Below are 144,179 nucleotides of genomic sequence, written 5' to 3' on the forward strand. Positions count from 1 at the left end.
ACAAGTCTATAGTTTAAGAGACATGAAATTTTCAAAATTACAAAAACATCCTTTACATAATATGTAAAAAAAAATCAAAAATCAAAAATAAAATAAAATGTATATAATTTTTTTTATTCTACGATTATAAAATAGATAAATTTTATAAAATATAAGTGAATTTTTTGGTTATAAAATGCCATATTTAGACTAATTCATAAATATATTATACATATAAATGACTTAAATCTATATAACATATGTTCTAAGCTTATGTAATGGATTGTACATGGTGACATCAATTTGCACCATATTCTCTAATAAAGTAGCAAGCTCCTCCAATACAATCTTCATACACTCTTTTTTTCTTCTAATATCCACTATCATTATTTTTTTTTAATATTACTCTATTCTCACTTCTATCTAATACTCTATTGTAAAGAGACTAATGTGCATTGTCAAGAAATTCAAAGATGATGTGACAATTACTTAGATCATCTTGCTCCCAACCATCATAGAAATATTGGCCCTCTTATATCAATGTTTATTGACATACTTGGGCACTTCTTTACTCCCTTGCATATTAAAATTGAAGCTCTAGGTTTAGAGTTACATATTATATAAAGAATTAATAAAAAATAAAGAATTAATAAAAAATTAATTAAAAAATAAAATTTTAATATATGAATAATTGATAAAAATTTTAAAAATCTATAATATATTGAAAATGATAAAAGTTGGTGAAGATAGAGTCATTGGTGGAAGTTATCAAATTCCATCTATTATCAAATCTTTTTTTATATAATTTCCTTGCTATGATCTTATAGTACTTATATATAATAATAAATCTTAAATATAAATTTTAATATTTTACAAGAAATTTATAGATCAATAAATTTATTCTTTTGAAAATATAATATATAAGTCTATATTATCAAAAATAATTATTCAAGTTCAAAAAATAATTATAGTACTTAATACTATTAAATTATAAATTAGTCTTATCATTTTAGTCTTATTACGGTTAAAAAATAATTATATTTAAATATATTGATAATTTTTTAATATTTAATTTTTCTAAAAATACTTAAGAAAAAAAATAAAAATATATATGTAATTATTAATCAAGAAACTAAAGCTTCTAATTATTAGAATATAGGTTTGAATATAAGTTTCTAATAATTCATATTGTTTTTGTAATTAATGCCACACTTAGCTACACTTTAGGTAAAGCTTCTAATTGTGTCTTAAACAATGGTAGTCTTCCAAGAATTTTGAAAAAAGTAATAGATATTTTAGTTGAAAATTCTCCTTATAATTGTACCATTCACATTCAAGAAAAAACTTAAGTAGTATTTGAACGAATTTACAATTAACTTCAAAAATAAATTACGTTTAAATAAAAATATCAATAAAAATATTATTACCAATATTTCTTGAACATTTAAAATCTTCCAAAATTGTAAATTTTTCTAGTTTTTAAAAAATAGTAAATATATGTTATTGAAATTGTACACTTGAATTATTCTCAAAGAAACATATATCTTTTTAATCTACAATTAAAGTCAAATTGGTTTATTGTATAATTAAAAGTTGCAGAATATATAAGAAATTTTTTTCTTAATAATAAATAATAGAAGACGTGTAAATACTAAAGACTATAGCTAAGTGTTTCTATTATATAATTATACAATTGTAATCAAAGTTTATCAATCTTCTATTGAAAAAAAAGGCTATAAACCAGACCAAATCGGCATCAAGAAATTATCAAGTATTACTATCAAGGTATTATGATACTCTTAAAGAAGAACTAAATCTAATTAAATAAAAGTAAACAAGGATATGATAGCAACTTATTCACAAATGCATTGAAATTTGTTTGGAAATTAAAATTGTATGTAAAACTTTATTGTCTACTTTAAAAACTTGATTCATAGTGCAGATTATATATAAAAATAATTTGATTAAATTTTCATAAAATTATAAATACCTTAGTGTCTTTTATATAACATTTATTTTAATTGGAAGCTATAGTTTTATAATAATTTAGAGTTTTTTAAGGTTCTCTTGTTTCTTTTTTTATATAATTTATTATAATAAAAAATATAATATATTATGTTATTTTTTAATAACAAAAAACTTAAATAAATTATATAATATTAATATTTTAAATATATATGTATATATTTTTACAATTTTTAACATAAAAGTAAATTCAAGTAAAAGAATAGTTAAATAAACAATTTAAGTTTTAAAAAATTAATTTTAAGAATAATAAATAAATAAATAAATTTTTACTTTCAAAAAAATCATTTAAAATATTTTATATTAAAAAATATGAATTAGTTTTGGATAAAACCTATAAAATTTACAGCAACCAATAAAATCACATAATAACTAATTAAAATACTATAAGTCTCTTTTGATAGCTTTCATGTTAACTCCTTATTCCATTATTTCGGAAGAAAGGTTCCTCAATGTTCTTATGAAGTGTATAGACAGTTAATATTCCACCAGTAGCTCATATTAATTTGGAAAAAATCTAATTCAACAAACATGGAGAGTGACATTCACATTCAAGGAATACCTGAATTGTAACTCATGTAAAAGTAGATGAATACAAACACTACATGACACCTCGTGTACTCTGAATTCCAATCACCGTAAAATAATTCCTGAAGTTGTGTATCGATCTTCCACCGATCTTCCACCGATCTTTCACCGATCTTCCACAAGCCCATCATAATGAATCAAGGCTTCATGTAGTATTATTTATCGCGCATTGAAAGGCTAATAAGAGGAATTTGTATTTGCATTTTGCGAGAAGATTTTAAAGCTAGGAATAAGCTATGAGGACTGATACACATGTGCCGGCCGAGGTCTTGACACTGATTATCAATACAGCAAGGACAGATTTTGATTCAAAGTGACAAATCCATCCAAAACTTTCTCAAGCTTTAGATTAACTCGTTCGAGTAATTGTTGCGAATCTCGACCTGCGTCTAGGATGCCCACTCTAGTTTCCACATGCTCCATGTGCTCTGTCAAACATTCCATCATTCTCTCCGCACGGTATTTCATTGCCTCCTCCCTTATCTCTGATGCCTGAAGCCACGCATGTACCTTTCTTTACTTAATAGACATGCACTTTCTCACACATACTACTGAAAAGGAGAAATAAAAATATGTTTATTTTCAGCTTTGGTCAGCAGCATCGACTAACGTATACCACTTAAGTAATCAGTAAAGGGAGTTATGTTGAGCCTGAAATGAATCAAAATGAAGACGAAATAACTTATGCAGTGTACAAATACTCACCTGAATCTGGTCTAGCATCAAGCGGTACATCATCTTAATTGCTGTACCCGAGTCTTGCTTCATGGAGTACCCATTTTTGCTATGGAAATGTGAGAGCTCGCTTTTACGCAACTCACGTGAACCTTCGTCCCCTTTGGCAGAAGATTTATTTGGTTTCGCCACTGCAGATTGGTACTGGCCCGAGACTGCAAGCCATACATCGTAAAACTTAGGTTTAAGAAGTTCTCTACCAGCAATGCTTGGGTTCCACGACGGATCAGTTGCTGCAGCCTTGACAGACATGATCCTGCATAAAATAGATCACCCTAGGTTCGCATTAGAACTTGAACGGACAGAACACCACTCATTCAAACAATACTAATCAATGATTTCTGTTAACAGCCTCGTGCGTCTTTTGCAGTCATAAGAGATTTATACACGACAGCAACATTATAGTTCACGAAGGTTGTATCTAAAATGAAGATTGTATTGAGTACAAGCACGGATTACAGGACACCACTGCAAAACTTCGTAAAGAACGTTGGAGTACCTATATTCTGTACATTCACGCCTGACGCTCCAATACTAGCTCTGGCACTGTTTCTTGGTAAACTGGTTTCCAAACCTGGCCTGCATGGCTCTCAGTATGGGTATCCATTTCTTCTCATACTTGACTTGGCCTTTACTCTCCGTGCACAAGCGTCGATGTATGGTATCGTTCGTCTCGAAAAGGAGCGTAACAGATTCATCTGTCCACGTAACATTCCCATCGGCATCTTGACCTGGTCTTTTTCGTTTCCTGTTTGAAAATTGTTTCTTTCGTTTGTTCGACTCCTCGCTGTCAGGGTTGGAATCGGAAGACGTTGGTGAAGGCTCGAAGTTTATGACCTCCTCAGGATTTCGGCTGAGTCTGATTTGTGACTGAACACGACAACATGCACCTTCTCAGCTTGCATTCATTGTTGTGTGCTCAGTGAATAAAAGTAAATGTACTTAATATTCTTTGAGTCGAAATTTCATCACTCACCTTGATGTCATCTTCTAGTAAATGTCCAGTTTCTTTAGTATTCCAAAACTCCTCTTGCTTAACATTTCCAAACATTGAATCTGCAATTTAGAAACCATCACTGTTAACTGCAGTTCTACATTGTCATTTATTGATAATATGCGAATTTGTGCGTAAAATTCTTTACTTTTTAACTTTTACGTCGCAGTGTAGTTTAACGGCCACCTACTGGTCAACTGTTCTGCCTTCGCAACTTTACATATTTCAAGTGTTATTGAATACCTCTTTAAAAACATCACTGTTAACAGTAGTTTTCATGATGCAGAAGCCATAGTCCGTGATTTAATGAACAATAAGTAAGCTCAATCTGATCGGGTTTCATTCACGGTTAAATTAGAGAACAGTACGAATTTGTTAATGGACTTCGAACTTTGCGCTTCCAGCGGGCGCAACCATAGACAAGAGCCATTCCTCTCGAAAATTCTAGAAGTGCCTTGCGAAGAGCTTGCGAATGAACTCGGTACTATTTGTTTTCGAAATGATCTACATAATAAGGAATATTATGACATCTTTTTAGTGTGTGATTACAAAACAAAACATATCACAATGGAAGCGGAAGAGCCAGTATCATACCGCCAAGTGTTTTCCAGTTGTCCCTTTCGAGATTCACATTACTATTTCTTTCTATTTCCACCTCAGGCGAACGATCCACTTCAATCCCGCTTAATACACCGTTAGTCGCATTGATTTCGTAAGCTACAGCCACATCAAGCTGCACATCGTCGCTGCGCTTCACTTCGTGTCCCGCAAGAGAAAAAGTGTCCAACGATCCGGCCTGCTCAGTTCCAGGCTCACCTCCAAACGTCGCGAATCTAGGCGACGGCCAGCGCGTCAGCCACCTCGAGTTAGGCTGGCCACCGAGCAGGTTCTGCCAATACAGCGAAGACGATTGCTGCAGCAGCTGCTGAGACGAAGGAGAAAACGAGTCCGAAGGTGAAAACAAAGTCGAGTCGGCACCAAAATCAGTCCAGCTGCCAGTGCTCAACGTCAACGAAGAAACATGTTCTCCAAAGTGACCAGCACCATCTCCACCTCCTCCACGCGCTCGACCACTTCTCAACGCAACTCCATCCACATCCTGCACAAAGCTCGAATCCTCTCTCGGTTTCAACACGTGACTCCAATGACTCCAACCATTCCCCGTCCACCGCTCGCCCTCATCCTGCTTCAACGCGCCCTGAGAGCTCATTTTCAACTCAATTCATTGATCCTCCGATTCCACCAATACTGCTAAATGCAGAGGATACCGGAAAAGAAGCTAAAGAAACAGAATATCACTCACACAAATTTTAACTGAACAAGTAAAACTAAAGACAACGCACGATGCAGGAGCGATGAGCATGAGAGCTGCTACTGCTGCTGCGTTGTTGTGTGCTTCGCTTAGGCAACGCTGCGAGGAGGAGGAGCCAAGACAAAGGAAAACTCCACAGCCGCAACAACAGAGGAGCTGCTGGAGCTGTGAACAGGTAAAACGGGGAGTGAGAGAGAGAGAGCCAAGCAGGAAGTAAAATGGTAAGTAGTAAGAGTCTCTCCGCGGCCAGTAGTGGCCCCCGTCCCCCAAAGTCGTCCAAGTGTGAGCCTACACCCTCCGAGGTTGTGACGTCACGGTGACCGACATTCGAAGTTGCCTGCATTGCTCCGTGGCTGGTGGGGCCCACTTTCACCGCAGCCAGGTGCTTTTTATTGTGAAGGTGCCATTGAAAAAACTCACTTGGGCAGGTATAGTGAGCTGTGCTTTCTGAGAACCTTCCCTAAACCCCCACATTAACCCTAAATCCTATTTTTTGTGTTAATCATCTGATGCTAGTTTCTGTATTTCACTTTATTTTGATAATAAAAGAGCACAAAGTGTGTTCACAGGCTTTGCTATCACTTCAAGCTTTCTAAAACATAACCTTTTTTCTTACTTTTTAGTTATAAATCATGGAAGGTGAAAGGGGTTGAACCCCCCCCCCCCACCTCCTCAAATAATCTTCCACATTTTGAACTGCTGAAATTGTGTTAAAGGTATAAAAATAATCTGAAGAGTTTTTTTTTTTTTTTTTTTTTTTTTTTTCTTGTGATTATTATTATTGAGAAATGTGTTTTGTGTTCGTAGTTTGAGGAAAAAGGTGGACATGCAGTCAATGGCATATGTCTTTACCTCAGAAAATGTCCTTGAAAACCTCAGAATATGGTGCCTCTCTGGTGTGCAGACTTGGTGTGACTGGAGAATATACAACTGAATGTGCAATGAAACTGCGGAGTTCTTTCTTGAGTAATTGCTGTATGTACACTACATTGTATTTTCGTATATTCGTTTCGAGTATCTTTCTTATGTTTAAAATTCAGATTGGCAGTGTTGAGATTTGAAAGTAATATTTCATGCTTTCCAACAGGTAGTTCAAAAAAGAAAACTTTATTCTTTTGTTTATTCACACCTGGAAATCATGTCATGAGAGATTGTTTTTAGAACTAATATAATGGCCAAGCATCATAGTAGAAGGCATTGGTTACAGTTTTCAAAGATCTTATGCCAAAACTTTTCAAACTTATGCCAAAGGATTTAAACTTTTTGCTGAATTAATTGCAGAAAAAGATAAAAAGATAAATAAAAGAATCCTAATAACACCATGGTTTTTTTGTGACAAATAAGATTTAATTCAAAATTTAGATGTATGTATAATTTATTTTATTAACATATATATATATATATATATATATACATGCATGTCTGCGTATACACATATGTAGCTTAAAGACGCTTCTAAATTGTCAATTATCAGATAATAGAATTTGATTTCCAAGGCTTTCTGTTACACTATTAATATGTAAAAAATCTATATAAAATTATGATTTTTTTTCACACGTGCAACTATACTTGTCAATATCAATCTATTAATCGATCATTCGAATTTCCTTCAGATTTTTTACAGTGGGGGTGGATGTTCAATCAAACCGGTTTTTACTCGCAGTGAATGTAAAGTCATCTCCATTTCATACAGCAAAAACATTTTCTTTTCCATGATGCTATTCTCTCAACTCATGAAGAGTTCATAATGTGATAGTCTATCTTAACAAACAACCCTAAAATATGTAATTGAATCCTGTACCAACAAGACCAGAATCTAGTAAAAAATTAAACAGCATTAGTGCTTCAGAAGCATCCCTCTCTCTCCATTTCATTCGAATTTTCATGTCTGTGTCTGATTGAGACCCCACACGCCAAAGCTTTTCGTTTTTCTAGGCCGCGGCGCCTCGGGAACTCCGCCCAAAAATCATGTCTGAATTTGTGCACTGTGCCTCATTCTTGGAATGCAATCGCTGCAATTGTGCTTGGTCCTGATCACAACTGTGCCTGAAGAAGCTGGCATCTGGCTGCGAGCTTGTTCAGCCGAGGCTCTAAGGAGGGGCCATCACAATGCCACGCACTACCTTTCGCCGGATTCTTGTTGTTGGTGACGAATGTGTACAGATTCGAACCAACCTGCGATGCGAAGTGGGTCAACCACATATCTGCACATTGAATGACTGTGTCGGTGAGATTAAGGAGTTGCCCAAATTAGTTGCGGAGCAGGTGAGAGATACTAAACTTGGCATTCATGTTTACCCACCCGCACAACCACCCTGATGCGATGCGGAAGCGACAGCAGCCGGCTATGTAAGCTCCGGCACCGCGTCGCATTACATCTCAACCGCTTGCAGCATTTTCCAGCCCCAAGACTTCCTGCAGTCATTGCCATTCGAGCTAGAGTGAGGTTTCTGGATCATCGATCGCAAGATGAAGATGCCGCTGCAGATGACCTCCGTAGCTGTGTTGGTGTTGGCAGCGGTGCTGTGCTGTGGCGTGGTGGCACCGGCGGAAGGGAGGGCGTTGCTCACCATTGGCAAGCTCATCGACCACTTCAATGCAAATTGCGCCCCGCCTCCTGAGAGTGATCCTCTTGTTCCTGAGCCTTACGCAGCTCCCTCTGAGCCAGAGTCTTACAGCTCTCCCATCACGTCTCCAGCTCCGACAGAGTATGATCCAACTCCAGGGTATGAATCTCCTCCGGCATATGCTTCACCATCGCAAATGGGTCCATCTCCTCCAGCGTACGAAACTCCCCCTGCTGGAGGTTACTGAAGTCCAATTCCGCTATACACACTTTCCGAAGGCTGTGGTGCAGCAATGCTGTAAACCAGGCGAAATGGATTGTGATTAGTAGATTCCAGCAGTTCTTTATCATGGACAGCTTAGCATTTAATTGTTTTTGAAGTTCTAGTACGTCTAACTTCTCAGATTTGTGCAACGAACCATGTGTTTAGGTCGAAGGAACTACTACTAATGTCAATAAGTAGTCATTCTTTTAAGAAGAGACAAGTAAATGTTCGTGCTTCGGTAAAATTTTGCACTTTCTTGGTTGCGTGTATTTCATAATGTCTGCGAATAGATCAGAAATTTGCCGTTGTGCTTCACGAAAGGAATTTGAATTCAGTAATTCGGGGTCCGATACTAGTTTTGACAGTTTTGACTTGTCATACATTGCGAATCTGTTTCGATATCGTGCATCTCCGATGACCATCTTTAAGGAATACCACAAATCAAAATGAATTCCGTTTTCACTTCTTTCTGCTAAATGTCCTATTTGCTAGTATCATTGGGTCATTCTTGTCAAAATCTGTCTATCCACATATCTGCGGTTCTTGTCTACGTTTGCCTGGATTGGAGTGATACTAGATGAAATTGTTTCATTGTTACTATATTTCCAGACAATCAACACTGTACTAATCGCAAAACCAAACTGGCAGGAGAAACAACTTCACCTTGGGTTTCAGTTACATAACCCACAATCTCACGACCTGGTTCCACCGGAGTATTTGCAGATACTAAGAATATCATATAGATCTTTGGATCAAAGAGATAAATGTCATTACAGAATCCACTCTCTCACTCACTTGCACTCCCTGTATATACAAACACACGGAACAGCCCAACATGAAAACAATTCCAGACCAGCTAAGCACATTCCAGGCATCGATATCACCACTGCAGACATCAGGGTTCCTTGAGCATCCGCAAAAATCCACAAGTTGTTCCATCTCTTGAGTATGGTAGTCTTATGTTCTAGATGTTGCATCATGTTCTTTTGACAAATTTTCAACAAATTTGTCCATATTCAATTAGGTCTTTTCAAACCAAGCCTCTAATATAAGAATTACTTCATAATTCATTTTTAAACACATATTTGTTTCTTTGAATCTAAATAATATAAAGTCCCCATATCAAGGACCATACCTTACAAAAATAATTGAATCTAGAGAATACTTCTCAACAAAAATGACTTGTTCCTAAGTGAGGGATTTCCATTGATTCCAATTCCACAATTTTGATGATAATTTGTAAAAAATAGACATAGTCCAATTCCAAATAGTCTAGGCTTGATGATAATCCTAATATATCTAGAGAATGGATTTTAGATTTTGAGGGCAACATAAGGCATAATAAATATTGATATTAGAGTTTATTTTTTTTCAAAGCATTAATTAAAAAAATTTTATGCCATATAAATCAAATAAATATGATTTTTTAATAGGATGAGAGGTTGAATCAAATATCATCTTAAATAGAAAAGAAGAGATAATTTAAGAGGAATCTCTATTTGTGTGCTATTGGATTAGAAGTAGAGATATTCTTTTGAAGTAATTTATTTCCAAGTTTAGCAAAGTACGATTTTTTCTCTTCTAATTCCAAAATAATAGGAATCAAAAGTCAAGTCATTAACTAGACCATAGAATAAATTAACGTCTATTGCTCAATTTTTTATTAGTTGTGCTTTTGAGATACTTCTAATAATTTTCACAAAACTTTTTGTTTGATTCTCATTGTATATTGAATTATGCATATTTTTTAAAAAAACAATAATAATAAAAAATCATCAAAATAGAAGTTTAAAATTACATGTTAATTTAGAAAATTTAAAGTTAATGGATCAAAGTAGAACAAATCAATTGTTTTCTTCTATCTTAATATAATCAATAGAGAATTAGAATATCACTTCTAGTAAATAATTTGATGTTAATTTATATAATCCAATCTAATCTTAAAATTTAGATAGAATATTATTATAATATAATAATTATTTTTAATAATATATGTATCTATATATATATATATATATATATATATAAGAAGTCCAAATAGAGTTATGACAAAGTAAAGTTTTTTTTGTAGATATAACGTTTTTATTAGTAAGAAGAAACATTGATTCTTTAAAAAGATTTTTCAGACAATAAAGATTATTTGAATGTATGATAGCTACTTGATAGGATTGAAGATAGATGTCATTTAAATTCCTAACATTATAAAAAGAAATTAAAGAGTTAAGCCAAAAAAATTTATACATTATTCTTTATACTTTCTTAATATTGTTTTATGTTTTTGATTAAGTATTCTATTTGTAATTTGAGGTAAGTAATAATATTAGATCTTATATCCAAATTCTAAAAGCAATTGGTTTTGTATTCATCACTTTATATATGAGGAATTGTTGCATATTTTCTTAACTAAGTTGAACTCCTCTACTATCTATTTAGACAAAAGAACTTTAATGTCTTCTTTTAAGTCGATAATACTAAGACCACCATCTTCATGAATCTTATAATAAATCAATCATGCTACTTTGAATTGAATTAAAGAAACAATGTTATCACATAAGTTTTTTACTTTAGATAAAATTTTGTAGATTACCTTTATCAACATAATATACATATTTAAATAAAAATATAATAATAAAAGTAAAATACCATTTATTATAATAGTATTTTTTATTATATTTTATTTAAAAAAAACATCAATAATTAAGTTTGTATATCATTTTATTAATTAATAATAAATAAATATTATATGTATTTAAAAGAATGTCAAAAAAATTATATATACAAATATTTTTAAAGATTACAAAAGAAAATAAGAAAATATGTATTTTTCAAAAGAAATAAGAATAGCTATTACTAAAGAAAAGAAGCCTAAAGGCTCTTGAAACTATACTTCAAATTAAAAAAAACATTGATAAGAGTAAAAAAGATCTATAACTTGCCTCTATATATACTATTTTATTAAGAAGTTACATGACAATATTTTGTAGATTATTTGAGATATTTCCAATTTATACAAGATATGATTAATTTCAAGTTTAGTTTCTAATATGTGCGCTATGTAGCCAACTTGTAGAACAAGTGGTCAATATGTACAATATGTTGTTAACTTGTTGTCACGGACACAAAAATACAAACTCGAGATCTAACAAGAAGTTCAAGAAGAACTGGCAAGAACTAGATTAATTAGCTAAATACAAGAACAACACCTGTCACGGACACAAAAATACAAACTCGAGATCTAACAAGAAGTTCAAGAAGAACTGACAAGAACTAGATTAATCATATGAGTACAAGAACAACACCAGAGAGGTGAGCTAGAGCTCCAAGAGATGTGTTGTCAAGACTGAAGAACTCTTCAGCCTTGATTCTAATATATACTCGTATTTAGGAAGCTTCTCAAGCAACTTCTATCAACTAGGAAGCTTCTAGAAGGTTCCAGAGACTTGCTTCTAGAAGATTCTAGAAACTTGTCTCTATAAGGTTCTCAATACTATGTCCCTAACATCACCCCCTCCTTTAGCTTCGAGGTCTCTGAGAAGCAATGTTGTTGTTAATTAGTACCAACGCAAGAAAATGAAGATGTATCGCATAACGTCTGCTATGAACTCCAACTATTGTTCACGAGGCAAGTGGTTCATCGGTCCTTGAAGCCAACGATAGTAGCCCACTCCTTCAACTTCTGACCAAGCATGAACTTCCATGTCCTCATTGTGAAATTGTCCTGCAAACACGCCTTCTGGCTGACCATCGTAAGCAGGCTCAAACTCAAATACAATCACTAGTAATCGGTTACTTAGTATCCTCTGTCATCATTGTGGTGTAGGCGGTTCTTCATCTCGGGGTCGCCTTCGTGAGCTAGTCGGTTGAGATAATCTGACTGGCATAGTATCTATCTCTTGGCTATCTATATCAGAAGACCAAACTATGGCTACTGAAAAAATTCTATTTTATCTTCGAGAAAATAACTACATCAATTGCAAATTTTGGTGGTGCTCTCCCCCTTTCTTATATTCTTGGGTGAGCAAGCTTTAGAAGGAAGCCATAGTCGAACCGACTTAGGTTTATGAGGATGTTGTTGATGAAACTCTTGTACCTTTTGTGGCACATTGGCGAGATTTTCAGCTGGCTCCCTTGTTCGCTCATTAATGTCGTAGCCGCACCAATGAACAAGATACTCCAACTTGTCCCATCTTCGTCGTGAATCTAGCACCTTTTCAACCTCATATTCCTCGTGGTTCTCGATCTCAATACTAGGTGGCGGACATTGCACTCTTCTAGGAAAAGACGACTCTCGATAAGGCTCCAACAAAGAAACATGAAAGACTGGATGTACCTTCATAGAAGCCGATAATTCCAGATGGTATACCATTGGATTGATTTACTTCTGGATGATAAATGGTCTCAATCTTCGATAGTCCAACTTATCACATGGTCGCTTGGTCTTGATATTCCATCGAAGAAGCCATGCTTTATCTCTAATTTTGAAAGTAGGTGCTTGATTCCAAAATCTATCTGCAGACGCCTTGTAGGATTCTTGAGCGGATTGTAATTGAAGCTTCAACGTATTTTGAGGCTCTGATAGTTGATTTACAAATCCTTCAGCTGCAGGATTGTTATTTGTTGACGGACTCAATAAATCAAGCTTCGGATGATACCCATAGTTGAAAAAGAATGGTATATATTGAGTCGACTCATGGAGGGTGTTGTTATATGCAAACTTGGCTAGCGACAGATATGTGGTTCAATTGTCTTGCTCATAGTTGATGCTGCATCGTAAGTATTGTTCCAAGACTTGGTTCACCCGTTCCGTTTGGCCGTTAGTTTGAGGATGAAAAGTCGAAGAAAGCTTGATATCCACCTTCAGTATCTCAAAGAGAGATCTCCAAAACTTTGATACGAATTGGGTTCCTTGATGTGATACGATATCATCTGGTAGTCCATGATATCGATACACATTATCAAGAAAGAACCTTACTATAACTTCATTAGACGATGTCTTCTTGCAAAGGACAAAGTGTGCTATCTTTGTAAGTCGATCTACCACGTTAAAGATGCTATCAAATGAGTTCGATGATGGTAGGTCCATGATGAAGTCCACGGAAACTGAAGACCATGGTTGACGTGGAATCGGCAATGGCTGTAGGAATCCATGAGGGCGATGCCAAGGATTCTTGGATCTTGAACAAATGTCGCAGGAGAGGACAAAATCTTTCACATCCTTCTACATTTTGGGCCACCATAAATCTTGAGAAATAAGCTCCAAGGTTTTGTTGAATCCAAAATATCCCGCAGCCGGAAAATCATGGCGAGATATAAGAACTCGAGGTCGTGCTGATCCTTTTGGGATATACAATTGCTCCTCAAAGTATAAAAGATCTCCCTCCACCTTGAACTTGTCGTCATTGGCATGCTGCTTAATATCAATGGCTACTGAATCTTTAATGGTTACGGCATGTACCTGATTCAGGAAGTCAGCATCAATTGGCACAATAGTAGCGCAAAGCCAAAATTGTTCTTGCTTCAACAATGTTGTACATTGTTGATCAAACGCTGCTTCTCCAGCCTTTGGTACAAGATACGATCTCTTCGATAAGGCATCAGGTAGTCCTTGTTGCTTTCCAGGTCGATAAGTGATAACAAAATTGAACCTAGATAGTGACATACTCTATCGAGCTTGACGTCGATTTAGAACTCGAGCCGACATGAAATACTCCAAATTCTTGTGATCTGTATATACGATCACTGGATATGCACTTCCTTCAAGAAAGTGACGCCATTCTTGGAAAGAATCGACTATAGAACGAAGTTCCTTATCATAGATCTCATAATTGATTTTAGCAGAAGAGAATTTTCGAGAATAGAATGCAACCGGATGGAGCTTCTTGTCTTCTCCGATTTGTGAAAGTATAGCTCCCAAAGCAAAATCCAAAGCATCAGTTTGTAAATAAAAGGTCTTTGTAAAGTCTGGATGTACCAAGATTGGAGCGGTAGTAAATGCGGTCTTCAGGTCTTGAAACGCCTTCTTTGCTAGAGGTCTCCATTCCAGCTTATCCTTGCATGTCAACCGAGTGAGAGAGGTAGCACCTTGAGAGTAATTCTTGATGAAGTTCCGATTGAAGTTGGCAAAACCAAGAAAGCATTGTACATCTCTAACCGTCTTTAGAACCTTCCAAGACACGATTGCTTCGACCTTCTTAGGGTCTATCTTCAAGCCTTCAATAGTAACAACGAATCCCAAAAATTCCATCTCTATTTGGTGAAATAAACACTTCTCCAACTTGGCATATAGTCCTTGCTCGCGTAGTTTCTCTAAGACCAAACGAATGTGCTTTTCATGCTCTTCCTTATTTTTGGAGAATATCAAAATATCCTCTAAATAGATGACTACAAAATCATCAAGGTGCTCTCGGAAAATGTCATTTATCATATGTTGAAAGACCGTTGAAGCATTGGTAAGACCAAAGGGCATGACATTATACTCAAAATGGCCATACCTTCTACGGAACGTTGTCTTCCACTCATCTCTTTCTTTGATTCGTACGAGGTTTTAAGCTCTCCTTAGATCAATTTTTGTAAAGATCCTTACACATCCAAGTTGTTCTAAGAGACCAGAAATCAAGGGTAATGGATGACGATTCTTCTTTGTTAACTTGTTGAGGCCTCGATAGTCTACGCACATCTGCAACGAGCCATCTTTCTTCTTCACAAATAAGATGGATGCTCTAGCTGACGATTTTGAATGACGGATGAAGTTCTTGGCTAGATTCTTGTCGATGTACTTCTACAACTCCGCAAACTCCATCTGTTATAGATTGTAGATTGGGCCAAAAGGCAGTTGTACTCCTTCTTGCAAGTCTATGGCGCAATCATATGGTCAGTGTTCTCGTAGCCTGTCGACATTCTTCTTTTGAAACACGTCTTTAAAATCCTTATATTGCTCCGGTATACTTGTTGTCGAGATCTTCTTTTAGGTAGTTGGAGTCACATAAATGACAAACGGTGTGCCTTCTTTGGACGATCTTATAAATGCTCTTGCTCCAATGAATAAGGATTTCTCTATTCGGGGTTTTCTACTAGATTTGCTCTTGGGTGGTTTTGTGGGAAAGGTCATCTTTTGCAACCTCCAATCTATGAATGGGTTATGCTTTTCCAACTAGGATAGACCAAGAATAATAGGATTTGATGGGGTTTTAATAATATTGAAAATAATATGACTACTATGGCCCTTAAACGTTACTTCTATAGGTTCTGATTCATGGGTGATACTACCAGATAATAAAGGTCGCCCATCTATGACCTCAACGTGAACAGGTTTGGATTTTTGTACTAAAGAGATCTTATGACACTTCCCAAATTCTTTGTCTAAGAAACAAGCAGATGCTCTTGAATCTAATAATGCTAAGGTTTTCAATTTTTGAGGGCCAATAAACAAAGGAATTATAAAGCAAAGGGCAAGTTGAGTTGAAAGAAAGGAACCTGGTTGTTGTTGCAATATTTCACTGTCCAGCCGCACGGTTCCTATTGTGGCTGGGCATCCTCGTTTTCCTAAACAAATGTGCCCCTAGTCTTGACAATACGTCAATTTTTCTTCTTGGGACAGTTTTCAACTTTGTGGCCTTCTTCACCGCAATATAAGCATAGACCTTCTTCCATACGTCGCTTTTTTTCTTCTAGAGTAAGCGATTTAACACGTACCGCATCAATTTGCATGTCTTCTACCTCTGAATGTGAATTCGTATCGCTTGCCGATATAGTTGGGGCTTAGCAAACTGTATGTTGTCTTGAACGTTGATCTTAATGGCATTAGAATAGGCGGTTATCGTACTTCACAACTTCGCTAATAGCTTCGTTGAGCGTTTGCGGATCAGGAAGAGATAACAAAAAATCCTTCAAATCATCCCTTAAATCCCAATAGAATTGACTCATCAATACTTCTTCGTCTCAATTGATGTCGCATGCTAATTGCTTGAAGTCCGATGCATAGACTAATGTAGAGCGCATCCCTTGTCGTAGTGATCGGATCTTTATTGTAGCCCATCTAACCTTATCATGTTCACCAAATGCTTCCGTAAATGCCTCCAAAAAGGTTAAGAGTTGTTTAATATGGATGATCGTTTCTCAAATAAAGGAGCAAACCATGATAGAGCTTGCCCTGTAAGTAAGGTTCCAACAAGCCCAACACGTGACTCCTCCGTTGGATAGCGTTCGGGCTGTAAAATTGTTATCAACCTGATTTGGTTGACGAATCCTCGAAACTTAGAATGCGTACCATCGAACTTGTTCAGAAGCCTGACTCGGGGCTCTTTATGTTGTAGAACAAGTGGTGCTTGTCGAACCTGAAGCAAAGTTGTTTCTCCAAGTGTAGAAGTTTGAGGCTGGTGCAACTTAGATTGTGCCATCTCAGATGCTCCATCATTATGAAGCCTTGCCACGACTCCTTCATTCTCTGCAGTTCTTTGCGATAATGTAGTGAGGGCATTCATGATAGCATCTAACTTGGACTTCGAACTTTCCGTCATACTAATGTCTTGGCCTCCGACCATTCTAAGAGAAGGACAGAAATGACTCTACAAAAAGACAATATTGATTTAGAGGAAGGTACTCCACAACCTCTAAAATGCCTTAAGAGCTTTAAGAAAAGGGGTAATCCACTCTCTCCAAGAAGAATAAGACTCCAATATTGTAACAAAAGAATTATCAGTTTAGAGGAGGGAAACCACACAACCTCTAAAATGCTAGTACACTTCCAAGCAAAGGGGTAATCTACACTCTAACGAGGAAGAAACTAGTTGTGATATCTGAGGTGAGTGAAGTCTCGACAAATTGTTTTAGACATAGAAATACAGACTAGAGATGTAACAAGAAGTTCAAGAAAAACTGACAAGAACTATATTAATTAGATGAGTACAAGAACAACACTAGAGAGGTGAACTAGAGCTCAAAGAGATGTGTTGTCGACACTGAAGAATTCTTAAACCTCGATTCCAATATTAACTCCTAATTAGAAAGCTTCTCAAGCAACTTCTACCAACTAAGAAGCTTCTAGAAGGTTCCAGAGATTTGGTTCTAGAAGATTCTAGAAACTTGTCTCTAGAAGGTTCTAAGTACTATGTCCCTAATAACACCAGAGAGGTGAGCTAGAGCTCAAAGAGATGTATTGTTGAGACTGAAAAACTCTTCAGCCTCGATTCCAATATATACTCCTATTTAGGAAGCTTCTCAAGCAACTTCTATCAACTACAAAGCTTCTAGAAGATTCCAGAGACTTGCTTCTAGAAGGTTCTAAGGACTATGTCCTTAACATCACACCCTCTTTTAGCTTCGAGGTCTTTGAGAAGCAATGTTGTTGTTAATTAGTACCAACGCAAGAAAATGAAGATTTGTCGCATAACGTCTGCTATGAACTCCAACTATTGTTCACGAAGCAAGTGGTTCATCGGTCCTTGAAGCCAACTGTAGTGGCCCACTCCTTCAACTTCTGACCAAGCATGAACTTCCGTGTCCTCATTGTGAAATTGTCCTGCAAACACGCCTTCTGGCTGACCATCGTAAGCAGGCTCAAACTCAAATACAATCACTAGTGATCGGTTACTCGGTATCCTCCGTCGTCATCGTGGTGTAGGCGGTTCTTCATCTTGGGTTCGCCTTCGTGAGCTAGTCGGTTGAGATAATCTGACTGACATAGTATCTATCTCTTGGCTATCCATATCAGAAGACCAAACTATGGCTACTGAAAAAGTTCTATTTTATCTTAGAAAAAATAACTACATCAACTACGAATTTTGGTGATGCTCTCTCCCTTTCTTATATTCTTGGGTGAGCAAGCTTTAGAATGAAGCTATCGTCCAACCGACTTAGGTTTATGAAGATGTTATTGATGAAACTCCTGTACCTTTTGCGACGCATTGGCAAGATTTTCAGCTGACTCCCACATTCACTGTCACGGCCATAATCATGTAAGCTAATAATTACATATAAAAATAGGTAGAAGTAAGTAGAAGTAGATAAAAGTAAGCTAATTCTATAATATTTAATATAGAAGCTTCCTAAACACTTCCTAGATGCTGCTTTGACTTCATAGGTGTCTTTAATTGACTTTTTGGATTAGAAACGTGGTCAACAAGTTGGCCATGTGCCACATATGTTGTTAGCTTGAAGATCAAGCTAACTATGTGGCCCACATGTAGAAAAACTTTCCTTGTAAGTCAAGGCATGTGTCCTACAAAGTCAACACATATTGGAGGTCCTATAGAACGTCGCCACGTAGCCCCTAGTTAGATAATAAATATAGAGACAAGAGTGAAGGCTTCTTCACTCTTGTCAACTCCTTTCTTCCTTCTAGTCCAGGTTCAAGAGTCTTTAGTTTCTTGTCTTGTGGCAATAGCCATTCTAGTTTCCTTTTAATATAATTACTTGTTTATATTTTGACTTATTATATCGAGATAGCCTTTTTGTGTATATTTTCCGTCATCGAGTCTTTGTCCTTGACAGATTGACAAGAGTGTACTTACAATATCAGAGCTTTGTTTTGCTTGAGTAAGAGTGGATTACCCCTTTCTCTTGACAAGGCATAAGCGTATTAGAAGTTTGCGGATTACCCACTTCTAAACTGATATTGTTCTTAGTATCTTCTTTGTTATCAAGACTTTCTTTTCTTTTCTCTTGACCAGTATCAAACAAATTTTTCTTCTTAGTGTCATTATGGCAGAGCTTTTTGAAATGAAGAGTGCAATGGCACAAATGTAAGAGCAAATGAGGGAGTTAATGCTTGCGATGCATCAACTCAATTCACCAACACAGTGTCACGGATATACATATAATTACCTATAAGAGTCGATAAAAGTATGTAAAAGTAGATAAAAGTAGGTTAATCATACAATATCTTCTAGAAAAGCTTCTTAGAAGCTGTATAGATGCTGCTTTGACCTTAAAGGAGTCCATAGTTGACTTTTAGGTTAGAAACTTGGTCAACAAGTTAGCCATGTGCCACACATGTTGGTAGCTTGAAGGACAAGCTAACTACGTAGTCCACTCATAGAAAACTTGCCTTGCAAGCAAAGACATGTGGCCTAGAAAGTCAACACATATTGGAGGTCTTATAGAATATCGCCACGTGGCTTCTAATTAGATAGTATATATAGAGGCAAGAGTGAAGCTCTCTTCACTCTTGTCAACTCCTTTCTTGCTTCTAGTCTAGTTTCAAGGGTCTCTAGTTTTCTTGTCTTTTGGCAATAGCCATTCTAGTTTCTCTTTTCAATATACATACTTATTATCCATATTTTGTTACTTTTCTTTGAGTGAAGGCTAACTTGTCTGAACTATTTTTTCATCGAGTTCTTGTCCTTGACAGATTGACAAGAGTGCACTTACAATATCAGAGCTTTGTTTTTCTTGAGTAAGATTGGATTACCCCTTTCTCTTGACAAGGCATAAGCGTATTAGAAGTTTGCGGATTACCCACTTCTAAACTGATATTGTTCTTAGTATCTTCTTTGTTATCAAGTCTTTATTTTCTTTTGTCTTGAGCAGTATAAAACAAATTTTTCTTCTTAGTGTCATTATGGCAGAGCTTGTTGAAATGAAGAGTGCAATGGCACAAATGCAAGAGCAAATGAGGGAGTTAATGCTTGCGATGTATCAACTAAATTCACCAACACATGTAAGAACAAGAATAGTAGAAAGTGAGGATATAGAGATGATCGGAGCTGCTTCAACATCTACAACAAATCACGTTCTTTCTCCAATTGTACAACACCCTATAAGCACTAGAGAACCAAGAATTGCCTTATCCGAGAAATTTGATGGTACGAGATCAAAGTTTCGAGGGTTCATCAATCAAGTACAATTGGCAATTGAACTTCAACCGCAAAGCTATCCAACTCCAGGATCACAAGTCAGGTTTATTGGCACTCTACTTTCTGGTTCTGTATTATCGTGGTTTTCGTCTTTTCTTGAACAACGAAATTCAATATTGGACAATTTGGAAGCTTTTTTGGCGGAGTTTCGATCTATGTATGGTGAACACGATGTAACTCGTGTTGCAACAAATAAGATCCGAATTCTGCGACAAAGAAATCGCTCAGTAACAGTGTATGCTTCACAATTTCGACAACTTACAATTGACATCAAGTGGGATGATGCTGCACTCATCAGTCAATTTCTTTATGGATTGCAATACGAAGTAAAGAAATTGATGCTCAACTTACCTGATCCTCAAACTTTGAGTCAAGCAATCGATTTTGCGGTAAAATATGATAATCGACTTTTCGAATTTCGATCCGAGAATCATTCACGGAAACCTCAACGTTATTACTCAATGGCAACATCAACATCTTTGCCAAACGTACATTCGGAAGTAGAAGACATGTAAATTGACGCGGTACGTTTTAAACCCCTAACTGAGCAAGAAAAGATTCATCGTCGTCAAGAAGGATTATGTTTATATTGCGGAGAACCTAAGCACACTGCTCAACATTGTCCAAAGAAATGACGCAACTATAAAATGAGGGGTACGACGGTCAAAGAAGACAACATGTCGGAAAACGGATTCGTCCAGCTACAATAGGGACCGTGTAGCTGGAATCTTGTACAATTCCTAATGAAGGTCCTATCCTCTCCTCAGAACCCTCTCCTTGTTTTATAATAGACTTATATTTAGGACCTAAGAATTACAAAGCCTCTGCTCTATTAGATTCGGGAGCCTCAGCATGTTTTTTAGATGAACAATTTGTTAAAAGTCGTAAAATACCCTTTGTACAGAAACCTAAACCAGTACATGTAGAAGTCATAGATGGTCGTCCCTTGTCTTCTGGAGATGTCACTCATGAAACTCATCCTATAAAAGTAACAATAGACGGTCATGATAGCTACATAGCTTTTAACATAATTAAATCCCCGTCTAATCTAGTTATTTTAGGTTTATCTTGGCTAGAAAAATATAATCCTCGAATAGATTGGAATTCGTGTAAACATGACTTTTTCCAGAGCGTTATTAATAGTTCTACTAACCAAGTAAAAAATTATAAGTCTAGTATAGTAAAACCCGTACTGATAGGTGCAAAAGCATTTATACACGCAGCAAAAGAAGGATCAACTTTTGCTATTTATGCTACACCTATTTCTGGAAACGTAAAGACTTCAAGTAGCATTCCAAGTCAATATCAGGAGTATCAAGACGTTTTTGAGAAAAAGAATGCAGATATTCTTCCTGAGCATCGTCCATATGATTGTTCAATCGACCTCAAGGAAGGAACTCAGCCACCATTTGGACCAATTTATAGTTTATCACAAGATAAGATGGCTGAACTCAAGACATATATTGACGAGAATTTAGCGAAGAATTTCATACGCCATTCAAAATCTCCAGCAGGAGCTCCAATTCTATTCGTAAAGAAAAAAGATGGATCTTTACGAATGTGTGTTGATTATCGAGGACTCAACAAGATCACAATCAAGAACAGGTATCCATTATCTTTGATATCAAGATTCCTTGACCAGTTGAATCAAGCTAAGATCTATACAAAAATAGATCTAAGAGGAGCATATAATCTAGTACGGATCAAAGAAGGAGATGAATGGAAGACTGCGTTTCGAACCAGGTATGGACATTTCGAATATAATGTCATGCCCTTTGGACTCACGAATGCACCAGCTGCTTTTCAACATCTCATGAATGATGTATTTCATGAATTCTTAGACAATTTTGTCGTCTACTATCTAGACGATATCTTGATCTATTCTAAGAACGTCAAAGAATATGAAATACATGTTCGTCAAGTATTACAAAAACTTAGAGATGCAGGATTGTACGCCAAGATGGAAAAGTGTGTATTTCACACTACTCAAGTTGACTTTTTAGGATACATCATTTCAAATGATGGTCTCATGATGGATTCTAAGAAAGTCCAAACAATCATGGATTGGAAGATTCCAAGGAGAGTAAGAGATGTTCAATGTTTCTTGGGATTTGCCAATTACTATCGGATCTTCATCAAAGATTTTTCACGAGTTGCAGCTCCACTTACACGCTTGACTAGTAAAGATGAATTTCAATGGAATCAAGAAGCGGAAGCAACATTTGAAGCCTTGAAGACATCGTTTGTCTCTGCACCAGTCTTATATCGTGTTGACTTTTCCAAGGCATTTTTTATGGAAACAGATGCATCAGATTTTGCCTTGGGTGCAGTTTTATCACAAATGGAAACAGATGACAAACTTCATCCGATAGCTTTTCATTCAAGAAAATTCTCAGCAGCCGAGATCAATTATGAGATCCACGATAAAGAACTTCTTGCGATCATGGATTCCTTTCAAGAATGGCATCATTATTTAGAAGGCGCTTCTAGTCCAGTCACTGTGTATACAGATCACAAGAACCTCGAGTATTTCATGTCAACACGCGTGTTGAATCATCGTCAAGCTCGTTGGAGTATGTCTTTGTCAAGATTCGAGTTCATTATCACTTATCGGCCAGGAAAACAATAAGATTTGTCCGATGCCCTATCTAGACGTTCTTATTTTGCACCAAAAGAAGGAGATGCAGCTTTTGAGCAACAAAGAACGGTACTCTTGAAACCGGAGCAATTTCATCTCCGAGCAATGAAATCAACATTGACTGTTGATTCAACTTTTCTCAAGCAAATCCAGTCCAGTATGTCCTCAGACCCTCTTGTTTATGATATTGAGAATAATTCTTCCAAGTCTCATGATCCTTCTAAGTTCGAGTTCAAGAATAATCTATTATATTTTGAAGGACGCCTATATGTTCCAGAAGGAGAAGCACATTTACGTGTTCTTCAAGCACGTCATGACTTTCCAGCAGCAGGGCACTTTGGATATAATAAGACTTTGGAACTCATATCAAGAGATTTTTGGTGGCCACAAATGTGGAAGTCAGTCAAAGACTTTGTACAATCATGTGATATTTATTCAAGATCAAAAATTCCTCGTCATTGACCTTACGGACTTCTTCAGCCATTACCTATACCAGAACAACCATGGTCTTCTGTTTCTATGGATTTCATCACAGATCTTCCAAGCTCAAGATCTTATGATTCTATATTTGTGATAGTAGATCGTTTCACCAAGATGGCACATTTTGTGCCATGTACAAAATCTATCACAGGTGAAGAAACAGCTAAGCTTTTCATTGATAATATCTATCGCTATCACAAATTACCTAAAGATATCATATCGGATAGGAGAACTCAATTTGTGTCAAGATTCTGGAGGACCCTTTTCAAGATTTTAAAAGTAGACATAAAGCTATCTTCGGCTTTCCATCCTCAAACTGATGGACAAACAGAGCGCGTAAACCAAGTCTTGGAGAAATATTTAAGGTGTACTATCAACTACCAACAAGATGATTAGACAACCCTTCTGCCATTGGCAGAGTTTGCTTATAATAATACGGTACATTCTTCCATGCAACAAATACCTTTCTTTACCAATTATGGCTATCATCCACGACTTGATACTTTTGATTTTTCAAAAGTTGATAATCCTGCAGCAGAAGATATGGCAAATCGGTTGTCAGAGTTACATACAATAATAAAGACGCAATTGAAAGAAGCTCAAGAACGACAAAAGATAAACGCAGATCTATATCGTAAGGAGCAACCACAACTCAATGTGGGTGATAAGGTATAGCTACTTCATCGTAATATCAAGACTACTCGACCTTGTGACAAGTTGGACTATCGTAGGCTTGGCTCCTTTTCTGTTTCTGAACAGATCAACACAATTGCATATCGTTTACATCTACCGGAGTCAATGAAGATCCATCCTGTATTCCACGTGTCTCTTCTTGAATCATATAAGACAATGGATATACAAGGAAGAAGACAAATGCCACTGCCTCCTATAGAAGTAGATAATAATGAAGAATTTGAGGTGGAAGAGATATTAGACTCAAGGCGGCGCCGAAATAAGCTGGAATATCTTGTTCATTGGCGCGGATATGATATTAGTGAACGCACATGGGAGCCATCCAGGAATCTAGCAAATACATCAGCTAAAGTCAAAGTTTTTCATCAACGACATCCATCAAAACCAAGATGAAAATCTCTCTTATAAAAGAGACAAGATTGAGGCAAGATAACATTCAATTTCCTATCCTTGTTTGTAACTTCTTTGCATTTGTGATCCTAATTAGATGGAGAGGCAACAACCAGCGGATTCAACTCAAGAACCTTCGTTTGCTGACTTGCTGGATGAGACATTACGATTGTCACAACCTTCAAGATGACGCAATCGAGATGAAGATCTTTTATAACGACATGTTCTTCCTCGAATAGATGGTGAGATACAACGCGTTTGGTATCACGACCTTGGAAGAGATTCTCGATATTTGGTGATATTACTAGAGATAAGAACGACTGCTGATGGTGTTTCAAATGTATTATTTGGAGGAAGTTACGAAGGCCTCAACAATGATCAAATAACTAGGTGGTCTTCCCGCCCTGGTATGGGACACTACCGATGGTTGAGAGGCCCTATCAATCATCTTTGAAGAGAACAGAGATCAGAGTATGTGGCAAATACAATTCGTCGCATCATAGATTTCCTCAACATATGATGACCGCTCCTCATGGTACTCGTCTCTAGAAGGGGGGGTAATGTCACGGCCATAATCATGTAAGCTAATAATTACATATAGAAATAGGTAGAAGTAAGTAAAAATAGATAAAAGTAAGCTAATTCTATAATATTTAATATAGAAGCTTCCTAGAGACTTCCTAGATGCTGCTTTGACTTCATAGGTGCCTTTAATTGACTTTCTGGATTAGAAACGTGGTCAACAAGTTGGCCTTGTGCCACACATGATGTTAGCTTGAAGATCAAGCTAACTATGTGGCCCACACATAGAAAAACTTGCCTTGTAAGTCAAAGCATGTGTCCTACAAAGTCAACACATATTGGAGGTCCTATAGAACGTCGCCACGTTGTCGTATTACGTGCTTTCCTGCTCGAGAACGTGCCGGGCGTCTGGCTGTAGAAGGTAGTATGGAGATCCGCCGATAGTCAAGCAGTCTATCAGTTTTTACTGTTGGAATATAAACGACTGCAAGAATACACCGTAAATCTTTACTGATGCCCTTCGACTACTTGTCGAAGTCCTTTTTTTGCCCCAGCCGGTAGGTCTCTAAACGTTACAGAGAACCCCGAACAACCCAAACTGTTAATCTTCAATACTCCTTTGTACTTACGATCTTGTATCCACTGACTGTCCTGTTAGATTAACCCAATAAATTTCATTCACTCTGCATACTCAATCCTATAGACACCCCTTTAATCCTTCAATCACAAACGTAACTCGATGTTACAAAACAGTCAAGAGTATTCAAACCCACTTCATTTAAAAATCCCGATTCACCATTACAACACTGACTTCAGCAGCGATTTCCTAAGTCGTCCCAAAACTCTACGAAGAAGAAAAATCCAAATTCTATATCTTTCCTTCCCCGACCTGAAGCATGAAGCTCCTCTCTCTAATTCCCTTGATCTTCCAAAAACCTCCAATGAAAACTGAACTAGTAACCTTGCAAAAGCTTGAAAACTTGCTCCCCCCGATTCCCCCCCGAAAAAAAACCTTCCCCCCTCAAAACTATATCCCCCCCTAACCTTATCCTCTGAATTTCTTCAATCTTCCGTCTTAGATCCGGAATTGGCTCCCACCTCAAGCTTGGATCCGAAATTGGCTCTCGCCCTCAAGCTTTCTCCTCCGTTTTTACCTTTAAGAAATCCATTTACCGAAAACAACGTTCCTTGAAACCGCTCAGAGAACAGGACAGCCTGAAACAGAATCGAACCCCGTAATCGGGACCACATTGAGTCGCCCGACCAATTCAGGTCCTATATTGGAAAAGATGCCCGTAGTAACCTGGATGTTCCCGTAATTGGGTCAAATTGGTCCTCGCATCAGATTGGCTAAGATCCATAGTAAGACCTGGATTCCTCGTAATTAGACTACATTGGGTTGACCGGCCAATTCAGGTCTCATATTGGATAAGAGGACTTGGATTGGATTATCGAAATTGGATCCAATTGGCTCCTCGAACCCGTCATGTGAATTGGTCCTTCTCTTCCTGCTGACTCCCGTTATTGCAATCGAACGGAGCGTTTCAATATGCCCCGGCTGACTGTAACGGAGTGACTGAACATGACCACTCAGTATTTGTACTGGAGTTGGTCGATGCTCCCAATATTCGAGGTAACTGAATATTAATAAAATTCCCCTTTCTTTTTATTTTCACTATATACTCGTGTTACAACACGACATCCACCCCCTCTGAACCTGTGCATCCTCCGGTATGCACCAATTTACCCAATTGCGGTTTGATTCAGAATATATCCCCTACGTCTTTGTCCAGTTCGTCTTTGTCACCTTCATTATCCATATCACTTTCATCTTCTTGCTGCGGAATCTCTGTGCTTTCATTAAGATCTTCCATATTCATCTTTGCGTGTCTTCGTTTAAATATTTTTACTCGCTTCTCTGCAATTGGTATTTTCAATTTTGTACCATCTAACTCCCGTAATGAGTAAGTCGCATTATCATGAACAGTTGTTACAACATATGGTCCAAACCAACATTTTGAAAATTTCCGCAAAGTACTATGTTGATTATCCAGACTATTGTCATAAACAAGTACCCAGTCACCTTCCTCGATTGCTCTTGGTCTCAATCGATGTTGCTTATCGAATCGCGCCTTGTTTTGTAACCTTGCTCTTTTTAACCTTTCCAATGCTATCTGGACATCTTCCGTTCTTTGCTCCAATTGTCAAATCCTAATAGCCAGAAGTTCTTCTCTTGTCAATCCATCTTCCCATGGTAGCATACTCCAAGTAAGTACCTTTTCTTCAATCGGCATAATTGGTTTTTGACCTGTCATAAGTTCAACCGGCATATATCCTATCACCGAACTATATGTTGTTCGATCAGCCCATAATGCAAATGACAAAAGCCATGGCCACTCTTTAACTTTTCGATACAAGCTTTAACCAATGCTTTCACAATCGGTGGGTGACCGCGTTCGCTTTTCGCATTCCCTTCCGGATTATAAGCAGTAGTCAGTGATAGTTTAACTCCACATTTTTCAAAGAACTTACGAGCTTCTTGTGCATTTAATTCTCCATGATCTGCAGTGATTTTTCCTACGCACTCGTAACGGCAAATGACATCTTCAAGCAAAAACCTACAAATCCCCTCTGTAGATTTTGTCCTCAATGCTCTTCCTTCTACTAGATTTGATAAATCTTCACGAGTTAAAACCAAATATCTCATCTGCCGTAACCCAACCGGCATAATAACCAAATCAACAACCCCTTTAAAATGAATAGCCAGAGGATACGTAAGATGAAGACCATCTCGATGTCGGATATTAGAATATGATTGACAGATTTCACATGACTTTACAAATGAGAGCACATCTCGATACATATTTTTCCACCAATATCGTTCCTTGAGTTTAGCAAAAGTAGCCCAGATTCCTCTATGCCCTGCCCATAAACTATCATGAAACTCTTTCAATAATTTTAGTTTTTCTTCTTTTTTGCCTATCACTCGTTGTGACATCCCAATTCCTTTCTTCGGTCTCTTCCATAAGAATCCATCTCGAAGTAAAAACCCATATGCTTTTTTTCTTATTTGTTTGAATTTTTTTGTAGACCAATTCCTCTGCTTAGACAAGGTATTCAAATAATGACCAATATCCAATAATTCTCCTTCATAAGATTCTTCAAGAAATAGCTTGTCTTCTCTGTTGAGATTTGATATTGAATAGAATTTCAATCCGACATCATCAATGTCTTCAACCATTTCGTCCTCCCTCTCGTATCTTGCTCGAGATAGCATGTCTGCTACTAAATTGTCCTTTCCAGTGATATGCTTAAATTCTGGATTTAGTGACTTAATATAAGCAATCCATCTCAACATTGCAATATCTGGCGTTGAACAGTTAATAATCATTCCAAGCAATGGCAAGCAATCTGTTTCAATTACTACTACTGCCCCAATCAAATAGTCCTTTTCAGCTTTCATAGCCGAAACGACTCCCCAAAGTTCTCTTTTGACTTGCAAATATGCACGATGACGAATACTTAAAACTTTAGCCCCAAATCGAACTGCAAATCTACTCCCATTCGAATCATCTTGACCCACCGCCCATCCAACGGCAATTGGACTAGCGTCTACAGTAAGAATCACTGGTCTATTGCACTTATAATCAACCTTCCTCAATATTGGAGGTGACATCAATAATTTCTTCAATCTTTACATTGCCTGAATATGCCTTTCTTTCCATTCAAATCGGTAATCCTTGCGTAACAGTTCATATAATGGATCCGCTATGTGAGCAAAATGAGGGATCCAGATTCGATAAAATACACATGCACCCAAAAACCTGCGAACCTCTGTTAAAGAACCACAATCCTCTTTCATCCTTCCAATTGCATCAACTTTAGTCGGATCTGGTTTTCTTCCGTAAGATCTGCATAAATGTCCAACAATTACAACCTCTCGCACTCCAAATACGGACTTCATACCCGATAATGTAAGATGAACTTCTCCAAGCCGAGTTAAAATCTTTTTACAATCTTGTATATGATCAACTACATATCTGCGACACCCCCTCGTATCTAAAGTTTCATCCTTGTCTCCTTCTCTGCACCCTTTTATAGGAACATCATCCAGAAAAGGCATAGTTTTTTCCGGAATAAAATCTCTCAATACCTTATTCATTCCATTCATCATATGCGCAATTGAATTGGTCGCGCCTTGAGGAAGAATGCACATTTTAACCAATCCAAGTGGTGTCCTCATCGTTGTCATATCTCTACTTCCTTCGGCAAGTTGAAATTGATCATAACCTAAATACAAATCACCCATTGAATAGATCGCCCTTCCAGCAAAAGCCTCAGCAAATTCATCCACAATAGGTCCAATTCCTGCATTCCTGACAGTTACAGCATTCACCGGCTGCATATCTTGAATAAACCGTAGTGATCCATTCTTCTTAGGTACCGTAAACCATCGACTAGAATATGGCGCAAATGAAGGTTCTAATATTTTCATCTTTATCTTTTCTTTCAATAGTTCGACCAATTTAGGTAAATGTGCCCTCGGTACTGGAATCGGTCTTAGATTCTAAGGTACATGCGGTACAGTGAAGATAACCATAGGTGTTATAATATTTGGATCCACACACCCAATTTCATGAGATTTGAAAGCAAACGATCTACCTTGTTTAGCCAACATCTTTTTGAAGCAAGTAATTTCCTCCGGCAATAAAGAACCATCAGAACCAATCTTCAATTCTTCAAAAGTCTCTTCAGTAAACTGATGTCCAATACTCATTAGATCTCTTAAACTTGCTTCTTTTGATGCTTCTCCCATTTGTTCTTTAGAATCCTCTGGTAATAGTCCGGCAACAGGCTTTACCTTCTTATCTGCCGTTTTATATCTCGTCTCTACTGTGACTTCTGATACTTGAAAAGATTCAAGCATGGTATAAACCTCTCTCGAATGAATCTCAACAATCTTATCATTATCCCCTAACCCAATAGATGTAATCAATTCCAATGAATCTTCCAGCCCATTTTCTTCATAAACACCCAAAATCCTCTCATCATCTTGCAATGTTCCCATCTTGCGCAACTGTCCTTCAATATCATATAATCTTTTTCTTTCTTTTCTTTTAAAATCATCAACTTTCTTATACATAATATTTCCATTCTCCAATATACCAATAAAACTCGCATCAAAGGTACCTTCATCTCGCGAGAGTACCTCCTCTTTTGTACCTCCATAATCTCGCTTTACAGTGGTACCTCCCCAAAATCCTTAAATCCTTCAACAATCTTTGGCAATGGTTTCTCCCTCAACCTATCTCGATTCCGTTCATGGTTAGGAGGTACTATTAGAAATTGTACAGCTTTCCTCCCATCTTCGCTCCGTACCCTTGCATAAGCAGAACCATCGTCAAGTACCTTTGTTTCCATCCGTGTTGCCGTGATATAAGGTTGTCCTAAAATCAACGGATAAGACGTTGTATCTTGAACGAAGAAATGTTGCTCCGTCGCAACATCCCCAATCCAAATTTTGACATCTGGACAAGCTCCATATAATTCGCCTCGTGTGTTATTAGCTGCTCGTATTGCCCATCCATGTTCCATATCAATTGGCCATTTTTGCTTCTTATAAAGATCTTTAGACATGAGATTTATTTCAGAACCATGGTCCACCAAGGCAACTATTGGTTCTTCTATATCTCCTACCTTCACCAATACCTCAGTAGTTGCCCTTGCCCAATGCTTTCGAGTATAATGGCTCAAAGTTTCCATTTCCTTGTCACTAGAATCTTCGAAATGTATTCGCTGATTATACCCATTCTTTTCATTTGTTGGTTGCTTGTAACCAATATCAACCTCTTCTTCATCTCTACATATTCTTGCATCAATAGCATGACTCATTCCAGTTTCGCTCATTAATTGCCTCTTTCGCTTAATGCTGTCTATGATAACATCATGAAACCCCTTCTTTGCAATTCCCAAGACTTCTTTCAATGTGAATTCCACCTTAGCATTTAATATACGTTCTTCCAACACCCCTTTCAAATTTGTTGCCGCTTCAATATCAGAAAGTAGCTTATAAGCAATTGATTTGCCCTTATCTTTTGTCTCCGTTGTTTTTTCTCCCAATGATGCTGAGGTATCCTTTACAGGCAATTCTTGTGAAGCTGCCTCCCGAGCCTTGTCTCCTCGAGTTTGCCTCTTAGAAAAATTTCCTTCTCTAGTATCATCAAAATTTCCTCGTCTTTTTTCTTCCATCAAAGCTTCATGTTGGCTCTTAGCAATATATGCATGAACTGAAAGAGACTCAACAGGATCCTCCCAACCTGTTCTTCCTCGTATTGTAGCTGCAGTTCTCAATAACGCTTCTCGAGGTAATTTCCCTTCTTGCATTGTAGAAACGGCAGAAGCCCAAAACTCACTGGTTTCCGTACTTCCACCAATTTCATCATCTACTCTAGCACCATAACTTGCACTTTCTCGTACTACTGTTTCATGCTCTTTTAAGTAATCTTAAACCAATGCTCTCATTCCTCCCTTGCCAAAATTGGTTTGAAGAAGATCCTCCCTATCTTTCAATGCTATCTTTCTATCTTTCCAGCAAATAATTCCCTGCCGTATCATATTATTAAATTCATTGCAATCTTTTCTAGTGTGTGAAGCATCATCACACCAAATGCATCTTTGTACATATCCTTGTTTTGAAACATTCTTCGAATTGTTTATAGAAGTATTCTCTTCAAGTCTTGCCAATTTGATTTGAAGATCTCGCATTCCTCGTATAATTTCTTCCATACCCATATCTGCTTTCTTTGACAAAGATGTCAAAGGTTGAACTGTAGGCATTGTCGGTGGTGTTGTACGTACTGGAGCTTTGGGTGCTTGTACTGTTTTTGGAATATTGCTCCTATCCTTCCTCCTTTCTTTTTTTGTAAGCAACCCTTTCGCATCTTCAATGTTCTTCCACTTCGTTGTCAATCCTTCATCTTCTTCTTTGTCTTCAAGAATGGGTTCTAATTTCTCTTGCAATTCTCCATCAGCAGCTTGAAGAAATAGATCAACTTTGTTCGGCTCCAATGTCAATTTTTCTACCTTCGACAATTGAGAGTACTGCCTCTCAAATTCCCTTAGTAGCTTTGTTGCTTGCAAATTCTTATTGGGCCGTTCAATCCATCCCAGAAACAGCTTCTTAGTAACGCGATCAGCATCTTCCAAGAAATATTCGTCTTTCAATGCATGTGAAAAATCCTCCCATGAATTCCCACAACGATCCGTAATCGATGTAATGTGGTCCCTTATCTCCGGTATCGTGGCAAGTCCAAATAGTGCAACCATTTTCTTCTCAGAAACCCAATTTAATTCCATTTCACGAACATAACATCTTAAATACCTTGAAATATTCCTCCCATCAAATTGATCAATTTTATTGACCACTGCTTGCAATGCTTTGGTTGCCAAAGCTTCCTTTCGATCATTGCTTTGCTGTTGCTGCATTGACAATGAGAAGGCTTGAAACAAACTAGCAATAGACGGATCCATGTGCATACCTTGTCCTTTAGAAGACTCCCCACCAGAAACTTCTCCCAAAAATCCTTCAAAATTTTCATTTTCGTTTTCCATAAAAATAAAGATAAAATCAACCGAAATCCAATACCTTCTACCTCAAGCTTTCACGTCGGGTTCACCACTTATGTCGTATTACTGTCACGGACACAAAATACAGACTTGAAATCTAACAAGAAGTTCAAGAAGAAGTGGCAGAACTATATTAAACAGATGAGTACAAGAACAACACCAGAAAGGTGAGCTAGAACTCCAAGAGATGTGTTGTCGAGACTGAAGAACCCTTCAGCCTCGACTCCTATATATACTACTGAATAGGAAGCTTCTCGAGCTACTTCCGCTAACTAGGACGCTTCTCCAACAACTTCTACTAATTAGGAAACTTCTCGAGCAACTTCCTAGAATCTATCAGAATATTCTAGAACCTTCTAAGAATATTCTAGAACCTTCTAAGAGAATCTTTAGGGAATATTCTAAGAATCTTCTAGAACCTTCTAAAGGAATCTTTAGAGAATCTTTAGAGAATATTCTAGAAGAATATTCGAAGAATCTTCCAATGTATGTCCATGACATCACCTCCTCTTCTAACTTCGAGGTCTCCGAGAAGCAATGTTGTTATCAGTCAATACCAACGCAAGAAAATGAAAATTTGTCGCATCACATTCGCTATGAATTCCAATTGTTGTTCGCGAGGCAAATGATTCATCGGCCCTTGGAGCCAACGGTAGTGACCAACACCTTCAACCTCTGACCAAGCGTGGACTTCTGTGTCTTCATTATGAAACTGTCCTCCAAACACACCTTCTGGCTGACCGTCGTAGGCAGGCTCGACCTCAAATACAATTACTAGCGATCTGTTGCTCGGTATCCTCCGACGTCATCGTGGTGCAGGCGGTTCTTCATCTCGCGGTCGTCTTTGTGAGCTAGTCACTTGAGATGACATAACAAGTGTAGTATCTTGACTATCCATGTCCAAAGACTATAATGATGAGAGCAAACTATAGTTGCTAACAAAGTTCTACACTATCGAACTATGGGTTTTGGAGGTGCCCTCCCCCCTTTTTATGCTACTTGATGAGCAAGCTTCAGCAAGAAGCTATCGTTGAATCGGCTTAGGTTTATGAGGATATCGTTGATGAAATTCTTGTACCTTTTTTGGTGCATTGGCAAGATTTTTGGCACGCTTCCACGTTCGTTCATTGATGTCGTATCCACTCCAATGCACTAAATACTCCAATTTTCTCCTATTACGCCGTGAATCTAGTACCTTTTCCACCTCGTATTCCTCATGGTTTTCAATTTCGATACTTGGTGGCGGACTTTGTACTCTTTGGGAAAAAGCTGACTCTCGATAAGGTTCCAACAAAGACACATGAAAGACTGGATGTACCTTCATAGTAGCTGGTAACTCCAGACGATATGCCACCGGATTGATCTGCTTCTCGATAACAAATGGCCCTAATCTCCGATAGTCCAATTTGTCACATGGCCGCTTGGTCTTGATATTCCTTCGAAGAAGCCATACTTTACTTCCAACTTTAAAAGTAGGCGCCTCATTTCGATATTTATCTGTAGATGCCTTGTAACTCTCTTGGGCAGATTGCAATTGAAGCTTCAACGTCGCTTGAAGCTCCGATAGTTGCTTCACAAATCCTTCAGCTGCTGGGTTGTTATTTGCTGAAGAACTCAATAAATCGAGCTTGGGGTGGTATCCATAGTTGGAGAAGAATGGTGTTTGTTGAGTTGACGCATGAAGAGTGTTGTTGTATGCGAATTCAGCAAGCGGTAGATATGCAGTCCAATCATCTTGTTGATAGTTGATGCTGCATCGTAAATATTGCTCCAAAACTTGATTCACCCGCTCCGTTTGACCGTCAGTTTGAGGATGAAAAGCCGAAGAGAGCTTAATATCCACCTTCAATATCTCAAAGAGGGACCTCCAAAACTTGGATACAAACTGAGTACCTCGATCCAACACGATATCATCTGGTAGGCCATGATAACGATATATGTTATCAAGAAAGAGTCTTGCGGTGTCTTCACTTGACGATATTTTCTTGCAAGGCACGAAATGCGCCATCTTTGTAAATCGATCCACCACAACAAAGATGCTGTTAAATGAATTCGATGGCGGTAGGTCCGTAATGTAGTCCATAGAAACTGAAGACCATGGTCGGTGCGAAATAGGCAATGGCTGGAGAAGTCCATACGGACGATGTCGAGGGATCTTGGATCTTGAACAAACATCACAAGAAAGGACAAATTCCTTCACATCCTTCCACATTTGAGGCCACCAAAAATCTTGTGAAATGAGCTCCAAAGTCTTGTTGAATCCAAAATGTCCCGCAGCTGGAAAGTCGTGGCGAGATTGAAGTACTCGAAGTCGAGTTGGTCCTTTCAGGATATACAACCGCTCCTCAAAATACAGAAGATCTCCCTCCACCTTAAACTTGTCATTATCGACACGTTGTTTGATGTCAAGAGCTATAGAATCCTCAATGGTCGCAGTACGTACCTCGCTGAGGAAGCCGTCATCGATAGTTGCAACAGTAGCAAAAATCCTGAATTTTTCTGGTTTCAACAATGTTGTACATTGTTGATAAACCCTGCTTCTCCAGCCTTTAGCGCAAGATACGATCTCCTCGATAATGCGTCAGATAATCCTTGCTGTTTTCTAGGGCGGTAGGTGATAATAAAGTCAAATCGTGATAGAGATATATTCCATCGAGCTTGACGACGATTCAAAATTCAAGCTATCATGAAGTACTCGAAATTCTTGTGGTCCGTATAAACAGTCACTAGATGTGCAGCTCCTTCGAGAAAGTGACGCCACTCTTGGAAGGCATCCACTATAGCAAGCAGCTCTTTGTCGTGGATCTCGTAGTTGATCTCAGCAGCAGAGAACTTCCGTGAATAGAACGCAACTGGGTGAAGCTTCTTATCTATGCCCATCTGTGAAAGCACAGCTCCCAAAGCAAAATCTGAAGCATCGGTCTCTAAATAGAAAGCCTTTGCAAAGTCAGGGTGTACCAAGATTCGAGCTGTAGTGAATGTCGTCTTGAGATCTTGAAATGCTTTTGCTGCTTGTGATCCCCATTCGAGCTCGTCTTTGCTTGTTAGACGCGTGAGTGGTGCAGCAACTTGAGAATAATTCTTGATGAAGATCCGATAGAAGTTAGCAAATCCAAGAAAACACTGAACATCTCTAACCATCTTCAGAACTTCCCAAGATATAATTGCTTCTACCTTTTTTGGATCCATCTTCAAGCCCTCTGTAGTCGCAATGAAGCCCAAAAATTCCATCTCATTCTGGTGAAATTGACACTTCTCCAACTTGGCGTAGAGTCCTCGTTCGCGTAGTTTTTCAAGAACCAAACAAACGTGCTTCACATGTTCTTCTTCATTCTTGGAAAATATCAAAATATCATCCAGATAGATGACAACAAAGTCATCGAGGTACTCCCGAAAGATGTCGTTCATCATATGCTGAAAGACCGCTGGAGCATTGGTAAGACCAAAAGGCATGACATTGTACTCAAAATGGCCATACCTTGTACGAAAGGCTGTCTTCCATTCATCTCCTTCTTTGATTCGCACAAGGTTGTAGGCTCCTCTTAAATCAATCTTTGTAAAAATTCTTGCACGTCCAAGTTGATCTAAGAGGCCGGAGATCAAAGGTAAAGGATAGCGATTTTTCTTGGTCACCTTGTTGAGTCCTCGGTAGTCCACGCACATCCGCAGTGAGCCATCCTTTTTCTTCACGAATAGGATTGGTGCTCCAGCTGGCGACTTTGAATGTCGAATAAAATTCTTGGCTAGATTCTCATCGATGTACTTCCGCAATTCTGCCAACTCCGTCTGCGATAGGTTGTATATTGGACCAAAAGGTGGTTGCGCTCCTTCCTCTAAGTCTATGGCGCAATCATATGGTCGATGTTCCGGCAGTATATCGGCGTTCTTCTTCTGAAACACGTCTTCAAAATCCCTATATTGCTCTGGTATATTCGATGTTGAGATATTCTCGCCGCTAGTTGGAGCTGCATAAATGACAAATGGTGCGCCTTCCTTGGACGATCTTAGGAACGCTCTCGCTCCAATAAACATGGATTTCTTCATGTAGGTTCTACCAACAGGTTTATTATTATTTTTTTCAGGAAATGTTATCCTTCGTAGCTTCCAATCAATGGACGGATTATGATCTTCTAACCAAGAAAGACCAAGGATAACAGGGCTTGATGGGGTTCTAATAATATTAAAAATAACGTGACTACTATGGTCCTTAAACACCACTTCTATAGGTTCTGATTCGTGGGTAACGTTGCCTGACAATAAGAGTCGTCCATCTATCACCTCTACGTGAACAGGTTTGGACTTCTGTACTAAACGGATCTTGTGGCGTTTAGCAAACTCTTCATCTAAAAAACAAGTAGATGCCCCCGAATCCAATAAAGCTAAAGTTTTTTGTTTTTGAGGGCCTAAAAACAAAGGAATTGTAAAACAACGGGCAGGTTGGACAGAGAAGGAGGAACCTGATTGTTGTCATGATATTAGATTGTCCAGCCGCACGGTTCCTACTGTGGCTGGGCGTCGTCGTTTTTTGGAATCATCGCACTTCTAGTCTTGACAGGGTGCCAATTTTGCTTCTTTGGGCAATTTCCAACCTTGTGACCTTCTTCTCCATAGTACAAACATAACCCTTCCTCCATACGCCGTTTCTTCTCTGTTGGAGTAAGAGATCGGACACGCGCCGTGTCGATTTGCATGTCTGTTGCCTCCGAATGTGAGTTTAAGCTATTTGCAGACATAGTCACGTCGTAACGAGTCATTTGGTGTCTTGGACGTTGGTCTTGGCAACGCTGGAATATGCGGTTGTCACACTTTATAGCTTGGCTAATAGCTTCGTTGAGCGTTTGAGGATCAGGAAGAGATAACAGCAAGTCCTTCACATCATCCTTCAAGCCCCAATAAAACTGACTCACCAACGCCTCTTCACCCCAATTAATGTCACTTGCCAATTGTTTGAAATCCGAGGCATAGACTGATGCAGAGCGTGTTCCTTGTCGTAGCGATCGGATCTTTGTTGTAGCCCATCGAACTTTATCATGCTCGCCAAATGCTTCTGCAAACGCCTCCAAGAACGTTTCAAAGTTGCTCAGGATTGGCGATCGCTTCTCGAACAAGGGAGTAAACCAAGACAGAGCTTGTGCTGTAAGCAAGGTTCCAACAAGCCCAACACGCGCTTCCTCCGTCGGATAACGTTCGGGCTGTAAAATTGTTATCAACCTGATTTGGTTGACAAAACCTCGAAACTTGGAACGAGTTCCATCAAACTTATCCGGAAGACTAACTCGAGGCTCCTTTTGTTGTAGGACTACTCGATCTTGTTGAAATGGAGGTAGAACTGCTTCTTCTGGCGCAGAAGTTTGAGGCTTATATGCTTTAGATGGCGCTATCCCAGATGCTCCATTGTTATGGAGTCCTACCATGACTCCTTCGACCTCTGTTGTCCTATGTGACAACGAGGCAAGAGCATTTATGATGGCGCTTCAACCATTTTAACATCTTAACCTTTGGCTAACCTTCAGAAAGAAGAAAAAAGAGTTTTGATAAGAGGACAATATTGGTTCAGAGGAGAATACTCCGCAACCTCTAAAACGCCTTAAGCCTCCAAGATGAGGGGTAATCCACTCTCTCTAAGAAGAATAAGGCTCCAATATTGAGAAAGAAGAGATATCAGTTTAGAGGAGGGTAATCCGCAACCTCTAAAACACTAGCACACCTTCAAGAAGAAGATTAATCCACTCTCTAACAAGAAGGAACTAGCTCTGATACCAGTGAAAATGCAGTCTCGACAAACTGTCACGGACACAAAATACAGACTTGAAATCTAACAAGAAGTTCAAGAAGAAGTGGCAGAACTATATTAAACAGATGAGTACAAGAACAACACCAGAAAGGTGAGCTAGAACTCCAAGAGATGTGTTGTCGAGACTGAAGAACCCTTCAGCCTCAACTCCTATATATACTACTGAATAGGAAGCTTCTCGAGCTACTTCCGCTAACTAGGACGCTTCTCCAACAACTTCTACTAATAAGGAAACTTCTCGAGCAACTTCCTAGAATCTATCAAAATATTCTAGAACCTTCTAAGAGAATCTTTAGGAAATATTATAAGAATCTTCTAGAACCTTCTAAAGGAATCTTTAGAGAATCTTTAGAGAATATTCTAAAAGAATATTCGAAGAATCTTCTAATGTATCTCTATGACAATTACGTGCTTTCCTGCTCGAGAACACGCCAGGCGTTTGGCTGTAGAAGGTAGTATGGAGATCCGCCGATAGTCAAGTAGTCTATCAGTTTTTACTGCTGGAATATAAACGACTGCAAGAATACACCGTAAATCTTTACTGATGCCCTTCGACTACTTGTCGAAGTCCTTTTTTTGCCCCAGTCGGTAGGTCTCTAAACGTTACAGAGAACCCTGAACAACCCAAACTATTAATCTTCAATACCCCTTTGTACTTACGATCTTATATCCACTGACTGTCCTGTTAGATTAACCCAATAAATTTCATTCACTCTGCATACTCAATCCTATAGACACCCCTTTAATCCTTCAATCACAGACGTAACTCGATTTTACAAAACAGTCAAGAGTATTCAAACCCACTTCATTTAAAAATCCCGATTCACCATTACAACACTGACTTCAGCAGCGATTGCCTCAGTCGTCCCAAAACTCTACGAAGAAGAAAAATCCAAATTCTATGTCTTTCCTTCCCCGACCTGAAGCATGAAGCTCCTCTCTCTAATTCCCTTGATCTTCCAAAAACCTCCAATGAAAACCGAACTAGTAACCTTGCAAAAGCTTGAAAACTCGCTCCCCCCGATTCCCCCCCGAAAAAAAACCTTCCCCCCTCAAAACTATATCCCCCCCTAACCTTATCCTCTGAATTTCTTCAATCTTCCGTCTTAGATCCGGAATTGGCTCCCACCTCAAGCTTGGATCCGAAATTGGCTCTCGTCGTCAAGCTTTCTCCTCCGTTTTTACCTTTAAGAAATCCATTTACCGAAAACAACGTTCCCTGAAACGGCACAGAGAACAGGACAGCCTGAAACAGAATCGAACCCCGTAATCGGAACCACATTGAGTCGCCCGACCAATTCAGGTCCTATATTGGGAAAGATGCCCGTAGTAACCTGGATGTTCCCGTAATTGGGTCAAATTGGTCCTCGCATCAGATTGGCTAAGACCCATAGTAAGACCTGGATTCCCCGTAATTAAACTGCATTGGGTTGACCGGCCAATTCAGGTCTCATATTGGATAAGAGGACTTGGATTGGATTATCGAAATTGGATCCAATTGGCTCCTCGAACCCGTCATGTGAATTGGTCCTTCTCTTCCTGCTGACTCCCGTTATTGGAATCGAACGGAGCGTTTCAATATGCCCCGGCTGACTGTAACGGAGTGACTGAACATGACCACTCAGTATTTGTACTGGAGTTGGTCGATGCTTCCAATATTCGAGGTAACTGAATATTAATAAAATTCCCCTTTCTTTTTATTTTCACTGTATACTCGTGTTACAACACGACAACGTAGTCCCTAGTTAGATAGTATATATAGAGATAAGAGTGAAGGCTTCTTCACTCTTGTCAACTCCTTTCTTCCTTCTAGTCCAGGTTCAAGAGTCTTTAGTTTCTTGTCTTGTCGCAATAGCCATTCCAATTTCTTTTTAATATAACTACTTGTTTATATTTTGACTTATTATATCGAGATAGCCTTTTTGTGTATATTTTCCCTCATCGAGTCTTTGTCCTTGACATTCACTCATTAATGTCATAGCTGCACCAATTAACAAGATACTCCAACTTGCCCCTCCTTCGCCGTGAATCCAGCACCTTTTCAACCTCGTATTCCTTGTGGTTCTCGATCTCAATACTAGGTGGCGGACATTGCATTCTTCTAGGAAAAGACGACTCTCGATAAGGCTCCAACAGAGAAACATGAAAGACTGGATGTACCTTCATAGAAGCCGATAATTCCAGACAGTATACCACTGGATTGATTTGCTTCTGGATGATAAATGGTCTCAATCTTTGATAGTCCAACTTATCACATGGTCGCTTGGTCTTGATATTCCATCGAAGAAGCCATGCTTTATCTCTAATTTTGAAAGTAGGTGCTTGATTCCAAAATCTATCTGCAGACGCCTTGTAGGATTCTTGAGCAGATTGTAATTGAAGCTTCAACGTATTTTGAAGCTCTGATAGTTGATTCGCAAATCCTTCAGTTGCTAGATTGTTATTTGTTCACGGACTCAATAAATCAAGCTTCGGATGATACCCATAGTTGGAAAAGAATGGTGTATATTAAGTCGACTCATGGAGGGTGTTGTTATATGCAAACTTGGCTAGCGACAGATATGTGGTTCAATTGTCTTGCTGATAGTTGATGCTGCATCGTAAGTATTGTTCCAAGACTTGGTTCACCCGTTTCGTTTGGCCGTCAGTTTGAGGATGAAAAGTCGAAGAAAGCTTGATATCCACCTTCAGTATCTCAAAGAGAGATCTCCAAAAATTTGATACAAATTGGGTTCCTTGATGTGATACGATATCATCTAGTAGTCCATGATATCGATACACATTATCGAGAAAGAACCTTGCTATAACTTCACTAGACAATGTCTTCTTGCAAGGAACAAAGTGCGCTATCTTTGTAAGTCGATCTACCACGTTAAAGATGCTATCAAATGAGTTCGATGATGGTAGGTCTGTGATGAAGTCCATGGAAACTGAAGACCATGGTCAACGTGGAATCGGCAATGGCTGTAGGAGTCCATGAGGGCGATGCCAAGGATTCTTGGATCTTAAACAGATGTCGCAGGAGAGGACAAAATCTTTCACATCCTTCTACATTTTGGGCCACCATAAATCTTGAGAAATAAGCTTCAAGGTTTTGTTGAATCCAAAATATACCGCAGCCAGAAAATCATGGCGAGATATAAGAACTCGAGGTCGTGCTGATCCTTTTGGGATATATAATTGCTCCTCAAAGTATAAAAGATCTCCCTCCACCTTGAACTTGTCGTCATTGGCATACTGCTTAATATCAATGGCTACTGAATCTTTAATGGTTACGGCATGTACCTGATTCAGGAAGTCAGCATCAATTGGCACAATAGTAGCGCAAAGCCAAAATTGTTCTTGCTTCAACAATGTTGTACATTGTTGATCAAACGCTGCTTCTCCAGCCTTTGGTACAAGATACGATCTCTTCGATAAGGCATCAGATAGTCCTTGCTGCTTTCCAGGTCGATAAGTGATATCAAAATCGAACCTAGATAGCAACATACTCCACCGAGCTTGATGTCGATTTAGAACTCGAGCCGACATGAAATACTCCAAATTCTTGTGATCTGTGTATACGATCACTGGGTGTGTAGCTCCTTCAAAAAAGTGACGCCATTCTTAGAAAGAATCTACTATAGCAAGAAGTTCCTTATCATGGATCTCATAATTGATTTTAGCAGCGAGAATTTTCGAGAATAGAATGCAACCGGGTGAAGCTTCTTGTCTTCTCCTATTTGTGAAAGTACAGCTCCCAAAGCAAAATCCGAAGCATCAATTTCTAAATAAAAGGTCTTTGTAAAGTCTGGATGTACTAAGATTGGAGCGGTAGTAAATGCGATCTTCAGGTCTTGAAACGCCTTCTCTGCTAGAGGTCTCCATTCCAGCTTATCCTTGCATGTCAACCGAGTGAGAGGGGCAGCACCTTGAGAGTAATTGTTGATGAAGATTCAATAGAAGTTGGCAAAACCAAGAAAGCATTGTACATCTCTAACCGTCTTTAGAACCTTCCAAGACACGATTGCTTCCACTTTCTTGGGGTCTATCTTCAAGCCTTCAATAGTAACAATGAATCCCAAAAATTCCATCTCTATTTGGTGAAATAAACACTTCTCCAACTTAGCATATAGTCCTCACTCGCGTAGTTTCTCTAAGACCAAACGAATGTGCTTTTCATGCTCTTCCTTATTTTTGGAGAATATCAAAATATCCTCTAAATAGATGACTACAAAATCATCAAAGTGCTCTCGGAAAATGTCATTTATCATATGTTGAAAGACCGTTGAAGCATTGGTAAGACCAAAGGGCATGACATTATACTCAAAATGGCCATACCTTCTACGGAACGTTGTCTTCCACTCATCTCCTTCCTTGATTCGTACGAGGTTTTAAGCTCTCCTTAGATCAATTTTTGTAAAGATCCTTGCACGTCCAAGTTGTTCTAAGAGACCAGAAATCAAGGGTAATGGATGACGATTCTTCTTTGTTATCTTGTTGAGGCCTCGATAGTCCACGCACATCTGCAACGAGCCATCTTTCTTCTTCACAAATAAGATGGATGCTCTAGCTGACGATTTTGAATGACGGATGAAGTTCTTAGCTAGATTTTCGTCGATGTACTTCTGTAACTCCACCAACTCCATCTGTTATAGATTGTAGATTGGGCCAAAAGGCAGTTGTACTCCTTCTTGCAAGTCTATGGCGCAATCATATGGTCAGTGTTCTCGTAGCCTGTCGACATTCTTCTTTTGAAACACGTCTTTAAAATCCTTATATTGCTCCGGTATACTTGTTATCGAGATCTTCTTTTAGGTAGTTGGAGTCGCATAAATGACAAACAGTGTGCCTTCCTTGGACGATCTTATAAATGCTCTTGCTCCAATGAATAAGGATTTCTCTATTCGGGGTTTTCTACTAGGTTTGTTCTAGGGTGGTTTTGTGGGAAAGGTCATCTTTTGCAACCTCCAATCTATGGATGGGTTATGCTTTTCCAACTAGGATAGACCAAGAATAACAGGATTTGATGGGATTTTAATAATATTGAAAATAATATGACTACTATAGCCCTTAAACATCACTTCTATAGGTTCTGATTCATGGGTGACACTAGTAGGCAATAAAGGTCGCCCATCTATGACCTCAACGTGAACAAGTTTGGATTTTTGTATTAAAGGGATCTTATGACACTTTGTAAATTCTTTGTCTAAGAAACAAGCAAATGTTCTTGAATCTAATAATGCTAAGGTTCTTAGTTTCTGAGGGTCAATAAGCAAAGGGATTGTAAAGCAAAGGGCAGGTTGAGTGGATTGAAAGGAACCTGGTTGTTGTTGCGATATTTCACTGTTTTGCCACATGGTTCCTATTGTGGCTGGGCATCCTCGTTTTCTTGAACAAACGCATCCCTAGTCTTGACAATATGTCGATTTTTTTTTCTTGGGGCAGTTTCCAACTTTGTGGCCTTCTTCACCGCAATACAAGCATAGCCCTTTCCCATACATTGCTTTTTTTCTTCTAGGGTAAGGAATTTGACACGTACCGCATCAATTTGCATGTCTTCTACCTCTGAATGTGAATTTGCACTGCTTGCCGACATAGTTGGAGTTTGGCGATCCGTATGTTGTCTTGAACGTTGGTCTTGGCGACGTTGGAATAGGCGATTATTGTACTTCACAACTTGGCTAATAGCTTCATTGAGCGTTTATGGATCAGGAAGAGTTAACAACAAATCCTTCAAATCATCCCTTAAATCCCAATAGAATTGACTCATCAATGCTTCTTCGTCCCAATTGATGTCGCATGCTAATTGCCTGAAGTTCAATGCATAGACTAATGTAGAGCGCATCCCTTGTCGTAGTGACCGGATCTTTGTTGTAGCCCATCGAACCTTGTCGTGTTCACCAAATGCTTCCGCAAACGCCTCCAAAAAGGTTTCAAAGTTGTTTAGTATGGACAATCGTTTCTTAAACAAAGGAGCAAACCATGATAGAGCTTGCCCTGTAAGTAAGGTTCCAACAAGCCCAACACGTGACTCCTCCGTTGGATAGCATTCGGGCTGTAAAACTGTTATCAATCTGATTTGGTTGACGAATTCTCGAAACTTGGAACGTATACCATCGAACTTGTCCAGAAGGCTAACTCGGGGCTCCTTATGTTGTAGAACCAGCGGTGCTTGTCGAACCTGAGGCAAAGTTGCTTCTCCAAGTGTAGAAGTTTGAGGCTGGTGCAACCTAGATTGTGCCATCTCAGATGCTCCATCATTATGAAGCCTTGCCACGACTCCTTCATTCTCTGCAGTTCTTTGCGATAATGTAGTGAGGGCATTCATGATAGCATCTAGCTTGGACTTCGAACTTTCCGTCATACTAATGTCTTGGCCTCCGGCCATTCTAAGAGAAGGACAGAAATGACTCTACAAAAAGACAATATTGATTTAGAGGAGGGTACTCCACAACCTCTAAAATGCCTTAAGAGCTTCAAGAAAAGGGGTAATCCACTCTCTCCAAGAAGAATAAGACTCCAATATTGTAACAAAAGAAGTATCAGTTTAGAGGAGGATAATCCGCAACCTCTAAAATGCTAATACACTTCCAAGCAGAGGGGTAATCCGCACTCTAACGAGGAAGAAACTAACTCTGATATCTGAGGTGAGTGAAGTCTTGACAAACTGTCACGGACACAAAAATACAGACTCAAGATGTAACAAGAAGTTCAAGAAGAACTGGCAAGAACTACATTAATCAGATGAATACAAGAACAACACCAGAGAGGTGAGCTAAAACTCCAAGAGATGTGTTGTCGAGAATGAAGAACTCTTCAGCCTCGATTCTAATATATACTCCTATTTAGGAAGCTTCTCAAGCAACTTCTATCAACTAGAAAGCTTCTAAAAGGTTTCAGAGACTTACTTCTAGAAGGTTCTAGAAACTTATCTCTAGAAGGTTCTAAGGACTATGTCCGTAACATCTTCTACCAACTAAGAAGCTTCTAGAAGGTTCTAGAGACTTGCTTCTAGAAGGTTCTAGAAACTTGTCTCTAGAAGGTTCTAAAAACTTGTCTCTAGAAGGTTCTAAGGACTATGTCCCTAACACTTGTTGGCCAAATTTTTAATCTATCAATGACTTCAAATACTTATAGAATTAAATTTGTGTTTACAAAACTTTTATGAAGCTTTTTACCACAATAATATTAACGAACATACTTTTATATATTTCTATCTAACTCTTTTTATTCTCCTAATTATTAATATTAATATTAATATTGATGTCTATGATATTATCTCTCTTTTTAGAGATAAGTTTTATAAAGTATAGTGATGACATATTGAAGAAGTTCAAGATGTAAAAAATTATATATTTTATTTATTTCAATCTTTCTTTACTTTAAAAGTAGTTGATATTCACCTCAAGTATTGATGTTATCTTATATGAAGGCAAAAAGAAGTGAATACTAATCGAGAATTTATATTCACTTTATAAATGAACTTTGTCAAAGATAAAAAAGTTGTGAAATTATCTAAATGATAGTTAATGAAATATGTCAAATATTATTCAAATACTTAATTTCTTTAATTTTTTTTTTTGTAAATTTGAGGACTAAAGACCAAAGATAGATTTAAATCTACTTTTAACATCTTAAAAAATAGTCTCTAAAATTTATATACAAATTGAGTTCTTCTATCCAATATGATATTTCTTGATAATATATGATAGAACTATAAATATAATAAAAAAAATCTTCACCTACAATAGTTTTTGTAAATAATATAAAATATATCATTTTATTAAGATAATATATTATCAAAAATATAAAATCATATAAGTTTGAAATCAACAAAACTATAATAAAATCCATAGAAACAAAAGACCATGATTGATCAATTATATGTTACACTTGAAGAAGTCTATTAGATTCATTATAAAGAGTTTTTTTATTTTAAAGAAATAAGATACAATTTTGTAATTTTTTTATCTTTTTTTTACATTTGAAGCTTCCAAAAATATTTTGACATTAATTCTAATGTTTAGTTGTAACATAAATGCCATATTGTTGAAAAATTGTGATGAGTTTGAAGAGTACATAATTAAAGTTTATTTTTTCGAATATATAAGCATCTCTCAAAAAAGAAAGGATTATCTTTAGATTCAAAATTAAAAGTATCTTAAAACTAAGAAAGACTACTTTTAATATCATATATAAGAAGATTTGAGAACATACTTGAATAAACTTAATTGAAAAAGATTGAATTAACAGTCAATGATGATTATATTGCTTGAAGATAAAATTGCTATGGCTTTAAAAGATTACTTTTTTTTGATTATAAGTTGATTTTTTTTTGTTGTAAAATAAGAATATCTCAATAGGAAATTCAACAAACTTAAATATATTTTTAACCAATAAATAATATTAAATAAAAATCTTAATAAAAACATGTTTTAAAAGAATGAATAATAATTTTAAATAAGTATTAATATAAAATACTTGAGGTTCTTGCAATTTATATAATCAATCACCAAATCATTTTTTTTATTTTTCAAATGGCATTATTTTTTAAATAAATCCAAAATTATAAGAGGTTCTTTATTATAAATCTCATAGTTGATATTAATTGGTAAAAATTCTCTTGAATAAAAAGATATAAGATGAAATTTTATGATCTTTTTTAGTTTGTGACAATAATATATTTAAAAAAATATTAATGTATTTATTTTTATAAAATATAACTTAAAAAAAAACTTAATATAAAATGGATCTTAGAATAAAATCCATCTTCAAAACTTCAAATATTACTTTGATTTTTTTTATTTTATTCAAGTTTGTCTTTACAAGTTAAATATATAAATAGATCTAAACCTTTAAAAAAAACTTTTGATAAGAAAAAAAGCTTTTGAATTCTAAAGATATTATTTAAAATTATATATTTTTAAAAATTAACTTAAATAATGTATGATATACAATTTTTTATCTTACAATATAGTTTTGCATCTTTAAGTTTTTTAGTACACAATAAATATAATTTTTTATATTATTATAATAAATAAATATATTATAAAAAATAAATATATTATAAAGATAATAAATAATTAAATTATCTAAAAAATATCAAAAAATAACATTTATTAAAAATAAAAAAATAAATAGAAAATTTATAAGTCTATAAAATATAATATTATTTTTAAAATATTTATAACTTTCTTTCAAGGACATGAACTAGAAAAGATGCATAAAACTAAGAAATATATGTCAAAAGAAAAGTGACAAAATAAAAATAAAGTAGTATATATATTAAAAAAAATTGAAATGTCTATTGCTAAAAGATAAAGAAACTAGACTCTTGAATCTAGACTAGAAGCAAGAAATAAATTAACAAGAGTGAAGAGGGCTTCACTCTTACTTCTAAATATACTATCTAACTAGGAGCTACGTAGCCATGTTCTATAAGACCTCTAATATGTCTTGACTTTGCAAGACACATATTTTACCTTTGAAGGCAAGTTTTCTATATTTAGGCCACATAATTAGCTTTTTTTTCAAGCTACCAACATGTGTGGTACATGGCCAACTTATTAATGACGTTTCTAACCTAAAAAGTCCATTATAGACACTTATAAAGTCAAAGCAACATCTATAAAGCTTCTAAGAAGCTTGTGTAAAAGATATTATGGAATTAACCTACTTTTATGTAATCATATAGGTAATTATTGGTGTACATAAGTATGTCCATGATATTATCCCTCTTTCTAGAGACAAGTTTCTTAAGGAGCAGTCATCATATATTGAGAAAATCCAAGATGCAACAAATTGTATTTGCCACATACTTTGATCTTACTTTTCTTTGAAGATGGTTAATAGGGTCTCTCAATCATTGATAGTATTCCATACTAGGGCAAGAAGACCACCTACTCATTTGATTATTATTGATGCCTTCATAACATCCTTCAAATAAAACATTTGGAATACCATCAAGAGTTGTTCCTATTTCTAAAAAAATCACCAAACATCGAGAGTCCCTTCCAAAGTTGTAATACCAAATGTATTGTATCTCACTATCTATTTGAGGAAATACATGTTGTTCTTGAAGATCTTTATCTCAATTGCATCATCTTGAAGATTATGACAATTGCAATATCTCGTCCGATAAGTCAACAAACAAAGGCTCTTGGGTCAAATCCATTGGTTATTACTTCTCCATTTTCTTCATGTTATAAATATACAAAAACCACAAAAAAAGATAGAAAGTAGAATGCAATCTTCTCTAGACCTTTTTTCTTTTACAATCAAGACTTATTATTCTTTATCTTAGTTTTGATAGATGTTGTTGATAAAAAGTCTCCATTGCTTGTATTACATTTGCAAGATTCTTTATTGGCTTCTATATGCATTTATTAATATCATATTTGCACCAATAGATAAGTTATTCTAATTTATTTTGGATCCACTTTGAATCTAGAACTTGTTACTTTTTAAACTCTTCATTATTGTTCATAACTATAGAAGAAGGTGGGGCTTGTCTTTTTCTTGATATGTTCATAGTCTTATATGGTTCAAGAAGAGATAGATAGAAGATAGAATGGATCTTCATTGACTCTGGTAGATATAATCAATAAGAAATTGGAATGATTTGTCTATAAATAGGAAAAAGATCTAATCTTGTGATAGCCCAACTTATCACAAGGACAAGTAGACTTGATATTACGATGAAGTAACCATACCATGTTAACTACATTAAATTGTGGTTATTCTTTTTAATAGACATCTACATTATTCTTTAGTCATTTTTGAGTTTTCTTTAATTGCACCTTCATTGTTGCATAAAGCTCAGACAAATGATTTGTCAAACCTTTTGCCACTGAATTATCAACTTTTAAAAATTCAAAAGTATCAAATCATAGATGGTAATCATAATTGATAAAGAAAGGTGTTTGTTGCATAGAAGAATGCATCATATTATTATAAGCAAACTTTGCCAATAGCAAGAAGATTCTTCAATTGCCTTGTTGATAATTAATGCTACACCTTAAATATTGTTCCAAAACTTTGTTTACATGCTCTGTTTGTCCATCAATTTGAAGACAAAAGGTCGAAGAAAGCTCTATGTCTACCTTTGGAATTTTAAAAAGAATTCTTTAAAATCTTAATATAAATTGAATTCTTCTATCTGATATAATATCTTTTAGTAATCCGTGATATTGATAGATATTGTCAAGAAAAAGCTTAGCATTTCTTCACATGTGATACATTTTGTACATGGTACAAAATGTGCCATTTTGATAAAACAATCTACTATGACAAATATAGAATCACACAAACCTAAGATTGAAAGATCTATAATAAAATCTATATAAATAAAAGATTATGATTATTAGAATAAGTAATAGCTAAAGAAGTCTATAAGATCAATGACGAGGAGTTCTTGACTTTGAACAAATGTCATGTGATTGAATAAAGTCTTTTACAACCTTCAACGTTTGCTGCTACTAAGAAATCTTTAGATCTTAGCTATAAAATCTTGTTGTATCCAAAATATCTTGCCGCTCAAAAGACATGATATGCTTCAAGAATACATAAACATGCTTCTCTTTTTGGTACATATAAGTATCCTTCAAATAAAATATTTTGTTCTTGAACTCGAACTTAGAAGTATTAGAAGACTTAGAAGAAGTATTCTTGATATCATGAATAAGAAGATTAGAGGACATACTTGATTGAATTTGTTTGAAAAAAGTTAAATCAACAATCAATGTTGATTTCATTGCTCGAAGATGAAACTATTTTGGCTTCAATAAAGTTCTCTTTTATTGATCAAAAGCTACATTTCCTTCTTTAGATACAATATAAAAATGTCTAGAAAGGACATCAAACAAACCTTGTTGTTTTCTTCGCCAATAGTGATATTGAACTCAAATCTTTACAAAGACATGTTCCAACGAGTCTGGCAATGATTCAAAATATGAGTTGACATGAAATATTTGAGATTCTTATGATTCATATATATAGTGATACGACTAGAAGCACCTTCTAGATAATGAAACTATTCTTGAAAAGAATCCATAATTGCAAGAAGTTTTTGTCATAGATCTCATAGTTAATCTTGAATGCTAAAAATCTATTAGAATAAAAAGCTATTAAGTAAAGTTTAATATCTATTCCCATTTGTGATAATACAACATCCAAAGCAAAGTCCAATACATTTGTTTCCATAAAGAATGCCTTAAAAAAGTTAATGTAATACAAGATTGGTGCAAAAATAAAGATAGACTTTAAAGCTTCAAATATTGCTTCTACTTCTTCATTCCATTGAAGTTTGTCTTTATAAATCAAAGATGTAAGTAGAGGTGTAATTTAAGAGAAGTCCCTTATGAAGATTCAATAGTAGTTAGCAAATTCTAAAAAATATAGGATATTTCACACCGTTTTTGGAATCTTTTAATCCATAATACTTTGAACTTTCTTAGAATCCATCATAAGTCGATCATTTAAAATAATATAACCTAAGAAATCAACTTGAGTAGTGTAGAATATACACTTTTTTTTCTTGGCATAGAGTCTTGTATCTCTTAATTTTTGTAATGCACAATAAATATGAAGTTCATATTCTTTTATATTCTTAAAATAGATCAAGATGTTGTTTACATAATAGACAATAAAATCATCCAAATACTCTAAAAAATATCATTTATAAGATATTGAAAAGCTATTGATATATTTGTAAGTCCAAAAGAAATGACATTATATTCAAAATATCTATATCTGCTTTAAAATACAATCTTTCATTCATCTCCTTTATTAATACATACCAAATTGTATGCTCTTTATAGATCTATTTTTGTATAGATCTTAGCTTAATTCAATTGATCAAGAAATCTAAATGGTAAAGGTAGTAGATACCTATTCTTGATGGTGATTGTATTGAGTCCTTGATAAATAATGCACATCTACAATGATCCATCTTTTTTCTTTACAAATAGAATTGAAACTCCTGATAGAGATTTGGAATGGTATATGAAGTTCTTAGCTAAATTCTCTTTAATATACTCCTTGAATTCAAACAACTCATTTTGTGATAAATTATAGATTGGTTCAACTGGCAATTATGCTCCTTCTTAAAGGTAAATTGAGAATTCATAGAGATAATGTTTTAAAAGTATATCTATATTTTTTTTTCAAATATATCTTGAAATTCTTAATATTGATTTGGAATTCCACTTAAACTCTTTGCACTATTAGAAATCACTGGCATAAATGACACAAGGTGATCTTTCTTTTGCAACATGCAAAAAAGCTCTTGCATCTACAAACATAAGTTTAATTGTACTAGATTTGTGATTTTCTACTTCATTTACTATTCTCTTAGTTATACTTTTAGAAAATTCAAGAATATGAAAAATTCAATCTACTTAGGAATTATATTTTTTTAAGCACAATAAATCTAAAATGATTGGATTAGAGGATATCTAATAATATGAAATACCACAAAATTACTATGACTATTAGTTATTACTTCTATAGGAAGGATTTTGTAAATAACATCTCCAAAAGACAACAAACGACCATCAATGACTTCTACATAAACATGTTTAGTTTTCTTTACTAAAGATATGTTAAGTCTTTTAGAAAATTCTTCATTTAATAAATACACTGAGGCTCTTGAATCTAACCAAGTAAATGCTTTATAATATATAGATCCTAAAATAATATTTAATATAAAATAAAGAGACGGTATCATATTACATGTTGTCTTGTTTAGGAATGCACCGGGCATCTAGTTGTGGAAGGTGAGATGTGTTTCACAAACATCCAAAAAACTCTAATAGATTTCATCCATATGAAAAGAATATAATCCAAATTCCAATTCAAAAGTGCTAAAAAAACACTCTTCTTAGAAGCTTCAATCACACATAAACCTCAATTACCTTATTACTTTCATATTTAAGTAATTTAGATTTTTCTTATAAGTTCCAATCCTAATTAGTAAGTTTTAATAAGCTATAACTTTTAATCTGGCCATCCAATTGATGTAAAATTTTGCATGCAATTTTCAATGTAAATTTTCTATATGCTTAAGAATTTTCAGTCCAATCCATTTTATAGATTGTGAGAAAACCTCCAAAAATTGCACTAATATCACTCGGCCCCCAACTTGAAAAGTGCAGCAAAAATCTCAATAGTAATTTCTCCTTCTCTAACTATTAACATTATTTCAAAATTGGTTTGCAGCTTGATCTTTAAGTCTTTCAATACCATACCAAATTTCATTTTAATCCGACTAGTAGATCTCCAAATATTATAGAAACCCTATCCAACCTTAAATTACCAACTTTCAAAACCCTCTTGTACTAAAAATTAGATATCTCTAAACCACACTATTAGATTATCACAAAATTTTGTATACACTTAGTATATCCAATAATCCAAACAATATCAAATTTTAAACTGTAGATGTTACACGAATTGCACAAACTAGCCAAAACTATTAGTCCTAATTATATTATATAAAATCCAAATCACCAATACAAACCCTGACTTTGAACAATAATTGCTTAGTCTTCAAAAATACTACAAAAATAATACTTATGCCGTTGGAAAGAGCTTTAAGCTACTTCTCAAATTCTAATCTTCGATCTTTGAATAAATCCCTAATTTACCCTAGACTATCATTTTAGTAACCATAGTTCTGATTTTGATCCTATCTCACAAACGGTCGATCCTTAGGTATCAATTTAACCTATCCTAAGGATTTTTTAGCCCAATCCTATCTTCAATTTAATTTTAGTATCAATCATATCAACCATTTACCTCTTCTACTCTGATTTTATCAATTTATGGCATTTCTAAGGCAATATAAGAGTTTCTATATCCTAGAAGGTAAAAATACTAACTAACTTTTATCTACTTGCTATTAAGATAAGAAAATAGGATAAAAAAATTTCATAAAAGTATTATTAAAATATTTTAAAATTTTGTTGAATTAATATAATAGAATAGTAATTAAAAATAATTTTTAGTCATATTGTTACTATATAATCATGTCACAATACGACAACAGTTTTGAGGAGAAAATAGGACCTTCATTAGATACTGTACAAGATTCTAGCTGCATAATTCCTATTATAGCTAGACAAATTCATTTTTTGATATATTGTCATTTTTGAAATTTTTATTCCTTATTTTGTAATTGTATCACTTCTTTAAATGATGTTGAGTAGTGTGCTTAGGTTTTCCATAATATAAGCACAAATCTTCTTGACGGTATCAGCATAGAGAGAGTTTGCCTCAAGAAAGCTCTAGCCTTCTAGCTGCCACTAAATGCTCAATCAAATCTAAGATATAAAAGTACCAAGTTCATATATATAATATTTTTCCTTTTAGAGCAATTACATCAATACATAAGCCCAAGTACCAAAATAAAAACACCCAAATGTATGATAAAGTATCTTAAAACCTTATATATCCTTATGAGAAATGTTTTCCAAACTTCAACAACTTATATCTCATGATCGGACCACCAAACAATCTAAAATTTTACATGAAGTACTAATATACTTTCAAAAACTACCACAAAAAAATTCAATTGCAAATTCGTTATGAATCTTGAGATATCACTAAAACCCTAACAATAGCTTTAAACCCTAGTTTACATACACCTACGTGCTATTTTCTTCATATCTCACAAAATAAGTATTCAAATACCATGAAACTTTGATCTATAGCTTTTTATTCTAATAACTCACACTTACAAAAATTTTGAGCCAAAAATTCATCGAAAAACTCAAGATATGGCTCCAACCATTACTATCAACAAAATGACTCACTTATTGCCTTTGAATTATATGTGATGTCTTCAATATCCTATAACTCCTTCATTCAGATTTGGAATTCATCAAAAAATATATGTAAAGTGTAGCCAAAAAAGTGTTCTCTCCAAAACTAGTTGCCGATCTTTCATTGTACTCCGTATGCATATGTTATGATTCAAAGAGTGACAATAGTTACAAATTTGACACCTTAACTTTGAACACCTATATCTCCTTCACAAAAACTCGAAATCATACAAATTCTTCATCCAAATTATACCTAGAACCTTGAACTTGCTGACCTTAGCTTCAAAAGCTCAAATGATTTCGAAAAAGAAATCTTAATCTCTAATAAGGCCCTAGGCAGCCTCCTTAAAGTCCATTAGGCATGGCCTTCGACCAATAGGAATGAAGTTTTCCATTCCTTGCCTTCATCCAACCATGCCTTGCTTTTATTCCTTCTAATAAGCCTCCTAATAGTTTAGACTTTCATCTTTAAACTCCAACCTTCTCTTAAGCTTTATACTAAATATCTAAATCCTACATAATATAAATATTATAATCAAAATAGATAAATCTTCAAATAAATTTTCTTATATCAATTCTCTTTGAATTTATTTACTAACCACTCTAATTTACATAAAGACTTAAAAGTATATTATATATCTTAATTAATTTTTACATACTATAAGCAATTGCAGTACGACAATGGCAACAACTCTTTTCTTGTTTAGTAAGAGGTTTGAAACGTACCACATCAGTTTGCATATCCTCTACTTCTAAATGTATTTTTTGAAGAGGCATAGATATTACCATTGAATTATAGTAACGTTGAAGCTCACTTATTTGACTCTTCTTATAAATTAAAAAAAAATAGAAAAATAGTATATTTAAAAGAAAATAAACTTAAAATTTGGATTTCTAATCGTTGGAGAGAATTAAGACGAAAAAATTTACCATTACCTTGGGAACCGCTAAACAAAAATGCTCGTCGCAGTTTGGTTTTACTTATTCAAGGATCAAAAAATAAAAAACTTAAAAGAAAATTACAGCAAATTCATTTTTCCGAAGAACAAGCACTTATTAATTTAACTAAACAAACTAACATTTCTGATTTAACTGAAAAATTAGAAAATAAGCATCTTTTAAATAAAAAATTTACTAAAATATCTCATTTTAATTGGGAACTTGTTTTAAATTTATCTCCTCGACAAAGAGCGGTTTATTTTAAAGAATTAGAATACGAAAAATGGCAAATATTAGTACGTTCTTGGAAAAATTTATTGTCAGTTAATTCTATTAATTCTACTCAACTAAACAAATTTATTTTGTTATTAAAAAAATTATTTACTTTTCATAAAAAATTTGCACTTCAAGAAATTTCAAAAGAATTACCACGATGGACTTCCAAATTACGAAATGATAAATTTGATGTTATAGCTATTGGAATTACTGATATTCGTCAAAGAAAAGTAAAAAATTTAGGATATCTTATAAAAGGAAAAGAAAAAAGAAGAAAAATTGTAAGACGCTTTTCACAACAATCAGATTTTCGTCGGAGATTAGTAAAAGGTTCTATGCGCTCTAGAAGACGTAAAACTTTAATATGGAAAATTTTACAACTTAAAACACATTCTCCGTTTTTTTTAAGAATAAATGAAAAACATATTCCATTTCAAATTTCATTAAATAAATTAAATTTAATTGACGTTAAACATATTTTTAAAAATCCTGTAGAAAAACAAAAAAAAATAGCGCTTTTTCCAACTAAAAATAATGTTACTTTAAAAAAGAAAACAAAAGCAGATCGTCTTGCAATAGCAAATAGGTGGGATTTTCCTTTAGCTCAATGGGGAAGAAGTTGGTTGTTACTTATTCAGTCATATTTTAGAAAATATTTAATATTACCTATATTAATAATATCTAAAAATATTATTCGTTTATTATTATTTCAAACTCCTGAATGGAGTGAAGATTGGAATGATTGGAATAAAGAAATGTACATAAAATGTACTTATGATGGTATTGAAGTTTCAGAAAAAGCATTGCCAGAACAATGGCTTAGAGATGGTCTTCAAATAAAAATTATATATCCTTTTATTTTAAAACCATGGCATAATCTTCAACTTGAAACAAATATAAAAAAAAATTTAAACGATTTAATGAATACGAATGATAATTTTTCTACAAATATTAAAAAAAAAAAAATTAAGTATAGTTATTTAACAGCTTGGGGTTTTGAAACAAATGCACCATTCGGAGATATTAAAAAAAAACCTTCGTTTTGGAAACCTATTCGTAAAGAATTAAAAAAAAAATGGAAAAAAAATATTTTATTAAATTTTAATAAAATTTATTCTAAATTTTCTTTAGTAAAAAAAAAAATTACTAATAATTCTAATAATTCTATTAATAATGAATCAAAAGATTTAGTAAAAGAAAATATTAAAATTAATAATAATTTGAAATTTAATTTAACTAATAAAAATTACAATAAAAAGTTACCAGAGCAAATTTCATCTAAATTTAGCCAAACTATTTTATCTGAAAATCAAATTAAAAATAAATATAAAATTTCAACCAATATACAAAAATTAGAAAATTTAAAATTTTTAAAAAAATCTAAAATTGAAAAAATAACTAAAAAAATTAATTTTGATAAAATAGAATTTTTTAATAAATTAAATAACGATAACAAAGTTTATTTCACTAATAAACAAAAAAAAATTGAAAATAAACAAAAACTTATAAAATATTATAAAAAAAATATTTCATTAGTAAACAAATGGTCATATTTTTTCAAATTAAATTTTAATAAAATAAATAAAAACTTTTTTCAATTTTCTATTAATATTATTCGATTTAATATTAATTTAATAAGTAAAATTCAACAAAACTTAATTTTAATCAAAAATCGAAAAATTTGGAATCCTTTAAAAGTTTCTCAAATTAATCAGAAAAAAGATAAAATTAATTATAAATATTCAAATGATTTTGGTGAAAAAATACAAAGTTTAAAAATTAATGTTAATCAAGAAAATATTTTATTAATGTCTCAAGCATATTTATTTCATAAAATTTGGCAAATAGAAAAAACAAATAATAAATATGATTTTAAATATTTACTTAAAAATTGGACATCAAATTCAGTTATTAAAAAAAAAATAAATCGAAATTTGAAAAAAATGGATCTTAAATTTTTAAAAGAACAAAATTGGAAAAATTGGTTACAAAATTTTAATAAATATAATTTATCTTCCCAAGTATGGTACAAACTAGCACCACAAAAATGGAGAAATCAGATTAATTATCAATGGAAAGGAAAAGAACAAAATAATTTAAAATTTTCAGAAAAACAAATAAAAGCTTTAACTTTATCTAAAGAAAAAACGTTTTTTTACAAATTATTTATAGATTCTTTATTAGAGCAAAATAGAAAAATAAGTAAAAGATATAAATATAACTATTTATGCTATAGTTATCTTGATTTTAAAAAACAACCAAATTTTCTAGAATCAACAAAAAATAAAAAAGAAAGTTTATTTAATAATGAAATTTTACAAATATCTAAAAATCAAGTAAATAATAATTATAAACAAGATATTTCTCTAAAATCTAATTTAATTTTATGGCTAATTCCAACACTTACAGAAAAAAAATATATAAATAAAATTGAAACAATAAATAGAAATAACATTTCGTTGCTAAAAGAAAAAAATAAAAAGAATAGTCGAAATAAAAAAACTCTTCGAGAAAGAGAACGCCATGAAACTATTCGTCAATGGAAATGGAAATCAAAAAATATAGAAAAAAGATTCAAAGAATTAGGAGATATGGCTTCTCTTATGACTTTTATGCAAGATCAAGAAAATAGTGTTTCTCTTTCTGCTAAAATGCGTGAAAACTTAGATTTATTTCGTCTTCTGTTTTGTAGAGATGTAGGCGTAAATAAATTAACAATTAATTCAGAACACCGTTTACCACGTGTACTTGATGATCAAATTTTAATGTACAAAGTAATAAGTCTTTTTTTGAAATCAAAAAACAGATTTAAAAAAAATGTAAATATAACAAACTTTAATTTATCTACATCACGTATAGAATTTTTTCAAAATAATAATCAAAACAATAACTTTAATTTAATTAATTTAGAAGATATTATGCTTTTAAGCCTTAAAACAACATTTATTTTTTCACTAATCTTATATTGCATCAATTTTTTTAAGTCATTTTTTATGGAAATAAATACATCAGATTTTGCAATGAGTGCAATGTTCTTACAAATAAGAGTAGATAATAAGCTCCAATCTATAGATTGTTATTCCAATAATTTTTTGACACTCAAGAATAATTACAAGATCATTGGCATAGAGCTTCTTGTAACCATGGATTGATTTTAAGAATGACATCATTATCTAGAAAATACTTTTAATTCAATTATTATATATACATATCACAAAAAACTCAAGTATTTTATGGCAACACATATTTTGAATTATCACCAAATCTATTGAAGCATGTCTTTATCAAAATTTGATTTTAAGATCACTTATCGATTCAAAAAAAATAAGATTTATTAGAAGCCCTTTCTAGATATTCTTATCTTATATTCTAAGAAGAAAATGAAACTTTCAAATATTAAAGAATAATTTTATAAATTTTGAGAATTTTTATCTTAAAATAATAAAATTATTATTGACTAATTCAACCTGTCTCAAGCAAGTTTAATCAAATATGTCCTCTAATTGTCTTATTTATGATATTAAAAATAATTCTTCTAAGTTTCATGATATTTTTAAGTTCAAATTTAAGAATAATTTAATCTTTTTGATGGATAATTATATATTTTAAAAGAATAGTAATAACTATGTATTCTTTAAACATGTCACAACTTTTTAGTAGCTAAATATTTTGAATACAATAAGACTTTGGATCAAATATTAAAAGATTTTTGATGGCCTAAAATATAGAAAGGAGTCAAAAACTTTATTCAATCATGAGACATTTTTTCAAGATCAAAAACTCATTCTCATTGACCTTATGGACTTTGTCAATTATTACTTATTTCAAAACAACTATGGTCTTTTGTTTCTATGAATTTTATTACAGATCTTCTAGTCTCACATTTCTATGTTTCTATATTTGTGATAATAGATCATTTTACTAAAATAATATATTTTTTACCATGTATAAAATCTATTATTAGTAAAAAATATCTAAGTTTTTTTTGACAACATCTTTTGTTATTATGGAATATTTAAAGATATTATATCAAATAGGAAGTTTTAATTCATATCAAGATTTTAGAAAATTTATTTTAAAATTCTAAAATTTGATATAAATATATTTTTGGCTTTTTATTTTGGAATCAATAAACAAAAAAAGAAAATAAATTAATTTTTAGAAGAATATTTGAGATATATTATCAACTACCAATAAGGATATTGCATAATTTTTTTACTAATAATATAATTTGCTTATAATAACATGATATATTTTTCTACACAACAAATTTTTTTTTGCTAATTATGATTATCATCTATAATTTAATGCTTTTTAATTTTTAAAAGTTAATAATCTTATACCAAAAGATTTGACAAATTATTTATTTGATCTACATACAATAATAGAGACACAATCAAAAGAAGCTCAAAAATGACAAAAGACCAATGCGGATGTCTTCTGTAAGGAATAACCTCAATTCCATGTTAGCAACAAAATATGGTTATTTTGTCATAATATTAAGATTAGTTGTCTTTGTGACAAATTGGATTATCTTAAGCTTTGTCCATTTTCTATTTGTAAAGCAATCAATTCAATTGCTTATTAATTACATCCATCAAAGTCTATGAAAGTCCATTTTATATTCCATGTGTCTCTTTTTGAACTATATAAGATAGTGAATATCTTAATAAAAAGCCAAATATCACTTCTTCTTGTACAAGTGCATAATAATCAAGAGTTCAAAGTGGAAGAAGTTTTAGATTCAAGAGGGCATGAAAATAGGTTGGAATATCTTGTTTATTAGCATAGTGTTGTATTTTGTGAAGTTTTCCTATGAATATACTAAACACTTGGTTGTGGAAGATGAAATAGAACTTATAACAAGAAGATCCTGATAACTCTAATAAAATCCTAAATAAATTCTAATTAAATTATAACAATGCTAATCAATCTTTAATTAAGCTCTAAAATAGACTTAAAGAACTTACAAAAGAAACATAAAAAAATCATAAATAAACTTTAAATAAATATATATAATAAAAACATTCTAAAATAATATTAAAAAAATCTTTAAAATAACAAAAATAGAATATTTAATAGAATCTTAATATAATTTTCAAAAAATCTTTAATGATTCTTAACCAAATTCTAATGAAATTCTAAATCAATCTTAACGAAATCTGAAACAAATTCTAATAAAAATTCTACATAATTCTTATTCCACTACTACAATTATTTTGAAACCTCAATAAATATTAATTAAATTATTGATATTAATTAAATTTCGTTTAAATTTTAATCCATGAATAATTAATAATCAAACAAAATTTAAAAAGAATCTAATTTAAAAATTGAAAGAAAATCTTTCAAAACCTCTCAAATATTGATTACTATCTTTCTTCAACTTGAATGTTGATCTTTCAACAAAGATTTTTCTTTGTTGAACCATTCAATTGCTCCAAAATTTGGCTAGTGAATAGATATTTAAGTCTAAATTGCTCTAAAATTTGATAGGAGATTTGATAATTAAGTCTAAATTGCTTTCAAAAACTTAATCAAACTAGTAGACTTTTATTTCAATTAAATCCTAAACCATAGTAGTTGAATTTCTTCTTGAAGATTAATAGAATAGTTATAGCATCAATGCTATAGAAGAATATATGCATTTTTTTTTTCAAAAATATCTTGATAATCTAAATATTGACTTGAAACTTTATTTGAAGTCTTCACTTTATTGAAATTAGATGTGGCATATATAATAGAGGATGAACCTTGTTTTAAAGCATGCATAAAAGCTCTTGCAGATACCAATAAGATTTTTACTTGATTAGCATAACCTTAAACTAAATTATGAGAAAAAACAAGATTACAAGAAATCTAGTCTATTTTAGGGTTATACTTCTTTAGCCATCATAATCCTAAAATAATTGGATTAGATAGAAATCTAATGATATTCAATATTATCAAGCTATTATGATCTTTAGTTGCTTCATCTAAAAGAATTATTTCATGTATAACATCTCAAAAGACAATAAATAATCATCTATGTATAGGTTTATTTTTCTTGATTAAAGATATTTCTTTTTTTTCAACAAAAGCTTTGTCTAGAAAATAAATTGAGGCTCTTGAATTTAAGAAGGCAAAGACTTTTTGATTTTTTTATCTTAAATAAATTTCTATTGTAAAATAAGGTAAAGGATCTAAAGAGAGAATAGTACCTTTACTAGGTATTATGTAAGATCTTAATTGCTCGAGCCATATTATAGTTAGAAAATTTTATTTTTTGATACATTGTCTTTTTTAATAATTATACTCTTCATATCATAGTTGTGTTACTTCTTTGGATAATATTTAGCAATGTACTTAGATTTTCTATAATATAAGTATAAACCATCTTAAAGATGTTGAATAATTTTTTATTTAATAAGAAGTTTGAAATATATTGTGTCAATTTGCATAAGTTTCAATCTTAATAAATAAGCTTTTGTGAACTAAGAGACTGTCACCATGGCTTGATTTGTATGTCTCTCACCAAATCTTTATTCTTACCATCTTTCAAAGAATCAATTATTGCATATAGTCGCTTTAGCAAAAAATTGTTCAAATGAGTGTATTCTTGTCATCAATAATAAAAAAATCTTTGACGTTATCTTTTAATGTATATCAAAATTAATTAATAAGAACTTTGTCATTCCAATCTACATTGCAAGTGAGATTTTAGAATTTTTTACCATATAAAATAGCTCAACATGATCTTTGTTATAAGAATATAAGTTTGATTTCTACTATCCTTTTTTAATTACTTTTTTCAAAAGTAATTATATATACTTTTAAGAATGAATTCAAATCATAGAAAAGATGTAAATTTTTTTTATTAAATGTACAAACTAAGAGAGAGCACTTCCAAAAAAAAGTGCACTTATGAATTTAACTTAGTAAATCCATCTAAGTATTGAAAAGGATGCAACCTTAAACATAACTTTACTTATTATAAAAATCTTAAAAATTTTGATCTTGTTCAATTAAACTTCTTCAACATACATATCTTTGCTTTCTTCATATTTGTGGAAATAAAACTTCTTATATTTCATTGTAATTTTGATCTATTTACTTCTTTTAGTTGTAAAAACTTTAAACTTTAGTATTGATATTTTCTATAGGTATTAAAATACTTCTTCTATGATTGATATTAAAAATAACTTAAATTTCCACAGTCAAAGTATTGACAAGTTGTCAAAGACTTGAATCTTGAAGAAAGAAAATCCTCAATACATTCTTTTGTCACTAAAAGGAAATAAAAAATCATTCAAAAATGATATATTATTGAACTATAATGGCTATTGCTAAAAAATAAGAAGACTAAAAAATCTTGAAACGAGACTAAAGACTAGAAAGGTATTGATAAGAGTGAAGAGGGCTTCAATTTTGCCTCTATATATATATATATATATATATATATACATATATATACTTAATTAGGAACTACATGGTAATATCTTATATGACCTCCAAAACTTGTTGACTTTGCAAGACACATATCTTAACTTATATGGCAAATGTTTTATATGTACACCACATAGTTAGCTTGTTCGACAAGCTATCAACATGTGGTTAATTTTTTGACCAAGTATCTAATCTACTAATAAACTACAAATACATATAAAGTCAAAGTAGCATCTATAAAGCTTTTAAGATACTTTTTTGAAACATATTCTGAAATTAACCTACTTTAATTTACTTTTATCTATTCATATAGGTATTTACTAAAATATCTATGTATATTTGTGACATTGTCCCTCTTTCTAAAAAAAATTCTTCAAAAAATAATCTTCATATGTTGAAGAAATCTAAGATGCAGTGAATTGTATTTACTACATACTCTGATATTTGTTCTTTTTAAAGATGGTTGATAGGTCTTCTCAACTATTGACAATATTTCATATCATTACAAGAAGACCACTTTATTATTTGATCATTGTTGAGGCCTTCATAGCTTTCTTCAAATAAAAAATTTGGAACACCATCAATAGTTGTTCCTACCTCTAATAAAATCACCAAACATTGAGAGTCTCTTCCAAGGTCATGATATCAAACATATTGTATCTTGCCATCTATTTGAGAAAAGAAATATTGTTCTTGATAAAAGAGATCTTCATCTTGATTTCATCATCTTGAACGTTGTGACAATCACAATGTCATGTCTAGTACGTCTGTTGTCAAAGTAGAGAGAGTTTGCCTCAAAAAAGCACTTAGTTCATAGCTACCACTAATTGCTCAATCAAGTCTTGAAAAAAGAAAGACCAAGTATATATATATATATAATACTTTTAGGAGAAATTATACCAAATATATAAGTCTTAAGTTCCCAAAAACACCCAAAATATGATAAAAAATTCTAAATCCTTATATATCCTTATAAGATATTACTTCCAAACTTCAATAACTCATATCTTTCAATCGGATTATTTAAACATACTCAAATTTTACATGAGGTACTAATGTACTTCTAACAACTATAATAATAAATTTCAATTATAAATTCATTGAAAATCTTAAGATATCACCAAAATCCTAGTTTTTATATACCTACATGTAATTTTCTTTATATCTGACAAATTAAGCATTTAAATGCCACAAAATTTTTATATATAGCTTTTTAACACAATAATCTATCTTTTTTAAAAGGTTTGAGCTAAAAATTCATTTAGAAACTCAAGATATGGCTCTAACCATTACTATGAACAAAATCACTTATTTACTGCCTTTGATTTGAATGTTTTGACTTCAACTCTCTATAACTTCTTCATCTGAACTCCAAATTCATGAAATAGTATATAAAAAATATAGTCAAAAAAGTTTTTTCTCCCATCCCAAATGCCGATTCTTTGTTGCTCTTTGTAAACATATGTTATGCCCCAAAGAGTAACAGTAGGTATGAAATTGATACCTTAATTTTGAACACCAATAATTCCTTCATAAAAACTTTAAATCACACAAAATTTGCATCCAATCCTAATCCAAAAACCTAAATTTGATAATCCTAGCCTCCAAAGATCAAACGACTTCCAAAGAAAAACCCTAATCTTTAGTAAGGCCTTAGGAAGCCTCTTTGAAGCCCATTGGGCATGGCTTTCAACTAATAGGAATAAAGATCTCCATTCCTTGCCTTCATCTAACTATGTCTTATTTTCATCCCTCTCAATAAGCTTCCTATTAGTTAAAATTTTTATCTTTAGACTCTAATCTTCATACTAATATTTAAGTCATATAATTTTTTTAAATATTATAATCAAAATACATAAAACTCAAAATAAAGTTTTTTATATTCAATTTATTTAAGTTAATCTATTAGCCATTCTAAAATATACTAAGACTTATGAATATATTATATATTATAATTAATTTTTATATATTATAAGTAGTTACAATATGACATTCTTAATAAAATCTCTTAAGTTGAATCTACTGGTTGTTGGTTTTCTATCTCTTTAGAGTCACAAATATATAGAAGCTACAAAGAAGGATAGAAGATAGAGTGTTATCTACCTTTGATCTTATTTCTTTTATAGCAAAGATTTGTTATTTTTTATCTTAATTTTGATAGATGTTGTCAAAGAAAAAATTTAAATTTATTTGCTGTATTTATAAGATTTTTTATTAGATGCTATTTACGTTCACTTTTATCATATCCACACCAATGAATAAGATATTTCAATTTATTTTAGCGCTACCTTAAATCTGAGATTTTTTCCACCTTAAACTCTTGATTATTATTTACTTCTATATGAAGAGGTGGCATTTGTCTTCTTCTTGAAATATTCACTCTCTTATATGGCTCAAAAAAAAGACACATTGTCATATTGTGGTTCGGCTACCATATGAAAATAATATAATTATGTATTTAATGTACAATTAATTTAGCAACATGGTGAGAGCTATGTTACTGGATATTAGTTGGTTGTAAAGTGTGGTTAAATTACAACTTTAAAAGGAGGTTTTTTAAAAGGATTACTATTAAAATTTGTATAACTTTATTTTCTTTTGATAGTGGCTTTTGAGATTGATTTTGTTGATAGTAACTTTAAATATTTAGAATCACCTTTAGTAAACATTGGTGATCCTTGAAGTCTTATTTTGGTTCTTTAATTTGGTGTTTAGGACATATATTGAGTAAATCTTGTAAAGAAAAGAGATGAAGAGGGATTTTGGTAGCAAAAAGAGAGTTTAGGGTATTCATATAGATGAATGGAGATGGATGATGAAAATCTCTATTCCTATTGGTCAAAAATCATGACCAATGGGCTTTAAGGAGACTGCCCTAGGCCATATTAGAGATTAGGATTAGTTTTTTGGAGGCATTTGAGCTTTGGAGGCTCAGATCAGCAAGTTTAGGTTTTTGGCTATGGTTTTGGTGAAACTTTTGAGTCATTTGGAGTTTATATGAAAGAGATATGGGTGCTCAAAGTTAGGGTGTTGATTTTGTACCTACTGTCACTCTTTTGGATATAACCTACTCGTATAGAAAGCAACAAAGAATCGGCAACAAGGATTGAAGAGAGCACTCTTTCAACTATACTTTTGGCATACTATTTGATGGATTTTAAGTTTGAATGAAGGAGATATTGGAGGTTGAAGTTAGCACTTATAAATCTAAGGGTAGTAAGTGATCCAAATTGCTAGTGGTTGTGTTTTGAGCTTTATCTTGTGTAATTTGATAAGATTTTGGATAAAAATTTCTAAAAATGTGTATTTTTATGTAATCAAACTTTATACATAAGTTTTGTAGCATTTGGATTTTTTATTTGTGAGATATAAAGAAATTAGTACTTAGATGCTTGTGAATTAGGATTTTAAAGCACATGCTAGGATTTTAAGATGCCAGATGATTTGTAGCAAATTTATGGTTGAATTTTTGTAAGATAAAGCTTAAGGATAAATCTTGTAATATCTATGAATTTGAAAAAAATTGAACGGTTAGATCAAGAGATATGAATTTCTAAAATTTGAGAAGAAGAAATCTTTTGTAGGAATATTATATTTTGAAGGGTTTTTATTATAACTTGAGCATTTTATACAAAATAAAGGAGGATTTTGGGAGCCAAGACTTTATATATATGTTGAAGATAGATATATAAAGCTATAGTTGAATTTTTGTATAAAGATAAGTTTTTGGGAGGAGATTGTAGATTTCTTTTGAAGTTATTGAAAATCTAATCTATCAGCAAATGGTTAGCTATGATTTGGTATAACCAAGAATGTTAGAATTTTTTTAGATATTTTAGAAAGCCTTACGTTTAAACCTTCTTAAATATAAAAGGATTTATTAATATAATATCTTTTTGATATTGTAGTATTTATTTGTTTTCTACTTTTAAGATTAAATAATTTATTGGAATTTGGTCAATAAGTTAAAATTAAACTTTCTAAAACTAGGTACCTAGTATATTCCTAGATAGTAAACCATGTAATATGACAATGTGAAATATGGAGTGAATCTTTATAGACTCTGATAGATATAATTAATAAGTGACATGGTTGATTTGTCCACTAATAAGAAAAGGTCTAAGCCTACAATAGTCAAACTTGTCATAAAGACGAGTAGTCTTGATATTGTTACAAATTAATCATAGCTTATTATCCATGTTGAATTGAAGTTGTTTCTTGAAATTAGCATTTGTATTAATTTATTTGTCATTCTTGAGTTTCTTTTATTTGTGCCTTTATTATTGCATATAACTCTGATAAATCTTCTATCAAAAGATTATCAACTTTTAAAAAGTCAAAAGTATCAAGTTATGGATGATAACCATAGTTGAAAAAAAAAAAGGTATTTATTGAATAGAAGAATGTATTGAATTATTATATGCAAAAACTGCTAATGGTAAAAGATTTATTCAATCATCTTGATAATGGTTGATGGTATACCTCAAATACTGTTCTAAAACTTAATTCATTCATATTATTTGTCCATCAATTTGAAGATGAAAAGCCAAAGAGAGATTTATATCTATCTTTAAAATCTTGAAAAGGATTCTTCAAAATCTTCATATAAATTAAATTCCTCTATTCAATATAATATCTTTAGGTAATCCGTGATAGCAATAGATATTCATAAGAAAAAGCTTAGCTATTTTTTCACTTATGATAGATTTTGTATATAATAAAAAAATTTGCCATCTTAGTAAAATGATCTACTAGCAGAAATATAAAAGTATATGAACATGAGATTGAAAGATCCATGATAAAATCTATAGAAACGAAAGACCATGGTTGCTTTGGAATAAGTAAAGGCTAAAGAAGTCTATAAGTTCAATGGCGAGGATTTTTGGAACTTAAACAAATAACACATGATTGTACAAAGTCTTCAACTACCTTCTTTATTTGAGGCCACCAAAAATCTTTCAATATCAACTTCAAAGTCTTCAACTACCTTGTTCATTTGAGGCCACTAAAAATCTTTCAATATCAACCTCAAAGTCTATGACTACCTTCCTCATTTGACGTCACGAAAAATCTCTTAATATTAACTTCAAAGTCTTATTGTATCCAAAATATTTGGCTATTAAAATGTCATGTCGAATTTGAAGAATATGTAATCCTACCCTATCTTTTAGAATGTATAATCATCCCTTGAAATAAAATAAGTTATTTTTGAACTCAAATTTCGAAGTATTATCATAGACATATGCATGTAAGCTAATAATTACATGTATAAATAGGTAGAAGTAAGTAAAAGTAGATAAAAGTAAATTAATTCTATAGTATTTAGTATAGAAGCTTCCTAAAAGCTTCATAGACGCTGCTTTGACTTTATAGGTATCTTTAATTGAATTTTTGGGATTAGAAACATGGTCAACAAGTTGGCCATGTGCCACACATGTTATTAGCTTGAAGACCAAGCTAACTATGTGGCCCACATGTACAAAAACTTACCTTGTAACTTAACACATGTGTCCTACAAAGTCAACACATATTGGAGGTCGTATAGAATGTTGCCACATAGCTCTTACTTAGATAGTATATATAGAGACAAGAGTGAAGCCTTCTTCACTCTTGTCAACTCCTTTCTTGCTTCCAATCTAGTTTCAAGGGTGTCTAGTTTTCTTGGCTTTTGGCAATAGCCATTCCAGTTTCTTTCTTAATATATATATATCAAGTTATTTCTATTTTGTCATCCTTCTATGAAAGAAGTCTCACTTGTTTATTTGTCTTTTTCACGTTCTTGTCTTTAACAAGTATCATGAAACTTAGAAGAATTATTCTCCATATCATGGACAAAAGGATTAGAGGATATACTTGATTGAATTTACTTGACAAATATTGAATCAATAGACAATGTTGATTTTCTTGATCAAAGTTAAAAATATTTCAACTTTAAGAGAATCATTCTTTGTTGATCAAAAGATACATTTTCTTCTTTTGGTACAAGATAAGAATGTCTAGAAAGGACATTCAATAAATCTTACTATTTTTGAGGTCAATAAATAACTTTGAAATCAAATTTAGATAAAAGAATGCTTTGTAAGCTTGGCAATGATTTAAAGCATGTGCCAACATGAAATATTTGACATTCTTAAGTTTTATATATATGATGATTGGACTCAAGGTGCCTTCTATATAATGATATCATTATTGAAATGAATCCATGATTGCAAGGAACTCTTTATTGTGGATCTCATAATTAAACTTGACTGCTAAAAATTATCTAGAATAGAAAGCTACTCGATAGAATTTATTATTTTCTTCTATTTATAATAATATTGTATCTAACACAAAGTCTAATGTATCTATTTCCATAAAAATGCTTTAGAGAAGTACATCTATATCTAAGGAAATAATCTCATACAAAATATCTCTAGAAGATAACAAATGACTATCTATGATTTCTACATGTACAAATTTAGTTTATTTGGCCAACGATATCTCTTATTTTTTGACAAAATATTTATCTATAAAATAGATTGAGGCTTATAAATCTAATAAAATTAAGACTTTGTGATTTTTTGGTCCTAAATAAACTTCTATTATAAAACAAGGTGAAAGATCTAAGGGAAGAACAGGACTTTTATTAAGAATTATGTAAGATTCTAACCGCATAGTTCCTATTGTAATTGAAAAAAATTATTTTTTGACACCTTGTCTTCTTTGGCAACCATGCTTTTCATTTTGTGATTACATTATTTTCTTAAACAATGTTGAATAGTGTGTTTAGTTTCTCTATAATATAAGCATAAGCTCTCTTGACATTGTTGAGTTTTTTCTTGCTTTGTAAGGAGTTTAAAATATACAGTATCAATTTGTATTGACTTTTGTCTTGATGAATGAGTTTCTAAAAACTTGGGAGTTTTTGTCATTATTTCATTTTTTCTTCTCTAGCCAAATCTTTATTCTTGATGTCTTTCAAATAATTGATTACTAGATGCAATAGTTTGAGTGATAAATTATTTCAAAGATTTTTCCTTTAGCATTGCCAATAACAAATCTTTAACATTATCTTTCAATCCATATCAAAATTGATTGATAAGTTCTTTATTATTTTAGTCCACGTTACAAGCTAGATTTTAAAATTCAAGAGCATATATTGAAACAAGACTAGACTATCTCAAAAATCTAAGATCTTTCTATTCTATAGCAATATAAAATCTCGTCACAAAATAGGACAAAATACACGAGAACAGAAGTGAATAGAACTACTTAGAAAAAGACATGAAAGACAATTAAGTAGACGAAAATAGAACAGAATAAAATTGAACAAAAAGATGCAAAATTCAACTTTACTAAGAAAAAGGATCTAAAGCCATACTTGACTAGATGTCTAAAAAGGCCCTAATCAATTCTATTTATATCTTATCCTACCACCTTAGAATTTCTAGATAGTTCCTAAGTAGTAGGTCTTACATAAATAACTGCCTTAAATTCTTCTACAATATTCAATGGAAGGTCCTATCTGATCCATTAATTTAATTCTAATTTTAAAAACTTCCATGGTTCTAACTATCTATATAATTATTTTTTTTATACCTTGTTACATATATGGTAGCTAACCGTGATCCTTGTCATAAAAATAAGAGCTTGGTCTCTACTACTATTTTTTGATCATTTTTTTTAAATGTCACCATAAACACTTCTAGGAATGGATTCAAATCATAAAAGAGTCATGAATCCTTTTCCATTAAAGGTGCAAATCAAAAAAGAGCACTTCCTGATAGAAATGCGCTCATGAATCCAACTTAAGTGAATCCATTCAAATATTGGAAGGGATGTAATCTTAGATAGAGCTTAACTTGTTGCAAAAATCCTTGAAATTTTGATCTTGTTCTATCAAACTTCTCAAGCATATTAATCTTTTTCTTTATCATACTTCTAGAAGCAAAATTCACTAGATTTGGTAGCAAGGTTGATCTATTTACTTCCTAGAACTATACAACTTCTTGTCATAGAATCTAAACTTCTTCCATAGGACTAGACATAGTACCTCCATGATTCATATTGAAAATACATGAAATTTTTACTCTTAGAGTATTAGCAAAGCTCTTGAAGATCTGTAATAGTTGCAAATCTATTCTCACTTTTGCCATAATCTTTTCTTCCATAGACAACTCAATTTAATTCAAAAAGTTAAATTAGAGGAGGATAATCCACAATCTTTAATACAAAATAAAAATTTCCATAAAGAGAGAGAATCTACTCTCTTTTAGGAAAATATTAGTATTAGAAAATAATTTGTTTTTAAAGGTGGATACTTTGCAACCTTCAAAATACATTAATAGAAGTGGGATAATCCACTCACTTCAAAAATAAGATAAAAACAGTAAGTTAGTATTCTTATAAAATTGTCAAGGACATAAATCTCAAAGAAAAAAATCTTCAATATACTCTTATAATATTAAAAAGAACTAAAAAGTCACTCAAAGATGATATATTATTGAACTATAATAGCTATTGCCAAAAACAAGAAGACTAGAAAGTCTTAAAACAAGACTAAGGACTAGAAAAGCATTAACAAGAGTTAAGAAGGCTTCACTCTTGCCTCCATATATACTTTTAACTAGGAACTACATGGCAATTTCATATAGGACTTCCAAAATGTGTTTACTTTGTAAGACATGTATCTTAACTTGCAAGGCAAGTTTTTTATATGCGCGCCACATAATTAGCTTGTTTCGTAAGCTATCAACTCATGAATAACTTGTTGACAAAGTTTTTAACCTATTAATCAATTACAAACACATATAGAGTCAAAGTAACATCTATGAAGCTTCTAAGAAGCTTTTCTTGAAGGTATTATGAAATTAATCTACTTTTATCTATTTTTATCTTCTCATATAAGTATTTACTAGAGTATCTATATATATCTATGATACAAGCTCATAAAGATCTATATTAGTTGTAAATCTATTTTTATTTTTACTAAAAATAGCATCCATAATTTTTTCTTTCATAGACATTTCAAATAAATTCATAAGTCAAATTAGACAAGGACAATTTGTAATTTTTTATACAAAATGAAAAATTTCTACAAAGAAGAGTAGTCCACTTTCTTTAAAGAAATCAATCAATGTTTAAAAAACTCAAATTTAATTTAAAGATGGATAATCTGCAATCTTCATAACACAACAATACAAGTGGGATAATTCCTTCACTTTTTTAAAAAATCAAGAACAATAAGTTAATACTCTTATTAAACTATCAAGGACATAAATTTCAAAAAACTAAAAGATCAATAAATGCTTGTGTCATTCAAACAAACTTAAAAATCACTCAATGATGGTATAAAATTGGACTAAAATAACTATTGACAAAGACAAGAAGAGTTAAAAGTCTTGAAATAAGACTAAAGACTAGAAAGGCATTGGTAAGAGTGAAGAATGCTTTACTCTTGCTTCTATATATACTATCTAATTAAAAGGTATGCGGCAATGTTCTATAAGACTTCTAATACATGTCTAATTTGCAAGACACATGTCTTAACTTGCAAGGCAAGTTTCTTATATGCACACCACATCTTTAGTTTGTACCACAAGCTATCCACACATGTGACAGATGACTAATTTGTTGGTTAAATATTTAAACTATCAATCAATTATAAAGTCAAATACATGTCTATGAAGCTTTTAAGAAGCTTTGCCTTAAGACAATATCAAATCTACCTACATTTATTTTCCATCTAATACTTCTTATCCAAGTAAATATATATGTCTATGACAAACATGTGTTGGAGGTCATATAGAACGTTGTCACATAGTTCTTAGTTAGATAGTATATTTGGAGGCAAGAATGAAGCCTTCTTCATTCTTGTCAATGCCTTTTTAGTCTTTCATCTTATTTCAAGGCTTTCTAATCTTCTTGTTTTTTGGCAATAGCCATTCTTATTTCAATACTATATTAATGTTGAGTGAATATCTACTTGTTTCAAGTGGCACAAGAGTGTATTGAGTTTTTTTTTTTTTTTTTTTTTTTTTTTTCTTTGATATTTTAATCCTTTATACATTTAAAAAAAATAAAAAAATAAAAAAATAAATTTAATAAAAGGATTTTTTGAATAAATAATATGTATATTAATTGCTTATATATCAACAACCATTGAAATTGTAATATAAAATATGAATTAGGAAAGACTTGACAATAAATTCATAGGAATGATTTACAATGGTCTTATTTAAGTAAATATGTTTTTATGTGATTACTTTTTAAGATTATTATTTTAATTAGAGTTTAAATGTACATTTTAAAAATATCCAAAATATGTTGGTACCTTTTAATGTTGGTTTTTGAGATTGATTAAAATAAGTGACAATTTTTTTATATAAATACACATGTCTAAAAATAATAAAATTCTTAGATTTACAAAGACTTCTATAAAATTTGTCTTGATACTTTTATTTGTGTGTAAAAATTTGACCATGGACATAAGTTTATTAAATTGAAATAGCTCTAAAGTTGAATTGAATGCAGTTTCATAGTTACATGTCTTTATGTATTTTAAAATATTATAAAGCAATTAGTCAAAAATATATCTGCATAACTCATTTTCAACTATATAATCAATCAAGATTTTGCAATGGTTTTAAAAGTTAAATTAAAATTTCAATCACTTAAAAACACAAAATCAGGTACTTGAAACATACAAAACTATTTGTATATGTGAATTATATATATATATATATATATATATATATTTGTGTGTGTATTTTTAGTTATTTTCACACCTACAGACGTGTGCATGCATATATACAGCAGGATTTTATAAATAATCATTGAAGTAATATAGACCTGAGCTTCAGTGCAAATCTAAAAAGACTTTTACAAGTAGTTGGATACATATACTTTAAAATCATGTTGAGTGATTGCAATTGTATAATATCAACTGATTTTACCATTTTGTTCAATTATCTAAAACCTGTGTGAATTCCATTCAAATTGGATCTCATTAATATTTTGAAACAAATAAACATGGTAACAAAAGATTCACAAGTGTACATACATCACCAATTTTAGGGTTTCCACATGGGAAGAATTCAAAGCCCCCAATGGATTCCAGACAAGACTCGAAGTCTCCCGGCCCTTGGACTTGGATTCAGAATGATTGCCCACGTTGCTGACGCATTTCACAGCCTTACTTACTTCTTCTACTGCTTCATAGACCCCTCAGATCACTCATTTTGTAGGATTCCTTGGAGTGGAGGTTGTTCATCTTCTGGTTTGTGATCTAGTTTTGTGAAAGTCCCAGTAGGATTTAGTAACTGGGTAGGTGTGGGTCGTTAAATATGGACTTAGGATTTTATCTTGCGGCCGAAGATGGTTACCTCTACGGGCGTTAGTTGTGGATGGTGCTGGGACCTTGTTTGACAGGGAGAACCTCCTCAGTACGCCTTCTGCATTTCTGTGGCGCTACTATGTAAACAGAGGCCTTCCCGAGGGTTATAACTGAATTATTTCGTGTAGGTACTATCATAGTTTGGTTGGGTAATGGAGTTTCCGTAATTTTTTTGTCATTTTCTTCCTACCTCTGCGATGCCCCGTTCCTGTCGACTGAGGTATTTGTATTTGGCAGGGCTTCGGAAGCAAGGCTAGATGAAGATGGAACACATAAAGCTGTTCTGGACTTCTTTGTCGAACAAACATGCACTACCAACTGACAGTCTTCTCTGCATCCTCACTTACGCTCTCTGAGTTTTGATAAAGATGACGGGAGTAGTATCCTTGGCTGGGTTCTACTCTAGCACTACGGAGCGACCTCGGTATCCAGGTGATGCGCTTGTGGCCGTAGAATCCTATGCAAACGTCAAAGATTGCCGAGCACATGTGGCGAATCCCTTGCACAGTCGTGTGCTGCGGATACGCCCATGAACTCGAGGTCGCATATTCCATTGCCCTAGGAAGTAACGTCGTTGCAATTACCCTCTGGGACACACCATGCCACCTACAGATTATACACAGATAATATAACATGAACGAGAGCAGAGAAGTCGATAATTAAACCATATTAGATACCATTTACCCGATCGTGGACACTTTCGGGTGTTGACGATCTGTTAAGTATAATGACCTCGACTCAGATTGTTTGTATTCTGTACATGAAGTTCAAGTCATTGATTTCCCCAAGAACTGATCTCTCGTCAGTTACAGGTAGATTACAGGCATCATTTCTAGGTGGTGAGCCACTGATTGTTTGATGGCAGCAGGTTCAATCCATGGTGCGATATCATACATCAGTGACTTGATTTTTGGATGCGTGGACTTACAGAGATATCTGTGCCAACTTCGTGAATGAGAGATTTCCTATCGCTGAGTCATGTTACGCCCTCAATAATCCAGATTTGATGGCGATTGAAATTCCTTACGAACGCATCTACCGTTGTCCATAGAACCGTTTCGCACTATTTTTAAGATTCTATTGTAACACATGATTCCACTGTTGATTAGAAAGAGTCGTCTACATTGACCACGCACCTTAGAGTATTTTTATACTGCCACTCATTGAGGCACAATAAACATGTCAAGCGGAGTAAGTGAACCGTCCGGAAGGAACTTGATCAAGCCTTCTAATCATCTCAAATGAACAATCTCAAACTGTGGATATGCACTTCCGAGAGAAATATTAGATATATATACATACATGGGGAAGGATCTGTCCAAATTGTTCAGGATCCCGCAACTACTGTTGAAGTACCTTGATACTTTCGATCAATGTTCATGTGAAAAGTATGGTGGAAAACGGTTCGGTATTAGCTACACCTACAAGTGTGGAATTTGATGTAGTGGGGGTGCGGGCACACTTAAGTAAAAACGATTTTATCACATCAATTCTATTTCTGTAAACCTACAAATCTTCTAACATTCAATCAGAGTGACCTGTCCCTTCGCTCGAAATCTGTTATAACCCTTTTAAATTGCATAAAATCGAAGCAGTACTATACTCTCTCTGATTCCATATTTCGTCTTTCACAAATGAGTCAACAGAAAGTAAGAAAAAAGCGCAGTTATTAAACACCCGATAAACTGAGAACAGGCTTTGTGGGGTCTAAGGCATAAAAATTCATTCAAATGAACGTGACAAACTTTAGAAGAATGTGCCAATGGAATGTGTTGCAAAAGTTTCACTTTGGTGTTCAGTGACAATCCTACATCCTTGTAAAATATGTATGTATACCCTGGACTTCTGAAAACACAGAAAATATCACGTGAAATGTATATTTTACGATTGTTGAGTAGATAAATGGAACTGACAACCGTGACTCTATGGGTGTCAAGAGCAAAATAATTCAGCTAAATTATGCCGTAATGTGAAACTTGTGTAAAAGATTTAAGAGAGTTGAGCTATTGGAAGAGCAGATAATTGATGTTATAGTTTCATACTGAATTGATTTTATAAATTCATGTTGAAAAACTTTAATTGTTTAACATTTTTTCTGATAATTAATCTACTCACCAAAACAAATCTTATAATTGAAATAAATTTTATCAATGTGATGTTAAAGTAATTTCTCACTGTATAAGCATCTCACCAAGGTTTATATTGCACTCTCTTTTTCTTCAAGGGAGAGACAATGTTGGATTTTCTTTTTACTGCAACTAATTTTGTTAATCGTTTTGACCTATAGTGCTTTTCTTTCAAAAGTGATTTTAATTTAAAAAAGAATATCAAGGATATAGACACATCAAATACAAACAACAAAATATCTCATCATCCTCCATTTTTCCTCCTTTCATTTCATTTCTCTTCTTTCCTTCTATTAATTACTATTTTAACATAAAAAAATAATAAAAACAGTAATAATAACAATTAGGACGAGAAGAATTATTTTTTTCAAAATTTTAAATAAATATTGTATTAAAAATGTGAAAGAGAACAATATAAATTGGAGAAAAATGAAGATATGTCTAGATGAGGTTTGTGGAAGTAAGAAAAGGAACTCAGAACAGTATTACAATAAAGAATTTTTAGGCACAATCTAGAAGTTACAAAAGATTTCTCACTTAGGACTACTTGGAGCTACTGATGAAGGGATTTGCCCAACGTTTCTTAAGATCTGTGTTAGAGTTGAGGAATTTGCACCAGAACAGGATGCTTTTCGAGCAGCTAAGATAGAATTCCCACAAGGTGGAGGTTTAGAGTTTGCTTTTGAAGATGTACAATACCAGCATGTTATGAAATTAGGAAATCTGGAATGTAGAGAAAAGTTTTAAGAATTCGGCTTCCTCCTTCTCTCTCGCACGTGCCAGCTCCTCGTTCAAATCTTTCGATATTGTCTGAAAATCTTCAGCATCTTCATTGTCTTCAGTGGTTACTTCTTGGGTTCCAGGGTCGGGACGTGAGAGCGTTGTTTTTTCATTTTCAAGCACCTCGAGACGTTGTTGCTCGCTTCGAAGGGTAACGTCGACCTTCTCCTCTTCTATGCGTTCACGATGGACCTGGTTGAGTAGGCGGTAATCAACGCCACACTGCTTGCACTCCTCTTGATCAGTGTGTGTTTTGCAATACCATATACCCTCACGAATGTGTACACCGTCAACCTCTTTACCTTCATCAGGATCCTGAGTTCATGTCATCAAGTTACATGAGCATTAACTGAAGTCCACATTGAAGAAGACACTGTAAGGCAATGAAAATACGTCAGGAGAAACTTCCAAGACTTTATCATATCTTTGCTTGGACAAAGCAGAAACTTAGGGGTAGCCTCGTCTTGACATCCGAATTCCTGCGTCTTACCTTCGAGAACTGCGTGTACACCTAACATGCAAATGTGAGAAATTGTCACATCCTCTGACTATTAGCATTAGCTACTTGAGGGACATGGAAATACTGAGAGCAAAAAACATGTTAAAAGATTGATATCATGTGAATACTCGAGAGTAAAAAGATTGATATCATGTGAAACGGTACCTTCGAATGAGATTCAATTTCTTCTGCTTCACGGTCAACGGTATCTAGGGCCTCCTTTACATTTGCTTTGAGATTATCAAGAGAGGACCGTTCTGACGAAGCGCCGTCCTCAGTTGCAAAGTTGGAGGAAGTCTTCGAGCTCATACCAGGTCTGTCTACCTCTCCTCTCTCAAGCATTTGCAACAGCGATTTGGCTTGCTCGTGCATGGTCACCACCTGAGGAAGTCGATAGAACCGGTCCATGATTCGTTCACACATGGACACACATTTCTTGAGCAAACTTCGTTTATCAACATCCATCTTGCTTTCGTAGACGATTTGAAAGATGTTCAAGAGCTCAAGCATCTCCGATCGCAACTCGGCATCACGGGGGCCAATGTCCCCTGATTCCGAGAACTGGAAACCACCCAAAGGTTTCGAATTCGCTGCATCGTCACTTATTGCAGGCTTACCAGAAGATGCTTCTGCAGAACTATCTGCCAAGAGTTCTGGAAAAGCTAGGGCGCCGTTCTCACCTGTAGTAACGGTAACCTGTGTCTGGAAGGAAGAAGAATGCGGAGATTGCAGGCTGGTCGGATTTATCGGCTTGGCTTCAAACGCGCTCTCCCACACTGAGAAATCAGCCAGCGCATTGCCGTAATCGTATATACGTCCATAGTCGTTTAATTCCTGTGACCAACCGGGTCCCTGCGCAACCGCAATTCAATTCATCAGTTCCTTGCTCAACAATGTCGCGTTCCTTCATCATGTTCCAAAGCTAGAGACAAAATACATTCCGAAACCCTAAACCCTAGATCCCGATGCAGACGTCTTGGCAAATGTGACCACATCACTGAACCCATGTTTTTAACCGCACAGATTCACTCAACGCCCGTATCAATTCAAATTAAAACATCATATTCTCCTCTTGTAATGACCACTACGCCGCATTTAAATTACAAATATCCACGCATCGGACCAAAAATTCCACTGTGATACATAAACCCTCATACACAGGTCGCTCTGTTCAAACATTTGAGAAGCTCGGCCACATCGAGTACATGTAAAAAGCAAGGGCAGAGGAATTAAAAGCGATTGGAAGAATAAACAGGGAAAAATCTCACCCGCACCTCATCAATGTCGCCCTCCAACAAATTTACGAAAGGAGCCACGTAGTCCTCCATAAGTTCCTCACTCATACGTTGATCATTTCAAACTTCAAATGTTGTACAAGAAGAACTCGAAGAAATAAGGTGGGTGTAGACTAAAGTGGACTCCACCCGACCCTCGGCCTAAAATCTTAAAACCCTAGAATTTTTTCCTTGTCCTTGCTCACATAGTTTGGATGTTCTTACAATTTTCTTTGCAACAGGCCAGTTTTCGTGTGCTTGGATGTCCAGTATGGGATTGCTGAATGCCAAAGCTAAGTCGTAATTAGATCACAGCCAATGTGCACAGCACTGCATACATCTACCGAGTTGTACAAGAAAACATTGACAAGCCAAGCAGGCACACGTTATGCAGACGAGCGATCCTTCAAGCATTACTCGACAGGCCCTTCTGAACAAAAAGGCAGGCTTGCAGACTGACCCAATCATCTATTTTCATTTTTTAACATTTTAAATAACAGAGCTATCCAACCATATTTTCCATACCAATTAAATATCCGACGGATATTTGGACATGACATGGTGATGTGGAGGCTATCATCTGTAAGAGTCTCGTCAAATCAGGAATGACTCCAGCAACCCATTCGTGGTTTAGCGTAGATGTTGCAGCAGGAGCCTATAATTGTGTCCAGTCTTTCGCAAGGCGGTTAGCCCAGTTGCGGGAAGAGAGCAAGCGGACTGTTCTATTGAGGTTCTATCTCGGAACTTGACTGACGCAATCAGTCATTCGAAAAGCTTTCGACAGGAAGTTTTCTGTAAATTGACTTTTGAAACACATTGTGGGATGCGGGATACCGTGTTTGTTGGGGCACACAGCAGTTGCGGTTCCAATATTGCTATCCAGCGGCATCACGTCTATGACCCGTAAGTATTGATTGCTCACCACCCATCACACCCTTCATGTGAGGAATATCAATTGCAATTGGGAAGTATTGCTTGTTTTGTTACTGGGGTCATTTGGCTCCCACGGAGGTGCCCGTGGTCGAATGCGACATGTGTGCATGTCAAGCTCTCCCGCTTAAGTATGAGCGTTTGATGCGTCGGAGCTTGTTATGCAGGTCTAGAAGACCCTGGTGGTTAGTTGCGCTTGGCACAGGACAATCACAAAGTTCGCAGCGCTTTCAGTTTCTTCCCTCTTCGACGTGGAAGTGTAGAACCATTGTCAGGTATGTAATTCGACATGGTCAAAAAACTTTGTACTCTTCTTTTTATTCAAAAGACCTGCAATCTTCATCGAATTACTCTTAGATTCAATGCTAGCGGCTTCGTTTGCACAAGTTCACGGATGTTGAATATGTGTTAGATGTTCACGATTGCCCCGAGAAGACAAAAAGAGGAGAGGAAAGGGTCTCATGCCCTTGATTCCTAAACAAGACACTCAACCTCCCTTGAGTCCTTCTACAATGAGGGTTTACGCAATCTCAGATCTTCACACAGACTATGAGGCAAATATGGAGTGGGTGAAGTGCCTTTCTTCTACTACATATCTGCCACACACGCTCATTGTTGCTGGCGATGTTGCAAACTCATTGGACACATTCACTACAGCGATGCGTATCTTGAAAGAGAAATTCCAGCATGTGTTTTTTGTGGCCGGAAACCATGATTTGTGGTGCAAAAGCACTGAAGGTGACGATGTAAGTAAGACGTCCCCATTGATGATGTTTCTCCCTGCTGAATACTCTCCGGAAGAGGTTGCATAGTTGATTACTTGGATTATTCTGCCAATTCTTAAGATTGCCGTAACACCTGAGATTAAGGTCGACTAGTAAACATTTTATTAAAAAAGAAATAAAAATAAAAATGCAAAATGTTTCTCCTTTAGATACTAAGGCTTGTTAGGTTTTCTTTGTTGTTGATTGTCAGGTGAATTCTGTACTGAAACTGGGCATGCTGGATGATACGTGCAAATCACTTGGTGTATATACAACTCCCAAGAAATTGAACGGGGTCTGGATTTATCCGATTCTTTCATGGTATCACCAGGCAATGAATTGATGATCCCCTTCACCTTATGAACGCATGCTTCCATTCTTGATAGCTTGACAGCGTTATTAATAAGTTCGTCAGAAAATTTAGGCATGATGGAATACGAAGTGTGGGTTTGATGAGCTTGGCAGTTGTTCCACTGTCTTGCACTTGTAGTACCGACATTTTGTATTTTAACTCATTTTTTTACTTCGTGCTACAGAGTTTTGATAAAGAGAAAGACATTCTAGGGTACAATATTCGGCCACCACACAAGGTATTCTTACTGTTACTTCTAGGTAAATAGGCTGTATCTACAAGATCAGATGGAAACCTCAGAAATTATTTTTCGTAAGGACGCTACAAATTTTCACAGTATTATGTCCTGCATGCGACAAGTCTGCTTCCCTTATCCCTTACATTTGTTAGCTATCTCTCAAGTTTGTCTGATGTTTAGCTTGTCTGTATGCAGGCTGCTTCAGACTATCGACTATGCAAGTGGCCACTTCCGCTTGATGATATGAATGATGGATGTCTTGCGCGTTATTTTGACGAACTCAATAGGGAAGAGTTTCAAAGGGAAGTTGCGAAGGATCAGGAAGACTGTCAAATTATTACTTTCTCTCATTTTCTGCCTCGGTACTCGTTCATTACTCATTGCTGCCAATTCATAGTCTCTCATTTTGAGTCTTTGATTTAAAGTATGTTGCTCCTCGATTATGGCATGATAAGATCTCACGTTGGAACCATATGTTAAAATGGTAGAGGATTTGGAAGATGTACGAAAAGAGAATTTGTATATTACTACGCAGGTTGATGAGATCCTAACGATCACAAGCATTGAATGTTGAGTTTTTCAATGAATAATTCTGCACTCTTTTGATGACTGATTCTAACTATTATATGGATGATCTCGTGTGTAGGTATGAATTATGTCCAGAAAAGCGCATGCTATTTTATCCCAATCTACCGAAAATCACAGGCTCCGACTGGTTGGAGGCAAGGTTGCGCACTATACATGGACGTCACGGAAGTCCAACTGCATGCCATGTGTTCGGCCACACACACTTCTGTTGGGATGCAACCTTGGATGGTATCAGGTATTCCTCTTCCTTCAATGCTCAATTGGGGCCACTGTTATTGAATCAGTTTAACTACTTAAAGTAAATTCCTCGGAATTGAGTTGAATCAAGTGGCTTTTCTTACCTGTCTTCACTTCTTCACTCCTTATTTACTTCAAATTTCTATAATCAGTAATTCGGTTTACTTTCTCACGAACCAGGAATTAGTCGTCAAAGTGCTATGTTAATTATAGTTATATCCCGATCAGATGTATGCAGAATAAGTTAAATGAGTAATAAAGTAGGTAATATGAACATTCTAAAAAATGGTTTGTTGGCCATGCAGATACATTCAATCCCCTCTAGCGTACCCAAAGGAAAGAGAGAGGCGCATCAACGGAGGAGTAGATTGGTTGCCCTTGTGTCTTTACGATTCTGACAAGGGCGGTTTAGTGGAAGGTCCGCTGGACTGTCACTGGTCCAACTATTATCGTCTAAACCAAAGAGATCCAGACAACACAGAACTTGCACCGTGGGTAGCAAGTCGGTATCAACCAGTGGTAGCATCCTAAATGAAACACTCTACATGAAGTAGATGTGTAGTTGTACTTCAATTCTAGCCACCCAAGCTTGTGCACCAGAATGAGACAGGGCGACCTGCTGCCACTAGTTTTGTATCCATCCTAGTCCAACCCAATTGTTTTTTCACCGTCCAGAATGGTTGTAGCACTTCAACTGTATATCTGAAGATGTAAATTAAGTTATCATGTCCACAAAATCGCCGCTCACCCGACAGTTTTCAGATAAATATTAACTGCACTATTTGTCCGATGGGTTCCGGCCTCCAGGTTCACTGCACTGTATTTCCTTTTCTTCAATCATGCATCTCGCATTTCAACACTCCACACCTAAATTTGTTCCTGTTAAAATGTATCATGTTGCGTAGCGAATTTGTTGGTCTGGCAATTCGAACCTGAAAATTCTAAATTGAACGATGATTCTGAATCTGACACTACAAGCATGTTAGAACCCAAGTCCGAGTGAGAGGTGAACAAGTCTAGAACTATGTCAGAACCAGAACTCTGACTACGGGTAATATTCCCTGTGACATTTAACATCGTCAGGTAACGAGTAAGTTAGCCATATCCTGTGAACCTTACTGGGGTGAAATCAGCTTACATCAAACAAAGAAGCTCCAGATATTCTTGTCATTGGAATCTGCTCTATTCTTATCGAAAGTGCCCTCAGCACTGATTGTTCTTGTAAAGCATCAATCTTGTTTCCAGTGTCTTAGAAACTTGGAGAGTGTCTGGGGGCGTGGGGGTTGTTTTTTTTGTTGGGTTTCCATTACTTGTCCTGTCCATTACTTGTTCTGTACATAAGCTGAGGAAGTAAGGACCAGCGATGGACGACGGCAAGGTGCTCATTACGGGAGCATGCGGTTTTCTGGGCAATTTGTTGGCGACTCACCTCGCCTTATACCACCGCAATCTCATTCTTCTGGACCATTCTCCGCCACCATCCAACCCCGTGCCTGACGCTGAATATGTGCGTTGCTGCATTCCTTAACAGAATTCTCGTCGTATCTCTAGATGCAATTAATGATTCTACGCTCTAATTCTTTGCCATGTTGGGATCGGATGTGACGACGCCGTATGGATCGCAAGGGGTGTTTGATGGAATGGACGCGGATGCCCTTCTCTCCAACCCTGGTGTAGCCTGTGGAAAGTAATTGGAAGCTGATTCGATTGGATATTGGAATTGCGCCAGCACGAGCTTCTTCTTCGAAATACTCGATTAAGGGTTACACAATGCGTACTCGTTTACATGTTTGTTAACAATTCCCTGACGATGTTTGAAAGCATGTTTGATGGGGACTAATCGGGGAGATTGTAACGATGGAGCAGGTGACTGGCGACGTAGCTGACGCCAAGCTTCTCGAGAGCGTCATCACCGCAGATGTACACAGGTGTGGAAACATCACCCTGACCCATTGCTTCGATGCGGGGATGCTAAATTTTATGCCAAGCAATTCGTCCCTATCTTCTAACAAAAGAGGGAGTAATCTTTGCATAGGATATATCACTTGGCAGCGCTGGCTAGTTCAGGCTCGGAGGCCAATTACGAGTTGGGTTTAAGGGTATGGACCTCCTCGTATTGCTCGTTGATCTGTGGACAATTGGATGGAGCTACTTTATGTTACTTGCATGATTTGAAGGATATTTACTGATTCAGCCTTCTCTGCACAGGCGAACGTTGATGGAACGAGGGCAATTATCAAGCGGTGTAAAGATATGGGGCATTGCCCACGTTTGGTGTTCTCCAGTTCTGTTGCCGTTTATGGGCCCCTGCCAGCAAGTATTGTGGTAATGCGGAGCCGGATCCCTCAAACTTCCACTAGATATGTCAGGAGTAGCGGAACAGACAAGAGGCCATTCTCAAACCTGGCGCTAAACTCTTCATTCTCGCTTTGTCCATCGTGACTCGTTGATTACACTTTGCTTTCATAAATTTGTATGATTGCTCTAGACTCTGCAAATTATGTAAAGTATGTCCATAACTTTGTTATTGTGTATGAAGGAGGGAGTAGATGGAGAAACAAAGTTCACAGATACTACCACTGCATTTCCTCAGTCCTCTTATGGCACACAGGTGCACAAATTAACCCGTGGTTAATTGAATAGGTTTGTTATCTTTCTCGGGGCCTAACCCTGGAAACAGAAATAAGAGAATACTTGAAATAATGATCCTGAAGATGGAAATGTCTGAGATTGCACGAACGCATTTGTTTTCATGATCTGATAGTGCATCTTGATGCGCGTGAACAGAAATTGATTAGTGAGCTTTTGATAAACGACGCTACTCGAAGGGGCTTTGTTGATGGACGGTGTCTCAGGCTTCCAACAATTGTTGTCAGACCTGGCAGGTACGGAACAACCACTTCCAATTAGACGATTTTTGCAAGTTGTACATTATCAATCCTCCATGAAGATTGTTCTTTATTCATTGTTGATTTTAATTGAATACTAAAATGTTTCTCCTCCATAGTCCCAATACTGCAGCATCCTCCTTTTGTTCCTCCATCATTCGGGAGCCACTGAAGGGAGAAACTGCGGTTTGCCCTGTCGACCCAAGTTGGCCACTTTTCATGCAGGTGTGTGCAGGTTCTATTCCAGTTAGCTATTTAGGCGTTCTATTTGAGTATCCTTGTAGTTGTACGCCCAAAACTTAACCAATGTGTGTTATTTCCAGTCGCCAAGGACTGTGGTGCGCAATCTAACGCATGCCATGAGCATCGAGAGCTTGAAAGGAAATGAGCGAGCCATAACTCTGCCGGGCTTTACTGTGAGAAGTCTTCTTCCTACCTTTGATTGTGATTACTTCATAAACGATTGTTGATGATGTCGCACTGTTTGCTCTTCGCGGACTTAGATCAAGTATGGTACTATGCAGACCACTCCCAAGGAGATGGTAGAAGCATTGGGAGAGGTCGGTGGCGATACCAAACTGGTAAGCCTATTTAAACGTCTACAATCAAGAACTTTGATAATGTGTTGGCCTACTGAATTCCCGCAAGGTGACCCAAGTTGAGGCCATTTAATCAGTTTTTTAGGCTTCCAGAGACCTTCGCGATGGCTGAAAGGCAGAATCAGAAATTGAGGACTTTAAAATCTGTAAAGATATTTTATTTTACTTTATTGGCATGTCTGGATATTTCCTTTGCATGAATTGCGCCACCCACCGCATCTGTACTTGAGCACAGGTAATTTGGGAGCGTGATCCTGTCATCGAAAAGATTGTGTACAGCTGGCCGGGCTTCGTGGATACTCCTTTTGCCAACTCTCTCGGCTTCCATGTGGACAAGTAAGTGAATTGAAGCTTGTGTCTCTAACCTGTTCTGTTCCTTTCAAATTCTCATTGCGTAATTGCTGCTAAGTTAGAGAAAGCATAGAGACTTTCACAGAGTCTGGAAACGTGAAGTGGTACCGTATCGGACTCTGGACCTGATATCCCAAGCTTATAGAGCTCATATTTAAGGTCATGTTTGTGTGTAACACAGGAGCATGAAAGACATTGTGACTGCTTACATCGAAGACAATAAAACGGACGTAAAGCGGTTGAACGCCAAGTGAAGACTCTAACGCCAGGTTTGAGATCAAGTTGTTGCAAATGACAAAATGTAATATTATGAACCTTTAATAATAAATACCCGCTGTTTCGGTAATGTTATAATTGCTTATTTGACTTGTGGGTGCTGTTTCATAGTGGTTTAAATTTATATTTATACTGGTCTTGAGCCATGTCCAGAGCCTCACAGTCGTTGAATTGGATTCTGCTTAAAGATTAACTTGGATGACCATTTAGAAGACCAGGTCATACGAGTGCAGCTTCTAAACCAGTAGGGCAGGAAAGACTTGTTGGGTGCATGTAAATGTGCATCTTTGGAAATGTTTTAGATGGATTGGAAACGTACCGAAGTTTAACCTGTGATATAAATTAACCGTTCAAACAAAGAAGTGCTATTTTACTGTCTAGTTAAACAATAGTAAATTCTTTCTATAAAGAGGACTGCCTTTCGAAGGGAGTCAATAGCCATATAAATGTTAACAAAGGTTAAGGTTGTCACCTTCTGTTGGTTGCTAGCTAATACTTCCAATGATTTCATACTGCCAGTCTTCTACATTGACACATTGAGGCAAAAAAAAAAATTGCATTGCTTTTCTTTTGGTTAGTATGCTCTTAAAACAAGCTTCAAAAAATCTTTAATAACAAGTTATTATCTTCATTGATTTTAAACATTGAATTTGTGGCAATACCACATGCAGGCAAATTTGAGGTTGAAATTGTTACATCTGATTGGTTGGTTTTTAAAACTAACTTAAAAACTCTTCACTAAAACCTAATATTGGTTGTTTTTAAAGAAGTATTATTTTTAGAATATTGTATTGTGAAATTATTCCATTGGACATTGGTTTCTAAGTGTAAATTTCAGTTAAATAAGTCAAGAATTGTGTACATGTTAATAAACAGTACAATTATACTATGTTGATTTAAATAATTTCCAATGTCATCATAAAGTTTCGAAGGGGCAATTTATAATTAGAAATTAAATTATGGCACATTTTATATTTAATCTTTTGTTTCCTTATATAGTAAAATTTTAATTCTTTGATTTTAAATGTTTTAATTTATGTAAGAGTTAGAAACTTATTTAATTTTGCGTATTAAATTCATTTTTTGAAAACATTTATTAAATATTTCTTTATTAATAATAAACTTTAAACTTAAAAAAAGAAATTATATGCTTCAAACCAACACAAATTAAATTTGATACTAATTTTAAAAATAGTTCTAAGATTGAAAATTAATAAGTTAGCTTAGAAATATTCAATGATATATTTTTTAAGATTCAAGTTTGATTCATGTTATAACTTTGATACATTACGAAGAATAAAGAAATGTATCAAAATATTTTTATTCTAAGATTTAGATGCAAAAAAAATTACAATACTAAAGTTGATTTTTTTTTAGTTGTTAATACAATAAAAACTTATCATTAACAATAATTTGTTAATATACTTAAATCTTAAATCAATTCACCTATTTCTCAACTTAATCTATCTTCTATGATTCAATCTTTGTGACTACTTTTTTGAGACAAGACCAGACTATCTCAAAAATCCAAGTTCTTTCTAATCCACAGCAACATAAAGCCTCATCACAAAATAGGACAAAACTGATTAGAACAAAACTGAACAGAACTAAATAGAATAGAACATGAAAGACAAAACTAAGCAAATGGAAACAAAAGTGAACTGAACAAAAAGATGCAAAATCAAATTTTACTAAGGAAAAGGATCCAAAGCCATACTTGATCAAATGCTCCAAAAGGCCTTGGTGACTCTTATTTATACCTTAGAATGTTCTTAGGTGATAGGCCCCATTAAAATAACTACCTTAAATTCCTTTTCTAGAAGGTTTTATGGTAGGCTCCACCTATATAACCGCCCTAAGTCTTTTCTAGAAGGTTCTATGGTAGATCTGATCTAAATAATCATCCTAAATTTGTTTTAGAATGTTCTACAATGGATCCCATTTGGTCCACTAACCTAACTTCAATTTTAAAAACTTCCATGATTCTAACTATCTATATAATTATCTTATTTATATCTTGTTATAGTTAATCTTCTTCCTTTAATGCAAAATGTCCTTGTTTTGCTCCAAATGGTATCTTTGAATTGTTTCTTGGTAAAAGGGAGGTTTGTGCAGGTTCTTATGTTGCATCATGAATGCGATAACCTTTCCAAAGAACTTTGTACTGAAGTTGTGGATGTCTACTATCATGATAAAAGTAGCAATGTTCTAAAATGTTGTCTATTTCATATTCTTGTTGGTCATCAACTACAACTAGTAGTGGTGGTTATTAGTATCGATCTAAAAAGCACTTTGGCTCAATATGAAATTCCTTTACTTCCAAAACATGAAAGATTAGATAGACGCAAATATGTGGCAAAAGCTCAAGGTAGTATGCGACATCAAAAATCATTGTAGAAATAGAGAAAGGTCCAAGTCACCGAGGTGCTACTTTATGGATTTGGATTGATGTAGCAAGTGGCAAGTTGGCACTAGAGAGTAATACTTAATCACCCTCCTAGAAGGTCTTGTGTTTTCGATAATTATCCGTTGTCATATAGCGTGATTTACTATCTGGGAATACATTGGGTATCTAGCTATAGAAAGTTTAGCTTAAATTTTTATATGTATCTTGTCTTAGCTTCCAAAACTCTTTTATTTTGCACAAAATTCAAAATATAGCATAATCTCTTTAAAATATATTTTTTCCGCAAAGGATTTTCTCTTCCCAAACTTTAAAAATTCATAACTCTTGATCTAACCATTCAGTTTCTTTCAAACTTGTAGAATAGGTAGAATTTATCCTTAAGTTTTACTTCAAAACAAACCAACATGAAAATCATTCCATCTTTTGGCATCTAAGAAACCCTAATAGATACTCTAAATCCTAATTTACAAGCACCTGAGCAATATTTTCTTAATATCTCAAGAACCCAATACTCAAATGTCATTAAACTTATGTACAAAGGTTTATTAACATAAATTTATACATTTCCTAAAATTTTGAGCCAAAACCTTGTCAAATTGCTCAAGATATAGCTCAAGACACAACCACTAGTAAATCGAGTCACTTACTACTCTTAGATTGCATGTGCTGACTTCAAAATCCAATAACTCTTTCATTGTTACTTCGAATCTAGCAAGCAGTATAAAAAAATTATAGCCGCAAAAGTGTTTTTTCTAGTTGCGGTCGCCCATCCTCAATTACCCCCCGCACGCGTGCATTCTGTCAAAAATAGTGACAGTAGCTCCAAAATCAACACCTTAACTTTGAGCGCCTATATCTTCTTTATATAAACTTTAAATCATACAAGATTTCTACCAAAACCATAGCGAAAAACCTAAAATTACTGATCTTAGCCTTCAAAGCTCAAATGGCCAATAGAGAATTGCAAGCAAAATTGGATGTTGACTAGTATTAAGAAAAAAATGGTAAATAACCAGTACTTTCTTGAATACTATCATTGTAAGCAAACTCCAAGGGCGACAAGTATTCATCCCAATCATTATGATGAATCACCACAAATACTCGCAGCATATCTTCCAAGGCCCAATTTATACGCTTTGTTTGTACATTTGTTTGATAATGGAAGGCTATAGACATAGCAAGTTATGTGCCTAGTAGCTTGAACAAGGCTTGCCAAAAACTTCTCATGAAGTGTGAATCTCAATCTGAAACAATGACACGAAGTAATCCATAGCGATGAAAGATGGTATCAAAGAAGACTCGTGCAAGCGTTGGGGCATCAATATCCAAGCACATAGTGGGCAAGAAAAGTTGCTTTGATAGTTCATCCATAAAAGAAGTACTACAATATAATTATGAGGCGTTTGCAGCAAATACGTAATGAGATCTATAGTCACTTGCTCCCAATATGCCATAAATAGTAAAATTGGCTGCAATAGTCTAGGAGAAGTTTTATTCCATACTTTATCATCTTGATATAACTCACAAGAAAGTACAAAGGCTTGAACATCATGATCCAAACATGCCCAAAACCATATCTTTGAGATCCGTTTTACAGTCTTTTCTTGCCTAAAATATCTAGATATTGGGATGTCATGTCCCTCCTGAAGTATGCGTGTCTAGAATTTAGCATTGTTGAGTACATAAATTTTTTTTAAAAAATAGAACAAGCCATCATTAAGAATGTAATCTTAATATTGTATATTATCCACCTTCAGTCGATTGCTAACCATCTTAAAATGAGCATCCTATTACGTAGCTTCTTTCATCTTTATCTCTTTGAATAGATTTGAAATGATACTACTAATGGTAGCAATTTTTGTCTTGTCTTTTGATTTTTCTTTCAAGTTTGGTCTTTTTGATAAATTGATTGGAACAATATGTTGTCGCCCTTGTTCATACTCAAGTTGGATATCAATAAGCTACAATTATTCTTCTCAACAATGATGTTGCAATTTCTTATTTTCAAGATATAAATCATGTAGCAAAGATCGATGGTCAATCCAAACAACCATTGGCTTCTCTAATAGATAGTATTGCCACACCTTTGTGGTATGTACAATCGCTAATTACTCTCAATCACATGGAGAGTAATTGTGCTCTACCTTTTTGAGCTTATGTGATTCATACGCCATAAGTTGATGGTCCCTACCAAAGTCATATTGAAGGACTACTCCAATAGCAAAGTTGGAAGCATCAATGTTAAGCATACAAGGGAGATTAGGATCATATAGTTGCAATATTGGAGCAGTAAATAGTGCTTCCTTCAACTTATCAAAGGCATTTTGCTACTCCAATTTCTAATCAAATGGAACACTTTTCTTCAATAGGTTTGTCAATGAGGTAGTAATGTGAGCAAATTGCCAAATAAATTGGCGATAGTATCTAATAAGGCCTAAAAATGAGCAAGCTTTAGAAATATCCTTGAAGGTTGGCCAATCCTCCACTATTTTCATCTTATTTTTCTCCACATGCACACCTTCGAAAGACACCACATGCCTCAAAAAGGTGACTTCCAACTTCCAAAGTTTAAATTTTGATTGCTTGCAATAGAAGTGACTATCTTGTAGCTGGCGCAACACTTTTCATAGGTGTTGTTCATGATTTTAAGGGATTTTATTATATACAAGGATATCATTAATGAAAAAAATTATATACTTGTTCAAAAGGTTTCAAAACAATCTGTTTATGTGGCTCATGAAAGTGGCTGGAGCATTGAAAAGGCCAACGGGTAAAACCATGTCTTTTTCCAAGAGTTTGATTAATGTCTTCCATAGCTCTCCAAGTTCTTTTGGTGATAGGTGATAAATTGGTCGACTTGATGGTTTAACTCTAAGCAATAGTTTTATTTGAAACGGGGCACCTCAATCAAGAGGTACTCAATTAGGTAGGTCAGTTGGAAAGACATCCTAATATTCCCATATGAGTTGTTCTACCCATTTTACTCTTTTGACTGTCTTTTCCACCATTGATGCAAGATTTGGAACTACCATATATACTAGTTGCTTATATTGTATTTGCTTCTTCATAAAGGTCATCTCTATGAGTAAGTCTTTAGTTGAAGATTATCTTTCTTCTTCACTTGATGCGCAGGTGCAAAGAGTCTCCTTGCATCCTCTATCTATAAAAAAAAATTATCCTTGCTATCCAATTAACTTATTTATTTTCCATCTTTAACCATAGCATACCAAAGATAACATCATACCTTAGCTTTGTTACCTTGAATCTCTTCCTTCAGACATCGATGTTTCTCAATCTCAAGATTTTTTCTTCATACATTTCACTCAATACATTCTCTTGGTCATTTACAAGGTATATACTTCTTTTTTTGATGGCTTTAATTTTAATTCTAAGTTGATCGGTAATTTCAATTGAGATGCAATTTTTTGTAGAGCCACAATCTACAAGTACTCAACATGGTTGTTCCCTTAGTAGTCCTATTAGATGCACCAATCAACTATTTTTATAATTATCTGAGGCCATGCCATTTGTCTCTGAGAAACAGTAGCTATCTCCAATATTGGCATTAATCACTTTTAATAGAAAGCTTCATTTTCATGCTTTCATTCATTATCGACTTGCTGAGTTTTGAGACTATGAATCCACCTTGTCTTGTTGGTACTTGAATTTTGATATTTTGGACAACCTCCATTTTGATGGCTTGACTCTCGATAATAGAAACAAAATCCCTTTTGTACCAATATTTGTTGTCTTTATGGTATCAATAATCTTTGTAGGATATCAATCTCCATTGATATTGGTTGTTATACCATAGTATTAAATAGCAGCATAGGACTTTGTAATATAGGTTATACTCCATGATTTTTGAAATCTATAGCATTGATTTTTTTTTGCAATCCAAATTATCTCTTCAAATGTTTGTAGATTCTTTAGCTCCACCTCTAATTGGACCCCACATTTCAAACCTTGTAAGAATTGATCTATCATCTCTGCTGTCGTGTTGTGACACGACTATATGGTGAAAATATGACAAAAAAATGATATTTTAATTAATATTCTATTATCATGGTTCAACAAGCATTCAATATATTTTACAAGGCTTTTATAAAAGCCTCTAATCCTATTTTCTTCACTTAATAGCTAGTAGATAAAAACTAGTTAGTAATTTTACCTTCTAGGCTGTAGTAACTTTTTTATTGCCTTAGAAAGGCCATAAAATGGTAAAAAAAGGATAAAAAGAATAATTTATTAGCATGGTTGATACTAGGGTTAAGTTGAGGGTAGGATCGGGCTATAAAACCACTAGGATAGATTAGATTGATATCCGGGGGTCGGCCGGATATGAGACAGGGTCAAAATCCGACCTCCAGCCACTAAAACGGCCGCCTAGGGCAAAATACGGGGGTTTTTTTCAGATCGGGTTTTTGGATCGAAGAGCTAGCTTTAAGCTCTTTTCAAGGTCACTAGTTTGGTTTCATTAGGATTTGTGAGGGGAGAGCAATCGCTGCTCAAAGTTAGTGTTTATTTTGGTGTTTCGGATTTTATATAAAACATTGATGGTTTGCATTCTCAATCGGTTTGTGCAAGTCGTGTAGCATCTATGGGTCAAAATTTGGTATTGTCTGGATAGTTGGGTGTGCTAAGTGTATACAAAAATTTGTGTTAATCTAACGATGCAATCAAGAGATATTTGGGTTTTAGTACAAAGGGTTGTCGAAAGTTGGCAGTCTAGGGTTGGATAGGGTTTCTGTGATATCTGAAGATCTACTAATTGAATCGACGTAATTTTTGGCTTGGTAATAGAAGATTTGGAGATCAAGTGGCTATTCAATTTTGAGCTGGAGTTAACGGTTGACAAAGGAGAAATCACTTCTGGAGTTTCTACATCAAATTTCAAGGTTGTGGCCGAGTGTCATCAGTGCGGTTTTTGGGCGTTTTCTTGCAATCTGTAAGTTGGGTTGGGCTGAAATTTTCTGAGCATATAGAAGGCTTATACTGGTATTTGGGTGCAAAATTTCACACTAAGTGGACGGTTGGATCAAAAGTTACAGCTTATCAAAGCTCACTGGCTAGGGTTAGGGCTTGTTAAAAAAAACAAAAACAACTTAATTATAAAAGAAATAAAGCAATTGGAATATTGTATGGTTAAAATGGCTATGAGGAGTGTTTTTAAATACTTGGAAATTGATATTTCAATTATATTCTTCATACATGGATAAAATCTATCAGGATTTCTTTGTTATTTGCAAAAACAACTATACCTTCCACAGCCAGATACCCAGTGTATTCCGAGAGAAGACAACACGTAATACGACACCGCCTTTGAAACATTGTAAATTTGGAGACATAGGAATTTAAATCAAAAGACATAATCTTGCATTGACTTAGCTTGTATAAGATTTGCCAATTGATCTTACACTATCTTTTTCATATTAATAGGTCAAAATTGATTCCTAAATTCGATCTCAAATTCATCCCAATTACAAAATCTACCTTGAATTCCATAGCTTTGAACTCAATGTCGTCACAAAATGATTGTTGCATCTCTCAAATAGTTGGTTGCATATATAATTACTTCAGTGGTATTTGTTCCAGATAATTAGAGGTATTGTCGCATGTTAAAGAACCATTGACATATATCTTCTTATCTGAAAGTTCCAGAGTATGTACAAAACTTACTCAATTTCAAACTAGCAAATGTCGACTCTTTTGTCCTTGAGGCTTCTATTTGCCCTTGTAAAGTAGCTATTTGGCTTAAGAGGTGTTGTATTTGAGCCTCCATCTAGGATTGTTCTATCATATCTCTCATACTATAATTTCTCCGCTAGACTCCACTATTGTAATGCCTTTTCACCTCTCGATTGACTTTTTAAGAGTAGCTCATGGTAGCCTCAACAAAGTACCTAGTGTAATGATAATAACTAACCTTAGACTAGATAATGAATATTGATATGCTACCAAAAGTAAACAGTCTAAAACTCACTTTGATACCAATAAGATAGGACCAGACTATCTCAAAAATCCAAGACTCTTCTAATCCATAGCAACATAAAGCCTTATCACAAAATAGGACAAAACAAACGAGAACAAAATTGAATGGAACTAAATAGAATAGAACATGAAAGACAAAACCTAGCAAATGGAAATAGAACAAAATAGAAGTGAATAGAAAGATATAAAACTAAATTTTACTAAAAGAAAGGGTCCAAAGCCATACCTGACTAGATGCTTCAAAAGGCCCTAGTTAGTCCTATTTATATCTTATCTTATCACCCTAGACTTTTTAGAATATTCCAAGGTAGTTGGACCTATATAGATAACTGCTTTAAACTCATTTTTTAGAAGGTTCTATAATAGGCTCCACTTAGATAACCTCCTTAAGTTTTTTTTTAGAAGATTCTATAGTAGATTCTATTTAAATAATTATCTTAAATTCTTTCTAGAATATTCTACTATAGATCCTACTTGATCCACTAACCTAATTCCAATTCTAAAAACTTTCATGGTTCTATCTATACAATTATCTTATCTATACCCTATTACATTTTTGATGTCAAGTAAAGATGTGCCCTGTAATATAATATGTTTGTTGGAATTAAAATTGGAGCGAACATAAGACAATGAAAGAAAGACTCCAAATTCCCTCTACTCAAGGAAGATCTAAGATTCATCTCTGTCAATGTCTATTAAGTTCAAAAATTTCCAATTTCTAAACTGTAAAAGTAGTCACATGGATTGAATCATAAGATTAAAGTGTGTTGATTTAAGATTTAGATGAGTCAATTTATATTCAACTTTTAAATTTTAAATTTTATAATATATATATATATATATATATATATATATATATAATAACAAACTTATAATTTTTTAAATCACATAATTATAAATATCTAATATAAATTATTATTTTTTTGAATATATCAAAAATATTATTTTTAAAAAAAGAAAAAAATAATATCTTTTAAAAGAAACTTATTCTAAAACTCTACAACAAATAAAAATGAATTTCAACTATTAATTTATGATATTCATTTAAAATAATAATTTCGGCTTATATACTATAGTTAACAATTTATACTAAAATTTTTAAAGTTTTTTATTTGTGAAATTTTAATTTTTATGTAATCAATTTTGTATAATTTATTTTTATTTTTAAGAAAATTCTAAAAAAATAATATGTAATTTTCTTTAAATTAACATAAATATTTGATAAAAATATCTTTATATTTAATTATATCTCGATAAATCTATATAATACTATATTACTATAAAATAGCTTTTCAAAGTATTTAATTTGAAATAATAATGTTTAAATTGTGAACACATTATAGGACATGTTTATATTAATTTTATATTTTTTTGCAAAATTATTACAACTGTAATAACATTTTTCAAGATATTTTAAAGTTTTAATCTAATTAATTAATATAATTGGTTTTAGTAGGATTAAAATACGTCAATTTACTTACACAATCTATAAAATAATAATTCATATAAATATATTTAATAATTTAATAATAAGATTATTAGAAATTTTAATTGAAAAATAATATTCTCATGTATTTGAAGAAGTTACTAACTTTAAATTTGTAATACATGATTTAAATTGTTTTAGAAGTTGCAATTTTTATTATGTGAAATCAAACACTTTTTTAACGTAATTGAAATTAAAGATAATATGGAAATAGAACAATATATATATTAAATAAAAAAATATAGTAAGAAGTATAATTTTTAAAATATTTGCAATAGGATTGATATTTGACAAAGTTTCACTTGGAAATGGAAATACTAAATTCAGTGAACGAAAGCAAAAGCATGAAATGAAAAAGAAAAAAAAGAAAAGAAAAGAAAAAGGTAAAAATATGCTTCCTCGATGTGAAGCATGTGACCTTCCAGGGTAACTAAAATGAACACGTGACTATACATTTCATCCATTCATTTACACATTCATCCATCTACCTTCTCATCCAACACATTTAACACCTTTCACTGACGCCAAGCTCACACGGAAACAAGACCAATGATTACCAGATTGACTCTCATCCCCAATCAATGTGCGAAACCCTTTTCACACTGGAATGTGGTTTACTTTGAATGAACAGTGTAATGCCTGATTGAGGATAACCGTAGTTATTGTGGATGAACGTGGTGATGAGTTTCGGGTTTCGAGGACCGAGGCGGAGTGGCTAGCAACTGGGAGATGAACTCGTCGCCCGTCCACCAAGATGCCGATCACTCACGGCCCAGTGTATAATTTTGTCTGGAACTGGACCGTGTCATTCAAGGGAAATGATTTGAGAATAATGCAAGTCAAGGAATGCCTAGTCTCCGATTAGCCACAGAGTGGGTTCGAGCTGGAGATAGGCTTCGTGGCCTGCGATTTGGTGGGACTAAATGCATCGAGCATGACTGGCTGACTGATTGATCGCAGCTTTGCTACCTTTGTCAAAGATCCCCGAGCTTTGTTCTATTGAGCAAAGTTGCAGCGAGCTAGCTACCCCCACCCCCCAATCATGCTCCCTCTCCGCTCAATGCAGCAATCAGTCCCCTCATTGCCTAATGTTCTCCGTTATCTCCTTCGTTTAGCACATTCCGTTTCTCTCTCTTTGTCTTATGAGAGACGAGATTAGATCGGGTATTGTGATGTGATGAGATGAGCTGAGATCGGACCTGGTGAGATCTCTGGTGGTGGTTTGGTTTTATGGCAACAAACAGGTTATAGTTGTCGATGATTATGATCTGCAGCTAGGGTGGAGAGGAGCGCTCCTGTGAAGGCTTGTTTTCGTTGCTTAGGTCAGGGTTGTGCGAGTTGCCGTGGGAACGATCACAACGACGTCAAGTAGTTCTGTGTTATTTTTTGCCGCAATGTTATGGCAGATCAGTTTGTTTGGATTGAGACGTACTCTCGCGGCCTTCTGAGAGTGGGACCAATTGAGAACAGGGGGTCAGAATCAAGTGGCGTGTTAGCAGTTTTTGGTACTGTATTTTTAGGACTAGGGTAGCGCTGCAGTATGATTTGACTTGGTCGAAGCAGGAGAGAGTCTTCAAGGAGACACATAGCTTCCACAATTTTGGAGTCAGTTCCTAAATTCAGATCTGTTGAACAAATTCTAGTGAGAAACGCAACCTCATTGGAAAAAATTACGGTGACTCTTTCGGCTGAAATTGGTCACAATCTTCCAAGTTTGAATTCGGATTAGATAATCACCTACAGAGTTCAGAGTTAAGACGATGGATCGGCAGCATGAGCCCAGGGCACTGGACTTTGGGAAGCTCAACGATATGGAAGCTCAAGAATATGACGAGGAGGCAGCTCTCCTTGACTACATCTCTGCTCGTCAAAAGCAAACCATTGTGGAAAGTGCTCGTTGGACTGGATACTCTGAAACCCACCCCATTATGCAGGTTTTGGACATAATGCGAGAATCCACAACGATTCTCCGAAAACACAGCAGTATTCTTCTTGTCATGGGATTAATTTTCGCAGTCCCACTGTCGATACTACTCCTTTCAGATGTACCGCTCCTATTTCCGGTAATGGATGATTTTGTCAGACTGATGCAACTCGCTGCGGAGCAAAGGTTCGGCCAAAAGTCGCACCGAACTGGGTACAGGAGACTGGCCGAAATTGTGATGTCCAATGTGGTGGACATCCCACTCTCGGCGTTATTCTCCCCACTCCTCAAAGCAGGAGTGGCTTACGTCGTGGCCTCCACCTACATTCGTAAGAGAGTAACGTTGACGGAAGTTCTAGAAATCATGCAAAAAATTGGGGTTCTCCTGGTGCAGACCTTCCTGTGGACTTGCTCGGTGTATTTAACCTTCAGCTCCATGTTTGCCGCACTGTTGTGGCTTGCTTCAAGGATCAGCAAAGCCTCCACCATCTTCACCAACGCGAGTCTCTTGGCAGTTGTCTTCGTTGGACTGACTCTGGTTGTGGGATTAGCATTTGTGAATGTCATGTGTAATCTTGCCTATGTTGTGACTATTCTAGAAGGAGCTCATGCGAGACAAGCTCTTGTGCAAAGCATTCGACTTCTCAAAGGAAAGTTCCAGGTGTCGCTGCTACTCTTTCTGATCACTAATGTAAACGCCGCTCTGCTAGACATCCTGTTTGAGTTTCACATTATTCAGAACGCTGATGCATCACTCGGGCACGAGAAGTATTGGGAGGCGCCATTGCTCGTAAGCATGCACTCGTTTGTACACCTCTTCGACGCCATTATGGTTTGCGTCTTGTATTACATATGCAAGGGGTCTGAAATAGAGAGTGGGGGGCTTCACTGTGTTCCAGATCATCATTCTAGACCTAATGATCTGACAGAGGCGAGGTCACCCGTCACAGTTAGATCACCCTTCGCAGTTCGCTGAGCCGATCCTGCACATATATTTGTACATTTCTCTGTAACTGGTCAATTTGACATCAATTGGGTTGCGCACGCGGAAACAACCCGCACCCTATTTCCCACTCCTTTTCTGCCATCATACTGTTCCATTGCACAAGCTCACCTTCAAATCCATGATCTCATCCTTGATTATGGAGTTGCAATGTCTACCAACCTTCCGTTCATCGCAGAATGGTGTGTAAATCTATTTTCTTTACACTCGGCCACACCTGACACTCACAGCCATTTGGACATCGGCTATGCAAAAATGCAAAGTAGTAGCTAAAGTTCGAAACATAAACCCAACGCGTAGTATTTCCATGGGAGCTCAACCTGAGAAGCTGTAGATATTGACAGTTTCACCAATCCCTAACCCTAGCTTCTATCATGGGTTGGGCGGAATGGCACTTCGGAAGGGAGTTCCTACCGACGGTACTAAATGCGAGCGTCACACTGCAGATCGACGGCTATTCTCGGCGGAGTTGAGGATGAGAAAACCACATAGACCACGTCAAGCAACCTTCGGCACATAAATGAAGGGTGCCCACAATTTATAAAAGCGAAGTCTTCGCAATGGACCATAATTACGGCCTCGAAGGTCTCTCAGATTCGTCGCAATGCTGTATGACGTGAATTTCCAAGGGTAGCTGAGAATTGCGAAGACCCAAGTCAAGATTCAGAAACCCACCGGAGAAGGTGAGGCCGCGGAGCCACAGCAGGAAGCCCGCAAATCGAGTCACGGAGAGTCGTCCTTGCCGCAGCTGTGTGGCTCTTCGTTCATTCGTGGCTTTGCCTTTTTATTTACTTTTTTCGATAAAGAAAAGGTTCTTCAATTACTTAAAAAAGAATACAGGCTACGAAGTGTTGGTGAGTATATGATTTGATATTGACAACGGAAAGTTTTTATCGTGCTCAGATTGAATGAAAAAAAATAATTAAATAAATAAAAATGCTTTGTTCAGTACTTGAATGGTTTTGTCGAGATGTGGAAGTTGTTATAACTCATAATGTTGACATGCTTCTAGAAAAAAATCAACTGGTTGAAAATTAACCCTTTTACTCCTCTATATTTCATTTTTAAACTATAATATACATAATAAAAAATATACTTCCAAGTTTCATATTACAATAATATATATTTTTTGTGGAAGCTAGGATGCCTTGACAAAAGGCTAGGATGCTCCGCCTAAGAAGGCCACCAGAAGGAAGAACCCTTCCAAGAGAGTTGTTGGGTCTCCAAGTGGGAGAGCCGGTATGTTAGAAGGAAAAGCGGGCACCCAAGACAATGGTGTCCAGAATGAAGAGACCCAAGGGGTTCGAATAACTCGAGTGGAGTTGTCGAAGAAGCACCACGCAAAGAGGATACTCAAAAGTTAAGTTCTTCCTCCTCAAGTAGAGAAAGTGAAGCCACAAAATCTGGAGAGAGTGAGAAAAGGAATCTAAGCAAAAGCAAGGAACCTTTGAAAAGGAAGCAAGGCAACTCTTTAAGAGAAGAGCCAATCAATCAAGTCCAAAGTTCAAGAGCAGACATCAAGGTCACCTTGTCCTTCACGGAACTTATGAAGTTAGTAAGGTCGGAAGTAGCAAGTGACAGGAAGCGGTGGATGGACGAAAAGGAAGTTGAAAGGGGTACCTTAACTAAGGTTTTTGCTCCCTAGAAATGGAGTGATGTGGAGGAAAGGAGACCCATGAGGTAATTCCTCGAAGAAGTGGAAGTTTGGTTTGAAGCCATAGACATCGAAGGAGCAAGGAGAATCAAAACCTTGACAACCTTGCTTGAAAGCACTGCCTTAGAGTGGTACTTAGCAGAGAAGAACAAGACACTAGACGGAATAGAGAAGACATGGGAGGAAGTAAAGGAAATGTTGATGGCATGTTTCATGCCAAGGCATCAACATTTCTTAGATGGAATTGCCATGATCCACTTGAAACAGGGTGTGGAAAAAGGTTCCTTCAAAAATTGTGCTCGAGAGTTTCAAGCCAAAATGGTGTCTTGTAAAAGAATGAATGAGTATGCAAAGTAAGTGTGTTTCTATGCGAGTCTTGAAGAGGCCAGTAGGCACAAATACTTTGAAAGAGAGTCGGTTCTTGAGACCTTAAAAAAAGCTTTGGCCTTGGTTGATCAACTCATGGTGGAGAGCTCCGCAAGTGGAATTAGTCATGGAAGTTGGAAGAAAAAGGTTTCTTAGCCAAAGAAGTCCAAACAAGATAAGGACAAAAACTTCAAAAGGAAGTTTGAGTCAGACATTCACAAGGCTTAGAGAGATTGAGGAAGCAAGGAGAAAAAGTCCCGCCATGATAATGATATTTGCTATAGGTGCCAATAAAGTGGTCAACTGGCTAAGGATTGCTCCGGCAACTCCGAAACCATGTCATTCTTAAGGACAAGAACATGATAAAGATAAATAAACAAGTGAAACTTTTTTCATAGAAAGATGACAAAATAGAAATAACTTGATATATATATTAAGAAAGAAACTAGAATGGCTATTGCCAAAAGTCAAGAAAACTAGAGATCCTTGAAACTAGATTGGAAGCAAGAAAAGAGTGACAAGAGTGAAGAAAGCTTCACTCTTGTCTCTATATATACTATCTAACTAGGGGCTACGTGGCAATGTTCTATAAGACCTCCAATATGTGTTGACTTTGTAGGATACATGCCTTGACTTACAAGGCAAGTTTTTCTATGTGTGGGCCACATAATTAGCTTGGTCTTCAAGCTAATAACATGTGTGGCACATGGCAAACTTGTTGACCACGTTTCTAATCCAAAAAGCCAATTAAAGACACCTATGAAGTCAAAGCAGCATCTATGGAGCTTCTAGGAAGCTTTCATATCAAATACTATAGAATTAAATTACATTTATTTGCTTTTATTTACTTCTACCTATTTATACATGTAATTACTGGCTTACATGAGTATGTTCGTGACATTACCCCCCTTCTAGAGACGATCCCACGAGAAGCGGTCATCATATGTTGAGGAGATCTATGATGCAACAAATTATATTCGCCACATACTTTGATCTTTATTCTCTTTGAACATATTTGATAGGGCCTCTCAACGATCGGTAGTATTTCATACCAAGGCAGGAAGACCACCCAATTATTTGATCATTGTTGAGGCCTTCATAACTTCCTTCAAATAAAACATTTGGAACACCATCAGGAGTTGTTCCTACCTCTAGTAAAATCACCAAACATCGGGAGTCCCTTCTAAGATTGTGATACCTAATGCATTGTATTTTGCCATCTATTCGAGGAAGAACATGTCGTTCTTGAAGATCTTCATCTCGATTGTGTCGTCTTGAAGATTGTGACAATTGTAATGTCTCGTCTAGCAAGTCAACAAATGAAGGCTCTTGAGTCAAATCCGCTAGATGTTGGTTCTCCATTTCTTGAGCATCACAACTACAAAGAAGCTACAAACAAGGATTGAAAGTAAAATGTTATCTTGCCTAGATCTTTTTTTTTTTGTAAGGAAGGTTTTCATCTTAATTTTGATGGATGTTGTGGATGAAAAGTCTCCACCGCCTTTGCTGCATTTACAAGATTCTTTACTGGCTCCCATGTGTGTTCACTAATATCATATCTGCGCCAATGGACAAGATATTCTAATTTATTTCGACGCTACCTTGAATCTAAGACTTCTTCCATTTCAAATTCTTCATTATTATCTACTTTTATAAGAGGAGGTAGAGCTTGTCTTTTTTTTGGTATGTCTCCTATCTTGTATAGTTCAAGAAGAGACATGTGGAATACTAGATGGATTTTCATTGACTCCAATAGATGTAAACAATATGCAAATCGATTGATTTGTGTAGAAATAGAAAATGGTCCAAGCCTCCAATAGTCCAACTTGTCACAAGGACGAGTGGTCTTGATATTGCGATGAAGTAACCATACCTTATCACCCATGTGGAATGGTGGTTGTTCCTTTCGATAAACATCTGTTTTGACCTTTTGTTGTTCTTGAGCTTCTTTTAATTGTGCCTTCATCGTTGCATGTAGCTCTGACAAATGAATTGCCAAATCTTTCATACTAGGATTATCAACTTTTGAAAAGTCAAAAGTATCAAGTCATAGATGATAACCATAATTAGCAAAGAAAGGTGTTTGTTTTGTAGGAAAATATACCGTATTATTGTAAGCAAACTCTGCCAATGGCAAAAGAATTGTCCAATCATCTTGTTGGTAGTTAAAGGTACATCTTAAATACTGCTCCAGAACTTGATTAACATGCTTCGTTTGTCCATTAGTTTGAGGATGGAATGCCGAAGATTGGATTATATCCACTTTTAGAATCTTGAAAAGAGTCCGCCAAAATCTTGATATAAATTGAGTTCTTTTATCTGATATAATATCCTTTTATAATCCATGATAGCGATAGATATTGTGAAGAAAGAGCTTAGTTGTTTCTTCACTTGTGATAGATTTTGTACATGGTACAAAATGTGCCATCTTGGTAAAACGATCTACTATCACGAATATAGAGTCATAAGAACCTGAGATTAGAAGATCCGTGATAAAATCCATAGAAATAGAAGACCATGGTTGTTCTGGAATGGATAATGGCTGAAAAAGTCCATAAAGTTGATGACGAGGAGTTTTTGATCTTGAGCAAATATCACAATATTGTACAAAATCTTTGACTGCTTTCTACATTTGTGGCCACCAAAAGTCCCTGGATATTAGTTCCAAAGTTTTATTATACCTAAAATGTCTTACTACTGGGAAGTCATGACAAGCTTGAAGAATACGTAATCGAGCTTCACCTTCTAGAACATATAGGCGTCCCTCAAAATATAGTAGATTCTTCTTGAATTCAAACTTAGAAGTATCATGAGACTTTGAAGGATTTCTCTTCATATCACGATGTCGGGATAGAGAGGTTTTGCCTCAAGAAAGCGTTGGGCTTCTGGTTGTCACTAATTGCTCAATCAAGCTTAAAATAAGGAAACTCTAAATTCATATATATAAGTTCTCTTTTTGGGAAAATTACACCAAATACTTAGGTCTTAAATAACCAACAACACCCAAAATATATTAGAAGTATTCTAAGACCTTGTATATCCTTATATGGAAATTCTCCTGAACCTCAACACCTCATAACTCTTGATCCAACCGTCCAAATAAGTTCAAAATTTACATGAATTACTGATATGTTATTGTTAATTTTTACAACAAATTTCAACCGCAAATTCGTTGCGGATCTTGAGATATCTTCAAAACCCTAATAGTCGCTTCAAACCCTAATCTTTATATACCCGCGCGCAATTTTCTTCATATCTCACAAACCATAAGTCTAAATGCCACGAAACTTGTATAGATAGCTTTTTAACACAAATTTTTACATTCTGTCAAAGTTTGAGCCAAAATTTCGTTCGAAAACTCAAGTTATGGCTCCTAACACTACTTTGAACAAAACCGCTCACTTACTGCCTTTGATTTGAATGCACTGTCTTTAACTCCCTATAACTCCTTCACATAAACTCCAAATGCAAAATTTCCTCCACAAAAAATGTATGTCTTGAAGTTGCCCTTTCAGCCGCACCTTTTGATCTCCAAAAGCTTCCGTAAGACTCCTCTTAAACTCAAAAGAGTAACAGTAGGTCTCAAATTGATACCTTAACTTCAAACGGCTATAACTTATTCACCCTAACTCCAAACCCTATAAAATTTGCACAAAAATTGTAGCCAAAATCCTAAGCTTTACAACCCTTGCCTCTGATTTCCTAATGGCCTCTTTGAAGTCGCCGAAACCCTTATCAAGGTCGCGGGCAGCCTCCTAAAAGCCCATTGGGCATGGATTTCGACCAATGGGGATGAAGATCCTTATTTCTACCTTCATCCAACCATGCCTTGGTTTCATCCCTCCCAATTAACCTCCTATTATTTTAAATCTTCATCTTTAGGCCCCTATCTCTTCTCAAGCCTTCATACTTAACATTAAGGTTCTATAACTTTTATATACTATAATCAAACTAAGTAAGGAAAAAAAAATAAAGTTTTTTTCATACCAACTCTTTTTAATTTAATCTATTATCCACTCTAACATACATTTAGATTTATTAACATTTAATGTGTTCTAAATAATTTTTACATACTATAAGCATTTACACTATGACAACGAATAAGAAGATCAGAAGACATACTTGACTAAACTTGCTTAATGAAAGTTGAATCAACAGTTAGTATTGATTTCATTGCTTGAAAATGAAGTTACTTTTGCTTCAAGAGAATTGTTCGTTGTTGATCAAAAGCAGCATCTCTTTCCTTTGGTGCAAGATAAGATTATCTAGAGAGTGCATCTAACAAACCTTGTTGTTTTCTTGGTCGATAAGTGATCTTGAATTTGAATCTTGACAAAGACATATTCCATCGGGCTTGGCAATGATTCAAAACATGTCTTGATATAAAATATTCAAGGTTCTTGTAATTTATATATATTGTGACTAGGCTAGAAGCACCTTCTAGATAATGGCGCCATTCTTGAAACGAATCCACGATAGCAAGAAGTTCTTTATCGTAGATTTCGTAGTTGATCTCGATTGCTGAAAATTTTTTAGAATGAAAAGTTTATCATCAGTTCCCATTTGTGACAATACGGCATCCAAAACAAAGTCTGATGCATCTATTTCCATAAGAATGGCTTAGAAAAATCGACGCTATATAAGTTTGGTGCAGAAACAAAGGCTGTCTTCAAAGCTTCAAATGCTACTACTGCTTCTTAATTCCATTGAAGTTTGTCTTTACAAGTCAAACGTGTAAGTGGAGCTACAACTTGAGAGAAGTCTCTGATGAAGATTTGATAGTAGTTGGCAAATCCCAAAAAGCATTGGACATCTCTTACCATTTTTGGGATCTTCCAATCCATAATAGTTTGAACTATTTAGGATCCATCATAAGTCCATCATTTGAAATGATGTATCTTAAGAAGTCGACTTGAGTAGTGTGAAATATACACTTTTCTATCTTAGTATAGAATCTTGCATCTCTTAATTTTTATAATACTAGGCAAACATGAAGTTCATATTCTTTTTGATTTTTAGAATAGATTAAAATGTCGTCTAGGTAACACACAAAAAAATCATCTAAAAACTCCCAACAAACATCATTGATTAGATGTTGGAATACTGCTGGTGCATTTGTAAGTCCAAAAGGCATGACATTGTATTCAAAATATCCATACCTTGTTTGAAACGTAGTCTTCTATTTATCTCCTTCTTTGATGCATACCAAATTGTATGCTCCCTGTAGATCTATTTTTCTATAGATCTTAGCTTGATTTAACTGATCAAGAAGTTTAGATATCAAAGGTAGCGGGTACCTATTTTTGATAGTGATTATGTTGAGTCCTCGATAATCAACACATATCCGCAATGATCCATCTTTTTTCTTCACAAATAAAATTAAAGCTCTTGCTGGAGATTTGGAATGGCATATGAAGTTCTTGGCCAAGTTTTCTTCAATATATTCCTTGAGTTTAGCCAACTCATTTTGAGATAAATTATAGATTGGTCCGAATGGCAGTTGTGCTCCTTCCTGAAGGTCAATTGAGTAGTCATAGGAATGATATTCTGGAAGAGTATCCGTATTCTTTTTTCTCCAGTATATCTTAAAAATCTTGATGTTGGCTTGGAATGCCACTTGAAGTCTTTCCACCAATAAAAATAGATGTGGCATAAATGACACAAGGTAATTCTTTTTTTGCAGCATGCAAGAAAGCACTTGCACCTACAAATATAGGTTTAATTATACTAGACTTATGACTTTCTACTTGATTAACTACACTTTTAGTTATACTTTCAAAAAACCCAAGACTACGAGAAGTTCAACCTATTTTAGGGTTATATTTTTTTAGCCATGATAAACCTAAAATGATTGGATTAGAAGGGGATCTAATGATATTAAATATTATAAAGCTACTATGACCATTAGTTGCTATTTCTATAAGAAGGATTTTATGAGTAATATCTCTTGAAGACAACAGACGACCATCTATGACTTCTACATGAACAAGTTTAGTTTTCTTTACTAAAAATATGCTATGTCTTTTTGCAAATTTTTTATCTAAAAAACATGTTGAGGCTCTTGAATCTAGCAAGGCAGAGGCTTTGAGATGTTTAGGTCCTAGAATAATATTTATTGTAAAACATGGAGAGGGTTCTGAAGAGAGGATAGGACCTTCACTAGGCGTTGTACAAGATTCCAACCACACGATCTCTATTATAGCTGGACAAATTTATTTTCTGACATGCTATCTTTTTTGATCACAGTACTCCTCATTTTATGGTTGCGTTGCTTCTTTGGACAATGTTGAGCATTATGCTTAGGTTCTCTAAAATATAAGCACAATCCTTCTTGACGACGATGAGTCTTTTCTAGCTCAATAAGAGGTTTGAAACGTACTACATTAATTTACACATCTTCTACTTCTAAATGTATGTATTGAAGAGGTGTTGGTATTGCCATTGAATTATAGTAACGTTGAGGTCCACTTGTATGGTTCTCAGATCGGAATTCAAAAAGATAATTTTCGCACTTCATAGCAAAGTTAATTGCTTGACTCAATATTTGAGGATTAGGTAAGTTGAGCATTAATTTTTTATCTCATATTGTAATCCATAGAAAAATTGGTTAATAAGTGCAGTATCATCCCACTTGATATCAATTGGAAGTTGTCAAAATTGTGAAGCATACAACATTATTGGTCAATTTCCTTGTCATAGAATACGGATCTTATTGGTTGCAACATGAATTACATCATGTTCTCCATACATGGATCGAAACTCTGCCAAAAAAGCCTTTAGATTATCCAATATTAGATCTCATCGTTCAAGAAAAGATGAAAATCATGATAATGTTGAAACTGAAAGAAGCGTATCAATGAATCTAACTTGTGATCTCGGATTTAGATAGCTTTGGGTTTGAAGTTCAATCACAAATTACACTTGATTGATAAATCCTCGAAACCTGGATCTAGTACCATTAAACTTCTCAAGTAGAAAAATTCTTGGTTCATTAATACTAGAAGGGCATTCTACCATAGGAGTATGGACATGATTTGGTGTAGATGTTGATGCAACTCCAATCATTTCTATATCATCACTTCCTGCCAATCTTGTTGCTCCTTGTGGTGGTAAATTGAGTTGATGCATCGTAAGAATTAATTCCTTCAATTGCTCTTACATTTGTGCCATTGCACTCTTCATTTTAGCAAGTTCTATCATGATAACATTTTAAAAAGAGAAGATGTCTAATATCGCTCAAGACAAATAGAAGAGAGGACTTGAGAATAAAGAAAATACTAAGGACAATATCAATTTAGAAGAGGATAATCCGTAACTTCTAATATGCTTGTATCTTATCAAGAAAAAGGGGTAATCTACTCTTAATCAAGATTAGACAAAGCTTTGATATTATAGATGTACTCTTATCAATCTGTCAAGGACAAGAATATGATAAAGGCAAATAAATAAGTGAGACTTCTCTCATAGAAAGATGACAAAATAGAAATAACTTGATATATATATTAAGTAAGAAACTAGAATAGCTATTGTCAAAAGCCAAGAAAACTAGAGACCCTTGAAACTAGACTGGAAGCAAAAAAAGAGTTGACAAGAGTGAAGAAGGCTTCACTCTTGTCTCTATATATACTATCTAATTAGGGGCTACGTGGCGATGTTGTATAGGACCTCCAATATGTGTTGACTTTGTAGGATACATGCCTTGACTTACAAGGCAAGTTTTTCTATGTATGAGCCACATAGTTAGCTTGGTCTTCAAGCTAACAATATGTGTGGTACATGGCCAACTTGTTGACCATGTTTCTAATCCAAAAAATCAATTAAAAATACTTATAAAGTCAAAGCAGCGTCTATGAAGCTTCTAAGAAGCTTTTATATCAAATACTATAGAATTAACTTACTTTTATCTACTTTTACTTACTTCTACCTATTTATATATGTAATTACTAGCTTACATGAGTATGTCCGTGACAGTCATTAAAAGATAATAAGGTACTTTCTTTGTTAAGAGAAAGTGTATCCCTAAGCCTTGTTTTTGCATGCTTTATCCAATGCCAAAGTGGGAGTGTAAGAGGAGTAATCTTTGTTGGAAGAAAGAACTAAGGTGATGAAAAACCTTCACCTTCGAGCCTTAGTGCTTGAAGGTGGCTTTAAGGTTGAATTGAATATTTTAAGTCATCATATAGGGTTAGTTTATTTTAAAGGAAAATTTAGTAGAACTAACATTTTTCTTTTGCTTGATTCAAGAGCCATCGACTTGTTTGTAAGTACAAGCTGTACCAAATGAATGAAGTTAAAGGTGGTCATAATTAAAGAGCTTGTCAAAGTAACGTTTGCACAAAGAAGCAGCTGGGCTACACAAGTAGTAAGCTTGAGTTTTGATGTGGGTAATACCAAATTCATTGAGGATTTCACAGTGTATGATCTTAGCGGTGTAGATTTTATATTAGGCAATACCTTTCTTAACTCTTGTGGAGTTGAGATTAGAAGGAGATCTAGACTAGAAGTGGTGATGGTGAGAACAAAAAGAAAGCCTGAAGTCCTCAACCATATCCGTGAGTCTAGTTTAGGTGGCCTTGGAATTTAGTTAGTGAGCCAAGGGCAACTAACTGGTATTACATTTTGTTTGTTGGCTTCGGATTGTACAATAAATAATGTGAATATTCAATAAAAACTTAAGTGTCTATCTCAAAGCGTTTTGAATGTATTGAACAAGTTTAAAGATATGGTTACTAACGAACTATTGAGTGACCTACCTCCAAGAAGGGAGGTGGATCACAAGATAGAACTAGTGTTGGGTATAATCTCATCTAGTAAGGTCCCATGTAGACTGAATTAGAAAGATTTGGAAGAGTTGAAAAGGTAGCTAACTGAGTTATTAGTTAAAGGTTACATTAGACTAGGAAAGTTGCTATTTGAAGCCCCACTCCTTTTTGTAAGCAAAAAGGAAGGAAATCTTCGAATGTATGTAGACTACAGGGTGCTCAATAAGATCATCGTGAAGAACAACTATTTGCTATCGAGGACAGACAACCTCATGGATAGATTAGCCAATTCTAAGTTCTTCACGAATATAGATTTGAAATCCAACTAGTATTAGATTTGAGTAGCTGAAGAAGACGTTGACAAGAGTGCCTGTAGAATAAGGTATAGATCGTACAAGTTCATGGTGATGCCATTTGAGTTATGCAATGCCCCGGCTATCTTCACTACTATAATGAACTCAATTTTCGATCAAGAAACTGATAAGTTTGTGATCATCTATATTGATGATATTTTGATATACTCAAAGTAAGAACATGATCATATTAAGCATGTTGAAGCAGTGCTTCAAAAGTTAAGGGACAATAAACTCTATGTCAATGCGGAAAAAAGTGAGTTTGTACTTCAAGAGAACGGGTTCCTAGGTCATGTCTGTAATAATGAAGGGATCAAAGCCAATGCCAAAAAGTTAAGAGCAATCAGAGAGTGGGAAGCACCACTAATGCAAAAAGGGGTTAGAGCCTTCTTGGACTTGATAAACTATTATAGAAAGTTCTTAATGGACTTCTCTACGATTACGGGACCCCTCTCGGATTTACTAATCAAAGACAACAAGAAATTTCAATGGAGTGTCAAATACCAAGAAGCATTTGATACACTCAAGTAAGCCTTAACAAGTTCTGAACTCCTAAGGTACCCTGACTTTAATAAAGACTTTGAAGTATACATGATGTCATGTTGTGGTTCGGCTACTATATGAAAATAATGTAATTATGTACTTAATATATAATTTATTAAGTAATATGGTGAGAGCCATGTTAGTAGATTTTAGTTGGTTGTAGAATATAATTTGATTATTACCTTGAAAAGAAGTTGTTTAAAAATATTACTAGAGAACTTGTATAACTTTAATTTCCTTTTGATAGTGGCTTTTAAGATTGATTTTGGTTGATAGTAACTTCTAAATATTTAGAGTCACCTTGTTAGACATTGGTGACCTTTGGAAACTTATTTTAGTTCTTTTATTTGATGTTTAGAGCATAAATTATGTAAATCTTATAAGAAAAAAGATTGAAGAAGGATTTTGGTAGCAAAGGGAGTAATTAGGGCACCAATATAGATGAATGGAGATGAATGATGAAAATCTCCATTCCTATTAATTAAAAATCATTACCAATGGACTTTGAGGAGGCTACCTGAGGCCATATTAGGGATTAGGGTTAGTTTTTCGGATCCATTTGAGTTTTGAAAGCTAGAGACAGAAGGTTTAGATTTTTGGCTATGGTTTGGAGTTTATATGAAGGAGATATAAGTACTCAAAGTTAAGGTGTTGATTTGGGAGCTACTGTCACTCTTTTTGTCATAACACACGGGTACAGATAGCAATTGAGGATCGACGACTACAACTGGAGAGAACACTTTTGCGGCTACACTTTTTACATATTGCTTACTAGATTCTAAATTAAAGTGAAGGAGTTATTGGATTTTGAAGTCAGCACATGCAATCTAAGGGTAGTAAGTGACCCGATTTGCTAGTGGTTGTCTCTTGAGCTATATCTTGAAAAATTTGACAAGTTTTTGGCTCAAAATTTTAGGAAATGTGTAATTTAATGTTAGTAAACTTTATGCATAAGTTTTATGATATTTAAGTATTGGATTCTTGAGATATTAAGAAAATATAGTTTGGGTGCTTATAAATTAGGATTTAGAGTTTCTGTTTGGATTTCTTAGATGCTTAAAGATCGGGAGTGAATTTGAGATTGGTTTTTTTTTAGTAAAATTTAAGGGTGAATTCTACCTATTCTGTAAATTTTAGAAAATTTTAATGGTTAGATCAAGAGTTATGATTTTCTAAAGTTCAAGGCAAGAAAATCCTTCGTGAAAAAAATATGTTTTGAAGGGATTTTGTTGTATTTTTAGTTTTATACAAAATAAAAGAGTTTTTGGAGGCTAATACAAGATTCATATGAAGATTTAAGCTACACTCTCTATAGCTAGATACTCAGTGTATTCCTAGATAGCAAATCACACCATACGACAACGGATGCTAATGGTTTTGCAATTAGGAGAGTGTTGATGCCAGAGTGAAGGCCCATTGTGTATGAAAGTAGAAAACTCAGGGGTAGCCAACTAAGGTGGCCCACCTACAAGAAGGAACACTTTGCAGTTGTCCACTACCTTAAAATATAGAAGCTTTATTTGAGCGGCAGAGAAATAAAGGTCTTTATTGATAATATATCACTCAAATATTTTGAGACTAAAACACAAGCCATGCCTAAAGAACTAAGATGGTATGATGTGATAGCCTTTATGAGTGTAGTCCTCATTCACAAACCAAGACGTGAGAACTTAGTGCCAAGTGCGCTGAGTAGGAAGGAGGAACTCATGACCTTTTTAGCCATGACCTTAAGCAAGAAAGACACTCCTTTAGAAACAGAAGTCAAAGAGGGATACAAAGAAGATGAAGAGACTATCAAGTTAAACAAGATGTTTAACTACAAGCTGATCCTAAAGAAGGGATTGTCTTCTAAGTTCCTTTAACTGAAGATTGTCAAAAGGGTCAATGGATTGAACTAATACAAGCAAAATAGATTGTATCTTCTCAAACAAAACTTAAGGAAGAAAAAGATTAGGAAGTTCCACAATACGCCCGAAACGGGACATCGCGGAGTGCTAGCGACAACTAAGGAGTTGTCCAAATGTTATTATTGGTTGAATCTTAAAAGAGATGCGGAGAAATATGTCTCTTCTTATGTCAAATGCCAAATGAATATGGCTAGCATTCAAAAGACAATGGAATTGCTAAACCCTCTATCCATCCCAAAAGTACCATACAAGTGTCTTTCAATAGATTTTATGACATCTTTCTCAATGATGCAAGGATATGATGCCATCTTTGTGGTGGTTGATAGGTTTAGCAAACAAGCAAGGTTCTTCTCGAAAAAGTAGAGTAATAGCGCTGAAGTCACAACGTGACTCTTCTATGAACATTGGATATGAAAAATGCAATATCTAGAAAACATAGTAAGCGATCGCGATGTACAGTTCTTGACTATCTTTTGGCAGCACTTAATAAAGAGGTCATGGAACAAATTCTTTTTGACAACTACATTCCATCCGCAAGAAGATGGTCAAACCAAACGTGTGAACTCTATCCTCAACGTGTATCTGAGAAACTATATAGTGGTAGATCACGGAGATTGGGTGGATGTTTTACCGTAAGCTGAATTTTGCTACAACACCACCTACTCAACAAATATTGGCATGATTCCATTCAAAGTGGCTCATGGGTTTGATGCATTAAAGCCTATTGATCCACTGTTAGTGAAGAAGAATGAGGATTCCCCGTCCACATTCTTTTTTGAGGAAGCAACAATGTGGGTCTCCAAAAAAAAATACATCCAGAAGAAGACAACCTACTTTTTGGAGTGCACTTGGAAGAAATATAAGCAAACAATGGATAAGCACCAGGACAAAGTTGTGTACCAAGTGGAAGACATGGTGTAGTTAAATACCATGAACTTGTTGATTCTTAACTTTTTGTCACACAAATGGGTACAAAAATGGGCAGGAACTTACAAGGTGATTAAGGTGTTGCATAATGATGTATACTCTATTGATATTCCGAAGAAGGGCAAGTTCCATCCTATATTCCATGTATCCGTGTTGAAAAAGTTCACACCGGATAAGGTCGACCTCCACTCCGAGTAAAAATTAAGGCTGGAGCCTTCATACAAAGTTTGGGACAAGAAAATGGGACAAGTCAATGGAATAGTAGGTAAGAAAAGATTTGAACAAGGCTTGGTATATCAATGCATCTTTAAAGGGTTTCTAGTAACAAAATTCCAATGGATATCTGCAAGTTACCTTAAGCACGTGAAATCATGCACTACTACCTGTAAAGCGAGAATGAGTGGTACTGACAAAGAGAAGCAGGGTATTAAGAGAAAGACTTTAAAACGATGAGGACATCGTTCCCTCGAAGTGGAGAAGAATGAGCCACTCATCAATATAATAGTGTAAGTAAGAATGCTAACAATGTGAAACTAATATCCCAGTTGGAGATGAAGCTCAGTAGAAAAGTGAAGTTAGTAGAAGTTACCAAAAAAAGGGGCGTCATTAAGTCAGCTCTCGAAGTAAAATAAGAGAACTCACTCGAGATGGAGATGAGACCGTTAATTCGACCTTATTAGGATTAACTTGTTATTAGTGAAAACTATACCTGAAAGTTGCTCCTTGCGTCCAAAAGAAATACAAGGACCAAGGCAGGGTGGATCTTGGTATGAACCTAACAGTCGACAATCGTTCATTACACACTTTGTTGAATCGGGACTCTGAAAGGAAAACAAAGCTACTGGAACTAAAAGAAGAAAAAGAGAGGAAGTAACAAACAATGATTCTTTCATACATACACAAAAAGTATAAGTGTCGAGTAAAGTGTGGCGACTTCAAAAGAACAAAAAGTTCATTGGGAAGGACTATAAATAAGTGACTTAGCACATCAATGTTAATGTAGATATTAACGTTTTAAAGTGGAGAAGAATGTCACCTCCCTAAATTGTGGGCTAAGAAGTCCATTGGGAAGAACTATAAATAAGTGACTTAGCATACCAATGTTAATGTGGATATTAACGTTTTAAAGTGGGAGAGAATGTCACCTCTCTAAAGTGTGGACTAAGAGGTGACTCAAATAAAGGAAATATCTATAAAGTAGTGATTGTGAGTAAGACCCATATAGAAGAATAAGTCTCCCAATTGACCCATTAGTTTTTTTACTCCATAAAATGAATATAATGCTACCATTACATTTGAAAAGCTTCCATTAATTAAAAAAATTATTTTATTACTTAAATTTATTGAATTTGGAAAAATAACTTCAAAATTGCCATTATCAATTTTTTTAATTTTTTTTAAAAAATTTTAATTTTAATTTTTTCTAAATTATATGGAATAATTGTAGGTGAAATCATAGACTTTCAATTAATTCTTATAGCAATGATTAACAATCTTTAAATTATTAAAATTAACCAAATTATTATTTTTATTTTTAAATCTTATTAATATGATCTTAATTAATCAAATTCAAGGAATTAGGCTAGAATTTATATTATTAGAAATTATAACCTTCAAAATTCTAAAAAATTATTTTTTTTCCATATAAATTATAAGATAATTTCTTTAATTATTATAAAATAAAGAAAAAAATTAATTTGAAATTTGAAGCATAATTGAGAGCTCATATAATTATTCGTTCAATCTTGTACTCAAACAAGTCTCAATCTTATATTCAAAATTTTGATCAATTTTATATTTAATTAATTAATTATAAGAAATATCTAGGATTTTTCAAAGCTAAATACTTTCATTGTGACATTGGATCATAGATGATTGTTGCAAACTAGCTTATCTAATATAGATCTTTCATATTTAGTATCAATTATACTAAATTGTTATTATTACAATCTTTCAATGCTAATATTTTTTATTGTACTTTGATAAATTATTTTATATATTTGCTAATAAAATAACTTTATATTTATTTGGATTTGATATGCTTATACAAATTAGTACCTAATTGTGTGCAGGTACAATCAATCTCTTAAGTATTCAATAAATATTGAATTTTAATGACAATAAAAATGTTGATTTAGATCCAAAGTTGTAAGTATTTCTTGAAAATTCTCTAATTGAAGTATATAAGCTATTTTTGCATGAAGACTTTAGATATATGTTAATTAGATGATATGTGTGATACTACAAAAAACTTATTAATTAGTGAAAAGATTAATTTTAAGCAATTACAACTTACATATATGATATTGTCTTTATTAACAAATAATATAAAGTTAATAGTTGAAAAAAATGATGTATAGTGTCATATTACATAAAGTTTGTTTGAGAATTCATTAGACTTCTGGCTTTGAAAAGAATAAACAAAACTTATAATACAATGATTTGAAAAACTCTAACAAAATTTATAAAAAAATTCAACTAAATTATAATAATGCTATTCAATCTTTAATTTAATCTAAAAAAAGACTAAAGAATTTATAAAATAAATGTTAAAAAAATAAATAAATAGTAAAAAATATTAAAAAAATATAAAAATAAATAAAATCCTAATTAAATCTTAAGCAAATTTTTAAATTATCTTTAATAAATTCTAAAGAAATCTCAAGTAAATCTTAGATAAATTGTTATCAAATTCTAGTGAAATCTTAATCAAATTTTAATTAAATCTTAAATAAATTCTAATCAAATTTTTAATCCTAATCATAGATCAAATTTCAATCAAATCCTAAAACAATCCTAATCAAATCTCATTGAAATTATAAATTTTAATTAAATTCTAATCTAATTTTAAACATCCTAATAAAATTCTAAAAAAACTCTAATATAATAATAAATAAAAAACATCTTAAATCCTAAATAATACCAAAATAAATTCAAATAAATTTTAATCATTTTTTAAAGCTATTTAAAATCTTGTGATTCTCATTTTACTTATTCTATAATTCCTTTCAAAATAAACCTATATAAGAGAATTTGAACACAGAGAAAAACCAAGTGCATGAGTTTTACTTGTTAGGGTTACACAATTAACCGTATTTCGAACTACTAAAATACCAAAAAATACTATGATGCTTTCTTCCAGTAAGAATACTCCTTCATAAATTGATAACAATAGTGTGCAACTCTACACTCTCAAAATACTGCTGAAAACACAATAATTTCTATCCAACACCAGGAATAATAGACTTCACTCCAACAATCTGAATTCACATACTTTCTGTAATCACAGACTTCCTTTGTCCAAAACACACACAACTCTCAACAAACAACAATCATAATCTTTCAATAACTCCTCTTATAATTCAATGACTCAGTACTCCAATTATATAATCAATAACTCATAAATCAATCTCTGATTTATTCCACAGACTCACTTCTCAGTATTCAAAAACTATCCATTATTCTTCAATAACAAAGAAAACAAACAAACAAAGAGACAAAGAAGTAGCACCAAGCTTACCCCGGCTCATGACTATCTCAGTCTAGCGCTCCAACAAACTTCTACAATTCCTATATAATTACTCTTGATTTCCAAATTCTAACCGTAATCTTATAATTAACTACTTTTAATAACTAAATCAATCATCCGTTCTCCTGAACTAACTATTCTATGGACTATTAGTCTATTTTACCAATATCTTACAAAAACAAACTAATATCTATTCTACAAACCTCAATAAATATTAATTGAATTATAAATCTTGATTAAACTTTTACTTGGATCTCAACCAACAAATAATTAATAATTTTATAAAATTTGAAAAGAAAAGCTCTCAAAACCTCTCAATTATTGGTTGCTACTATTCTTCAATATCAATTTATTCTTGCTAATTTATTCAATTGCTTCAAAAACTAAATTATACGTAAATATTTGAGCCTAAATTACTTTTATTAAATTTTATTCCAATCCAATAAGCGTATATTGTTAAATCTCAAAATCACTAATTGATCTTCAATTTCAAATTTTTAAGACCATAACCTACAAAAATCCTTATATGTTTTAATTTAATTCCTTGATTGATTTCAAAGTTTTCATATATTTTCATTAAATACACAAACAAAATACTAAAATCTCATCCACAAATATATTGCTAAACTCAAAAAAATTTAAAATTTATAATCTTGTTTTATTTTTTAAAATCTAAATCTATCAAATATATAATTAATTTTAAAAATCTTGTTGAAGATTTACAAGTATTTTCTTAGAGATTAAGCATAGTATATTGTTAATAGTCAAAAGACAACAAAAAATTAAAAGAAGTTACTATGATAGCACATAGGATTTATTTGGATGAAGTAGAAATGGATGTAATATCAAAAGGATGGAAGTTGCCTTGTTGGTTAGCAAACCACCAGCTATAAGTAAAAGGTGTTGGAAGTAAGAGTTATCTTATTCTACACTTCTAATTGTGTACAAATCTTGTTGATGCTAAGTGTTTGTAGCTTTTAGATTTTTTTTTTCAATAGATTATGGTTCCACTCACATTTTCTTGAGTATTTTGAAGTTCTTTGAAGTGGTTGTTGATGTGTGAAGTAGATCAAGTTGTTGTTACTGATGTTAGAATTTAGAAATACCTAACTTTCAGATTCAGATCTAGATCTAGATCTTGGTTTGCTCTTATTTGTGGTTAAGAGCATTTTGGTATTGGTATTTGGTTCTTCACCTTAAGACAAAGTTATAGAACACTTTCATTGTGCTCTTGCTGAGATAAATTGTTGGTGGTCTAATTTTGTAGTTTCGTATTCTAAACATGTTGATTGTGCTTAAAAGGTCTCTCATAGTATATAGAGGTGATTTGTAAGTATAAGAGTGATATTTGAGTGGCAAGTCAGATTTGAGACATTAAGATAGGTCATTAGACTTGTGAAAAGCCTTAGAAGTAAAGTTGAGAGTGTTTTCGAAAGTAAGAACTTCTAAGGTGAAAATTTCTACCATTAGAAGGTAAAAATAGAGCTTTTATTGGCATCTTTGGATCTTTAGGATATTGTAGATGAAAGTAAAGACACTCCAAGCATAGGTGCTGATATGGAGGAGAAGAAGGAGTTCAAATGTCGTGAAAAAAAGGCTTTTGGATTAATTGCAACCAATGTAGATGAAGCCAATTTCTCCCATATTATCTCTTGCAAAAGATGAGTAAAAGCATGGAAGATTCTTTGCAACATCTATGAGAGCAAGAACTTATCGAACATCATCTATACATGGACAAAGTTCTTCACTACCAAAATAGAAGAAGGTGAAGACCTCATAGCTCATGTCAATAAGGTAAAGGCTCTTGCAAACCAACTAGCAATTGTTGTCAAACCTTTAGAAGAAAGTGATATTGTCATGACCTCGATGATGAGCCTTCCTGAATCCTACAACTATTTCATTATGGCATTCGAGTCCATTAAGCTAAAAGAACTTATAATGGACTATGTGATGGTAAGACTTGCCCGTGAAGTAACCAAAAAGAAAGAAAAGAAGCCCTAAAGTAAAGATTCAATACTCTATTCACGTCAAGGCAAGGACAACTATCAAATCAACAAGGTAATGTCAAATCTTCCATTATTTGTGGCAAAGTAGGCCATTTTGCTCAAAATTGCTATAAAGGCAAAAAGATGAAAAAAGAGAATGCAAATAGTGTGGTAGATGAGTTTGTAAGACAAGATTATGCATTCACGCCAACAAATAGGATCTCTATGGCTGCCACGTTAAGATGGATTGTGGATTCAGGTTATTCCAAGCATATAACACCTTATGAGTGTTCATTTGGTACTTATGAGGCTATTCTAGTATCAAATGTGATATTGGCAGATAGTAATACATGTGAAGCCATTAGAAATGGCTCTATTATAGTGAAGGTGGTTTTGAATGGATAAACCAATAAGAACAGATTCAAAAACGTCCTTCACGTACTTAAGATGAAACAAAATCAACTTTCGGTGACTGAACTTGTAGTGGAAGGTTTTAAAGTTTAATATTCTCAACAGATGAAGCAACTTTGAAAGGATTCGAATTTGAAGAGACTTTGTAAAAAACAACTTTCGTGAAGCTTCGATGAGGCAAATATAAGGCCCTGAGCAATCAAGCCTAAATGGTTGGTTTTTCTTAAGCGAATTATTTGCTGGATGATACAAACCACCTCCTTCAGATAAGGAAGAATAGTAAGGCGAGGTGGGCTTTAATTAAGGGGTTCGACGATTGAGGTAAGTCTTGAAGAAGAGCAATCTTCTTTGACTCGTATTCGAAAGTGCAAGATTTCAAAAGTGACTAATGAGAGAGAAACTGAAAGAAAGCTAGGGACGAGGTACACAAGAAACGCAAGAAGGAATAGCGGTCCATCTCAATAAAAAGATAAAAGATTTCTCCAAAGAGTTTAAAGGTGAACAATGGAGGAAGCTGGGCAGAAAAAAAAGCCTTCACATTACCTAAGTGGCGAGAGTATCAATTGTGCTAAGAGTACTCGAGAGATTAGATGGAATGAGTTTCATCCTCAAAAAGATTAATTTTCTTAAAAACATTATTATCATTGTCAATGAGGACATTGACCTCCTTAAACAGGAAGAGGATATAAGAAACTAAATTAGGCAGCTCTTATGCTAGTGAAAGCAATAAGAGCTGAGAGTTGCTCAATGCTCAAGGATAATTTGTAGGGATGTGACTTAAGGAGAAGTTGAGTGGATCACCTTCCTCGATCCAAAAGAGCTTTCGTATAGCGATGTGAAATGAGTCAAGGGACTTAAGTACTCCGGATCTTGGGTGCCTTGAAGGGTGCATGCGATCCTACTCATAGGTAGCATGAGTGTCGAGTAGATAGTCTACTCCAAAAGAATGTTGTCGTGTTGTGATTCGGCTACTATATGAAAATAATGTAATTATGTACTTAATATATAATTTATTAAGTAATATGGTGAGAGCCATACTAGTAGATTTTAGTTGGTTGTAGAATATAATTTGATTATTACCTTGAGAAGAAGTTGTTTAAAAATATTACTAGAGAACTTGTATAACTTTAATTTCCTTTTGATAGTGGCTTTTAAGATTGGTTTTGGTTGATAGTAACTTCTAAATATTTAGAGTCACCTTGTTAGACATTGGTGACCTTTGGAAACTTATTTTAGTTCTTTTATTTGATGTTTAGAGCATAAATTATGTAAATCTTATAAGAAAAAGGATTGAAGAAGGGTTTTGGTAGCAAAGGGAGTAATTAGGGCACCAATATAGATGAATGGAGATGAATGATGAAAATCTCCATTCCCATTAATCAAAAATCATGACCAATGGGCTTTGAGGAGGCTACCTGAGGCCATATTAGGGATTAGGGTTAGTTTTTCGGATCCATTTGAGTTTTGAAGGCTAGAATTAGAAGGTTTAGGTTTTTGGCTATGGTTTTGGTGGAAGTTTTGTATGGTTTGGAGTTTATATGAAGGAGATATAAGTGCTCAAAGTTAAGGTGTTGATTTGGGAGCTACCGTCACTCTTTTTGTCATAACGCACGGGTACAGATAGCAATTGAGGATCGACGACTACGACTGGAGAGAACACTTTTGCGGCTACACTTTTTACACATTGCTTACTAGATTCTAAGTTAAAGTGAAGGAGTTATTGGATTTTGAAGTCAGCACATGCAATCTAAGGGTAGTAAGTGACCCGATTTGCTAGTGGTTGTCTCTTGAGCTATATCTTGAGAAATTTGACAAGTTTTTGGCTCAAAATTTTAGGAAATGTGTAATTTAATGTTAGTAAACTTTATGCATAAGTTTTATGATATTTAAGTATTGGATTCTTGAGATATTAAGAAAATATTGTTTGGGTGCTTATAAATTAGGGTTTAGAGTTTCTGTTTGGGTTTCTTAGATGCCAAAAGATCGGGAGCGAATTTGTGGTTGATTTTGTTTTTGATATAATTCAAGGATGCATTCTACCTATCTTATAAATTTGAAACAAACTGAACGGTTAGATCAAGAGTTATGATTTTCTAAAGTTTGGAACAAGGAAATCCTTCGTAGGAAAAATATGTTTTGAAGGGATTTGTTATATTTTGAGTTTTATGCAAAATAAAGGAGTTTTGGGAGGCTAATACAAGATTCATATAAAGGTTTAAGGTACACTCTCTACAGCTAGATACCCAGAGGGAAGTGACCCCTTAGTCCTCTTGGACGTAGTCTACATGATGGTTGCTCGTGGAAGCAGACGGTGCGAAGAAGACTAGAGGTAGTCTTGTCAAACGCTCTCTCTTTCTATACATATATATATATATATATATATATATAATTTTATTGATTTAAAGAAAATATCCTAACTTTCTAATATAAACAAAAATATGTATTGATAAAACTCAAAAATAATGACTTATAAGTGAATTTAATCAAATTTCTATAAATATAATTATAAACTCAATTGATATATGCAAAATTGAAAACTGCAAAAGTAGCCCCTAACTCTTAAACACAAATAGAAAAACTCATATTATTAGAAAATGAGCTACATAATATAATGAGCTTGAAAAAACATTTACATAATATGATGTAAGTATAAGTTATTTTCACTTACTTCAAAAATAAAGTGAATGTAAGTTACTTATTTCAAAAAATGTATTAAAGTTGTATATACTTATATATACATATACCTTTATTAAAAGCTCATTTACAATAAAGAATTTTAAAGTAGAATTAAAAGCAACCTTTTGAATAATAACATATAATATATTATATAAATTGGCAATGAAATTCTAGTTTTAAGATTTTAACATTGATTTTAACAATAGAAGTTAATATAAAAATTAAAATAATATTTTTTTAATATGAACAAATATATAAGATATAACTATCAAAACAACAAAAAACTCATTCATATTGTACATAAAAAAACCAATATTGGTCGAAATATTAATAACATTATTTTATAAATAGAGAAAATCGAGTTACATATTATATTGCACTATGACCCATAGCAAAACTTTACTGATTCTTTGAAATTCCTGAATATTTCAACTTATTTACTTCACAAGTTCATGAAGTGTCCAAAAATTGTCATACCTTTCCAATTGACATTTCTAAATTACTGAGTTGAATCTATTTATGCTAAGTTGAATCCACGACTTGAAATAAGCTGGGTCCTTTCCCTTATTATACATGGATCAGGACATTCCTGGTCTGCGTTGAGTGCAAAATTACAGGTTGCGTTTGAAGCTCTGTCTTTCATTAAAAACCCCTTAGCACACCTATGACTCAAAACTCTGGGGCTTACTGCTGGCGAAGATATTCCAAACCAGTGCACCAGTTAAGTAAAAGAAAATTGATGGTACAAAAAGAGCCAACTGCAAAACCAACAATGTACAAGACTTAGAATGATTCTGAACAACTAGAATTAGCAGCGCAGCAGCAGAATAGTTTAGAGCAAATATACGTTGAATACTGTATGATATGGTAGCTCGATTTAAAAGTTCGAGAGATTAAGAGATAGCAAATAAACAGAAACCACCAATACTACATCCTAATACCTTGCATGATCTGATAACATAGGAGAGGAAAATCGATAAAAAGTTTATCACCTAGAAGTATCTGCCTACAGCAAGGTCATTACAATGAGAGCATTGAGAACACAGATTCTAGTGGTATTACTTACATTCCATGATTGAGTTCTATCCAAGATGATCCCAACAAGTGCAACGCCTAAAACTCCTGGGATTGCTCCTATAGAATTCGTTATCCCCTGCATTCATCGTTCATCAACGACAACAAGAGTGTGACATAACTGAAAAGTTCATGATAATGTTCTCCTATTCATTGCTAGATAGATGATTGCTATATTACTGAGTCAGCTCCACTTAGGCAACAGCTGTTCGGAGGTCCCGATTCCCAAGTCCAACACACGTGCAAGAACTTGTACATTTATAACTTAAATAATGATTAACTAGCATATGCTTCATGAGAACCATAGGACTTTTGCGCGCTGTACATGCTTCCGCTTCAGTCATACGAGACCTTTCAAATATAAAAGACACAATATCCAAGAAAAATTCAAACCATAGTTCGGGTAAAAGAGATTTTTGAAGTACATAAATAAAGGAAAGCGTACCAGGAGCACACTTGCATACTTCGGAGAGATGTCCTGGTGTGTGCAGTACAACCCTGCATATCACAACCAACGTCAGCTGGTGCGCTAAATTCTCAGTTATCAAGACTGAGGCTTGATATGTAGGATACTGAAATTCGTATCGGTTTATGAAGATTCAAGCAATCAATGCTCTTCAAATGGCTATTATATATACTCTGGTTTGCAATAAAAGAGTTTTCTGATTCCTTCAAACGAAAACACCCAAGTAATACACTGATGCAACGGCAGAAACAATTGAATGGGTGATGTAGAAATTGTACCAGCAAGAGTAAAACTTGACAGACCAAGGCCCGCAGTTAGAATTGCAACGTCCACCCAGGGGTTAAACTTTGGGGATAGGGCGGCAAATGCCATGCATGCCGCAGGGGATAAAAACCCGATTGATTGACAGACTTTTCTAACCTGCACACACAAGGCAAACCTTCGTCTATTTTAGAGTACAATTCATTTCAGCTTACACTTAACCTAGTGACAAGCACAAGCCTGAAAGAAAGACAGAATCTCTGTCGGATCCCTCGATATTCTTCGAGGCTGTCAGGTAACGTAGCCAATATCATATTATGCGGAAGGTAATTCTGCACTCTTCACACGGAGCATGACATTTCATCAACAACCCATAACATCCCTGATTAAAATTTTCACTCGAGGCCAGAATGCTCACTACAAATATACAGTAAGATTACAGGATCTTACTAAAGTAATGTCATATCCACGCGAAATGAAATGATCGGCAAGAGGAGCCGCGACACTAGTCACCGCAACGGAGGCCAGGGGAGGAAGTATGGACACCTGTAATTTCCCATGAAGATGCAGTTCAAAATTCAATGCCATTCAACACATTCGCTACCGTAATTAATCTAAAATATGACATATTATAAAACAAACAAAAACATGCGTGTGAAGTGTGTCATTAAACCACATCAAATAAATGAATTCTAAGATAGAAACTCACTAAAGCTGCATGAGTAAGATCGAGGTGAAGCTCTTGACTGCAATGGGCAAACACTTATCATTATCAGCTTTAAACTCAAATCTGCAACCTTGGATAATTGTTAAAGAAAACCGCGCTTGAGACGAACAACGGTGGGAAACGATGAATTTTACAATATTTAAACAACTTCCATATCGATTTGTGTTTCGTAAAACTCACCTAAAATACGTCGGGAGCCAAGAAAGAAGAGTATAGTGTCCCCAATTCCCACAAAAATGTGCATAGATCATGGCCCACACAGCAGAGCTCTTGAAAAAAGCCTTCCAAGGAATATTCTATAAAGAAGAATCTTAAGAAGCGTGAGCATCAGGTGGACCACACATAAACGTGCATAATAAATCACATGCAAAATACCATTATGAACCTCTTAAAAGAAGTGCTCAAAAGAAAAGAATAAGTGGCCGATAGTTTACGTTTATTAATTCAACGAAGCGAAAAAGAAATTACCCATCACTTGATCGTCGAATTAGTTATATGTGGTCGTGAAAAATGACACCATCTAAAATAATAAACTTTTCAAATCCTTCATCCGAGCTGAGTTGGACACCAGGGCAATAGCCTTAAATCAAACACTCCCGTTTCCACAACAAATATGTTGAACCCAAGGGAAAAGGACCCAAACATGTGATTTCTCAATTAAGATATGTTGAGCAATTCACCTTATCAGTGGACGTGTTGGCTTCAGCAGATAACTGCGATTTATCATTGGACACCTCCATAGATTGTGTTTTCCTTGCCCGCAAATCACCGTTCACACTACCGTGGGCACCATGCTCGTTGCCTTCCACTGTTACATTGAATTCACCATGACATATTAAATGTGACACACACGTCGATTACGCTAGGTTACTAGGACAATTTAAGTGTTAAAGATTAACTAAAAGTTACTTCATTATTTAATCAATATGTAGAAGACAGGTTATAAACAACTTACCAGATTTTTCTGGAGTGGGTGAAGGAGGTTCTGAAATAGTAGATTTGTTCCCTAACATAGAAGAACCTACTGCACTTTCAAACAGCAGGGACCTGCTCAAAGGTTCAAAAACCACGGACCAAGTCATCAATATAATTATCAATTACCTACATCTCTTACGCAGGTAATATTCGTAACAGAAAATGACCAATACTTGCAGGAAACATCTGGAGTGGCCACAAGCATTCAGGATTAAGATGTGATCCATACCATACAACTCCTAGGAAGCCGAATGCATAAAAGACCGATTCCCAGCCGAAAATCTCGATCATGATTGGGGCTAGAAGGAGCCTGTTTCCATCATGCACAATTTATATGTAATTGGGACAGTGTTCCTCTTCGCGTTACAATTCAATTCAAGAAGTTGATGCACACTCAAAGATAGACAAGTTTAGCTGATACTCATGCACGTTGATAGAAGTTGATAGCAAACAAATAACTGATTCGAGTATTAGAATATACAATAAAAGAAGACGTGGTCTGGTGCAGTTCAAATAGTAGTACTGAAAATCATGAAGGATATCGAAGGGAATATGAGTGTGTGTACCCAACAACACTACCAACGTTAAGGCCGCCAAAAACCGTAGCCACAGCTCTAGAGCGCTCACTCACAGGCATAGCTCTGCACACCTCCCAAGTTCCCTAGTTAGTTCAAGTCTTCCCCTGGAAATAGTGTGACCAATCATGAACCAAACAAACCAATTTATAGTTTATAGCAATGTCCTCAATCCCCAAGGTTGAATGACTTATTACTTCTGCCCAGGTGTAATGAGCAAAATCGTCCAGCGAAAAACATCCTCACTCGGGTGCCAAAGGTCCGGTGTAAAGTGAGTAGCACTTGAATCTGCAAGAATCACACTTTATAGTATGTGATGCACAATATGGAAAAACATTCACTGGGAAGATACCTGGCTATCAGATCTGTGGCAGCTGATGGTGAGACTCCTTCCCCTAGTCCAACCTGCTCTCCACAGAAAATAGTTGGTCATTCACTTGCGAGCGACGCAATTGAGATGTAGCAATTATCCCTCGTACATGAATTTATAATTATTTCATAAAAAATAGCCGCAGCGAGCATATTGTTAAACAGAGGTAATGTCTAGCTCCTATTAGTTGCTATAAAGGCAAGACATCATTCTCTAACGTATTAGCAAGTAGTATGAGTTGAAGAGTCAATCTTTTCCGACGGATAAATAGCAGGTTACAAGAGCATAGAACGACAATTCATCTGCAATATTTTGTTCTTGTCATTGCTCATTAGCAGTAGTAAGAATGCAAAAAATATATTCAAACAGTTGCTCGCAAAGTGGCAATCCATTAACTAACCGCGAAACGGGAAAAAAGAAGTAGCGGTAGTATTCTTGCTGTACTTGGCACGATTGCTGTTGCCAACGACCAAATCAACACTCCCGCACGCAGCACTCTCCTGTACAACCACCACAATCAGAACATCCTCTTCAAACACGTGGCTAGCAAGCGAACGGCACACATACGTTTAAAGAAATGAAAATGAGAGTAAAATTACCACATATATATGGTCAGAGAATTTCCACAATGAATAAAGACAAATTACAATTAGTACAAAAGCCGTGCTCAGTGAAATAATTGACTAGCGGCTGCAACATACAACTCTATTATTGCTATAGGGATTATTTTGACAAACAGATGTCTTAGTGAAGAATTTTACTCAGGGGAAGTACAGAGATAAAACTCACTGTCCAGAGAACGCTTTAGCAAGCCATCCACCGGGAAGTTGACTGATGCAATAACCCCAAAAGAAGGACGATTGGACCAGTCCTGCAGTAGTAGAGCTCCAGCCCAGCTCATGGGACATCGGAATAATGGCGACACTCATATTAACCTGCACAATAGTTGTGATTCAGTGATCTGTCTTGCCAAAAACATGGTTTCAGGGGCTTCGGGAGATGCCCAATTAACCATTAGTGCTTAATCCGGTCGACTACGTCAAAATCAGGATAACACAATGACAAGCATAGTCACATCCTACTTCAGGGGTGAAGGGAGAGTACACATGCAGGGTGCCAGCACCAACTCAATAACACCAAATCATCTATACCAGTGCGGAGACTATAATAGTTGCTTGTTGCAATACTTCCAGACCGTGCAAGAACACTCGCTAAAAATCATAGCGCGCTAAACCATCCCTTCTCAATGCGTCACCTTGGACTGTGACCAGAACTCTTCACTATTTTAGACGACCTTCACCAAAGCCCTAGGATACTTAAAAGTGACGGCACCGCAACACTAATGAATCCATCCATTACCAGCTCCAGCTACAACTTACAAATGGAAGTCTCATGAATGCGTAGGTACACGACCCACCTTATCCATGTTGCATATAACGAATGCAAATGCGGTAGTCAGAATTAGCTTGTATCTTGGAGGCAAACTTCTCCAAGACTTGCTGGAGCCTTGCAGCTCTTGAGTGAGCTTTATATCCTCTGGAACAACCTGAGACTTTTCACCATTCTCTTCCCCATCCTGTACGTCGATCTCCCTTACTGGAACATCCGGAGGTGAAGCGTAAACTGGACTAATATACACTCTCTTCTCATTACATCCCGGAAATTTATTGTTGTTACACAATGGAGCAGATTTTCTACTCTTCACAGACGACCTCTTTCCAAGTAATAACTGGTGCGGAACCCTATTAATCGAAAAACGGATTCCACTTTGTCGCTTCCCCTTACTAATGTGTGATAGAAACTCTAGAGCACCAGTTTGTACTAAACAAGACGGATGCACAGCAGTCGAATTCAAGTCGAGTCCCCTCATGGCTTCAGCTGTGTGTAAGACACGATTCAATCGATTCACCAATTACTACAAAAAAAAATACAAATTCTCGTTGGAAATTCTCAGAAGTGAATATTCTGTTCAAATTAATAGCTAAATGCTCAGATTCCAGAATGATCTTCACAATTGAAAACTCAAGAAACCTCCCGAGTACAGGATCCGTGTTTCCAACCGCTACAAAGCCGGATCAGCGGCTGCGAACCTCTCAAGCATCCAAATGCTTAGAATCTGCAACATGCGTATTCAACAAGCAAGTACCAAGTGAGAACGTCAAACCTACCAAACACCACAAAACTGCCCCTCGCAATCGCAACGACGACAACTACAACAGCAACAACAACCGACGCGAACCGAATCCCTTCGCCCTTTCCAATGCACCTTAACGCGAGCTCCCTCAACGCCGCCACAACATTCCGAAGCAAAACAATCACACTCAGCATAACCAACCTTCACATTCTATCTAGGCATAGCACTAACTAACCAACCCAACACATGGCCTCCCACACCAGCTTCGCTAACGAGAATTCGCAGCGAGACTCATGCACATCAGGGAAGAAAAAACCTTAAAAAAACACACCTTCCAACACCAGGATTTCCTCCTGAAATTCACACGGTCCACACAACCAGCCCAAACCCAGCTCCCAAATTCATTGCCCACCGCAACTCAGGCAGCAACAGCCTCACAGTTCAATTTGCTCGAGGTGGGCTTGAATCCAATTGTCGAGGGGGGATCCATTCCTTGAGAGCCCCAAGGCATCAAGAGTGGAAGAAGAAGAGCCCTTGAGCCCCATGTAGAGAATGCGAGAAAAAATCTTTAAATACCTCTTGATTTCTTCTCAAGATGGAGGGCGAAGATGTATCCTTGTAGGATCCGACGATGATCAGTATATACACGGATGACGATCGGAAAGAGGAAGCGTGAAAGACGTGTGGATACTGGGTCCCCCACGTGGAGACCACCGGAGAGCTCCCGGGTCCTCGTTTCCAGTTTCGGCTGATTTGAAGCCACCAGGTGGATTTTTAGACAACATTTCCATCCAATCATTCATCCAACATTCATCCTCAATTACCTTTTTACAAAAGTGGTTCGGTGACTTGTAAACGCCAGAGTGTGTTTGCAAATAACTTTCCCATTAAAGTAACATACCACGGAAGAGAAGCTGTGAAGGGTCTTGGTCATTATTGGCTGGAAAACTTTTAGGTGTCTTGTTCTAAGTGAGTATTTAAGTTTCTAAGTATAATATTGATTTAGATGTATAATATATTAAGGGGAATGTTAAATCGGCCCCAGCATTTACTAAATTCACTCACCTATTAAAACCATTGTTGTACCCCAATACACTTAGATTTTGGTCTTCTTTGTATCTTATGATACTTTCTTGTTTTCCTAGGATTTATTTTTTAATATAATTTATTTCTTTTGGGTGCATGTCTTATTAAAAATATAAATAAATAAATAAATTTTAACATTTTTTTATTTTTTTAATTACAAATGTGTATATAAATAAAATCACATACATTTAAAAATTCACAGTTTCATATATTTGTGTTTATATACACACATATAAGATTTTATAATTGAAAAGGGCCAAAAAACCCAAAAAAAATCAATTTTTAAAATAAAATAACATAACAATGGTAGAAGTTGAACCAACCCAAAACAACCATTTGAAGGAGGGTGCTAAGAATTTCTAGAGGACATACTTAGCAATATTCTACGGAAAGTAAACTAAAATTCTTCTTATAAAAGAATATTCTGAGTAGTATGGTCTTATATGTCTATGTTGGTTAATACATACATAATCAATCAATTAGTTAAAATAACATTTATTCAAGAGCAAATAAGTCAATATTAACAATATCATCTAAAAATATATGATGGTAACATAGAATAAATACATGTGACATTGTAAAGTTACAAAAAAAATGGTATTTTTAAGGATTATTTTATACTTGTTGACAAAAATGACCTCATATGTTACTAAATTTTTGAACACTCCTTGATGTATTGCTAAAGATATTATTTAAGATTAGTATTATTATTGTTATTGGTGTTATTTTTATTTTATTTCAACTTTAAAACACATTCGAAACTTGTATTTTTTCTAATATAACAGTTAGAATTTAACCTCCATGTTACATAAATAGCACCCTGATTTTATGTTTCACCATAGTTAGAATTTTTGACTAGCTAACAATAAATTCATTTTATTCAATCATTTAAAAAATCAACTTCTCATTCATTATAAAAAATATTTGTAATTGTGGAGATGGTTTTTTATGCCTTTTCTTTTATATTGTGCACAAATAGGAACAAGGGACGGGGGGTTGAGATGGAGGGTACAATGATGATTTTGATAGGTAGGTCAATTTAGTAAACATTGGGTTCAATTTAACATTCTTCTTTATTAATGTTTCCTTTCTTTTTAAGGCACCAGATGTATGAATTCTAGAATTCTCTAATTTACAAAGTTTTTAGTACATTAACTATCAAATTTCATAGTTACAACGCAAGGAAAAATTAGATATTTTGTGAAATTATTCAATTATATGTTATTGTCAATATTTATAGTATTTGTTCTCTAATTTTAATTTCTAGTTTCTTTTTTTCTTTTTCTTACAACCAATTAGCTATCAAAGTCAATGATTTATTGTATTGATGTTACATATAGTCGTTAAAATTCTTTGAACACTTAGCTTCTATTGATAATCAAATAAATTGCATAACAAAAATGATTGGTTTTTTAGGTAATGTTATGTTCATTCATTTTCAATCATAGACATGTAAATGTATACATAAATATACTGAGCAACATATGAAACATAAATTGATTGGTTAAAATTCAAATTGAATATAAATGTAACTGTGTTCTTAAATCTATTGTGTACATTTAAATTTTCAATATCAACATTCTAATCTTGATACTTTATAGTATTTTTTGAAAAATAAACATCCATTAATAATAAAATAGTTCAAACTTATCTTGTGAATAATTTTTTTTTGAAAAGTAAATTAAAATTATCTACTGAAACTTTCACTAAATATATTAATTACTTAAAATTTCAATAAAACATCATTAAATTGGATAATGATAAATAATGAAAGTAATTTAGTTACACACACTTTTATATTAGATTTAAACACTCTAAATTGACATGAAGTAATGATAAACCAGGTAAAAATAATGGTAATCAAAAAATTAAACCCTAATGGTACAGGATAGAGGTCTTAAGCACATAATGGCAAAAGTATAGTATGTGTAGAGAAAATATGATCTAACCTTCATCCCTTCTGTATAAATTGTCTTGAAAGTAAAACATTAAAAATGCCAAAATTTATGAAGGAAAATAGAATAATTTCTTTTATATTACATCAAACAATTATTGCAAAGTTAGAAATATTAATTTGTTTAAAATGTTATATTTTATTACAATCTAGCTCCTGACTATATTCTCTTGAAAATTTTATGTGGTCTAGGACTTAAACAAGAAAAAATATCAGTATGATGCCAATGATGCAAGGTTTGGGGCAAGGTTAATAAACACCTACAAATTTATGTAGTAGATGGTAAAACTTACAATGCCTACAAAAGAGAAGGACTCACATGAAAAGTGGCTATTTTTTTATTTTAATAAACAAATAATCCATTTTTAATGTTATAGTTGGAGGAGAGTTTTTATTTATTAAAACTTTGTGTTTGATATCTTTAATCACATAGTTAGACCTCTTAATATATGGTACAAAGTTAAAAAAATGTTATTGATATTGATTTGAAAAATACAAATTTGTATGGCCAATATTGGAATTTCTGTGTATCTTGTACATGTATTTGGTTTCTTATACTTGTGTATCCTCTCAACATCAAAGAGAGAGAAAAGAACAATCTTTGTAATTTTATAAGAATAATGAATAAACCAAGCAATTTAACATGAAAGGTATCTAACTAGTAACTCAAAAATTTAATTTCACACTTCATACATGGATGAGAAGAAATTCCAATATTAGTCGTGGTTTTGCCTTACTTGTTGCCTATATACCATCCATGTGTGCAAGTCGGGCAAAACCATGACTAATATAAATAATGTAAGGTTCAATGTTGAAATCAATGGCTAAGAGGGTTGGCGCTAGTGGCAATGGATTATAGTGGTAGTGAATCATGATGGGATTGATCTGGTGTTGAGATTGATACTTGCAATATGTGCAAGAGATTATTTATGCTAATATAATATTTTTGCTCATTTATATGTTGCTTAATTGCTTCTTTCTAACTCTTTGCGTAAGCTCTTCCATTGCTTTGGCAAATGCTCTCTTGCCTTTCTATTCCCCTTAGTCCTAAGTTCCAATCTTAGCAAGGAAGTGCACACAAAGACAAGCATACAAAAAATTTGTTGAAATTGCCCAAAATCTATTCATGAATGAAAATAAATAAATAAAAATACTGTAGTATGAGGTAGGTAGATATGTATGTATATATATATATATATATATATGACTTGGCCAAATACAAGAAAATATATTACATTGATGTTAGAATGTATCAAAAACTGTCTTGAATTTCTTTTATGCAATTATCTAGCCAGTTTCTTTGTTTGAAAGTTGAGCTTATGGTGGACATCCTTCATTGGTCTAAAAAGGCTTTCAAAATAATTTAGGCCCCATCTAAGGTTGTATGTTTAATTTTAAGTTTGTCTTTGCATTTTTAGTTTAGTTATTTTATTTCACATTGTTTCTAGTTTATCATTTGTTGTGGTTTTGATTGCAAATAGTATTGAAGCATGTCTATTGTTGATTTGATTATTTACTTAAATGGCTGTACTTTACTCACATCTTCAAAAGAACACAAAACAAAAATGCACCAAGCAACTCGCACAAAAATTGAATGAGGCATTGAATGCTTGGGGAATGTTGCCACTAGAAGATTTCATACACTTATGTATTGTAAATGTAATAGAAATAAAAATAAATAAATAAAAATAAAGCATATATATATATATATATATATACACATTTCTCTCTCTAGAATGCTCCCTCTCTCTACAAACACAAGGAAACTATGGATTAGGGGAGCGGAGGCTGGTAGTGAGTCACAGCTCTTATCTGAATTTCATTCATCCAAATCAACAGATGAATCTCGAGGGGTTCGTCGCCCCCGGAGCCTCTGGCTCAAAACCCTTTGATCCGCTTGTAAGCCGGAAGCTGAGCCTTTGATCCGCTTGTAAGCCGGAAGCTGAGCCTTTGATCGGCGCTGGAGCTTCAATTAGCGTCGCAATTGGGTTTCGCAGCTCTCATCTTGGTAGCTGTGGAGAAGCGCTTTCCTGCGAGTGCTTGTGCGTCCCGAACGGCTGATTGAGCAGGAAGCATGAGGTCGTAGTTGGGTTTGAGCTCGCACCTGGAATTCTCTCAGGTGGAGTTTGTAAGGTTTGTTTTCGTGGCCGTGTTTTGGATTTTACATTTTGATCCGTCGAGGGTTGTTGTGGTGGTGGTGGGTTTTTATTTATTTATATATTTTTATTATTTATTTACTCATTTATTTTGCTGTCGCTCACTTTTCTGTTACGTTTGGTGGGAAGTCGAAGAGCAAGAGCACGAGCAAGAGCACGAGCAAGAGAAGGGGGTTCTTTGAGAGTTTTGGTGGTGGAATAATTGATTTGTAGATTGAGGAGGGTGAGTAGCAATGGCGTGCGTTCAATCGAAGGCCTTCGTGTGTAGAGCTGTGAAGAATAATGGTTTGGGAGTGCAGTCGCGTGAGTCCCACCATGTGACTATGTTGGAGCCTAGAGTTGGGCAATTTCAGCCGTCGTCTTCGGGTTTCTCCTCCACCTTTGTTGTTCCTTTTGCTAGACGTAGGAATAATGTCCAGAGGATGAAGGCAGGAGAGGTTGCTCGTGGCGCGCTTATCCAATGCAATGGCTCAGCTCTCAGGAAAAGGCCTCAGTACGTTCCTAACAGAATCGATGACCCTGCTTATGTGCGGATTTTTGACACTACATTGCGAGACGGAGAGCAGTCCCCGGGGGCTACAATGACGAGCAAAGAGAAGCTTGATATTGCGCGACAACTGGCCCGTCTAGGGGTGGATATCATTGAAGCAGGCTTTCCTATTGCTTCTCCTGATGACCTTGAAGCAGTGCGGCTAATTGCTAAGGAGGTTGGGAATCAGGTGGATGAGGATGGTTACGTTCCTGTGATTTGCGGTCTGTCTAGGTGCAACAAGAAGGACATTGACGCGGCGTGGGAGGCTGTGAAGTACGCAGTTCGACCTCGAATTCATACATTCATTGCCACCAGTGAAATCCACATGGTACACAAACTTAAAAAAACTCCCGATCAGGTTGTTCAAATTGCCAGGGACATGGTGGCCTATGCGCGGAGCCTGGGCTGCGAAGACATTGAATTTAGTCCCGAGGACGCTGGCCGTTCCGATCCAGAGTTTTTATACAGGATTCTCGCAGAGGTCATCAAGGCCGGTGCCACCACTCTCAATATCCCAGACACTGTGGGCTATACATTACCGAGTGAGTTTGGTAGTTTGATTGGCAAGCTGAAAGCCAACACCCCAGGTGCAGAAAAAGTGATTTTCTCCACTCATTGTCAGAATGATCTAGGACTCGCTACAGCTAATACTCTGGCAGGTGCGCATGCCGGGGCTCGGCAAGTAGAGGTGACAATCAATGGAATCGGTGAGCGTGCAGGCAATGCCTCTCTCGAGGAGGTTGTGATGGCATTGAGGTGTAGGGGCCAGGAGCAGCTCGGTGGTTTGTTCACGGGTCTTAACACGAAGCACATCGCTGTAGCATCCCGGATGGTTGCTGATTACACAGGTATGGTGGTGCAACCTCACAAGGCCATTGTCGGTGCAAATGCGTTTGCTCACGAGAGTGGAATTCATCAAGATGGGATGTTGAAACACAAAGGGACGTACGAGATTCTTGCTCCAGAAGACATTGGCCTAGTTCGTGCGGATGCCTCGGGGATTGTTCTGGGGAAGCTTAGTGGGCGCCATGCCTTGAAACAGAGGCTGAATCAGCTTGGTTACGAGATAGACGGTCAGGACTTAGACGATGTGTTCAAGAGGTTCAAAGCCGTTGCTGAGAAGAAGAAGAACGTATCAGACGACGACCTAGAGATTCTACTCTCTGACGAGGTTTTCCAGCCCGAAACCTTGTGGTCTGTAGGTCTCATTCAGGTAGTATGCGGCACTTCGGGACTATCTACCGCCACGGTGAAGCTCGTAGGCCCTGATGGCGTTGAGCACATTGGAATGTCAGTGGGAACAGGTCCAGTGGACGCTGCTTACAAAGCAGTGGATACCATTGTGAAAGCTCCAGTGACCCTCTTAGAGTACTCGATGCACGCCGTGACTGAGGGCATTGATGCCATTGCGCACACAAGAGTCCAGATCAGGGCACTGGATCCTCTTACGGTGACGAATCCCCAAACGGGCTCACAAGTTCCTCGATCATACAGCGGCACTGGTGCAGCTGAAGACGTCGTTGTGTCCAGTGTTCGTGCCTATATTAGCGCCCTAAACAAAATGCTTACCTTCAGAGTAGCGAAACATCATGCTAAGGGAGCCAACAGAAGTGAGGTGCATGCTGCAGGTGTATCTTCTTAACACCCGTTTTCTGGCTCTACAGGCTTTTTTAGATTTAACGGCTTCATCTGGATACAAATCTTGCTGGTGTCCCCCGTAGTCGAGTTCTATTATGGCTTTGTGCAATGTGATATGAGTATGTGCTTTTCTGTACATCACAAGGGAGAGTCTAATGTAGGGATAAGACTATCAGCTGGTGTTCAATCTCATAGCTTTTTCCATCTTCTGGAAGATACATACTGCATTGTGAGGCTGAATGTTGGAAGACTTATTAAGGCGTTCATTTAGGGAGCTGGATTTTTTCGCATTGCTCGCTAGCTTTCTTTGGAACAAGAGTGCAGATATAATGTAATTTGTTTTTCATTACATGATTGTGATGTGATTAAGGTTCAGCTTCTTTTATCAATGGATTGCTGGTCTCATTCATTCACATTTTGGGGATACTAGCTGGACAAGTGATATGGTAGAAGCTATATTGACAGAGGGTCTTCATCATGCATTCTTTCATAGTCATCAGTTTTTGGGCAATGACATATGTCTAATTTCAAGTAATAAACTGGGTTTTTTTGTGATTCTGCAGTACACTGATAAAGTTTGTACCTTTAAAGATTATCTAAAACTTAAACAAGAGTAAATGCTAATTTTTGAAACGATGTAAAAATAGCTTCATTCAATTTTAAAATGTTTTATAAGGATTCAATCAAGGTTATCTTATTTGAAACAAGATTACTAAAGATTGCAAGATTATCATTCTACATTATTTTTTATTTGTAACATTAGGGTATTATGAGATTATACCTAATGTTACAAAAAAAAGAGAATCTGCAATATACTCTTTTATCATTGAAGAGAACTAGAAAGTTACTCAAAAGATGATGTAATATTAATTAGAATGGCTATTTCCAAAAACAAGAAGTCTAGAAAGTCTTGAAACAAGACTAAGACTAGAAAGGCATTAACAAGAGTGAAGAAGGGCTTTATTCTTGCCTACATATATACTATCTAACTAAGAGCTACGTGGCGATGTCATATAGGACCTCCAACATGTGTTGACTTTGTTAGCCACATGTCTTATCTTGCAAGGCAAGTTATCTACGTATGCGCCACGTAGTTGGCTTGTTTTACAAGCTACTATACGGAGATAACTTGTTCCACAAGCTACCAATACATGGTTAGTTTTTTGGCCAAGTTTCTAACCTACAAATACATCTAAAGTCAAAACCGCGTCTATCAAGCTTCTAGGAAGCTTCTCTAGAAGACTATATGAAATTATTCTATATTTACCTACTTCTACTTAATCATATAAATAATTATTGAGGTAAATATATATGTCCGTGACATAGAGGCACATCAAACCTCCATCATTTGTTTCATTATGGCAATGCCTTGTTTTTTCATAGGACGAGGAAATATTAGATGAACACTTCTATATTTCTAATCTAGTTCTCATCTTTGAGAACCTACAAATATAACCATATTTATATAATTCTTTTTGATGTTCTATCCATTAATAATCAAAATCTATATTGATTAGGTTCTTGTTCTTTTATTTTATATCAAACATTGTATATGCGTGTCTATGTTCACATGGTATTAAAGCAAGTGATTGGATGAGTAGTAGCGATAGAATGTGCTTTGTAAAATATTAGCTAGCCATTATTATATAATATGACAAATAAGATATGGATTCAATAGTAGCAACTAACAAGATATTGGCAGTTTGTGAGAACTTCAAGGCATGGCACAATACCATTTAGAGTGTTCTTGAGAAGAAAGACTTGTCGGATATCCAATCATTAGATCAATCTTATAACAACTCATGAGAAATATTAGACACTAGATAAAATTTGGATAACAAAGAAAAAATACAAATACTAGCTTGTTCTAATACTTGTTCTAAACTTGTCAATTAAAAAAAGTTAAAAAAAAAGAGGACCAAAGCCATGTATTTCTTATGCCTATTCATCTTAGATATGATAAAATCAAATATTTGAAAGATCTCGGATCTAATAAAAGCATGGAGAATGTTATCCAAATTCTACTTGACTAAAACCATTGCCAAGACCATGCTTGTACTGGACAAGTGGAAAAATCTAAAGTGATGGACAATATGACGATTGCTTCTTTTATGCATGTAGTTTATGAATTTATCAATGATCTATGTGAAGTCAAGCAACTGCCCTTAAATTTAGTCATTATTCAAAAGATCCTAAAGATCCTACTTTCTTGTTTTGAAATCCTTATAATGATTATTTGAAATAAAATCAATCCTCTCACTTTCAGTAGTCTTGCTAATTGTCTCAACATGGAAGAAATAGAGATGAGATTGTATACTAACCTTTAAGAGGAGGCAATTGTCTTTTGAATCCAAAATACAATTTGAGGTCAACATTGCCTATGAACTTTTAAAAATCTTTGATACTTTAATGGTCAATGTCATTAATAAAGAATGGAAGACAAAAAGTGTCATCAATGCCATAAACTAAGACATTTAATATAAGACTATCTACTACCAATTCTAGTAGCAACATCAAGAAGAAGTCAGTTCAATAATTAAGCTCATCCTATGGAAAACTATCTAAGTGAGTAATATATACTTACCTCCAACATGATTTAGAATGCATTAAATGTATTATCTCTTTGTTCATTCTTTGAAGCAAATTGAGTCATTGATACTAGGGCTTCTAAGCACTTTTCTAGAAATTTAGAATAATTCTTTTCTTTAAAAAAATTCTTGCAATGCCTTAGCATAAGAACAATAGATAGATACATCCATATTTTCAAAAGACAAGGAGAGGTCTTTCTTCCAAATCATTCATCGAACATTAATAAGCTTTGCAATATTCTTTATATCTCTAGTTTCAAGTACAATCTCATGTTGATGGAACAATTTGTTAAAAATAATGATAGTATTATTATATTTAAAAAAGAATTATGCTATGTTCTTACTAGTACTAATTCTTCAAAATTGACTATCATAAGATGTTGGAATGAAAAAATACAATTTTATAAGCCAAATTATACAAGAAATAATTTATCCATGAAAAATCACAGTATAATGTAAGTGAATAATATTTATGGTAATCTCTCAATACTAAAAACTCTTGATATTCTAGTTCATTCTAAAATATAGACTTTATTAGATTTAGACTCAAGGCTTTCTTATCTAAAGCACTATAGACTTAGTCATGTAAACTTTCAAATATTAATCAATATGGCAATAGAAAGTAGTCATTATGGAATACCAAAATTTATAGTAAAACTTGTAGTTTTTCAATACTATGCTATGGAAAAACAAATGAGAGAATCCATTCTCAAAAAATCACATATTAGAAACACTCAAATTTTGAAGTTGATTCATGCTAACATTTGTGACTGTCTTTTAGTTTCATTGATAGAAAGAAATATTTTTTTTTTGCTCTTGATTAACAATTGTAGTAGAAAAATATAAATATAATTTTTGAAGCAAAAGAACCAAGCTCTTCAAAAATTTATTGAATTTAAAAATAGAGCTAAGAAATAAATTAGAAGGTACATGAAATTTTTACAAATGGATAGGAGTAAGGAATTTTTCTTTGTAGCATTTTCAGATTATTTAGAATCTTATAGAATTCTACTACAACTAACACAAGACTATACTCCATACTAGAATAATGTTGTTAAAAAATTGAATTGAACTATTCTAAGTAAAGTTAAAACTATGCTAGTATCGAGACATCTTCAAATTCAACTGTCGCTAGATTAAGATAAATAGTTCTTCTTTTTCTCCAAAAGAAAGATTCTTTGATAAACAAACTTATTTTAATCACCTCAAGACAATTGGAACTTTTTTTTTATGTGTACATTGACGCTTATGCAAGGTACAAATTAAAACCTTGAATTATTGCAAGTTATTTAGTAGACTATAATGACTGTTGTAAAGCTTGTAAGATCTACTTATCTTTGACTAATAAGATTGTTGTATCAAATTATATCATCTTTGAAAAAATAAAGATTCATCGTTGTCGTAATACGTGAAGTCTTGCTTGAGAATGCTCTGGGCTCTTGGCTGTGGAAGGTAGAATATAAATTGCAACAACAAAATCCTAACTCTAATAGAATACTAACTAAAATCTAATTAAACCATAACAATGTTAAACAAGTTTTAATTAAATTCAAAGAAACTTCAAAAGAATTACAAAGAAACAATAAGAAATCTTAAAGAAATATTAGAATGATCACAAATATATCTCAAATACATCTCAATTCAATCTTAATTCAATCCTAGTTAAAATCCTATTGAACTTCATTCAAACTTTAGGCCAAAAACTAACTAAAACTTAAACTCAAACAAACCCTAATAAAATCTTGAATCCTAAATCAAATCCTAACCAAATCCTAAATCCTAAATCAAACTCTAATAAAATCCTAAATCAAATCCTAAATCCTAAATCAAATCCTAACCAAATCCTAAACCTTAAATCAAATCCTAATCAAATTCTAAATCCTAAATCAAACCCTAGTAATTCCTATAATAATTTTAAACCTCAATTATTAATGAATGAACTATTAATTTTAACTCAAAATTTGCACACTTCTTAAAAATTAAATTGACAACAAGTACTAAAAAATTTTAAAAGGATCAAAATTACCAAATAGACGATAGCCTCAAAAATGTGCTTGGATATTGGGCAGTTTTCTTCTCTAACCTTGATGTCAATCTCCTTGAGTCAATATCTTTTTTTTTTTTTTTTTTTTACCTTTCAATTGATCTTCAAATTCTCATATACATAGATAAACAAGTCTTATATTCTTATACATAAATTTCACTCCAATCCAATTAGTAGATTATAAGAAATCTTAAAAATCCTTATTAGACTTAAAATTCTACTTTCTGAGACCTTAACCCTTTTAAACCTCAATAATCCTCAATTCAATTATTAGATCAAGTTAAGATTTACAACACATATTAAGCACAACTATGACCATTAATCCAAAAAAAATTCACCTATAGATCTATTACAAAACTCTTGAAATTGCCCAAAACATCAACTCTATTTTATTTTACAAAATCCAAGTCATTCAAAAACAAACTTGACTTTGTAAAGCTCTTAAAAATTAATTATAAATCCAAATTGTCCAAAACTAATGCTCATGGATACCCTATCCAATTTTCTATCAAATTTTACTCTGTGATCTCCAAAAGAATCCTTGAGTTGCCGTAGGTACTCAGTTTTATGCCTCAAGGTCTGATTTCGATCCAAGTTGATAACCGGCCCTCCTTGGATATCAATATCTAATTTTTTTAAATAAATTTTACTAGAATTAACTTTTAACTTCCTTCTAAAGATGTCTATATTATTTATTTTTCCAATCTATCTTATTTTACCTTATTTATGGCCATATAAAATAAATAGAAGTCATTTTTATAAAAAAGCAGTACCACTACTAAAAGTTTTACTACCTTCTTATCTTTTATCCATATTTTTCTACTTTATCTTTTAACTTGGCCCTTCTATAATAAGATCCATATTATCATCTTTCACCATATAGTCATGTTACAATACGACACCGTACTGAACTCTCACAATCTATTATAAAATTTGATTCCTACCTTCTAACAACCAAAATAGAAAAAAGAAAACTAGATCTTCCATCCATCTCTAATTCAAATTGGAAGTCTTTAATGTCACTAGCTGGATCTACTCATTTGTTGAGTATCAATTCCTTATCTTCAAAAGAAAGAGTCATCAAAAAATATCTCCCATATCCATTAACAACTACAAACTAAAGCACTCCTATCAAATTTTCATGACATGAATTTCAAAGAAAGAAAACCTCAATATATTCTTGTATCAACCAAAAAGACAAGAAAATTCCTTGAAGATGGTATTAAACTAGAATGGCTATTGCCAAAGTCAAGAAGACTAAAAAGTCTTGAAAGAAGACTAAGGACTAGAAAGGTCTTGACAAAAGTAAAGGAGTCTTTATTCTTGCTCCTATATATACTCTTAACTAGGAATTATGTAGCACTATCTTATAGGACCTCTAAAACATGTTAAATTTGGAAGACATGTATCTTAACTTACAATGTAAGTTTTTTTTATTAATGTACCACATAATTACTTTGTTTTGTAAGCTATCAATACTTAATTAACTTATTGACCAAGTTTTTAATCTATTAATCAACTACAAACACATGTAAAATCAAAGTAGCATCTATGAAGCTTCTAAAAGTTTTTCTAAAAAATATTATAAAATAAATATATTTTTTTATTTATTTCTATTTAATTATATAAATAAATATTAAAATAAATATATATGTCCATGACATTATCCCTTCTTCTAGAAACAAGTTCGATGAGGAGCAATCATTATATGTTGAAGAAATTCAAGATGCAACTAATTATATTTGCTACATACTCTGATCTTTATTTTCTTTGAAGATGGTTGATAGGTCCTTTCAACCATCAATAGTATTTCATATGAGGACAAAAAGACCACCCTATTTTTTGATCATTTTTTAGGCCTTTGTAACTTTCTTCAAATAAAATATTTGAAATATCATCAAGAATTGTTTTGACTTCTAATAAAATTACCAAACAACAAGAGTCTCTTCCAAAGTTATGCTATCAAATACATTATATCTCACCATGAATTTGAAAAAAGATGTGTTATTTTTGAAGATCTTTACCTTAATTATATCATCTTGAAGATTCTGTCAATTATAATGTTTTATCCAATAAGTGAATAAATAATAGCTCTTGAGTTGAATTTGCTAGTTATTGGTTCTCTATCTTCTTAGCAAAAAAAATGCATAAAAGTACCAATAAGAATAGAAGATAAAATGCTATCTTTTGTAGATCTTGTTTCTTTAATAACAAAGATTTATTATTCTTCATCTTGATTTTGATGGATGTTGTCAATAAAAAATCTCAACCGTTATTGATGTATTTGCAAGATTCTTCGCTGGCTCTCATACATTCATTAATATCATATCGATACCAATAAATAAGATATTTTAACTTATTTTGGTATCACCTTGAATCTAAGACTTCTTCTACTTCAAACTCTTATGATTCAAGGCAGCACCAAAATAAGTTAAAATATCTTATTATTATCTATTTTTATAGGAAGATGTGGCATTTGTCTTCTTTCCAAGATATTTATTGTTTTATATGGCTTCAAAAGAGATACGTGAGACACAAGATGGATCTTTATAGATTTTAGTAGATTTAATCAATAAGTAACAGAATTGACTTATTTATTGATAGGAAAAGGTTCAAGCTTATAATAGTTCAACTTGTCACAATGACAAATAGTCTTGATATTATGACAAAGTAGCCATACCTTGTCATCCATGTTGAATTGTGGTTGTTCTTTGCAATATGTATCTGCATTAATCTTTTGTCATTTATAAGCTTCTTTTAATTATGCTTTTATTATTGCATGTAATTTTGACAAATAATTTGCTCAATCTTTTGCTCTAGGATTATTAGGTTTTGAAAAGTCAAAAATATTAAATCATGGATGTTAACCAAAATTAACAAAGAAAGGTGTTTGTTGAATAGAAGAATGTACCAAATTATTATACACAAACTATGCCAATGGTAAAAAAAAATTATGGAATCATCTTGATGATAATCGATGATATACTTCAAATACTGTTCAAAAACTTCATTCATCCATTCTATTTGTATATGAATTTGAAGATGGAAAGCTGAAGAAAATTTTGTATCTACTTTTAAGATCTTCAAAAAGTTTCTTTAAAATCTTGATATAAATTGAGTCCCTCTATTTGATATAATATCTTTGAGCAATCCATGATAGCAATAGATGTTGTCAAAAAAAACGTAGCAAATTTTCGACTTATGATAGATTTTGTATATAATACAAAATGTGCCATTTTGATAAAAAATCTACTATCATGAATATAGAATCATATAAACTTAAGATTGAAAGATTTGTAATAAAATCCATAGAAACAAAAGACCATGGTTGTTTTGAAATACATAATGGCTGAAGAAGTTCATAAGCATGATGATAAAGAATTATAGATATTAAATAAATATTACATGATTGTATAAAGTCTTTAACTATCTTCTACATTTGAGGCCACCAAAAATTTGTAGATACTAAATCTAAAGTCTTATTATATCCAAAATAT

The 144,179-nt window shown here is 34.3% G+C and overlaps 8 protein-coding genes and 1 long non-coding RNA gene across 11 annotated transcripts; 6 read left to right on the forward strand and 3 right to left on the reverse strand.

The window, feature by feature from the left end:
• Positions 1 to 2,563: 2,563 nt before the first annotated feature.
• Positions 2,564 to 5,845, reverse strand: LOC112281149 (uncharacterized). Its single transcript, XM_024517364.3, has 5 exons — positions 4,916 to 5,845; positions 4,304 to 4,383; positions 3,827 to 4,197; positions 3,298 to 3,583; positions 2,564 to 3,084 (listed from the first exon to the last, which is right to left on the reverse strand). The coding sequence occupies exons 1-3, from the start codon at positions 5,529 to 5,531 to the stop codon at positions 3,862 to 3,864; spliced, it is 1,032 nt and encodes a 343-aa protein (XP_024373132.1). The 5' UTR covers positions 5,532 to 5,845; the 3' UTR covers positions 2,564 to 3,084; positions 3,298 to 3,583; positions 3,827 to 3,861.
• A 2,263-nt stretch (positions 5,846 to 8,108) lies between these two features.
• On the forward strand, positions 8,109 to 58,629 carry LOC149989348 (protein TIC 214). Its single transcript, XM_090249784.1, has 3 exons — positions 8,109 to 8,439; positions 55,073 to 58,405; positions 58,607 to 58,629. The coding sequence occupies exons 1-3, from the start codon at positions 8,109 to 8,111 to the stop codon at positions 58,627 to 58,629; spliced, it is 3,687 nt and encodes a 1,228-aa protein (XP_090105910.1).
• Positions 58,630 to 74,140: 15,511 nt separating this feature from the next.
• Positions 74,141 to 75,019, forward strand: LOC149989349 (uncharacterized). Its single transcript, XR_016502497.1, has 2 exons — positions 74,141 to 74,400; positions 74,514 to 75,019. It is a non-coding gene; the product is annotated as an uncharacterized LOC149989349 (long non-coding RNA).
• A 1,834-nt stretch (positions 75,020 to 76,853) lies between these two features.
• LOC112281208 (uncharacterized) lies at positions 76,854 to 79,545 on the reverse strand. Of its 2 annotated transcripts, none has more exons than XM_024517463.3 (3): positions 78,950 to 79,545; positions 77,847 to 78,533; positions 76,854 to 77,497 (listed from the first exon to the last, which is right to left on the reverse strand). In XM_024517463.3, the coding sequence occupies exons 1-3, from the start codon at positions 79,022 to 79,024 to the stop codon at positions 77,117 to 77,119; spliced, it is 1,143 nt and encodes a 380-aa protein (XP_024373231.1). In that variant the 5' UTR covers positions 79,025 to 79,545; the 3' UTR covers positions 76,854 to 77,116. The 2 variants fall into 2 exon arrangements, with proteins under 2 accessions (XP_024373231.1, XP_024373232.1); XM_024517464.3 differs by having other exon boundaries at positions 78,956 to 79,389.
• A 111-nt stretch (positions 79,546 to 79,656) lies between these two features.
• Positions 79,657 to 82,801, forward strand: LOC112281206 (uncharacterized). The gene is made up of 8 exons (XM_024517462.3): positions 79,657 to 79,858; positions 80,053 to 80,160; positions 80,298 to 80,631; positions 80,861 to 80,980; positions 81,186 to 81,239; positions 81,435 to 81,601; positions 81,886 to 82,062; positions 82,370 to 82,801. The coding sequence occupies exons 1-8, from the start codon at positions 79,779 to 79,781 to the stop codon at positions 82,593 to 82,595; spliced, it is 1,266 nt and encodes a 421-aa protein (XP_024373230.1). The 5' UTR covers positions 79,657 to 79,778; the 3' UTR covers positions 82,596 to 82,801.
• A 497-nt stretch (positions 82,802 to 83,298) lies between these two features.
• LOC112281209 (uncharacterized) lies at positions 83,299 to 86,256 on the forward strand. Its single transcript, XM_024517465.3, has 11 exons — positions 83,299 to 83,571; positions 83,931 to 83,992; positions 84,100 to 84,163; positions 84,273 to 84,389; positions 84,604 to 84,675; positions 84,852 to 84,949; positions 85,072 to 85,177; positions 85,276 to 85,368; positions 85,477 to 85,533; positions 85,787 to 85,887; positions 86,084 to 86,256. Exons 1-11 carry the CDS (start codon positions 83,428 to 83,430, stop codon positions 86,154 to 86,156), a joined length of 987 nt encoding a protein of 328 aa, XP_024373233.1. The 5' UTR covers positions 83,299 to 83,427; the 3' UTR covers positions 86,157 to 86,256.
• Positions 86,257 to 96,891: 10,635 nt separating this feature from the next.
• On the forward strand, positions 96,892 to 99,076 carry LOC112280923 (uncharacterized). The gene has a single exon (XM_024516884.3). The coding sequence runs from the start codon at positions 97,823 to 97,825 to the stop codon at positions 98,960 to 98,962; it is 1,140 nt and encodes a 379-aa protein (XP_024372652.1). The 5' UTR covers positions 96,892 to 97,822; the 3' UTR covers positions 98,963 to 99,076.
• Positions 99,077 to 122,417: 23,341 nt separating this feature from the next.
• Positions 122,418 to 129,226, reverse strand: LOC112281748 (putative anion transporter 6, chloroplastic). The gene is made up of 16 exons (XM_024518602.3): positions 129,016 to 129,226; positions 127,968 to 128,666; positions 127,340 to 127,485; positions 126,951 to 127,050; positions 126,533 to 126,585; positions 126,172 to 126,246; positions 125,835 to 125,915; positions 125,586 to 125,677; positions 125,311 to 125,438; positions 124,811 to 124,926; positions 124,613 to 124,649; positions 124,354 to 124,449; positions 123,921 to 124,062; positions 123,622 to 123,674; positions 123,169 to 123,255; positions 122,418 to 122,860 (listed from the first exon to the last, which is right to left on the reverse strand). Exons 2-16 carry the CDS (start codon positions 128,418 to 128,420, stop codon positions 122,765 to 122,767), a joined length of 1,755 nt encoding a protein of 584 aa, XP_024374370.1. The 5' UTR covers positions 128,421 to 128,666; positions 129,016 to 129,226; the 3' UTR covers positions 122,418 to 122,764.
• A 4,418-nt stretch (positions 129,227 to 133,644) lies between these two features.
• Positions 133,645 to 136,399, forward strand: LOC112281412 (2-isopropylmalate synthase A). Of its 2 annotated transcripts, none has more exons than XM_024517901.3 (2): positions 133,645 to 133,857; positions 134,010 to 136,399. In XM_024517901.3, exon 2 carries the CDS (start codon positions 134,114 to 134,116, stop codon positions 136,052 to 136,054), a length of 1,941 nt encoding a protein of 646 aa, XP_024373669.1. In that variant the 5' UTR covers positions 133,645 to 133,857; positions 134,010 to 134,113; the 3' UTR covers positions 136,055 to 136,399. The 2 variants fall into 2 exon arrangements, with proteins under 2 accessions (XP_024373669.1, XP_024373670.1); XM_024517902.3 differs by having other exon boundaries at positions 133,645 to 133,843.
• The last annotated feature ends 7,780 nt before the right edge of the window (positions 136,400 to 144,179 follow it).

This window comes from Physcomitrium patens, chromosome 4, assembly GCF_059467195.1.
Source record: "Physcomitrium patens ecotype Gransden chromosome 4, ASM5946719v1, whole genome shotgun sequence".
In the NCBI taxonomy this organism is placed as follows: domain Eukaryota; kingdom Viridiplantae; phylum Streptophyta; class Bryopsida; order Funariales; family Funariaceae; genus Physcomitrium; species Physcomitrium patens.

What these genes read in the sequence shown, in the direction of transcription:
- LOC112281149 (XM_024517364.3), bottom strand. Translation starts at nt 5,531, where the DNA reads ATGAGCTCTCAGGGCGCGTTGAAGCAGGATGAGGGCGAGCGGTGGACG. An exon ending in CAACTGGAAAACACTTGGCG is followed by an intron (nt 4,384 to 4,915) that starts GTATGATACTGG and finishes TCTAAATTGCAG; the next exon opens with ATTCAATGTTTGGAAATGTT. An exon ending in TACTAGAAGATGACATCAAG is followed by an intron (nt 4,198 to 4,303) that starts GTGAGTGATGAA and finishes TGTCGTGTTCAG; the next exon opens with TCACAAATCAGACTCAGCCG.
- LOC149989348 (XM_090249784.1), top strand. Translation starts at nt 8,109, where the DNA reads ATGCCGCTGCAGATGACCTCCGTAGCTGTGTTGGTGTTGGCAGCGGTG. An exon ending in CGAAACTCCCCCTGCTGGAG is followed by an intron (nt 8,440 to 55,072) that starts GTTACTGAAGTC and finishes GTAACGTTGAAG; the next exon opens with CTCACTTATTTGACTCTTCT. An exon ending in AGAAGATATTATGCTTTTAA is followed by an intron (nt 58,406 to 58,606) that starts GCCTTAAAACAA and finishes TCATTGGCATAG; the next exon opens with AGCTTCTTGTAACCATGGAT.
- LOC112281208 (XM_024517463.3), bottom strand. Translation starts at nt 79,024, where the DNA reads ATGAGTGAGGAACTTATGGAGGACTACGTGGCTCCTTTCGTAAATTTG. An exon ending in GCGACATTGATGAGGTGCGG is followed by an intron (nt 78,534 to 78,949) that starts GTGAGATTTTTC and finishes GCGGTTGCGCAG; the next exon opens with GGACCCGGTTGGTCACAGGA. An exon ending in AAATTGAATCTCATTCGAAG is followed by an intron (nt 77,498 to 77,846) that starts GTACCGTTTCAC and finishes ACATGAACTCAG; the next exon opens with GATCCTGATGAAGGTAAAGA.
- LOC112281206 (XM_024517462.3), top strand. Translation starts at nt 79,779, where the DNA reads ATGCGGGATACCGTGTTTGTTGGGGCACACAGCAGTTGCGGTTCCAAT. An exon ending in TTCTTTCATGGTATCACCAG is followed by an intron (nt 80,981 to 81,185) that starts GCAATGAATTGA and finishes TTCGTGCTACAG; the next exon opens with AGTTTTGATAAAGAGAAAGA. An exon ending in ATATTCGGCCACCACACAAG is followed by an intron (nt 81,240 to 81,434) that starts GTATTCTTACTG and finishes GTCTGTATGCAG; the next exon opens with GCTGCTTCAGACTATCGACT.
- LOC112281209 (XM_024517465.3), top strand. Translation starts at nt 83,428, where the DNA reads ATGGACGACGGCAAGGTGCTCATTACGGGAGCATGCGGTTTTCTGGGC. An exon ending in ATCACCGCAGATGTACACAG is followed by an intron (nt 83,993 to 84,099) that starts GTGTGGAAACAT and finishes ATCTTTGCATAG; the next exon opens with GATATATCACTTGGCAGCGC. An exon ending in AGTCCTCTTATGGCACACAG is followed by an intron (nt 84,676 to 84,851) that starts GTGCACAAATTA and finishes GCGCGTGAACAG; the next exon opens with AAATTGATTAGTGAGCTTTT.
- LOC112280923 (XM_024516884.3), top strand. Translation starts at nt 97,823, where the DNA reads ATGGATCGGCAGCATGAGCCCAGGGCACTGGACTTTGGGAAGCTCAAC.
- LOC112281748 (XM_024518602.3), bottom strand. Translation starts at nt 128,420, where the DNA reads ATGAGGGGACTCGACTTGAATTCGACTGCTGTGCATCCGTCTTGTTTA. An exon ending in ACCCACTCCAGAAAAATCTG is followed by an intron (nt 125,439 to 125,585) that starts GTAAGTTGTTTA and finishes TCAATGTAACAG; the next exon opens with TGGAAGGCAACGAGCATGGT. An exon ending in AGTATGCAAGTGTGCTCCTG is followed by an intron (nt 123,256 to 123,621) that starts GTACGCTTTCCT and finishes CGATGAATGCAG; the next exon opens with GGGATAACGAATTCTATAGG.
- LOC112281412 (XM_024517901.3), top strand. Translation starts at nt 134,114, where the DNA reads ATGGCGTGCGTTCAATCGAAGGCCTTCGTGTGTAGAGCTGTGAAGAAT.